A 144,179-nucleotide genomic window follows, 5' to 3' on the forward strand; every position below is an offset into this window, starting at 1 on the left:
CTCACATCCCTGGCTCAATACCTTCAGGCTCGGGATTGCTCGACGGCTCGTCGTTTCCTCATCCTGCTAGGACATATGGCATCCTTGGTGCATGTCACTCCCATGGCCCGCCTGGCCATGAGAGTGACACAGTGGACCTTGCGATCGCAGTGGGCTCAGGCTTATCATCCAATGTCCAGCATTGTCCACGTTACCAAGCAGCTCCTCCTGTCGCTGGCCTGGTGGATGCAGTACTCCAATAGTCAAGGCCCTCCTTTTCAGGCTCCAGAACCTCAGATTATCTTGATGACAGATACCTCCAACCTAGGCTGGGGCGCTCATGTCAACAACCTGCAGACTCAGGGAACCTGGTCTCCACAGGATGCCCAACATCAGATAAATGTCTTGGAGCTTCAGGCGATCAGATATGCCCTCCGGGTTTTTCAGGATTGCCTCTCAAACCATGCCATCCTGATTCAGACAGACAACCAGGTGGCGATGTGGTACATCAACAAACAAGGAGGAGCAGGCTCCTACCTTTGTGTCAGGAAGCTGCGTAGATATGGGCATGGGCTCTTTCCCCACGCGATGTACCTCAAGGAGACCTACTTGGGTGTGGACAATGTTCTGGCAGACGAGTTGAGTTGAACCTTTCATCCACACGAGTGGTCCCTCAACCCCACGGTAGCGGACACACTCTTTCAATGCTGGGGTTATCCAAGTCTGGACCTCTTTGCGTCCATCCACAATCGCAAAGTAGAGAACTTCTGCTCTCTCACTCGCAGCCGCCACTCACAGCCGAGGGACGCAGATGCCCTCTCGTGGTCCACAGGTCTCTACGTGTACCCTCCACTTCCACTCATCTCTAAGACTCTCGTGAAGTTACGAAGGGACAAGGGCTCAATGATTGATAGCCCCTCACTGGCCACACAAAGCCTGGTTCCCAATTCTCCAGGACCTCTCGCTACGCCAGCAAGTTCATCTGGGGACAGACCTGCTACTGATCACTCAGAACAATGGGCGCCTATGCCACCCCAACCTCCCAGCCCTTGTCATTGACGGCCGGATGTTGAAAGGCTGATATTCTGACCCCTTAACCTTTCGGAGTCCATATCTGAAGTCCTGGTAGCTTCACGAAAGCCTTCCACGAGACACTTATCGCTTTAAGTGGCAAAGGTTTACGGTCTGGTGCACATCTATGTCCATCGACCCCTTTGCTTGTTCCACTGCAAAGTTTCTGGACTATCTCTGGCATCTCAGTCAGGCCTGAAAACTTCCTCTATAAGAGTACATGTCAGTGCAGTAGCTGCTTTCCATAACGGCATAGGGGACGTGTCAATTTCCACACATCCCTTAGTCACACGCTTCATGAGAGGTTTGCTCCACCTAAAACCTCCCTTGGGACCTTAACTTGGTCTTAGGACAGCTCATGAAACCTCCATTTGAGCCTCTCCAATCCTGTGATCTCCATTATCTCACCTGGAAAGTAATTTTTCTACTCGCTATATCATCCACTTGCAGAGTTAGTGTTTTTACCTAAGGTAGTGTCTGAATTTCATCTTAATCCATCATTTTACCTACTTTCTTTCCAAGGCCCCATTCAAATCCAGGAGAAAGGGCTCTACATTCCCTGGACTGCAAGCATACCCTAGCATTTTATTTAGACCGCATGTCAGCCCACAGGAAATCCACCCAATTATTTGTTTCTTTTGATACCATCAAATTGGGAAATCCAGTGGGAAAACAGACCCTTTCCTCCTGGCTGGCTGGCAGACTGTATCTCCTTTTGCTACCAGCAAGCAAGCATTCTGCTACAAGACCGTGTAAAAGCACACTAAGGGCCGTTGCAACTTTAGTGGCGCACCTTCGTTCAGTACCACTTATCGATATTTGTCAAGCTGGAGTTCTCTCCATACTTTCACAGCCCATTATTGCTTGGATAAGGCTGGCAGACAAGATTCCATTTTTGGCCAGTCTGTTCTGCACAACCTATTCTCAGCTTAATACCCAAAGTCCTACTAGCGACCCATGCTGGGTTTTCAGGATGCCCTCCTACCCAAATCCATCCATTGTGCCTATTGCACATCTTTGGGTGCATTTAAGAACATAAGAAATTGCCATGCTGGATCAGACCAAGAGTCCATCAAGCCTAGAATCCTGTTTCCAACAGAGGCCAATTGATCAACCTCACTTGTCATTCCCTTTTCCTAATTATTTATGAATATGTTAAAAAGCACAGGGCCCAGTATAGATTCATGTGGTACTCCAACACCCTTTCTCCATTTGGAATGCAGCCTTTCTGCTAGTCTATAATCCTTGGTGTCATGATTAAAAAACCCCCAACAAACAGTCCAATGTGCAACCCCTAAAATACGAGTGTTTTGATATGACAATACATATGAATGACTGTCTACAACAAATGCAGACTGCTTTTGCTGGTTTTCACTGGGGGTGTTTTAGTAAGCTTTGTGTGGTACAAGTTACACAAGGTGCCATGAAAGGCACAGGCAAGATTAATCATGGTGAAAACTTCCATCCTGGTTTTACAAAGACCACCATGAAAAGAGCCCTGTACACTGTTTAACTTTCACCATGCATACTCAGACTGATCCAATAAATCTGTGTGGAAAACTAGCTCTCAGCGTTGAACGACCGCTTTCCTAACTTTAGGAACTTCTCAACACTTAATGCCTGCTCCAGGGCACGTGTTAATTTCTGAGCATAAAAATTAACATCTGGCACACTTTTTTGGCATCAGGAGGTAATAGCTAAGTGCTCATCACATGTAAATTCATGTTGATGAGGGTATTAGCTTTGCAGGGGGGGGGCGTAGACACATTTTGGACGCGCTAATCCCCTTACTGAGCAAGGGGTTGTGGATGCACATCCAACCATGAGTTAACTAGTGTGCTTGGCTGAGTGCACTGAATTGCAGTGGTGCGCTTGTGTGGCTCCTATGGGAAAGGCAGCGTACGAGCAGGGTATGCTGGTAGGCTCTGGCAATAAATCTAGAACTGGGTTTTAGTAAAATAGTACAATTTTAATTAAAGAATAAAAGCTCAATGGGAGCATCCTGATGGCAGCAATAACCCTCAAATTAGGTATCTATTGGTACAATGACAACTGCTACCTTCTACCCAAATCTCTAAAAACTGTTCCTTCCTATTGATAAAATCCATTTGAGAATGTTTCTCAATACATCAGGACTATAAGCGAGTGGTTTTGGTAACAGCTAAACATTACAAAACATTTTCTTGCATTGTCCTAGATAGCATCTAGTGCTGCTTAGGTAAGGTGCTATTTCTAGGATCTTCTAGATCATGTGTTTTATAACTTAATTTTTATTAAATTTTCAACCAAACATCCAAAATAAACAGAGTAATGTATATAAGTCTTATAACAGAAAATCAAATCCAAATCTTTGTATTAAATGTAACTCTAGGGAAATGGAAATGTGAGGAATACGATATGCAGTCAAATTTTTGGTTCGATTAATTTTGAGGTATGTTTGTTTTTTTTGGTTTGGTTCATTTGATAAAAACAAAACAAAAAAAAACAAAAAAAAACTAGAACCCTCATTCCCTCCCAAAAACAAACAAACCCCACCCGACACCAAACCACTAAAATACAGGCCTCCAGCAGCTAGGACTGAGCCGTCCCAGGCCAAAAGCCTGCCTGGCCTGGAAATTTGGTCCTGGCACCAAGGCCCAGCAGTCTGGTCAAGGTACCAAAACCCTGGCACAGAGCCCCAAGCCCCAGTGATGAAGCCCAGTTCCAAAACCTAGTCCCAGTGAACAATCCTGGCCCTGGTACCAGGTCCTAGTCATGAGGCCAGGTCCTGTCGCCAATGCCTAGGACCAGGCCACATGACTTGTCTGGGATCTTTAAAAAAAATAAATAAATAAATAAATAGTTTTGGGGCTCAGGACTGGGACCAGGCCTAGACCTTGCTACTGTAACCAGGCTTTAGTGCTGAGCCCTGCCGCAAGCCTAGGCCTAAAGGATGGGATCAATCCTTGTGCCAGGTATGGCACAGAGGCCTAGTTCTGCTGGAGGCCTTTTTTTTTTTTTTTTTTTTTAATACAATACAAAAATACCTAAACATTTTTGGGTAGTTTTGTAGCCTATTTTTGATTTGTATCAATTCAGAACAAATAAAAAATAGCCTAATTCTTTGCATTTGTTAAAAGCTAACACATCCCTAATGAATACTCTTCAAGGCTGAGTCAATGTAATGTGGGAGTGGGGGGCTACGATAGAGACAGAAATATTGCCAGATCATTCTAATTACTTCGTTATACACATTTGCTTATAATTGTATAATGATTCACTTGTTCCAGACAGGGTAGTTGCTACCTGTTTTGCTGCCTTGTGCAAACAATTACCATGCTATGCCCCTCAGATTCTAAAAGAGCCATTTATGGGTTTCTTTTTTCCTCTCCAACAACTGAATTTCTCAACACCATTTTTAGTTGTGTTGGGATTAGAATAAGGTTGCCAGATTTCTGATGGGCAAATCTGGGACACTTATTCACAGCAGTGTTAGTGGGGATCAAACAGTTTATTTGGGGGTGAGGGGATTTTCTGGATAGTCCTTAGAAAAACTGTAGCAGTGTACTGTTAAAATATACCGAATATAGCACATTTAAAATTGTCACCACAAAATATTTCAAACCCAGTACAAAGCCTCAAGGCTGGTGGGTATGTCCTACATATAAGAGGAACTAATTATGCACCAGAAAAACAAAATCAAAGTCAGGCAACAAAATCCAGCTATTATCAACATTTAAATTTTTTGTAAGAGTTATGTCCAGGTCAGAGACTTTGAACTGAGTTCCAAGATATTTTAAACAGTTAATATTCTCAGTCAGATAATAAATTTCCAGTCTTTGCTGGCTCTAGCTTAAATTTTCTGCTCAGCCTCTTTTAAATGCTCTGTTCTTGTTTGGTGTTCTTTTCTTTTCAAAGTTATCTTCCATCTTTTTCCTTCAAGATGAATTTAATACTTTATTCTCTTTTTGCTGTCTTCTCCTGCTTCTCTCCACTTCAGATTCTTCCTGCCTGCTTGTCTAGTCCTCATCCTCTTTTTCATATGCTCTCCTCCATTCTTTTCCTAGATCCCCACCCCCAGCCATTAAATCCAGAGTCCTATTTTTCAGCCCTTTTTCTAGTTCTCCCCCAATAATCAGTCTCCTTCCCTTCTCGCCCCCTCAGGACCCTAGAGTGGAATGTTTCTCCCTGGCCCCTGCCCTCCATCCCCAGGCTTCTCTCCTTTAGATCCTGATCCTCTCACTGTTTCCCTCTCCTTACTCCCCATGTCTTCTCTCTCTTCCCCCCTTTCCAAGTTCAAATTTTGCTCTCAATCCCTAGAATGTGGTCCCCACATTCCCTCCCCCTGACCCCCAGAAAACCTTTCCTCCAATCCCCTCCTAACCTTGGAAATATCTTCCTATGTCCTTATCCCACCCCTAGAAGGGTCTCCCTACATTCTCTTCCTTCCCCAAAAAGCTCTCGTATCCTCTAGTTCCCCCACTCTTCTCTGCCCTGCAATCCCAGTGCTCCCTGGCCTTCTCCTGATCCCTCCCACTCGGCAGAAAGAATAGTATATAACTTCCTGTGCTGTGTGGGTCCAGTCTCATGGTACAAGCTGCATGAATGCCATAAATCTTGTGTGTCAATTTAGGCTGGCCCCTCACAGAATAGGAAGATGTGTTAAGCACCACTCCTGATAGCTAGGAAGAAGTGCAATAGAGAGGATAAACCAGGTTTTGTACTGCTTAAACTCCAGCCAGGCAGATTTATGTGATATCAACCCCTTGGAGATGCTACCTTGGGCAAGTGCAAAATGGGTCACGGCTGCCTTGGTTCCAGAACTATAGGGCCTGCTGCTCCCCACTGTACATCACAAAAATCCCAAATATATATCCCAGACAACTTCCAAGTATTTTTCCATACATGTCTTGAAGGAAGGAAGTTAAAATTGATTAATTTTACACAGGTAGCAACCATTTTTAATTTAGAAAAGGCTACGTACACAAAAACAGTCTTTTGTACAATATTTTATAAAGCAGAGTTCAAGTTTGTGTGCTATGAGCCAGTATAAAGCAAATATCAGAATTTTTTGTGCACTGTTTTGCTCTGTGTACGCAGGGTTTACAACCTGTGCGTGTGCACACACACGCAAGACTTAGAGGGAACAATGATGGCAACAAGACAAAGAATATTGCATCTAACATCTCCAATGTTCACTTACTGTCCAGCTATGACTCACACCCCAGATTCCAATATTTTTACATATTTTCATGTACTGTTCACCCCAGCCTCATAAGCTCCTCTTCTAAATATTCCAACCCATCACACACATCTGGTTTCTATGGGGAGACAGGGCAGAGGAGAACAGAGTCCTTTGTTATGCAAGGATGCTGAAGCTCCTCAGCTCTGGATACAGGGAGGGTAAGGAGAGAAAGTAAGGAGAGGTGTATGCCTTCACCCCTAGGCTACTCCTGTCTTCGTTTGGAAGGTGGTATTAGATGAGGAGGCAGCTCTGCAGGTAGCTCGTGACCTTCTAGTTTGACCTTAATCAAGTGGTTAGCCAAGGCAAACTCCTCATCATCCAGCAGGCCGTCCCTGTCCACATCAGCCAGTTTCCAGATCTTGCCTAGCACAGTGTTGGGCAGTTTTGATTTCACCATCTCCTTTTTCGCATTGGCACCAGTGATCTTGCCATTAACAGGCGACAGGGTGTAGAAGATCTCATCATAAGTGGGCTTGTCCTTACCTACCACCCACTCCACATCATCAATGCCTTCACCTGCTCCTTCTCCATAGCCATGGCCAAAAGGCCCATTTATAGTCCCCTCAAAGGCTCCTCCCTTCACCACCTGGCTGGGCATCTGGGACTCCTCTTGTCGAACCAAGATCATGAGCCGGGCGATGTCATTAGCCAACATGTCATCCACCAAGTCCAACAGTTTGGGTTTCAGAGCCTGGAATTTGGCAAAGTCTTGCATCAGTAGGAGCTCCTATGGAGAAAAAACAGGGTCAGTGGTTATTCCATACTCCATGACAGGAAAAAGCACAACAGAAGGGACATGATAAGTATATACCCCATCCACCACACTCAACCTAGGCAATCACTGAACTTAACTTCTGTTTTTGATGTGCTGAGTTACTTTCTCCAAAGTGCACTCAAGTCTTATGTGCACGAATGATGCTCTTTAACCCAGATAAAGGAATCTGGATGGGCTGCCAACTCAGCTAGGCAAAGTGAGGTCTTGGCAGGATAATGTGCTTGGAGATTCATGTATATAGGAACCATCACCTGGAAACTCAAGTTACAGCACTGCTGCATTCTGAGCCACTATTCAGCCCTGGCTCTCAGATACAAAGGGAACAGTAAGTTTTCTTACCTGTAAACAGGGTTCTCTGCAGACAATAGGATGAATTAGGCACAACATGTTTGAGTGTTGTCATCCCACAGCATTGACACGGACTCAGCTCTCAGAGCTCCGTAAATAAAACTTTACTGAGCATACGTGAGAGAGTTGCTGTGTGCGCGCTCCTCATGAACCCCCCTCAGTCTCTTCCAGAGCTTAAGCTTTTGTGAGATAGTTGAATCTCCAAGGAGGCAAGTGTGAATTAAATATGGCTAAGTCGTCCTGCTATGTATGAAGAACTCTGTCAGAGAAAGCAAATTTGCTTACTTGTGAACAAGCAGGCATGTATTAGCCATAATGTATAGGGAATCCCAAGCTGAGGGTTGCACAGCAGACGCACTAACTTAAGAGACCACCTGGCCCCACCAAGTGGAGAACACAAATGGGAGAACAGGCTGCACAGAACTGCTCACCTCAAGGCATGCTGTCTAGACAGTATTGGGACAAAGGTACAAACAAATGATCAATGGCAAGCTTTGTAGATGTTTTCAATGGAAGTGTCTAACATGAGCCAGTGAAGTGGCCATGGCTCTCATTTACTGAGCTTTGACAGAGTAATGTGTAAGCCAGACAGCATGTAATAGTGTGCTATAGTCTATTAGCCTAGTATTTCCCAACCTGTTCAAGCTACATTAACAAAAATGTTGTGTGGCACACAGGTCTCTATGGGGCAGGCAATGTGAACATGGAGAGGAATCAAATAGTCAAATAAAGGGCTAAGGAAGCTCTAAAGTCCCACTAGTCTCTTCCAAATTTTAAAAAAGGGAAAGAGGAGGCAGAGAGACACAAGAACTCGTCACAATGGGCAAGTTCCCCTCTATATACAAGTGCAGAAGGGAGAAGCTTGTGTGATGCAGGCAGCTGACTTAAGTTTCCTTGGCTGCCGGAGCTCCTCCAGTGCTGCTGCTCCCCACATTCAGAATCACATCCAGTGCTCAGAACCTGCTCTCCCTGTCTCACTCAGCCTGGGGTTAAGACTGAGGCTGGAAGGGGGAGCGAGAGAGAGGTGATGAACACGAAAAGCCTTGCCTGCTGCCAATTCGGAGAAAGGAGAACACCTGCGACAGAGCGCGACAGATTGGCTGACGTCATCACTGCAGGACCGCGGGAACTTCAAAAACCCGCGGCTGAGCGGCGCGCAGCAGACGCCGGCGCGCAGCCGAAGGGGCGCGCGCGGCTTTGACCGCCTCAGACTGTTTTGAGTTTCCTTGATTGACTCTGCCATAACAGGTAACTTTTGTGATTTTCTATGGGTAAAAAGCGTAAGGCTAGAGTCTACACCTCCTCTCCAGCCCCAAACAATATTGGGCCTATGGATGCCCACGTCAATAGGAAAGTGCCACAAATGGACTGTGAGAGTGCCACTCTTGAAGTGTCCCTGAGTCCAGGCAATAGCCCAATTACACCTCCACAACCTCTAGGAACTTCAAAAGTGGAAGGTTCTATTGAGGACAGTCAAGCAAGTGCGAATAGGGAAGAAGGCAACTCCCTTCTTTCAGAAAGCCCTTCGGAGGGACCATCTCAAAGAACTGGAGATAGACCTACAGTAGGAGCTCCTTGTAAGATTCTGTTGAGCCCCAAAGAGCCAACAGATATTACGTTGAGAGACTTGTGGAAGATGTTAGTCAGACTAGACTAATGTCTCAAATGCGAATGAATCTCTTACTTCACTAGTAAATGTGAATAAGTCCTCAATTGAAGAACAGGGGAAAAAGTTGTTTGAATTGGAATCTGTTGTGAAGTCTGTCTAATAAGGTGCAAAATATTCAAAATGCTGAAAATATGCATATTGTAGATAGTTTATCACTACATTCAGAAATTGAAAATATAGAAAATGTTGCGTATTAAAAATCTACGTTTAGTTAACTTCCCAATAACGAGGTTATTGTCACCATATGAGATGTTTAGGAAGTTTCTGATAGAAAACCTAGCCTATGAGACAGATAAGATCCCAATTATATCCAAGATCTTTTATTTCCCCATTCAGATTAGAACTCCACCAGTTGGAGATTTAGAGAAAAGTCCAGGGATTTCTTCTTTTTTAGAGGAATCTCTGGATATTATTAATAAACGAGCGACTTTGTTTCCTTCTCTCTCGAGAGTGAGAAGGATCAGGTATTAGAAAAGTTTTTTAGGAACAAGGAATGCTCCTTTTGTGGGCAAAGAGTATACATATTTCCAGATGTCTCGAGGCCTACCCAGGCACGTCGAAGACAGTTCCTTACCCTGAAAAGTAAAGTCCTAGAGATTGGGGCTACATTTTATTTAAAATTTCCTTCAAAATGTTATATTACTTTTCAGGGAAATAAATTTATTCTCTCAGACCCCACACATTTGGAGACATTCCTTGCAGATAAATCTGAGACAGAGTAAGTAACATCATAATTAAGGCCTAAGTAAATCCATTGACATCCTCTCGCCTTTTTGAATTATTGCTAGGTTATATGATTTATAGTTTCACTCCCTCTTTTATAAGTTCTTGTTCAACATTTGTTTGATTTTCAGAAATTGATATAGGAAATATAGTATTGGATGTTGTATAACAAGATTTCCTTTTTATTTTGAGATTATGGAAAATGTATACAGAAATTTTCAATAAAGAGTAAATTGAAAAAAAAAAAAAGACAGAGGCTGGAAGGATGGGGGAAAGATGAGTAGGGGAGGAAATGCATTGTATGAGCCGCATAAAGCGGGTCCCAGCTATAGATACCCTGTGTGCTGCTTAATAATTACCACACTCGGGGGCTCATGTTGTAGCTAGGAAGAATATAGTAACATAGTAATGATGGCAGAAAAGGACCAAATGGTCTATCCAGTCTGCCCAGCAAGCTTCCTATGGTAGTATCAGCCATGCAGGTTACGCCCATGTTTCTGTTAAGGGTAGCAAACTGCTACTCTGTACAGTTATCCCCAAGCCTTATGATAACCTATAAAAAGTTTATGGCTAGAAACATTTTACTGGGTGATGAGCCTTCTTGAAAATTCAGAGTGTGCTACTTGAAATGCTTTGCTTACAGATTTGGCCATCGAGGCAGTCCTGTGCTTTTTACCTTATGTTTGCGTATCAGTAACCCAGACTGCAAAAAGTCAGGGGCCAGTGTTTGTCTCCCCCAACACCCCCCTACCGTCAAAGGAGAGAGTGATGTTGCAGTTGCGTCAAAAGCATCAAGGCTTGTTGATTAAGGATAGTAATACCATGCCTTCTGTTAAGGGTATTAACTATTGTTCCATGGAGGTTACCCCCATACTTATCAGTTCCCCTGACTGTAAAATCAGGGCCCTCTGTTGTCTAAACCCAATTCCCCTTTTCCCCCTACCCTTGAAGCGGAGAGCAATGTTGAAATTACATCAAAAGCATCAAGGATTATTGGTTAAGGGAAGTAACCGCCATATCAGCAAATTACCTCCATGCAATTTTTTATTTTATTTTTATTCTCTAGCCTTTATGGATCCAAACTGTTTATCCCATGCCCCTTTGCATTTGACTGTTTATCTTCACCACCTCCTCCGGAAGGGAATTCCAGGCATCCACCAACCTCTCCATGAAGAAATATTTCCTGACGCTGGTTCTCAGTCATCCCTCCTGGTATTTCATTTCATGACCCCTAGTCCTACTACATTCTTTCCACTGGAAAAAGTTTAATATTCATACATCAGGTATCTGAAGGTGTGTATAATATCTCCTCTGCACCTTGTCTTCCAGAGCATATATATATTTAGATCAGGGGTGGGCAAACTACAGCCTGTGGGCCAAGTCCAGCCCTTCTTTTCTTTTAATCCAGCCCATGGAAGAAATTTTAAAATGCATTAGAGGCCGCCTGCCCGAGTTCTCAACGTCATCATTAAAGGCCCAAAATGTTGCCTTTTTGCTGACACTGAAATGGGCGTTTGACAACATCAGCAGGTGAGCAGGCAGGCATCAGCGCACAGGCTTGTTATCTTGATGCCTTAATGTTTAAATGTATGAGTCTTATTGCTTGGATGTCTTGGGTCCCTTAAGGATCCATTCTTCCCCATCTTGCTAGTTTATTGGCTCTTTTACTTAGTTTTGTTTTTACATGCTTTATATTGGTCCAGCTGGCAAAGTTTCATCAGCTACTTTACTTTTAGTTTAGTTGTATTATATTTAATGATGAAGTGATAATTAAGTTGTGCATTACACATAAGTGTCATGCATATTGTGTCATTTTTCTCAACAAAATGTATTTAAAAGATTTATAGGGGCCACATGATGCCATGAGAGTCCAATCACATGTTGCCAGCTCTCCGGGAACTCCCTCCCCCTTTTGCTCAAAAACAACCCTATTTTCAAGCAGGGAGATGTGTGTTTCGCAGCAACCAACTTTATACCTCCTGCTTTTGAGAGACTGGGCCAACAGTCTATTTTATTTATTTTATTTAAACATTTTTATATACCGGCATTAGTTGTGGACATCATGCCGGTTTACATCAAAACTGGTAAAGTATGGAAGTTACATTTTAACAGGGAATTGGAAACTGGGAGGAGGGTAAATAATTAAATAGGATAGACGAGAAATAACAGTAACATTAGCATTAACATGGTTCCTCGGTGTGAACGAGGAGAGAGGATAACATATGGTTCCTCAGTATGAGGAAGATGGAACAGACGCAATGTGGTCTATTTTTTATTGGAGGAGGTGTGAGTTTTTATTCTGGGTAGGCATGTTTGAACAACCATGTTTTCAATTTCTTTTTGAAGTTGTTCATACATGGTTCAAGGCGTAGGTCAGGCGGCAGTGTGTTCCAGTGAGTGGGACCTGCTATGGAAAGAGCATGGTCACGTGTAGAGGTGAGATGGGCTGCTTTAAGGGAGGGCACAACTAGGGTGCCTTTATTGGTAGTTCTAGTCGGTCGATTGGACTGGGTGGTTGTGAAGGGTAGGTCGAGCCAGTTGGAGTTGTGGGTGTAAATTGCTTTATGCATTATGGTGAGTGTTTTGTAGATAATACGAGAGGCTATGGGGAGCCAGTGTAGGTCTGAGTATAGGGGTGATGTGGTCGTATTTACGAGAGTTTGCAATGAGTCTCGCTGTGGCATGTTGTAACATTTGTAGAGGTTTGATGGAAGAGTAAGGGAGTCCTAGAAGAAGAGCATTACAGTAGTCTAATTTGGATGATATGGTGGCCTGTATGAAAGTCTTGGGTGTGAAGAAGGGGTCTGAGTTTAAGTACGTTGAGTTTGAAAAAACAGGCTTTGAGAATGGAGTTTATGTAGTTCTTCATGCTTAGTTGGTGGTCAAGGAGAACTCCAAGGTCTCTCACAGCTGGTTGTGTTGAGAGGAGGTGGAGTTTGGAGGTACCAGATGGCGGAGGTGCAGGGGCAGCGTGAGGCGAGATGAGTAGAAGTTCCGTTTTGTTCGTGTTGAGGGCGAGGTGTAGGTTGGTGAGCAGGGAGTTGATGGCTGTAAGGCATTTCTCCCAATGTTCTAGTGCGTCAGAGATGGAGTTCTGGATGGGGATGATGATCTGATCATCATCAGCGTAGAGGTAAAACTTGAGATGGAGATCAGAGAGGAGTTGGCAGAGGGGGGTGATGTAAATATTGAAAAGGGTGGATGAGAGAGATGAGCCTTGGGGGACTCCCTGTTGGAGGGGTTGTGGTGTGGATGTGGAGTTCCAGATTTTGACTGAGAACTTTGTTTGAGAGGAAGGATTTAAACCAGGAAAGGGCTAGGTCTGAGATGCCAATGAGTTCCAGGTGAGTTATTAGATGGTGATGGCTGATAGTGTCAAAGGCTGATGAAATGTAGAGGAGGGCAAGGAGGTAGCTATGGCCTTGACCCATGCCTCTGAGGAGGTGGTCGGAAAGGGAGAGCAGAAGGGATTCAGTGTTGAAGTGTTTCCTAAAACCAAATTGTGCTGGGTGGAGGATCTGGTGGTCTTCTAGATAGTTCATGAGTTGGAAGTTAACCACTCTTTCCAAAAGCTTGGCAATGAAGGGGAGGTTGGATATTGGGCAGAAGTTAGCAGGGTCTTTGGGGTCGAGCGAAGGTTTCTTGAGGGGTTTGACCACTGCGTGTTTGCATCTGGAACAGATCCGTGTGCAATCGAGCAGTTGATAATATCTGCTACGGCTTTAGCTATTGTATTGGGTATGGTTAGAAGTGCTTTGGAGGGTATAAGGTCTTCAGGGTGGTAAGAGGGTTTGAGTTTTTTGAAAATGGTTTGGATTTCTATGGTGGAGGTGAAGTCAAGGGTGGGCATTGAGGGTTGAGTTTCTATGGTGGAGGTAAAGTTGAGAGTAGGCATTAAGGGTTGGGAGGGGGAAAGAGGGAATGGTCAGGGTAGGTGTGAGACTGTTCGAAGAAGGGGGGAATCTCTTTAGGAGCGTTGCAATTTTGTTGAAGAAGAACTTGGCTAGTTCCTCGCATTTGGCGGAGTCATCAAATTCAGGTGTAGTGGGAGGGATAGGAGTCGTGAGGCCAGAGACGTAGGAAAAGAGTGTTTTGGGGTTGAATCTGTAGTCATGGATTTTTTTAGCGTAATCTCGTTTGTGTTTTTGGGTGGAGAGTCTGTAGCTGTGGAGAACTGATTTGTATGCTGCGGAGTTCTGCGGGGTTTGGTCTTTACGCCATTGTCTTTCCTTTTGCCTAAGAGTAGATTTTAGGGTTCTCAGTTCTGTGGTGTACCATGGGTTGGTGGGTTTTGGGGAGTTTCTTATAACTTTTTTGGAGACTGGACAGAGTTTATTGGCAACGTCTCGTGTGATGTTATTCCAGGATGCTAGGGCTGAGTCTGGGTCAGAGCAGTTTAGATTGGATAGTGCGGTGGTTAGAGCATTCGCTAGGTCCGCACTGGGGCAGGGTTTATTGTATGTTATGGTCTTACTGTTATTATTGTTGTTAGGGGGAGTGGTGTTGATAGAGAAGAGACCTTCTATCAGAAAGTGGTCAGACCATGGTATAGGGGTGGAGGATGGTTGGTTGGTGGCACGTACGGCTGAATTGACAAATATTAGATCTAGAGTGTGTCCCGCTTTGTGGGGAGAGGTTATGATTTAATGGAAACCAAAGGCATGTAGAGAATGTAGTAAGGATTCGCATGCAGCCGATTGAGGGAGAGTCAACATGGAAATTGAAATCTCCAAGGATAAATGTGGGGATGTCGGGTTTTATCCAATCGATAATAAATTCGATTAGGGGGGAGGGGTTGGTTTCTAAGTATGTGGGAGGTGCATAAATCAAGCAGATTTGCAAGGTGTCTGACCTGAAGAGGCCTATTTCTAGCCTGGGTGGAGTGGCTATGGGAATAGGTTTGAGCTTTAGGTATTTCTTGGCTGCAAGCAAGAGGCCTCCTCTTCTTTTTTTGGGTCTGTGGATCGAGAAGAATTCGTAGGAGGAGGTGGGGAGTTGGTTAATAAGAACGGTGTCTGATTCTTTGAGCCAGGTCTCTGACTGCACAGATGTCGGGCTTGCAGTCGATGAGGAGGTCGTTAAGAATGGGTGTCTTTTTGGGCAGGGATTGAGCATTGAAGAGGATTATGGATAGAGTGGTAAGTCCGAGGAGTTGAGTCAGAGGAGAGAAGGATGGGGATAGAGCATGTTGAGGGGTCGGTGTCTAGAGAGTGGGAGGTTGATGCGTGGGATGGGGTATGATTCCATGATCATGCCTGGACGTGAAGTGGGGTGCGGTTGCTGAGTTTGGGTGTGCAGGGAAAAGCTGAGGTTAGTGGCTAAGATGCTGATGAGCAGAAAGGGGGGGGAGAATAGGGAGGGTTCAAATGGAGGTTGACAAATACAGTACAGTAGTTACAACTTATAACAGTGGTTACCAACTTATGAGAAGTAGTAGTCCTAAGGTGAGTCAAGCCGGTTTCAGAGGGAGCTGGGTTGGTTAGGCAGTGCGGGTCCTTGAGCCTGTTGGGTCTGCGTGGTGTTTGGAGGACTAAAGGTTGGGGTGTCACCAGTATGTTATGTAGGGGGACACCTTGGGCTCAGGTACACACAAAGGGGCAGGCCCCTTTGTAGCGCTCCTTCGGTGCGTGACGCTCGGCGCGTGACGCCTAGCCTAGTTTGACTTTTATAGTTGACTCTCGCCTTAGTCGCGCTTCAGTGATGTCATCAATATGAGTCTAAATCTCTGTGCTGGATATTAAAAGGTGGATTCGTTTAGTTTCTGGGACATCTTCCAGCTGGGGGAGGGGTTAACAGCCACAAATGGAGTCTAGCTAGACTAGGACAAAACAGATATTATCCCTTACACAAGGATTGCTAGAAAGAGAGACTATCGTAATTTCCTAACTAGATTTAAATATTATAAAGGAGAGAAAGAACAGTTACAGTATACAATAGAAAGTAAAGTAGTTTTTGATTTGGGGGTTTTTTTGTTTTTGTTTTTTTTTTTTTTTAAGGGAAAAGTGGTCACTTATCTGATAACTGCTCTTTTGGGGTAGAGAACCAGTTCTATTAAAAAAAAAAAGTGTTGATATCTATTGAAATTGAAGAAAATTGTTAAATGTTGATCCAGACTTACTGCTATTGTATATTTGTTCTTAAAACATGCTAAAGAGTAAAATAAAAGTTAATATTTCCAGTTATTTATATAAAACTGTATTCCATCTGAATTATTGCTATCTGAAGACCATCTTTCCTCTTTACCCCTGGGAGGGTGGGTTCTGTCCCAGATTTCTTTGGAAGATGACCCAGCAGGAAGAGCATATTTTTTCCTCTCTCAATTAGTACTTTGATAACATCCATTTCGCTCAAAGAGAACCCTTTTTTCGAGCAGGGAGATGTGTTTCGAAGCAACCTGCTTTATACCTCCTGCTTTTGAGAAACTGGACCTGTTCCGTGATTGACCCATGAATGTCGACGCAAGAGGATAGGGAGAAAGCAAGGCCAACCCAGAGGACAATGCCACAGGCAGAGTGCTAGAGGCAGCGGCACCAACAGCAGAGCCTGCTTCCTCTGAACTGGCTACCAAAATAGCAACTGCCCTGAAGGTCAATTAAATAAGCTCTGAATAAATTGAGGGTATTGGATCTCATATTGCTGGGGGTTAAACAAAGCTCGACAGAAGCAGAGCACAGAATATCTAGGTTAGAAGGCACTATTTCAGATCTCATGACTTCTAAGGAGCTTTTCCTGGCAAAAGTGGATGATCTGGAGAATCACTCCCAACAAAACAAGTTCAGATTGGTGGATTTCCCCAAATCTGTTCTTGATTCCCATCTGGTAGAAACCTTGGAAACAGGGCTGCTGCAAGCACTGGCTCTTCCTCTGCCTAGGGGACCCTTATATCTGGAAAGGGCACACAAGATAGACTCACCACAACAATCATATCCCTCATCTGATGGAAGGAACTTTTAAGTCACGAGTGGTCATTTTTCATGTTTTCAACTTTACCTATAAGGTTGACATACTTTGGGCAGATCAGAAACTGAAGGATCTACAGTATGGGGAGGAAAAAAAAATTCTACTTTTCCAGACTATTCTGTTAGTGTCACAGAGATTATCCTTTGCATCGGTTTGTACCCAATTGATCAAGAAACATTTGCGCATTATGCTTTTATTTCCAGCCAAACTTCATGTCATGCATCAGGGCAAAGCACATCTGTTTGCTACCACACAGGAAGCTGCATTTTTCCTTCAAAATATGGACAATACTGGATTATTTTTTTTATAGCAGGCTAGCTGCTACTATTGCTATCGTTTATACATATTTGGCAGACCAAGATTTGGCTGGGTTACAACTGTTTTCTTGGTTTTCTTTTTCCACAATGACATTTTCATGGCTAATTTTTCTGTGATTATTCATTTGGGGGGAGGGGGCCCCATGGCATGAAACGCGTCATCTGATGTGGATCCCAGATGGTTCTTCATATGTTCTATTTCTGTCTGCTTCTTTTCACAGCCATATGGTGTTCTTGTTAGATTATGAGAGATTGGGGAGTTGGGTGGGGGAGGTTTATGGGTTGACCACAGTTGTGCATTTTCCCTTATCTAAGTGTCTTTCACAGGACCAGTTTTATGTGGATTTTTTTGGGGGGGGGGGGGTCTCTCTCTACTCTGTGATAATGCATAGTCTTTTCTCTCACTATTTCTCTGGAGGGGGAGAATGGCCAAATCTCAAGTCTATCTCATGGAATGTGTGTGGTATTGGTACTATGGTAAACGCTACAAGCTTCTGCAGGCTATGCAGAGTTTCCAAAAACTGACATAAGTGTGTTTCTTGGAATAAAGAAAACAGCCACTAAACTATAGAAGCAATGGGTCAGACTGGTAATTTCATGCCTCCTCTACTGCCCATAAAGCAGGCGTGGCTACATTACTCCATAGCTCCTTATCTTTTCAAATGCTAAAAAGTAGTGCAGGATCCCAAGGATAGTTATATTTTTGTGGAAGGCCAATTATTTGGTCATCAGATACTGCTGGGGAGTATTTATGCACCTAATATAAAAACTCTCATGCCTTTGTTTTACTCACAATTGTTAACCTATTCGCCCCCTATTCTCATATACCTATCCTTGGTGGGGATTTCAATGTGGTTTCCGACCCCCAAATAGATTATTGTCCGACTAGGTCCCCCAATAAGAGTTCTCAGATATGGGACCTTCTCTATATGAACATTTATGTCTTATGGATGTTTGGCGATGTCTCCATCCTCTCAAGATGGATTTTACCCACTATTCTAGTGCACATGACACAAAGTCCCAACTCAGTTATATATTAATATCCGAGATTTCCTTCTCATATGTGCAGACTGCAGATATTGGTCCTTTGGCTATCAGACCATGCCCTGGTAGAGGGATTTACTGATGCAGAATGAGATCTTGGAAATTCCCTGCCTATCTATGTACTGAAGGTTTTTCACTCCTATCTCACTGACTGTTGGAAAGAGCATGTGGAGTTTCATAATGATGACTGATACTCATTTACTGTATTGGGATGCTGCTAAAGCTGTATTGAGGGGTGCTATTTCTTATGTAGCCCGGAAAAGAGCTTGGAGGGCCAGGGAGATTCTCTTCCTGGAATGACAGCTTCATTCAGATAAACAGAAACTACTTCTTGACTCTTCTCTATTACACAAAACGGAATTTCTGTCTACATAGGTTGCTCTTAATGACTAGCTTCACCAGCATGCAAAAAAGATTTTTTTTATAAATTTCAATTCTTTTTACACAGTAACAAAACAGGCCACATGTTGGCCAACCTGGGGCAGAATTGGAGGGGGGAAATTGCACATAGTAGAAATGAAGGGGCCTAGTGGGCAGTCAGTACATTCCTTTAAGGGCACAGGAGAACTTTTCCAGACCTACTAATCTCAGCTTAAATACAGGAGGAAGGTGTGGAAACCACTGATATATACTGTCATGTTCAATGCTGCTTTGCATTTTCAGATACCACAAAGGAGCTTACATTCAAGTACTGGACTTCCCAACCCCCTCCCCAAAATTAACACACCTGAACACAGTCAGGTAATGCGCGCTCTCTCTGGCGGGACCCAGCTTATGGAACAACCTACCAACCGAGCTAAGGATAGAACCCCTAATACAAACATTTAAGAAAACTAAAGACATGGCTATTCCAAAAAGCATTCGTGTGAATCTAACCAGGCCTGCAACAACTGCCACTTCCCATACAACCACCATCATATTCACAAAGCGCATACGTGTTAAGAAACGCTACATCTTTCTTTACCCGACGCCTAACTATACTGACGAAGTTATCATCATATAAGTTCTGTTTTGATTAACACTTGACCTTAGTGATTAAGTTAACATGTTATCTACCGTTCTGCCTAAGATTACTCACATATGAATGTATGTAACACCAATTGACTTCACCTTCACTCGAATTTTCAACTAATCTTTAGTCTTATATTAACAAACACTATGAAGATATCGCTGTAAGCAACTCTTATTTGTAAAGAGATGTGATATACTAGTTTGAATATCGGTATATAAAAATAAATACATTTCTGAATCAGATTGTGACAACTAAGCTTATTGCAGATAAGTTACAATCATTCAGTGCTCCTTTCACATTTTCACAAAATGTATTCCCATATCCAACAGGCACCTTTGGGCAAGGCACATGGGTTGCCAGGAAAGGTTTATAAGATTTTGACAATATCTGCCGACCCTTGGGGAGAAATGTATGAAGCCTTGTTACAAGGAGGTGTCCTACCCAAGGAGACTAATACTGCGACTATAGTTCTACCAAAACCAGGAAAGGATATACAGTTAGCTAGTTCTTACCGCCTGATTTCTCTATTGAACATGGAGATCAAGCTATTGGCCACAATACTAGCTGACAGAATGTCTAAATTTCTTACCCTTTTAATATCACCAAAACAGGTGGGTTTTGTCAAAGGCATATATGCCGTGGCAAATGTGTGTCAGGTGTTGTCCTCTATAGCCCACTCCAGGCAGTACCATCTGCAATCTTTGCTTATCAGCTTTGATGCTGAAAAAGCATCTGACCGCATGAACTGGAAATGAAAATTGGTTCTTACCTGCTAATTTTCATTCCTGTAATACCACAGATCAGTCCAGAAAAGTGGGTTGTGTATCCCTACCAGCAGGTGGAGTCAGAACAATTAGAACTTTGGGCACTGCTACATAATGAGAGTGCCACCTGCAGTCACTCAGTATTGACCTGTACCCAAGCCCATGCTAACAGAACTAAATAATGAAGAGTAGCACCTGACCAAATTTCCGGACTACCACTTCGCTGGCAAAAACCAGACCGAACTGCTAAAAACTGCTCCATGAATCATGTCTGCAAAAAAGGAGCTTCAACAATAAAAAACTTAAGCAGGTTCTGACCAAGACAGTCTGTCTGTATCTGAAGAAAGGGGTGGGCCTCTGGACTGATCTGTGGTATTACAGGAATGAAAATTAGCAGGTAAGAACCAATTTTCATTTCCTGAACATACCCAGATCAGTCCAGAAAAGTGGGATGTACCCAAGCCACTCTACACTGGGCGGGAACCCAAAAGACCCGCACGAAGCACACTCTCCCCGAAGGACGGTTCATCAGAAGTCTTAACATCCAATCGGTAATGTTTCGTAAAAGTGTGAATAGACTACCACACTGCCGCCCTATAGATCTCTTGAGGCGACAGTAACTGACACACTGCCCAGGAGGTAGCCTGAGAACTAGTGGAATGAGCTCTGAGACCCAAAAGCACCTGACACCCTCGGGCTATGTATGCCGTGCAAATGGCTTCCTTAATCCACCGAGATATGGTCGCCTTGTCCCCCTTCTTTGGGCCCCAAAGAGAACGAAAAAATGATCAGAAAGTCTGAAGTCATTGGTAACCTCCACATAACGCAATAAGGCACGCCGCACATCCAAAAGATGAAGGTCTGTTCTGAGAAGACTCCCGGGACCAGTTAGGGAACCCCGGAAATTCCACAGTTTGATTGATGTGAAAGGCTGAAACCACCTTGGGGACAAAGGACGGAACCGTACATAACGATACCTGGTCATAAATACGAAGAAAGGGATGCAGACAAGACAGCGCCTGCAACTCAGATCCGACAGGCCGAGCAAATGGCCACCAAAAACAGTTTTCAAAGTCAGATCTTTCAGGGAAACTCCACGAAGAGGCTCGAAAGGAGCACCACAAAGAACTCGCAGGACTAAATTCAAACTCCAATCCGGACACACTGAACGGATGGGAGGGCGCAAATGTTTGACCCCCTTAAGAGAGATATCCGGATGCGCTGCCAGCGAGCAGCCATCAAAGGTTCCCCGCAAGGCACCTAGAGCTGCAACTTGTACACGAAGGGAATTGAACGCCAAGCCCTTAGTGAGGCTCTGTTGCAGAAAGTCAAGAACCTGAGGAACATGCACCGCTAAAGGGTCGCAGGAACACTGATGACACGTCACAAAAAGCTTCCAAACTCATAGGCCATAGAGGTGGCTGGACATCTTGCCTGTAGGAGGGTGGAAATGACTTGTTCTGAATAACCCCTCAAAGCGTAAACGTCGCCTCTCAAAAGCCAAGCCGCGAGAGAGAAGCAATCCTCCCAATCCGAAAATATGGGCCCCTGACGGAGCAGATGCGTTAGATGAGCCAGCTGAATTGGACCCTCTAGAGCCAAGCGTACCAGATCCACGAACCACGGATGACGTGGCCACTCTGGTGCCACCAGAATCACCTTTCCCGGGTGCCGCTCTATGCGACAGAGAAGCCGACCTATGAGGGGCCAGGGCAGGAAGGCATACAGCAGAATCCCCGTGGGCCAAGGACACACGAGAGCATCTATGCCTACCGAGCCCTGTTCTCGGCGACGGCCGAAAAAACAAACTGTTTTTGTAATCGCCTGCGTTGCCATCAGATCCAGCTGAGGAGTTCCCCATCTGGCACAAATGAGATTCCACGCCTCAAGAGAGTTCCCATTCCCCTGGGTCTAGTTGCAGACTACTGAGATAAATCAGCTTGCACATTCTCTACTCCTGCGACATGGGATGCGGCAATGCTCTCAAGATGGCGCTCCACCCAGGTGAACAGAAGACATGCCTCCAGTGCTACGGCGGGACTTCGAGTCCCGCCTTGCTGGTTGATGTACGCCACAGTTGTCTCATTGTCGGAGAAGACTCGCACCATTCTGCCCTGGATCCAGGGAAGAAACACCTGCAGGGCTGGACGTACAGCCCTGGTCTTTAGCCAGTTTATGGACCAGGAACTTTCCATCGCCAACCAGAGCCCTTGGGCGGACTTGTCTGCACATGCTGCCTTCCCCCCCAACCTGAGAGGCTGGCATTGGTGGAGATTATCAGCTAATTCGGAGTGTCCAAATCCACCCCCTTTCCAGATTGTCCAGCGACAGCCACCATGACAGACTGGCTCTGGATTCCGGAAGTAAAGGCACTGGTAGATGGAATTGCTCAGACACCGGGCTCCAGCGAGAAAAGCGCACGCTGTAAAGGTCTTAAGTGAGCGAACACCCAAGGAACCAAGTCCAAGGTTGAAGCCATGGAGCCCAGGACCTGAAGATGCCACACTGTGGGATTGTTCCTTCGAAGAAGGGAATATATTTGTTCCTGCAACTTCCCTATTCGGTCTGCCGCTAGAAACACTTTGCTCAGCAAGGTATCGAATTGTGCTCAGAGATAAATCAACTTCTGAGTGGGTTCCAAGTGACTCTTCTGCACATTGATTACCCAACCGAAGGATCGCAATGTGATCACCACCATGTGCACTGATCTCTCGCAGTCCTGAGACTTCGCACGAATCAACCAGTCGTCCAGGTAAGATTCCCTCCCGACGAAGGAAGGCCCCCACCACCACCACCTTGGTGAACGTGCGAGGAGCTGTTGAGAGACCAAATAGGAGGGGCTCAAAATTGGAAGTGTCGTCCCAAGACCTTGAACCGCAAAAACCTCTGGTGATTCAGCTGGATTGAATGTGTAAATATGCCTCAGTGAGGTCCAGAGAAGCGAGAAACTCCCCTTTTCGAACTGCGGCCACCACTGTCCTCAGGGTTTCCATAGGAAAGCGAGGAACCCGAAGGCAATGGTTCACCTTCTGCAGATCTAGGATGGGCCGAAACGTGCCCTCCTTCTTGGTGACCACAAGTACACCGAGACCGACCTCGTCCCTGTTGAGCTCAAAGCTATTGTCCCAGTTCCAGAGGCTCGAGAAGTCATTGTAGAGTCACCCAGACCGCCTCTCGCTTGACACTTGAGGCCACTCTGGACTCCACAAAAACCTCCTGGTCCAGGCGCGAGAACTCCAGTGCATACCAGTCTTTGATCACTTCTAAGATCCAGCGGTCTGATGTAATTCTTGCCCATTCCATGTAAAAGTTGGATAATCTTCCTCAAAGCTTAGACGGCGGAATGGTGCTCGTGGCTTCATTGGGGGTTTTTATTACTTCCTGTACCAAGATGTCCTGAATCTCTTCCGGGCCGGCGACCCCCTTGAAAGGACTGCTGGCGCCCTGAAGCAGGTTTAGAAGCAGGAGGTGCGGAGTATCTACCCGCTCTGAAGCGGCGAGAGTCCTGAAACCTAGCTCAAGGAGGGAAGATTCTTAGAAGATCTTTTATGTTCTTATCTTCCGGCAACCGATTGCCCTTGGATTCAGCAAGCAGCTTTACTAGCTGATCCAGATCCTCCCCAAAGAGGGGCTTGCCCTTAAAGGGTAGATTACAAAGCTGGGACTTGGAGGACAAATCCTCCATCCAATTTCGCAGCCAGAGGAGATGCCGAGCTGACACCAAACCTCTCGCCAAGGTCCTCACCAGATCATACAAAGCATCTGCAACATAAGCGATGCCTGCATCTAGGCGGGCGGACTGCAGACCTCCAGTCACCCGTACCAGCCCCGGCAGCTGCTCCTGGACCCAAACACAGACAGGCCTTCTGCATGAGGCTAGCGTAAACCGCCGCCCCAAGGCTTAGTGCTGCAACTTCGAATGCTCGCTTCAACTGGATCTCCAAGCTTGCGGTCCTGCATATCCTTAAGGGCAGCCACCCCAGCAACCGGGATAGTGGTCTTTTTCGTGACTGCTGAGACCACTGCATCCACCTTTGGAATCTTCAGTAAATCCAAAACAGATGGTAACTGGTACAGTTTCACCATAGCTCTGCCCACCTTCAAGCCGGAATCTGAAGTCTCCCACTCCCGGGTCACTAGTTTGTGAACCTTCTTAGGCAGAGGAAAAGATGCGGGACCTCTAATGCCATAGAGGACTGGATTGACACCCTCGTTGTCAGACTCTTGAGAAACCTTAAGTCCCAGAACTTCAAGGACCTGGGGAATAAGGGGTCTTAACTCATCCCGCTTGAACAAACGTACCACGCTGGGGTCATTGGCTCATCCGGATCATCAGTATCCACATCAGCCGGATCCGGGTCTGCCACCCCTACTACCCCAGAAGCAGATGTCACCCCAGACCCCAGGATCGGATCTCGCGTACCCTGGGGAGAATCCCCTGTGGGATGAGCCTGATCAGAGAGGCGCTGATGAGGGTCAGTACCCAGAACTTCTCAGGCGGGTCTGAACCCGCCCCCAGAAGACCTTGCTTTACCAGTGAGTGTTTCCTTGCCAGGAAAGCTGGGTGCATAAGGAGGACAAATTCTGGGGAAAACCCCTCCAGGTCCCCCTCCTCCACTGGAGAGTTGGCTGGGGTGATATCAGTTCCCCCGGTGAGGTCTTCCCTCACCAGGGCTAGAACAGGCGGATAATCCTCTTCCCGCGAAGCCGAAGGAGAGACAGACGTTCCCTCCCCAAGGGAGGAGGCAAGAAACCCTGAAGAGCCCTCTAACCCCGGGGAACATGCTGCGCCATAAGGAGGCCGCATCTAATGCCTGGCCGCATGACCCGCACGCACGGCAGACCTGCAATTCTGTTTTTGGTCCCATCCGCAGCAGCGCGCAGATAGACTGAAGTGAAATAGAAAAGAGTGCGAATAAAAACCGCTCGGAGCCACGACGGAGAGAAAATTTCAGTCATGTAGGACCAGAATAAACAAACTTTTCGTGCTGTGGGCTAAGAAAAAAAAAACTGCGCACAGCCGTGCTGCGGGAAATGAGCCTATCTATAGTGAAATCGCAAGGCCCCCAAGCAGGGAAGCGGCGAGTAAACGAGGCACATTGAGAAAAACTCACCCTTGCCCTCAAAACGACCCGGAGCCCCGGGAGCTGAGGGGAACACTGCCAACAGCTTCCCCGGCTGGCCTTAAAAGACCCGGTCCCTCCTGCACCTCTCTACCTCAGCACTGAAGGTAGTCCCATCAGCTGCTGTGAAAACAGCTTTTTGCTTTTTTTTTTTTTAATTAAACTTTACCAAGACAAGGAGAAAAGCTGTTGCAGGTGACAAGGGAGCAGCTGTAGCAGAGACTGAGGTGAGTAGCCAGGAGCCCCTGGTCGTCAGATACTGAACTGTGGCGGGCGAAACCCCGACAGGAATATCCAATTCCCCGGAAGCCCGGCTTCTACGAGGGATGGCCCACGAAGACACCTAACACCTCAGGAAGCGACTGTAAACCAAAAAATTAAATTCAAACTAAATAAAAAATATAACTAAACACTGCAGGTGTGCATCTGTACCACCCGCTGGAGTCAGAGAAATACTGAGTGACTGCAGATGGCACTCGTTATGTAGCAGTGCCCAAAGTTCTAATTGTTCTGACTCCACCTGCTGGTAGGGATACACAACCCACTTTTCTGGACTGATCTGGGTATGTTCAGAAAATACATGTTAGCGATGTTTGAGAAGTTTGGACTTCAGAGTAGCTTTTTGGACTACATACATATTCTCTGTCTGAACCCTGCTGCAAAGTTTTGGTTAATGGCACCCTATCTGATGCCTTCCCAATAAAAAAAATGGAACACAGGGTAGGGCTGCCCCCTTCCCCACTTTTCACATTATCCTTCGACCCTGTGGTTCACACTATACTCCTTAATATTCTGGAGGTTACCGTGCAAAGCCAAACATTTAAATTGGGGCTTTTGCAGATGATTTGCCGATTCATCTTATAGATCCTCAACATCACCTCTGTACTTTATTTGTATACTATTTCACAATATGGTATTGTAGCTGGTTTTAAACTAAATTTAGACAAGTCTAAATCTATAGCCATTGGTCAATGGAATAGGGGTGATTGGATAGAGTATTTTAACTTATGTTCTGTCCATTATAAAGGAAAGGGCTCTATCCAAAGTTAAAATACCTAGGTATTTTGATTCTGGCAAATCTTTCCTATTTGCATGATATTAATATTGCTACCCTGGCAGCTGCTACTAGAACAGTCTTGAAGTAATGGACACCACTGACCCTTTCCTTGGGGGACATATTCAGTTATATAAGATGACTTCTCTAAATGGCTTTACACCCTCAGTATTCTCCCTTTACTTCTCTCTAACCAAGATATTCGTAGATTATGTGGGGAGCTTTGGCACTATTTATGGAGGGGGAAAACCTAAGATCCCCATCACAGTTGATGGCCACCAGCAAATAGGGGATGGAATGGGTCTATGGCATACATCTTCACCATTTAGGTGACTGACTTAACTGTCTTATTGCAATTACATTTATGAAGCAGGTATTACCTATCCCTTTCAGCTCAGTTACATTCTACATGCTAACGGGATCACATCTCTCTCCTTATAATCGCCCGCTCTGAAGATGTGGCGGTGGTTTACTTCTAAGATGGATCTCACCCCTGAGGTGTCTTTTTTACTTATTTTGGGCAATATGGCTTTTTCCCCAGGGTTGGACTGTAGGATTTCTACCTGGGTTCGGGGAGAGATTTCTCTATTACACCATATTAATGACCAAGGGCGAATGTTTGGTTTAGATTCTTCGAGACTAATTTTCCCTGATATAACTCTTCCCATGTTCAACTACTTACAGTTACAGTATTGTGTGAGATGTTTGGATGGTAAAGCCCTTGCAGCTATATATAGTGCAAGTACAAGTATGTGTCCTAAAAGGAATACTACCAAAAGAGACTTGATTTATGAAAAAATGACGACGAATGCCTAGGCGGGTCTTTAGTGTCAAACCAGTCTTGGAACACCTCCCATCCCTTAACTGCAAGGGCTTTACCATCCAAACATCACACATAATACTGTAAACTGTAAGTGGTTGAACATGGGAATAGTTATGTCAGGGAAACTTAGTCACAAAGAATCTAAAAAATATATATATTATATATAATACACACACTTTGTACTTGCACACAGTATTTCCTATACAATACACAAACCACTAAAGCAATTCATCTATGCAAAACATAGTGAGGGAAATTTACTTTTTTTTTTCCCCATTCACTAAAATAGCCCAGTCCAACAAGACTTCTGGATAACAGTTTGAGGGAACTCAAATTAGTACACTTGCGGAAGAGACTGTGCCAGTGTAATTAGGAATACACTTTCTGTTAAAGTTTAATTAGGCACAAAGTCAAGCCAGGAGACTACACTCCCCAATTGGATCTGGTGATAGTATCCCTCCAGTGGGCACAAGCTACAGACCTTAACAGTAGTTTAGCCAGCTACAATATCAAGCATCGGTGGAGACTACGAAGATTGACTGCAAAGCAAAGGAAACAGCTAAGTGTATCCATTCCAAAACCAACACAGTCTAGCTAGACTAGGACAAAACAGATATCATCCCTTACACAAGGATTGCTAGAAAGAGAGACTATCATAATTACCTAACTAGATTTAAATATTATAAAGGAGAGAAAGAACAGTTACAGTATACAATAGAGTGTAAAATAGTTTTTTTTGTTTGTTTGTTTTTTTTTTTTTTTAAGGGAAAAGTGGTCACTTATCTGATAACTACTCTTTTGGGGTAGAAAAACCAGTTCTATTAAAAAAAATAAGTGTGTTGATATCTATTGAAATAGAAGAAAATTGTTAAATGTTGATCCAGACTTATTGCTATTGTATATTTGTTCTTAAAACATGCTAAAGAGTAAAATAAGTTAATATTTCCAGTTATTTATATAAAACTGTATTCCATCTGAATTATTGCTATCTGAAGACTGTCTTTCCTCTTTACCCCTGGAAGGGTGGTTCTGTCCCAGATTTCTTTGGAAGATGACCCAGCAGGAAGAGCATATTTTTTCCTCTCTCAATTGGTACTTTGATAACATCCATTAGCAACCCTTTTATTAACATCCAGAACCACTATCATTTAAAATTTCTCACTCAGCCACCGAAGCGGGAGAGTCACTACCACGAAGTGTCCGACTGATGAGACCAGTAACAGAGTACAGTCACCACTTGAACCTTCAGAGAGTTGATAGATAAAACTCTCTCCAAGCAGTCCTGTAGGATGGCACATCTCAGATGTTGCTCATGATCCTCTCAAAGGAATATGAAGATAAGCCTCTGTCAGATCTAAAAATGTCAGAAATGCCCCCTGCCTCACAGCCAGCATGACCTATCTTAAGGTCTCCATTTGGAAGTGGGATACCTTGTTCTCTTTTCTTTAAATCCAAATTATGCTGAAAAGTGCCCTTTTTGGGAACCAACTAAATAGAATAGTCTTTTTCCCCACTGAGATACTGGAACAGGTATGACAGCTTCTACGACATAAAAACAGTCCAGTGTTACCCATGCAACTCCTTTATGGCAGAAAGGCAGGAGGATACTATAAAAGCATCTGAAATAGGACAAGAAAACTAGAAGACATAACCCTCTCTGATCACCTGTAGGACCCTTGGTCTGTTATTTGGCCCCATCTCCAGTAAAAGCCAGAAAGCTGAAGCTTCGGAGTTTGGCTCTCCATGCCCTCATTGGGAACTTCAGGTACAGACAATCCTCCTCTGTGTTCATCTCTAGCACCCCTTTTTCCTTCACAAAAGGGATGTAATCTTCCAAAAAGGTCTGTTTCACTAAGCCAAGGCTCCTCTCCATGGCCAATAGTGCTTGGCATCTCTAATCAGAGACCTAAATGGTACCTCCTGAGATACTCCCCTTGAGCTTGACTTCATGAAATCTGGGAGACAGACTTCTTCCAGCCGCTCTTCAAAGAGACGTTTCCATTATGTCTGTTTTTATTTTATAAACTTTTGATATCTGATGCATTGCATCAAATCAAACTTTAAATGGAAATTTTGCCAATCTTGCCTTATAGAATATATCCCACTGCCCAGTTCCTTAACCAAATGAAGCACCTAGCTACCACAAATGGCCACAGACTGAGCCAAGGCTCTAACAAGATCATAAGAGGCATCAGCAAGAAATACAGATACTAACTCTGAACTGCCTCTTCCAAGCTTGATCCTGAAGTCTCTGGAAAAAACCTCTCCTGTAGGCGCAGGACAATCTCAGACTAGCTCTGGCCACAAAGCCAGAACAAACTGCTGCCTGTAATGCCAAACCTGAAGCTTAAAAAGCTTGCTTGAGCCTCCTGTGCTGAGTGACTGAAGGCTGTGCCCCCTTCCACCAAAATCATGTTTTTCTGGCAACTGTACATACCACTGTATCTGGTAGAAGGTGATAAAACCTCCATATTCCCCCCCCCCCCCCATTTTACATTTGTCAGAAAAAAAAGTGAATATACAACCCCTTAATTCTCTTATGCAGGGAAAAGCTTGTGATGGGTTCCTTAAGTTAGCCATAATGGGATCTCTTTCAGAGTTTTCCTCCTTACAATTAGATTAAAAAATATTGTGCATTTGTAAGGACTCAGGGAAGAGAGCTCCTCTAAAAAGGGTGAATAATCATACAATCTTCTTCCTCCATAGGAGAATGTTCACCTTCCTCCAGTTTTTCTTCCCCATCAAGGATCTCCTTACCCCACTCTGAAGAGTGACTTGGAGAGGATCTAAGACAAATTTTGCCCCACAGCGAAGGCCTGGTGCATACATTAAAAAAATTCTGGAGCCTAAACTTTAAAAAGTGAAAGGGAAGAAAAACTGCCACAGCTTCCAGAAGCCCTGAAAACCAAGCCAATCACTAGCAGAGACACCCCCACCCAGGTTTTTTTTTTTTAGGCAAAAAGCAATGGAGGCTCATCAAAATGCATGGATCCATACTAAAATGGCTGCCATTCCTGCCACAGGTCTCAGCATTCCAGCAGGAACCTCCCCCCCCCCCCCCACACCAGACAAGTGGTCAGCTCTGTCTCCCCCACCCCACCAGAAAAGTGTGCCACTGGACAGTTGACAAGAGCAAAACTCCATACTAAAAACTCATTTCAAATAGCCTTTAAAGATATGATAAATCCCAGTTGAAATAACAATATTAGAAGAGCATTGTATATTTAGTGTTCCTTTTTTATTTATATAAATGTTTAAGTTAATTACTTTTATATGATCTTCTGTTTGAGTTTTTTTATAAAGTAGTTGCCAATTTTTCTTTTATTTTTACAAGTTATATCATTGATAATGACTCCCATTGTATTTTTATTCTCACTTATTGTATCCTCTTGTTTTAATGTTGGTTTTTTGATTTTACTATTTATATAATTACTCTATTTTATATTATTGTAAACCGCTTTGAACAGTAACATCACTGAAAAAACGGTATAGAAATGTTTTAAATAAATAAATGCTTTAAGCGCTCAGTTGGGCTCAGCATTGTGCCTCTTTCCCTTCACAGTGCTTCACCACAGAACACAAGAGGCAGCTCTCTCTCCAGTCCCTCATGCTGACAAATTATAACTCTTCATTGCCCAGGTCTCCAGATTAGTTTCCAGCTATAGCTACACTGCTCCTTTCCTTGCTTTCATTCTCATTTTTTTTTTAAACTTTATATAAACAAAAGAACAGCTAGCTACAACCGAGCACAGATCACCTGAGAGCCTAGCAACAGAAGGAAGAAATCAAAAGGAGAGAGATATGGATAGACAGGGGAGACAAGGGTCAGGGAGAACCAAGAGGTGAGAAAGTCACTGACCAGACAACGTCAGACCTTCTCCATGGAACCTCCTGCCTCTAGTCTCTGCTCAACTGGGGCAGGACAACCCTAACAGACTGACATCACAGGAGCAACTACTCCTTCAATTCAGAATCTGGCCTAAATTAAGCTTCAGCTAGCAGCACAAGATATGTTGTCCATCTGCTGGAGACAGAATACTGGCAGGCTGAGGTCAGCATGGGATTTTATAAGAGATATCAGCAAACCTGTTCTGCCTCCCATTTGCTGACAGGGGAGCATAACATATGCATCTGAACTGGTCTGGTTAGATGAGGAGGAATACTGTATTCAGATATTGCTGCTTTCCAGAGTGCTGGCAAACTAGAATCCCCAAATCATGCAAACGGAAGCAGCAAAACTGACTCATTCTGCTGGGTTCCTCTGGCTTCGATTTGCAGGTCATTGCCACATGACTGCAAAATGGCATTTTTTGGTCCTGATAACATCCATGTTTTCACCAAGTTAAAAATAAAAACAAGATATGACAGGAAGCAACAGTGTGCTAACTGGCCTGACCTTTCATAACTCTGTATATGTACATTCTCTCTCATGGCACACACCATACCTGCATCTTCTTCAGGCTGGGAAAGTCCCCAGGAGAAATCTGATGCTCCCGTTCAATCTTCAGGTAAATCTCACCGAGATTACTAATTAGCTCTTTCTTCTTATTCTCCTTTCCAAAAACGTTTGGCATCTCCTTCTTCAGGGAGCTGATGATATAAGCATGGACCTGTAGTGGGCATAAAGACAGTCAGTCATGATTTCTGTCCATTCTCTGCCTGCAATAGTCTTCAATTGATCACATCATGGTCAGAGGCCAAATTCTGGAATAGGGGTGTTAAAAATACTATTCTTACAGCATATAGTTTTCAAAATATCTACACCCATGTTCATTAAAATTGTAACCTTCAGCTGGGTTTGCAATTCTTTAACTATTATTTCAACAAATTCTCCATGTATGCCAGAACAGCTATTCCTGCAAGAGACCTAAACATCACAAAAACCTAGATCTAATACCAGCATCACAAACATTATCCAACCTGCAACCCAAAACATGTGTGCACACATTTATAATTTCACTTACAATGATTGTTATTCAAAAGCGTAGCGGGAGGGGAAGAACTGCTTTAAAATAGTTTTTTTAAAATCACTACTTTGAGAAGCATAATTGAGACTGAGCAAGAGTGCCACAGAACTGCAATAGGAAGGGAGACAAGCAAACAACTATCATGATTCTGCATTCCAACTCACACTGCATCTGAATGCAGAAGTTTCTGCATGTTTGCACACTATTTTTCTTTATTAAATGAAATTTTATATCACCCCATCACCATAATAGGAAGTCTGTTGCTCAAAATATTGGAGAGATCGCCACAATACCTTTAATATGTGTAGATGAAAAACAGATTTAATAAGAGGCTAATATGGACAGATTTACATGCTAGCACTCAGAATATGTCAGTGCACAGAAGCTACCTCGTGGTTACACATCATGAAGGAACCACGTTCGTACATTGAAAATGAGGCTTTTCTGAATAAGTGGAACATTTAGAACAAACGTTTGCTTGATTTAATGGTGTTTATCATTGAACAAATAAGACTGACAGCTGATCAGATTAAAAGTTCACATGGTATTGGAATCTGTTAAAATGCAGACTCCAGTTGAGTCTTATGACAATGCTCTAAAGGAGTTTAGACTAAATATGGCGATCTTTATGGAAGAGGTTAAAAAGATGAAACATGAAATTTTCCCAGGACGAATTGGACTATTAAAGAAGAGTATACTCGAACTCTGTAGATATAGCCATCCTGATAAGGTAGCATTTGCTCATCTTCGGATGGATCAGGGAGTGAACATGAGAGTTCGAGACAGGCAACAACCTTTTTCAGAGGAGACGCGCGATCGGAGGGTGAGAGATTTTCATCCAGAATTGGTAAGGACTGGGGTGCATCCAAGGCTACAAGGGCATCGAACACTCGAATACAAGACAGTCCATCAATGCATTCCCAATGCCTGAGTCATCCTTGATAAGATCTTCTTTGATAAGTTTGTCAGTGCCCTTGAAAAGAGTTTAACATTTGTCTTAACTAATGAGATAGATTTTTTTCTGACTGAGTTGGATTTATATAGATTCATCAGATCATTGCAGATTACATTGTTTTTTTGAAAATACTCCCGTGTCTGTCACGATTAAATCCAATGTCATGCCCTTCATGGTGGGTAGGCTGGGGCTCATACTTTTCATGAGCTGGTTTTAAGAGAGATTCGGCCATTGGCAGGACAGAAGTTACCCAAATTCCATAATGTGTCGTGCAATGAATTTTACGAGTTGAATGAGTTACAAAATGACAATTGTTGTGAAACTGGCAGATAAAGGTGGGGTGGTGGTGTTTATGGACTTTGATATCTATGAACGTGAAGTGTTGTGACAGTCAGACATTACTTTTTTATTGTCCTTTGGACATCGATCTAACAAGTAATTTAAAGACCACGATAGATACTATTCTTGATCATGTATTAGAAGCATCATGGATAACTACGAAGAAAACCAGATTCTTGAGAGTACCTGTATTATACATTTTGCCCAAAATTCATAAAATGTTAATTAATCCGCCAGGCAGGCAGATTGTTTCAGCAAGAGGGTCTTTAGTGAAGCCTGTGTCCATCTTTGTCAATAAGTTTATAGGACCATTGGTTCTGTTATTGCCATCATGTGTCAGATTCTGCAGATATCAATATTTTACAGCAATACACTGGCACTTTTAACAATTTGAGTTTAGCTACCATTGATGTGGTTTCTCTATACACCCAACATTCCACCAAGGGAGGCTTTGCAAATTAAGAACACATTGACAAGAATCACCCTATGTGATCAGGTACCTTGTGCTTTTGTTTGAGTTAGCTTTGGAAAAAATTATCTTGTTTAACAGCAAGTTCTATAAACAGATAGAGTGGCGATGGTGGCCACTATGGCTCCTGATGTAGTGAACTTAAATGTTGGCGAATTTGAGGCTCAATGGCTACCAGTGAACCCTTACCATTCACATGTGGCAATCTGGCATTGTTTTATTGATAAGAAAACAACTTTACTTACCCCACTCATATGTAAAAATTAATGGAGTAGGATGAGGAAGGTTTCATACGTTTTTGTGTCACATGCCTCCGTGGCCTTGTATACAGAATCATAAACCCACCTCCATCCTACCTTGAAAATCTTTTTGAAAAAAATCAAATCATGTATGTGTATTTAAAAATCAGCTAAAAAAGCTCAATCTTCAAGTTTTTGATCTTGTTCAAATATGTATGACTGCTAACATCTTCAATGCTTGCTGCATCTGAAAGAGTTATAGTTGTCTTATTTTTTCTTTTAACACACTCAGCTTTTACACACCACCTTAGTTATCCTCTTTTTATTCTTTCAAAACTCTCAGCCACAGCTTTTTTGTATGCCACCTTTATGTTCCCAAACCAAATTAGTGTTATACATAACACCTAATCAACTTTGCTTTGTGTCAAATGTCTCCCGACATGATCATGTTTCGATACAATCCATTTTTCTTGATCAGGGGAGTCTGTCCTTTTTCTTCACCATCTGGATTAGTTGAGCAGTTTGAAAAGGAGAGGAATAATGGAGATACCAGCACTAGACGCCAACCGCACAATGTGAGAAGTCCCGACGGTGAAGAAAAAGGACAGACTCCCCTGATGAAGAAAAATGGATTGTATCGAAACATGATCAAAAAAGCTGTGGCTGAGTGTTGAAAGAATAAAAAGAGGATAACTAAGGTGGTGTGTAAAAAAGCTGAGAGTGTTAAGACGACTATAACTCTTTCAGACGCAGCAAGCACTGAAGATGTTAGTAGTCATACAAATTTGAACAAGATCAAAAATTGAAGATTGAGCTTTTTTAGCTGATTTTTAAATACCCATACATGATTTGATTTTTTTCACATAATTTTCAAAAAGATTTTCAAGGTAGGATGGAGGTGGGTTTATGATTACAATATGGTAAGATTCTGTATACAAGGCCACAGAGGCATGTGATAGAAAACGTATGAAACCTTCCTCATCCTACTTCATTAATTTTTTACATATGAGTGGGGTAAATCAAGTTTTCTGACAGATTTTTTTACCTCACAAAAAGCAGGTATTTTTGTGTATATCGTTTTATTGATGACATTTTGGTAGTGTGGTGGGGTACTAAGTCAGAATTTTGCGTTTTTATGGCTTGGTTGAATTACTTGGATGTAAACTTGAAGTTCAACTATATCCGATTCCACTTGTGTGGCTTATTTACATATCAAAATTCAAACATCTGATGGGTTCCACTTTTCTATTTTTAAAAAAACTGACTGCAGCACCCTAATGCATTATAGCTGTCACTCACAACAGTTATGTGACAATTTACCAGTAGGGCAATTTTTTAGATTGAGGAGATTGTGTTCTGATCAATAAATTTAAGTTGCACGCTAAGGAGATGTGTCAATCTTTCGTTAGAAGAGGGTTTTCTCTTTCCATTATATGACAAATGCTAGAGAGCAATATGGGTGAATAGGGTGTTACCACAAGTTCGTGAGACCACCTCCCAACCGGTTTGCATTTTGCCATATTCCCCTTATATTTATAAAATTCAGCAGATTGTCAAACAGCATTGGGGGATTTTAGGTCTTCATTCTGTATTTAATGATAGACCTTTAAGGCAGAAATATCAGAGATATGGTCATTTGTATGTGTCAAACTCAGAACTAAGGGTTAATGTCTGATCTAGCGGGATAGCCTGGACACTATCCCTGTGGGAATTGCTCGGTATGTGATCAGTCATTTAGTGGTGAAGTTGCGCCACTTGACAAGCTGTCCAGCTATAATTTGAAGACAGCCACTTCTTGTGCTTCCTCTTGTGTCATGTACATCATGTGATAATCAGAAAGGCCATGCGTCCAGTTTGCATGCGGATAATCGAGCACCGGAGTGTGATTAAACATAAGAGATTAAAAGCCTCTTTAGTTACCCATTGTCAGGAGAGAAGGCACATTTTGCTGACTTCACCTTTTCAGTATTGGAGGTTATAAATATCAGTGTGCAGGGTGGGGATATCGATACATTATTAATCTGCAAGGAACAGCGACAGATTTACTGCTTGGTAACAGTTCAACCATTTGGCCTTAATGATAAAGAATGGGGTAAGTGCTAGATTTTTAATGAACATTTTACGTGGGATCATTTGACGTTTGGCTTACGTAGTTCCGTTTGGTCACGTCACCTCTTTAATAGGCAGGGCTTATTAAAACCAAACTTCCCCCGTTACTCTGAGCATTTTCACCAATATGACTACTATGTTTGAGAGGAGGTGCCTTTTTGAACAGGTGAGGTGTTTCGCAAATGTTGCTTACCTGTAACAGGTGTTCTCACAGGACAGCAGGATGTTAGTTCCTCACATATGGGTGACATCACAGGATGGAGCCCAATCACGAACACTTTTGTCAAAGTTTCTAGAACTTTGACTGGCCCCTACTGGGCATGCCCAGCATGGCACTAACCCTGCGGGGTCCCTCTTCAGTCTTGTTTAAAAGCTACAGGTAGTGCCGAAAAATAAAATAAAACAAACACTGCGGGGTGGCGGACGGGTATCGATATCCCCACCCTGCACACTGATATTTATAACCTCCAATACTGAAAAGGTGAAGTCAGCAAAATATGCCCTCTCTCCTGGCAACATTTGCTTTCTCACAGGACACGAAGGATGGTAGTCCTCACATATGGATGAGTACCGAGCTGAGGATGTCAAAACATGCACCAAATGTAGCCAAAGGCATGCAACAGGGGCAGAATTTGGTAGAGGGCATCCTGAACCCCACCGGGCAGGCGGAAGGGTGTTGGTACGTTACGTTGTAAATAGGTTACGCAAGACAGACTAGCCGAAGATGGAATCTTGTCTTCCAGCTTTGCCTAAGCTATAGTGGGCTGTAAAAGTATGGAGAGAACTCCAAGTGGCAGCCCTGCAAATGTCAGGAAGCGGCACCGATCGTAGGTGTGCTACTGAAGTTGCTATGGCCCTCACAGAGTGTGCTTTAACACAGTCTTGGAGTGGAATGCCCGCTTGCTGATAGCAAAAGGATATGCAATCCGCTAGCCAGGAGGAGACAGTCTGCTTACCCACAGGCTGCCCCAATTTGTTAGGATGGAAAGACAAAATATTGAGTGCTCTTCCTGTGGGCAGCTGTACGGTCTCTAGGTAGAACGCTAGAGCCAGTTTGCAGAGCCTGCTCTCCTAGATTGGAATGGGGCCTGGGAAAGAAGGTAGGTAGTATAATGGATTGATTGAGATAAAACTAATACTACCTTAGGTGAGAATTTAGGGTGAGTGCGAAGTACCGCCCAGTCTTGCAGAGGTTTAGTGTAAGGCGGATAGGTAACTAGGGCCTGTAACTCACTAACTCTGCGAGCCGAAGTGATTGCCAAAAGGAAAATCACTTTCCATGTGAGAAAATGAAGTTCACAGGATTGGAGAGGCTCAAATGGTAGTTTCATGAGCCGACCCAAAACCAGGTTGAGGTCCCAAGAAGGGGCCGGAGGACGCAGTGGAGGCTTGAGGTGAAGCAAGCCTTTCAGAAATCGTGTAACAAGGGGTTGACTGAGATAGGGACATCCCTGATACCTTTATGGAAGGCGGCTACCGCACTGACATGCATTCTAATGGAGGAAGTTTTAAGACCTGACTGACAAGTGCCAGAGGTAGTCTAGAAACTTTGGGATTGGACAGGTAAAGGGATCAAGGGCCTGAGAAGAGCACCACGACGTGAACCTGTTCATTTGTAGGAATACGATTTTCTCGTGGAAGGCTTCTGTGAAGCAATCAAGACACGGGAGACTGGATCAGAAAGGTTAAGCAGCTGAAGGACTAACCTTTCAACATCCATGCCGTCAGGGACAGGGCCTGAAGATTGGGGTGGCGAAGGCACCCGTCGTTTTGAGTGATTAGAAGCGGGTCTGTTCCCAGAGGAATGTGCCTGCGAATGGAAAGATCCTGAAGAACTGGAAACCACACTTGGCAGGACCAGTGGGGTGCTATCAGGATCATGGTTCCCTCGTCCTGACGTAACTTCACGAGAGTCTTCGAGAGAAGTGGAAGTGGAGGGAATGCATATAGGAGAGTGGTTGACCATGATAGGGAGAACGCGTCTCTTGGTGGATAATGTTGGCTGCGAGTGAGAGAGCAGAAATTGCCTACTTTGCAATTCTGGGGTGACGCAAAGAGGTCTATTTGAGGATAACCCCATTGTTGGAAGATAGAGTTCGCTACTGAGGGGTTTAGAGACCACTCGTGCGGTTGGAAGTTGCGACTCAACTTGTCTGCCAACATGTTGTCCACTCCCAGCAAGTAGGTGGCCCTGAGGTACATTGAGTGGGAGAGGGCCTCCACCCATATCTGTGCAGCTTCCTGACACAGAAGGTAGGATCCTGTCCCTCCCTGCTTGTTGATGTACCACATGGCCACCTGGCTGTCTGGATCAGGATGACATGATTTGACAGGCGATCCTGAAATACTCAGAGCGTATCGAATTGCTTGTAACTCCTGGAAATTTATTTGGTTTTTGGCTTCCTCTGGAGACCAGGAACCTTGTGTCTGGAGATCGGCCACATGGGCTCCCCACTCGAAGTTGGAAGCATCGGTGGTTAGAGTTATTTGAGGGTTTGGTGCCTGAAAGGGCAAGCCCTGTAGAAGATAGATTTGATTTGTCCACCAGGCGAGAGACAGACTGAGTGAGTCTGTGACGCAGACAATGGTTGACAGGGGCTGAAGGGACTGTGTCCATTGCGACCTTAGAGTCCACTGCATGATTCTCATGGCCAGGCGGGCCATCGGTGTGACCTGAACGGAGGACACCAAGTGTCCTAGAAGGATGAGAAAACTATGAGCAGTCGAGCGTTGAGACTGCAGCTGATGCGCCAGAGACACGAGAGTGAGGGCTCGTTGTCGAGGCAGGAAAGCCTTTGCCTGTAAGGTGTCCAAGTCTGCCCCAATGAACGATAAGGTTTGAGATGGGACTAAGGAGGATTTGTCGTAGTTGACGAGAAAGCCTAGTGACAGTAGAGTGTTTAAGGTGAGATGTAGGGAAGACAGAGCGGATTGCTGAGTCGGAGCCCTGATTAACCAGTCATCCAGAAAGGGCTAGACTTGAACACCTTGAGTCCTGAGGAAGGCAGCAACCACGACAAGGCATTTTGTAAAGACTCGTGGTGCAGATGCTAGGCCGAATGGAAGCACTTGGTATTGATAGTGCTTGGGGCCTACAAGAAACCTCAGGAATTTGCGATGAGACTTGAGTTATTGCAATATGAGTGTATGCGTCCTGGAGGTCGACAGAACAGAGCCAGTCTCCTCTTTGAAGAAGAGGAAGCCTGGAGCCTAAGGTTACCATCTTGAACTTCTCTCTGAAGATACTTGAGGGCTCGTAGGTTCAAAATTGGACGGACTCCTCCCGATCTTTTGGGGATTAGATAGTACTGGAAATAGAACCAGAGGCCTTGCTGAGGCAATGGTACTGGTTCTATTGCTCTGGACTGGAGTAGGAGGGAGGTCTCCTCCTCCAGGAGCAATGAATGGTCAGATGTTTTTCACGTCATTAGAGGTGGGGAATCCGGAGGAATGGAGAGAAAATTGAGATGATAGCCTTGAGCAATTATTGCTAGGACCCAGTGGTCTGAGGTGATTGATTGCCATATGTTGTTGAAATGGCACAAGTGGCCTCCCACTGGGACATTTGGTAATGGAATCTGGCTGCTGCTCTCTATGCAAGAGTCAAAAACCAGAAGCAAGGCCCAGTTGGGGGGCTGTCTGTGGCTTTTGCTTTCGGGTTTGACTAGACTGATCTGAGGAATGGTCTCACAGACCGGCATCTGGCTGCTGGCGGGTAGGACTTCTTTGGTCTATAAAAAGACTTTTTAGAGTCCTTCCGGAAAGGCTGTTTGGAAGGATAATCCGAAGGATCAGGGAGAGCTGTCAGAGTCTGATGGTCCTTTAGTTCAGCCACCGTCTTTTGAATCTGCTCGCCAAAGAGATTGTCTCCTATGCAGGGGAGGTTGGACAAACATTCTTGCACTTCCAGTTGAAGGTCTGAAGACTTGAGCCAAGCCCATTGTCTTGCTGAAATAGCGGCTGCAGACACTCTGGTTGTAGTGTCAAAGATATCGTAACATGATCTAATCTCATGTTTGCCTGCCTCCAAACCCTTAAGTAGGGTGTGGAAGTTTTCTGGAAGTGACTGAGGCATGGAGGTTGTCAAGTCTTGTAGTTGCTTAAAAATGACCCTATTATATTGGGTCATATATAGTTGGGTAAGCAGCAATTTGGAGGATCAGCATGGATCCTTATTTATGAACTTTTAATATACAGACATTCGTAGAACACATGCCGGTTTACAATTAACTCAAAGAAAGAAAAATTACATTTAACGGGGGTGGGGCGAGGGGAGCAGGCAAGAAAAGGGGAGAAGAGAAGGGCTGGGAAAGAGAGGGACTAAGAGCAGAGAACTGAAATGAAGTAAACTGGAGAGAGTGGAGAGGAACCAAAATAGCTATAGAAACTTACTATATTTACATCATTGGGAGAGTACATAAAGTAACTGGGCTAGCTATATACATAAATATATTGTAAGGTGAGTTCTGCGAGGCAAGGTGGGCCTTGTCTAGGTAGGCCTGTTTGAAAAGCCACGTCTTGATGCCTTTTTTAAAATTGCATAAGGATGGTTCTAGACAGATCAGTGGGAAGGGAGTTCCAGAGGGAGGGGCCAGCAATGGAGAAGGCTCTTTCTCTAGTGAGGGTAAGGTGTGGAGTTTTGAGGGATGGGGTGTGAAGGGTGCCTGCAAGGGAGGTTCTGGTGGGGCGGTTAGAGGATCGGAAACGTGGCAGTTCGAGCCAGGGAGGGTTGTCTTTGTAAAGCATGTTGTGTAGGATGGTGAGTTTTGTATTGAAAGCGGAAAGGGATGGGAAGCCAGTGCAGATCCTTTAGAATGGGGGTGATGGGGTTCCTTTTGCGGGTGTTGGTTATGATTCTTGCCATTGAGTTCTGCAGTATTTGCAAGGGTTTAATAGTTGATGATGGGAGGCCTAAAAAGGGAATTGCAGTAGTCCAGTTTAGATAGAATGGTCGTTTGCAGAACTAGGCGGAAGTCCTGGGTGTGGAGGAGGGGCTTAAGTTTAAGGACGTGGAGTTTGTAGAAGCCTCCCTTTATTATTTATTTTTAATTTTTATATACCGATGTTCCTGTATACAATACATATCGCACCGGTTTACATGGAACTGAACTGTCGCCTCAGGGGCGGAATACATTGTAACAAGTTGACAAAGAACTTTTAGGGAGACATTCATAACAATAACTGAAAAACAAGGTACAAAATCAGGAAGAGTATGTACAGTGGTATGGATACAGTCTATCGCTTCATCAGGTTTTAGCTTTCAGGGAAGGCTTGAGTGAATAACCAAGACTTTAGCTTCTTTTTGAAAGTTGCTAGGCAAGGTTCTTGGCGGAGGTCCGGTGGAAGCCGGTTAGAGACTTAATGTGGGGTTTGAAGTTTAGGCACTGATCTAGTGAGATGCCTAGGTCTCTTACGGAGTGCAGTGGGGTAAGGGCGGATATAGATGTGTGTTCCAGTTGCTTAGAGATGAGGATTTCGGTTTTAGATGTGTTTAGAGCAAGGTGGAGGTTAGATAGTAGGGAACTGATAGAAACAAGGCAAGATTCCCAGAATTGCAGGGATTCCATGAGGGTTTTTTGAATAGGGATATCAGCATACAGGAAAAACTTCAGGCCTAGGTCAGAGAGTAGGTGGCAGAGTGGTAAAAGGTAAATATTGAATAGGGTGGAGGATAGTGAGGAACCTTGGGGGAACACCTTGTGTAAGTGGAATGTATGATGATTCAGACTTATCAGTTTTTACTAAGTATTCTCTGTGGGAGTGAGAGGATGAAAACCATGATAGTGCTGAGTCGGCGATGCCTATTTCTGCCAGACGGGAAATGAAGATTTGGTGGTTGACAGTATCAAAGGCTGCTGAGATATCTAGGAGGACAAGTAAATACGATTTGCCTTGGTCCATGCGTATGAGGATAGTGTCTTATTGCTAGTAAGATTTTCAGTATTGCAACCTTTGCGGAAACCAAACTGTGATGGGGTGTAGGATATTGTAGTCTTCAAGGAAGTCAGTGAGTTGCTTGTTAATCTTTTCAAGGATTTTGGAGATGAAAGGAAGGTTGGATATAGGCTGGTAGTTTGCTGGGTCAGTGGGGGGGGGGGGGTGTCGAGGGAGGGTTTTTTTTGAGGAGGGGCTTGACAACAGCAAGTTTAAGAGAGTCTGGGACTTTACCAAAAGCAAGGGAGCAATTAACTATGACAGCTAAGGGTTTTGCAATGGCAGTGGGGATGGAGAGGAGAGTTTGAGGGGATTGTGTCTGAAATGTGTGTAGCAGGTTTCAATCTCCAAGGATGATGTAAGGTCGAGAGACCCAAAATTGCCTCCGTTATTTGGGTGCAGAGAAGTGGGGGAAGGATTGGTGGGGAAGCAAAGTACTTAGCTAGTACTTCGCATTTATCTTTGGCGTTTTCTTTGTGGGAGGTGGGAGGGGTGGTCTTTGTGAGATCCACAACATGAGAAAAGGGCATTTGAGCTGAATTGATAATCATGAATTTTAGCTGAGTAGAAATCTTGTTTAGCTTGGAGAGTGGCTTGACAGTAGGTGTGCAGTGTATGTTTGTAAGCTGTTGTGGGAGGGGTAGGGTTGTCTATGCCAGATGTGTTCTTTAGCTCTGAGGTCCTGTTTTATCTTTTTTAATTCACTGGTGTACCAGAGTTTTCTATCTGTTCACCACAGGGGTATTTCTTTATAGACTATAGGGCAGATTTCATCGGCTATAGGGGTGGTGATTGTATTCCATGAGTGTAGGGCAACATCTGGATTGGTAAGGTCAAGGTTCTTGGCTACTTTATTAAACGCTAGAGCAAGGTCCTCTGAAGGACAAGATTTGCGGAAGGAGATTGTCTTGCTACGTGTTAGTGAATCTGGCAAGGGGGTATTTGTGGTAAGGTGGGCGTTAATGAGGAAGTGGTCGGACCAGGGGATGGGGGTAACTACAGGGGTGTTGGGTGCTGTAAGAGTGAGTTAACAAAGAGGAGGTAGAGGGTATGACCTGCTTTATGAGTAGGTACAGAGATAAGCTGTCTGAAGCCCAAGGCCTTGAGGGTGTCAAGGAGTATTTCGCATGCAGGTGTGACAGGATGGACCATCAACATGGAGATTGAAATCACCGAGTATAACTGCAGGGGTGTCTGGTTTAAGATTGTCTGCAAGATATTCGATCCTTGAAAGACTCTGCGACCAACGGTATCCAAAAACTTCTGTTCCTTGCCAGGGGGAAAGGAGGTATGAGTTTGACCTTTTTGCTTTCTTTTGTGCAGATTCAACCACCACAGACTGGTGATCCAGCTGAGGCTTTTGAAAGCTTGGAGCTGACTGTACCAAATAGGTAGTCAGTTTTCCTGTGGACTGGTGCAATGGAGCCAGATGTTCCCAGTTCTTTTTGAGAAGGTCAAGAAGAACTTGATGGATGGGGATGGAGGTGATTTCCTTGGGCGCGTCCAGGAATTGAAGCAACTCCCATCATGTGATGTCGTCCCGTTCCATCAGTAACTGGAAAGGGACCAATTCAGACATGTCCTTCACAAAATTTATGAAAGAAAGGTCCTCTTGAGGAGAATGCTTTCTACTTTCAGTGGGTGAAGGCAAATCGTGTCTGGTGAAGAATCATCAGTCCAGGTATAAGGATCATCACCTGTCACGCTAAGAACTGTAGAGGGACGGGGTAGTTGGATACCTGAAGGTACTGGTTTAGGCTCTGAAGGCATCGGAGGAATAACCGGAGGCACAGATGAAAGTAATGAAAGCCCTGGCGCAGGTATCGATGGAGGTATCGGTATCGATCTTGATGGCTGAGGCAGAACTCCCGAAAGAGGGATGCGGAACGGTGTTTCTCCTCCCGATGATGAAGTCAGTGGGGAGGGCACCAGAGCCATTGGTGACCCGGGGTCCACAGGTGGAAAAGCAGCAATAAGCGCTTCCATCCTCGATAGCAGCGGTGCTAATGCTGCTGGAATCGGATCAGTGCTCGGTTTCACTATCTGTACTGATATCTGTGCTGGGGGAAACTGGAGTCGATGCATCGCCTTGTCTATGGCCTCCTGATCCATCCGGTCCAATTCTTCTGAGACCTGGAGCAAGCAGCCCTGGCTCCGGAACAGAAGGAAGCAGACGCATAGCCGGAGGGACCACTGTTAGAGGCAAAGTTGCGGCTCCTGACGACCTGTCGGGTGAGAATTGCCTCGGTGACCTGGTCGCCGAAAAGGTCGGTGCCTTTTCTGGACGGGGTTTCTTCAGCGGCAGCTCGGACGATGGAGAGGTTAATGGTTTCGATGCCTCGATGGTCCGAGACCTTCGGTGCCGATGGTAATGTTTCTCCTTATGATCCCCTCAGTCCTGAGGGGGAGAAGAGGAGTGTCGAAGGCCGGGAAGTGATCAATGCCGAGCAGGCACCGGTCGATGCTGACACGACATTGATGGTGCCGGTGCAGGTTCAGATGACGTCGATGCAATGGATGGAGTCGGGGGTTTGAGCACGGAAGAGAAGTCCCATCTTCTCCATTCTGGCCTTGCGACCTTTTGGTGTCATTAGGGCATATTTGGTGCAGGTCAAGACATCGTGCTCTCGTCCAAGATATTAAGGACTTTATGCAGGTCTGTAATGGGCATGGTACGAGTACAGTCCGGACACAGACGGAACCCCGACGCCATGGCCATAGCAAAGTCGAGCCGCGGTACGGTCGACGGCCAAACTCAACTGTAATAGACGGAGAATGGGTAAAAACTTACCGGAGTACTGCGGACTGAAAAAAAGTTAACTGAGGGACCCCTGTGGGGCAATTTAACTTTAAATAATTCCGTGAGGAAAATTCCTGTCAGGAATCCTTGTACAGCTCCTTAACCCTGTGGCTACTGCTGCGCGGAAAAAAGACTGAAGAGGGACCCCTGCTGGCTGCAGGGTTAGTGCCATGCTGGGCATGCCCAGTAGGGGCCAGTCAAAGTTCTAGAAACTTTGACAAGTGTTCCGTGATTGGGCTCCATCCTGTGATGTCACCCATGTGAGGACTACCATCCTGCTTGTCCTGTGAGAAATGTAATACATACAGCAATGTGTGTATGTTTTATCATTATAGAATGGATATATTTTAACACTTGTTTTGAATAATGTTTTATTTATAGATTAATGACCTTTACTATGGGCATAGTGGACTGTTGTTCCAACCTAGATTGTTACCCCAGAAGCAGACAGTGTTTGTCCACTGAAACGTTGACTCATGTCATGTGTTCTGAATCTTTAACCACCAGTGAAAATGTAAATGTTTGTTCTGAATTTTCTACATGTTTACACAAAAACTATTTGTCTTTTTAAGATAAATAACTTTTCTAGAGTGGCATTGTGAGTTAAGAGCGACGTGGAAAGTTACTTCTGTATAGGTTTTGGTTTCACATTTAAAATAACTGACAAAGAATGGACATTCAATTTAAAATAAATTAAAAATTGTGCTTTGAACTGGCAAATGATTGCAATCTGAGGTGTCCATTGCCGATACTGCTTGTTGGCCATTTCGTGGCAAGAGGCAATGGATGTAAATCAGGTTACACTATTGTTGCTGATGCCATGTTCTTAATAGCTTGACAAAATGTTTTTCAGAATATTTGATATTGCATTTAATAATCATTGTGCCCCTTGCTTTTGTGTTTGTAGTAGTAAACATTACAATAAAATGTAAGGGATGCTAAACAGCAGGAGGATTGTGACTGAAAGAACAGCAACATAATTAGATTTAATATAATGCTAACCAGTTAAACCAGAAGTTCAGTCCATGTGCACGGCATGAACACTGTACATAAAGATATTTCATGGTAGAAGTATAAGAACTACTATCTTTCAAGACAGATACCATCAGCAGACTTTGTACTTTGGCTAGAAAGTATTTCTTGCTTGACAGTTTCCAGAACACACATTCACTTGGTTCAGAGCCTGTTCAGGTTCCAGTAAAACTTGTGCATTGCCATCTCATTGCTGCCACGTGATAGGCTTCTATCAGAGATCAGGTTCCACCTCCCCCCCCCCCCCCCCTTTGATAGATTTACTGAAACTGTCGCACTAGCAGAAGCCTATCAGCCTGGCAAAGTCTGTGCATACCTTGGCCAGCCGTGCTCTCTTGATCAGATCATTGAGTTTGCGGAGGGCAGCATTCCTGGGGAGAGACTGGATGTCACGGAACAGGTCTTGCTCCTCTGCCTCAAAGAGCTTCCGATTGTCAGGAATGAGTAGGGGATGAGACCAGAAGGAGCCAATGTAGACGCGCACCACTTCAGGAGTGTTGATGATCTTGCCAAGGGACCACATAAGGGCCCCATAGACTCGCATGAGCTGCTGTGTCTCAATCTGATCTGCCTTATTCAATACCACTCTGATCTTGTCCTCATGGTTCTTCAATGCCTTGATCACCTCCGAGAACTCATCTGAAATGTCCAGTTTGTGAGCATCAAAGAGCAGGATAATGCGGTCCACACGCTCTGCAAACCACTCCAGCACTGCTGCAAAATCATAGCCTGGTGGGAGAGCAAGACAGAGGAGAAAGTCAGTGCCAGAAAAAATAAGATTTTGGCAGTTACCCATCCAGTCTGCCCATTTGTACCTCCCTACTGTGCTTTCACAGGTCATTTTGTTTTTCTGAAACGTTTATTGTATTTTTCAATAAGAGTCCACATACAGAATACAATCAGAATGTTCATGCTCATAACGGTTGGAAATAATTTCAATACACATATATAACCACAGAAACTCAGCGACTCCTTGTTCCTTATCCCTCCCCCCCCCCCCCCCCCAAAACCCCATTGTCTGTGTATTCTTTAAGACCATATCACATCTTAATCATTGTTATAAGTCAATACTATTATCAAAAATCTGAGTTACCTAACATTTCTATTAGCTCCTTACCCCAAAACTAAACCTTTCTTACCCCAAAAGTTTGACCATCCTTTTTCCATTGATCTAAATTAGGTGCTAGATCTGACCCATACAGCCAAAATATAGTTCTTTGCCACTATTATCTAAAAATAACTTTCTCCTTGAGGGGAGGGCCTGACAAATTGTCAGAGACCAAATAGCCAAATCCTAGAGGTGAGAGGCAGACTCATCTAAATTATAGTCTCTACATAATCTTCCATCTGTTTCCAGAAGGTGTGGATCTTAATGCATCAGGACTTAAAGTGTTGAATGGAAAAAATGCACACAAACCCAATCCAAATTAAAATCTGCACTCAGCATAGGCTGAATGAACATTTTAAATTTGGGGGAGCCTCTTAAACATGAAGTGTGCATATACAACATGATTTATGTGCAAAAAATGCTTTTGGAGCAGGATTTGTGCACAATCATTCTTACTTGATAATTTGCTTTCCTTTTATACCTTCTATACCAGTCTTCACTATAGGAATTTCCCTTCTCTGCAGGAGGTGGAGCGAGAACATGTCTCCACATTCTTTGATGTGACATCACATCTCCTATCAGAGGCGTGGCTGGAGGCAATCCCCAGTAGAATTCTGCCAAAGCTGATCTTAGACTGCCTTGCCCTGGTTGACTACTTTAAGTTTTAGAGAAAAAAAGTTGACTTAATTTGCTCCTTAATTTGCATTCAATTCTGTGGGGCTGAGGTGTCCAACCCATATATCAGTTTATATAAGTGATAACTGGCTTCCTCCATGCAGAGAGCAAGCTAGAAGATACTTCACAGTAATGTAAACAAAAAATGCCCCATCTCCCAATTTTTTTCTCTTAATTTAATTTTCTTCCATATGTTTCACCCCTTCCAATAGAGGCTGAGAACTGAAAGTTAGCCAAAACAAGCAAGTAGAGGATAAGACTTGCCCCTAGCTAAAAGGTAGGCACTAATGCTCTGTTTACCCCTCAGGGTAGGCCAGAGGATCAGGATGAGGATATGCAGCAGGGGAGAGAGGAAGGCCTCTCCTTTCCTTTTTTTTTTTTTTGTTTGCAATGGGTGGTAACAGGACTGGTCTTCACTGAAGGGACATACAAAAAGCTACTACTCCCTTGCAGGTCAATACAGTAAAGTGCGGCCGTGGTTACCCTGCTCCTAACCCGCTTTCTACTCACTTTTCGGCCGTGTTAGTCCAAACCGCGATACAGTATCCCCTCTAACCCATTCTTACCACCTCTTTAAATCACAGAGTAACCCCTTCCACCCACAGCATGTATATTATTTATTTAATGAGTTTTATATACTGTCATTCGGTAAAGTCATCACAACGGTTTACAAAAGCTCAAAATGCAGGATTTTTAACAATTGAGCAAAAAGGGATAACAGGAAGTATATTAAACAAAGGAGAGATATTCAATTGCAAAGATATTAACTGGCATTTGCACTACAGGTTGCACTAAGGGGTGCACAAAGGGGAGAGCCCCTTTGTTGCGCCTGGTGGCAGGGCGCCTTTCAACAGTCGGAGCTGCTCCTGGTGATGTCGGGGGGGGGGGGGCTTCCGATCTGGTCTCTCATATTAGATGTAAACAATCGAATTAGCTATTCCCTCCCATACAGTAACGCACGCCCCGACTATCGCTTTTCTACCCTGCCGTTTTGCCACACGTTTAACCTGCTAACTTACCACCTACCCTTACCCCTGCGTTAGAGGCAAACTTTCTCCCAGCCCCCGCTCACCTGCCCTGGCCGCGTCCATGGGTGCTGGTCTCCGGGGCCCCAGTCCTCTCTCCCCTCCTCCCGAAGCAACGAAAGCGGAAAAAAATCTAAAAAGCAAAAAAAAAGTAGCAACGAAGCGACTTACTTTTCTTGCAGCCCTCCTCCGGAGACAGACTGCAGCTCCCCTGCCTCCCAGAGGCAGCTGCCGGCGAAGATGGATGCCTGCACGGGCGAAAGCGGCCCCTGTGCGTGCAATTGGGCCGCTCAAGGCGTGATGTCACAACGTTTGGCATCACGGCATGTGATGTCACGTCTTGAGTGGCCAATTGCACACACAGGGGCCGCTTTCGTCCGTGCAGGCATCCATCTTCGCTGGCGGGGCCGCTTTCGCCGCCGGCTGCCCCCAGGGAGGCAGGGGAGCCACGGTCCATCTCCGCCAATGCCAGTCTCCGGAGAAGGGCTGCAAGAAAAGTAAGTTGCTTCGTTGCTTTACACGTCGTTTCACCAGTCCTCTCCCCCCCTCCCTGCGCCTTGCTTCAGGAGGAGGGGAGAGAGGACTGGCAATCCCGAGCATAGGAGAACCGTCCACTTCCTGGTATCTGTCATTTCAAATGACATTTGAAATGACAGATACCAGCGTGTCCGTGAAGCGTTAGGCCAGCGCACCCAGGATACTGTATAGTGCTCTATATAGTAAAATGGGTTGCCCAGGCCTAACGCTTCACGGACGCGGCTTGCATTTGCAAGCTATTTAAATACAGTATCGAGCGGTAGGTGAGCCGGACTCTGCGTGCGGCAACTGCAGGTGCGCCCGGCACTAACGCAGCTCTTCCTACCGCTCCTTACTGTATCGGCCTGTTGGATGGGAAGACACGAGGGCAGTCTGTAGGACCTTTGCCAGGACAACTCTATAGTGCTTGGTAAAAAATTGCAAAGAGGCCTAGGTGGCCACCCTACAAATCTCAGACAACTCCACACATGACGCTGCTTGGGCTCTAGTAAAATGTGCCTGTAGGCCTGGTGGTACTCTTTACCCCTTCAGGATATAGGCTGCACCTATTGCCTCCATAATCCAACTAGCTAGTGTTGATTTGGAGGCTGCTTTCCCCTCCATGTGGGCCACGATGTAGTACAGACAGCTTCAGATTTCCTGAACGGATTTGTGACTTTAAAAGGTATCTCATTAGTATCACCTAATGTCCAGGTGGTGCAGATCTGCACTCCCCTTGCCTGTTTAGCTATCATCTGGTTGAGGTAAAATGGAGATAGAACGTTGGGCAAAAAGGAGGGGGGAAATCTAGCAAGAGGTAACCTTATTCTTGGAAAAGACCAGGTATGAGTCCCTACAAGAGAAAGCCTATACTTCCAAGATTCTTCTCACCAAGCAAATGGCCACCAAGAAAATAGTTTTCCTTGAGAGAAGTTGGTCTATGGCTTGAAAGGGGGCCTAAAGCATTTTACCCATCCGGGTGCATATTACTGGGTCCCAAAGGGATGAAATGGCTGCCATCTACACACTCAGCAACCTGAGTGCTAGCCTTTTGTCTAGCCCCTGTTAAATAAAATCTAAGATGTAGATTACATCTGTTCTTCATGGAGACATCTTCCCTGTTCGAAAAAAGTGATTTCAAGTAAAAGACTGGGTGTGTCTACAAAAGATTATTTATGGAATGGCAAGAAAGCTAGACTCTTACGTTACCCTATGTACAGCAAAAATATACGGGGGGTTATGGGTTGCCGGACTTGTATCTATTCCTGGGCAGCACTGGTGTAATGCTACATCCGATTTTTATTTAAGTTCTTTTAATATACCGATGCTCAAGACTAGGTCTTATCGTACCAGTTTACAATAAACAAGGGGGGAACCAGTTGACACAGGAAGCGAAAGTTACATTAAAACAGGGAAGTCGAACATGGTTGTTTGAAGAAAAGGGATAGATTAACAATTTCTATTCTAAATGTATAGAAGAGCCGCTAAGCAAGGAGCGGTTGCTTCGCTGGTAAACTTAAATACAAATTTACATAGTGGAGATTCAATTGAAAAGTTAATATACGCGAGCGGTTCTAGAATAGCAGATCCTTAGTGAAGTTGGAAGAGGACGCAACCGAGGTGTGGCGGTCCTTGCGGATACCATGGGTTTCTTCAGCGATAAGCTTGGGCAAAGAGACAAGTTTTCAATTTTCTTCTGAATGTGAGATGGCAATGTTCCTGGCGTAGGTCTGGTGGGAGAGAGTTCCAGTGATGTGGTCCTGCAGTGGATAGCGCTCGTTTTTTGATGGAGTTATGTTTCATGGATCTGCTAGGAGGAACCTGGAGGGAGCCTCTGTATGCAGATCTGGTTGGCCTTGATAAGGAGTGTAATTTGAGGGGTATGGTGAGTTGCAGAGAGGATTGATATATGGATTTGTGAATGATGGTCAGAGTCTTGAAGAGTATTCTGAAGTGTATGGGAAGCCAATGTAGTATTTTTAGTATCGTGTGATGTGGTCCATCCTGCATGTGTTAGTAAGGATCCTGGGCTGCTGCGTTTTGCAGCATCTGAAGAGGTTTAGTGGAGGAGGCCAGGAGACCAAGCAGGAGAGCATTGCAATAGTCAATTTTTGAGAATAGTATGGCTTGAAGGACAGATCTGTAGTCATGGAAGTGGAGGAGAGGTCTTAATTGTTTTAGGACCTGAAGTTTATAAAAGCCCTCTTTTGTGGTGTTAATGAATTTTTTTAAGGTTCATTCTGGAGTCCAGGGTGGCTCCAAGGTCTCTCACTTGACTTACTGATGGTATGTTTGTGGTGCTGGCAGGTGGGTTATCATTGGGGGAGATGACCAGAAGTTCTGTTTTGGATGTATTGAGAACCAGGCTGAGGCTCGTGAGAAGGATGTTAATAGCATGGAGGCAGTTGTTCCAATAGTTTAAAGTGTCGGAGATGGGATCCTTGATGGGGATAATGATCTGCACGTCGTCCGCATAAATAAAGTAGGTGAGATTGAGGTTTTTGAGTAGTTGGCATAAAGGGAGAAGATAGATGTTGAATAGGGTCAGGGAGAGCGAGGAACCCTGGGGTACTCCTTGCTTGGACGCTATGGGGGAAGATTCTTTGTTGATTATTTTTACTTTGAAATACCTGTCACTTAGAAAAGATTTTAACCAGCGGAGTGCAGATTCTGAGATGCCTATTTCCATCAAGCGGTTGATGAGGATTGTATGGTTAACTGTGTCAAACGCAGCGGAGATGTCTAGAAGGGCTAGCAGGTATGATTGACCTTTGTCAAGGCCCATCAGGATGTTGTCCGTTAATGAGAGAAGGAGAGATTCTGTGTTTGTGTTTCCTGAATCCGAAATGTGATGGGTGTAGAATGTTGTGTGAGTCCAGGAAGTCTGAGACTAGAGTTGACCAGTTTTTTCATTATCTTGGCTATAAAAAGGTAAGTTGGCGATTGGGCGGAAGTTTATAGGGTTGGATGGGTCCAAGTTGGGTTTTTTTTAGTAGTGGTTTCAGGGAGGCTGTTTTTAAAGCGTTCGGGACTGTTCCGTGGGTGAGCGAGCAGTTTATGATGTCGGCCAGTGGTTTGGCGATTGTGTGAAGGAGTTTGGTCGGGATTTGGTCTATTGGGTGCGTCGAGGGCTTCATTTTCTTGATAATAGATTCAATTTCCAAGGGTGATGTAGTATCAAAAGATTCTAGGGGCTGTTTGTGCATCATTGAGGAGTGGTTTTGGTAAGGTGGCGGCTGGTTGTTTAAAGTGGAATAAGTAAATTTTTGATTTTATCAAAGAAAATTGCCAGCTCAGTAGATTTGTTTTGGACCTCTTCTTCTGGGATGGTAGTGAGTGTTGCCACATATGAGAATAATATTTTAGGGTCGTATAGGAATCAGTGTATTTTTTTGGCATAGAAGTCCCTTTTTGTGCGAAGAATAGTGGTTCTATAATATGTCATTGCCGTTCTGTAGGAGGCCTGTGTGGTGGGCGAGGGGGTCCTTCCTCCAGCGTTGTTCTTTGTGTTGAAGGTCTTGCTTGAGTTTTCTTAATTCTGTGGAAAACCAGGGGTTTTTGTTGGTGCGGACAGGATTGATCTCTTTGGATGTTAAGGGGCATATTTTATCCGCTGCTGCACAGGTGATAGTTAGCCAAGAGTTCAGAGCATTGTCCGGATTTGTGAGGTCCAGGCTAGATAGGTCCTTGGTAAGGGTGTTGAGGACTTCCATGGAACATGGTTTTCTGAATTGGATCGAGGATATAGGGATGTTGGTGGTCGGTTTTTTCTTTAAAGATAGTTCAGCTTCTATCATTGAGTGATCTGACCACGGGATGGGTGTACAGGAAGGAGCAGAAGGGGGGGGGCGAGATTGGCTCATTTGTAAATATTAAGTCCAACGTGTGTCCTGCATTGTGCGTGGGTTTATTAATAATTTGTTTGAAGCCCATAGCTAGTAGGGAGGAGGGAAGGGCTTCACAATTGGCGGATGGGGAAGGGGAGTCAACATGAATGTTGAAGTCTCCTAGCAGGATGGCTGGTGAGTTGGTATTGATGTATTTGGCTACTAATTCTATGAGAGGCGAAGGGTCAGATTCTAGGAGCCCAAGCGGGGCGAAGATAAGAGATTTGGAGCTGGGAGGATTTGAATAATCCGATTTCAAGTTTGGTCGAAGATTTAATTGGATGCTGGGCTAGTCTAAGATCTTTTTTTGTGGCTAGCAGTAGTCCACCCCCTCTTTTTTTTGCTCTGGGAATAGAGAAAAGAGTCATATAGTTGTGTCTAATTGGTTGATTAGGGGTGTATCTGTTTTTCAACCAGGTTTCAGTGATTGCACACAAGTCTGGTTGGGTGTCAGAGGTAGTCGTTGAGCAGGTGGGATTTTTTGACAAGGATTGGGCGTTGAGGAGGGTTAGGGTGATTAAAGATAGGCCCAGGAATTGGGTTAGGTGGGAGATCATGATGGGAATCAATGATCTCTTAGGTCGTTGGAGATTGAGTATGTGTGTGTTAACTCTATTGAAGGGAGAATGAGGGATGATGGGGAAAGTTTGCATCATGTTGATTTTTTTTTTTTACACACACACACAGTAGAGGTACTCGTTTGAGCCTGTGTGGAGAAGGCGTTGTTCCCGGAGGTGATGGGATGCTGGAAGGTTGCTGTGCGGGTATAGGTAGGAGGGGGTAGTTAGGAGGTGGTTTCAGTGAAGGACTGACTGCCTATGAGATGAATTGTGTGGGCTTCCGGCCCACTGTTTGTTCGTGGTGAGGAGATTTTTTTCTCAAAAGGAGAAGGAACTTACTTCTCAGGTGTAGTTTGAGGTAGAGAATGCTGATATTGAAGAGAGATGGCTCAGCTGGGTTGGCTTTGCTGGCGGAGTGGAATGATTAAGATTTCTCTCTTCTTCCTCATCTCCGTGGCTGCATGAAGGGGCACACAAAGGGGCCTGCCTCTTTGACGCGCTCCTTCGGCATGCGGCGCCTGAGAAGCTGGAGAAATTTAAAGGTCCCCCTCTGCTCAATGCGATTGGCTGGTTGGGCTGCCTGGGGGGGGCGGGGCCTTCCGGAAGGACGGCACAGTGAACCAGCCGTGTGGTCGGCGTCTGGGCTCGCCGAGGGTAAGGGGGATTTAAAGGCCTTACCCTTACACACAGATGGGAACCTGGTGGCCCACATTTGTGCACCTCTAGATCCATGCTTAGTCCTCCACCTTCCCTCCAAGGCCTGCCATAGAAAATATTCTTTGATTAGAGTGGTGCGCCATATATGGAAAGTAACCCGTAAATATATTGAAATTGCCTATTCATATGTCACCTCATTTTCCTGTGAGGGGGACCTCACCGGAATCTTTAGCAATTCTCCAAATAAAAACAACTCATGGGTTCAAGGTGACCCCTACCTGGAAGCTGAATGATTTGCTTGATCCCCACACTGGGAGACTGTACACTTTTACACAAAGTGGTGGGATTGAAAACCTAAAATATCCCGGCATTATCTTATATGGGCATCTGTGGGCAATCTGCCAAAGATTATTGCCAGAGGGAGAGAGTATTATGGATAACTACCTGTCGAGGATTGTTTACCTGCTTTGCTGCACATCTGGGTACCTTATCCACTCTATATAAGTTTTAAATGTCTATCACTTCACATGTACTATATTCCAATTTAATAGCTAAATGGTCGAAAGATTGCAATGACAATTACTATTCCAATGCTTCAGGCTTGCTATACTGCCATATCCAGCAACGGATATTCCATCGGATTATAATATCTCCTGTTAGAGCTTATCGCATGCATATTACTACCTTTGACTCTTGCCTAAAATGTGGCGCCATTTCAGCTACTTTAATTCACTGCCTGTGAGTGTGTACGGTGATACAATCCTTTTGGGAAGACATTAGTCGGCAATTGTCAATTATTTTTGGTGTGGAAATTGCCTGGTCCTGTTCCTACTGTATCTTAAATGTGGACTCTGGGGACAGCAGTTTGAATTATGAGAATGTGAGGTTTTTTCCTAAAGCTTGTCTGATAGCTAAGAAATGTATACTGACCTGCTGGATAGAAGCCTTCCCGCCGACTGGGGCCATGTGGAAAGTTAAGCTCATGGAACTTTACCATTTAGAGTATGGATCTTTGTGTCGACGCTTTACTCCCAGGAAGAAACTACTATTCAAGGAGATATGGCTGACCTTCTACAATAATATGCTGGAATATGCTTGCAAGACTGCCCCTTTGGAGACTGACTGAACTAATTCCTGGATTCTACTCACCAGCCTTCTCCCTTTTGGGTGTGGAACTCCCTTGTGTACTCAAGGGTTCTGTCAGATTTTCATTTGGAGATGTGTGGAAAGCAAGTGTGATCATACTGGATATGACATTAGGACTTTAGGAATCGATTTTATATTTCTGATATACGGTAGGGTGGGGTGGGAAGGGGTTGGGTATGGGAGAAAAGGTTTTTAAAAATGAGGTTGCTGTACATTGTCTTAGTTGTGATGCTTTTCTTTTTTATTGTATCATGTCGGCAACCCCACAATAAAAATTTGAAAAAAAAAAAATATGAGAAGGGAAGTGTGTTGGGGTGTGAATTAAGAGGGGGATCTTCCATGTTTATCTATCCAAGGTGGTGGAGAACAAAAGGAAAAAAAAGTCAGAGATAAGCTGAGATGCTATAGGCAGTCAAGTGCTATGACTGGCATCTGGGCAGGAATAACTGGGCAGACCGGATGGGTCAATTGGTCTCTCTGCCTTCATCTAATGTGTTACTATTTCATTCAGAATTTTACATTTGGAAAGCTGAGCAATGGCATTTTCAAAAGACACTCTTAAAGTAGCAAAGTCTGCTAGAGAAACAGTCAAAACTAATCTTGAAAAACTGACACCAGACAGAAGAGAAGTCAGGCAATGGGCACAGTATGGCGAGCTTGAGGCTCACAAAACAGGGGGGAAAGTCTAGCATAATATGCAGTTACAACATGCTAATTACTGTTATTGAAGAGAGCTGCAAACGTAGGAGAAGTTAGTCAACCTTTACTGAAAACACAGCAGGAAGTTAAAGAAAAAAAAAAAGTCTGCATGCAGCAGCTGAATCACAGAACTGAAAGGGGAATTCAGGACTGTCCACTGCCCTTTCCAGGAAGAAGGCTGGCAGGGGATACACATACATGAGCAACCTTACTGAGGTGCTCAGTGTCTTCACCTCTCTTCTGCCCTCAAAATTTCTAACTACAAACTCTTGAGGACAAGCACTTCAGGTAACCTTTTTACTTGGGATTTATCCCTTTGCTGTAGACAGAAATGCAGGGTTCTTTAAGATTAGATTTGGTTGTAATTTCTGCACTAATAAGAGTCCCCCATTCACTCCTGTACAAATGCTGCTTTTATAGAATAAACCAACTCAGGGATGCTCAAACCAGTCCTACAGGCCCCCCAACCAGTTGAGTTTTCAGGATATCCAACAAATATGCATGGGATTTATTTGTATGCACTTCCTCCTGTGTATACTAACAATAATACTCTGATCTGAGTTGCAAAAGAATTTCACTAAAGCAGAACAAACTCAGCATAATTATTAGACATTAATCACAGATGACATGAAGAGAACATACATGGCTCTCAAAAGCTAGGAACAGATGTATTGAGTTAGGTCAATTAAAAAAAATGATATCACTCCACTGTTTTGTTGACCCTTAAAAGTGAAGAGAGTTGAGGCGAAATTGAACTGAGCTCTGAATTTCTCATGTGTTATACTGCAGAAGTAGCAAAACAGACATTTTTCAGCATGCACTATTAGGTACTCCAATTAACCACACTGTGAATGTTATGCAAGCAGAAGACTAGTCACAAATAGTCCTGCTTTCAAGGCCTTTCACACTATTTAAACCCCAGAATTGTAGTAACAGACACCAATGCAGTCAGAGCAAGTTTCTCTTAGCATGTAGTAATAAAAAAAAAAAAAAAAAAAAAAAAAAAAGGATTTAATATAACTGGGTCCCCGTATGTTTAATCATTCATGCTCTGTCCTTACTGAACTCAAACCTAAAAATACACCCAGTTCTCATGACCATAGTCTTGTTTTAAACCATTTTCCATAATAAATTAAACTCCCAAAATCTAATTTGCTCTGTCTTGAATAGATCATAAGCTCTATGGAGAAGGAACTGTACAGAGCTTCATATGTAGCAATGCTATAAAATTTATAAACAGTAGTAAATAAAAACCAACTCCAGAGAAATCCCACTGCCAAAATCTGCTGCCTGGCAATCTGCAAAGAATCTCCAGAGTTTAAATGACATGGGCTGCACCCAGCTGCATGCCATGTCTGGAATCTAGGTTAATGACTCAGAGTTAGAAAGTTTAACAGGATGCCTCCAAATTATTTTTCATTGTATTTACAGGTTTGGATCTAGTGCTTCCAGTTACTGCTCTCCATGCTGATCATTACTTAAATACTACTGATCTGCTGAGTGACTAAACTTGTCTCATGCTGGGAAGTATGCAGAAGCACCCCTAGCTCCCCCTGCCCTCCCTGCTGTTTGACTGTAGGCATAGGCTGTTAAGACATGAAATACAGGGCTGATCCCCTGCTGACTTCAGCTTCCTGTGATTCAAGAATCTGAAAGGCCATAGTGTAAGGAAACCTCTTTGTATCCCAGTTCTGAAGTTGCACCACCCCCTCCCTTTACCACAGTAAGAGACAGGACTCCCATGCCTCAGCAAGCCCACTGAATGAGTAAGCCTTCTGGTATCCTGGTCATGGTAGCCCTCTTGCCTTCCCTCAGCAAGCCTTCAGCATGAGGGAGACTGATAATCCCCTGACGTTCTGAACCCCTTCTCACATTGCTGGACTCCATGTATTATGACTAATTAGAAAATTAAACTTTTGTTGTCTAGGAAAGATCTATCAACTATTCTTCTTACGTTAATCATGAGAAGGATTGACTATTGCAGACTCATCTAACTTTATTGGCATGACTATTTTATAGGAGTTGCCCAGAGATCATGTTACTTCTGTTGGAGGAGTTGCACTGGTTGCCTATTCATTAGCCAGTTCAATTAAAAATCTTTTCAATCGCATGAATGAGAAGGGCCCTGCATATGTAAGAGATTAGCTGTGACTTGATGACTGGCCTCCACTGTCTTTGGCCCTACTCTCGGGAATAAGGTGCCTTTACATATTCATTTCAAGGGCAGTTATTTGAATTTTAGGAAGCATTTGAACAATTGTTCAGGATGAACTTATGATTTCCTGCTTATTTTAAGTTTTGGTTGGGTCTTGGGTGTTCTTATATGTTAAAGGTCGGAGTATTTAGCAGGAAGAATGTTGATCTGTTTTTTTTCTTGGATTTTCATTTTCTTTGATGTATTAGTTGATTTTGTGTTTTTAATCTTTGTGACCGTTATACTGTTAATGTAGATTTTACACTTATTTGATCTCTATTTTTACCCTTGCTATATTACATGTATTATGAGAAAATAAGTGCTTCCAAAAAGCAAAGTATTGCTGCACTTCCTTTCAGCACAAAACCTCAGCAGCACAAACAGCAGACTTCAGAGAGAAGATGCGTGGTACACATTCTACGGTGCACACTGCGTTCTACAAATATCTAAGCAGATATAATTAGCTGAGCATTAGAACTGTGCACTAAAATTCAGCACACAGTTTAACACAAGCTAATTCTTTTTTCTAAAACTTTTCAAAACTCCCAATACAGGATTAAAAAAAAAAAAATCACAAACCATAAAATATGTGCAGAGAAAAGGCTTAGCACACAAAAAACCATGATTTGTGCACAAACTGTTTTCAGCATATGAAATATGACTACTGGTCCCATATCAGAATTCTTGCTTTCGTCCAGAGACTAACACTGGTTCTTGAAATTTTACTCCACCTCAGACCAGGAGTAAAATGTCCAGCACTACGATGACATGAGTTAAGCCAGAATATCTCTGCATTGAGTGGGGGTGGGATAATAGCTAATATACCTTTATTTGCATGGGATTTCCATGCAAGGGTGCCAAGCAATACATACAGTTCCTGCATCAGGAGTAAAGTTTGTGCACATTTATTTATTTAAACACTTTTTATATACCAGCATTCGTAGGACACATCATGTCGGTTCACAATCACCACATAAAATGTGCACACAACTGTGGGTAAAACTGTGCACTCTGCCAAGTGCAGCTTATTACATTGGGCCCCTTATAGGGACACAATTTGGGGGGGCATTTACCAGAAAAACTGAATAAATCAAAAATACCCTAAAGCTTCCTTATATTTATTTATTTTATTTATTTAAATTCTTTTAATATACCGATGCTCAAGACCAGGTCTTATCGTAGTTCTCTTATTATGAAAGACCCTTTCTTGTTGCTTCAGCTCGTGCTCGTCTCATAGTTATGCCATTTTAAATGCCCACTGTCACCTGTTTACCTTTACCAGCTCATTTCATCCACCAATAATTTGCAGTTAATACCTCTTACTCATGATATTTGACAAATGTATAAGCATTTTTATTTTATATATATTTATGTATATATATCTATATATAAGATTTATATTTATTGATTTACGTTTTATTGTTCTATTCGCAGTTTGTTTATGTTATGCTGTACGCCTTAGTTCAATACTCTGTTTTATTGTTTAATGTAACGCCTTACTTGCGAAAGTTTTGTTTTATGGAAACCGACCTGATTCGATTATGTATATCGAGAAGGTCGGTATATAAAAACTCTAAATAAATAAATAAATAAAACAACAATATTGACAGCAGGATGCTACAGAAGAAAACTGAGAAAAAAAAACCCACTAAAGGGGGAACTCCCTTTCTCCAAACTGAAGGCGGATTGCTGTCCAGCAAGAAGGGTATACATCTCTGGATGTCAGTCTTCAAATGCAAGAAGTACTCAGCTTACTTACCTTGAAGAGGTGGTCTCTAACACGGCCAAGTGCAGCCATTTTGTGGCAGTGATGATGTCCTTACTTTGCCATCGGAAGAAATGGCCACAACTCTGCCCCCCCACCCAACAGCAAGCTTATCTTTTTGCTATTCAGTGCAATTCTATAGGGAACTCATCTGGCTTTTTGCTCTTAGTTCCCTCCCTTGAAAGTTATATTGTTTGGACTTAAGCTATGCAGACCTTGGGAGAGGCAGTGAAAAATGGGAAATCAAGTCAATTAGAGTGAGACTTCAAACATTATCACAGCTCTGAATTCCTGTTAGGATGACCTAACTGTACCCTGAATGAACATGGCCAAGAAATGTGCAAGCTCTGGCCAAGAAATGTGCAAGCTCTTCCAATACTAACTCATACGGGTGGCTCAGCAGGAGAATATTACACAACCAGTTCTCCTGCCAAGGAGAAGCTGGCCTTATCTCTCCAAGCAGTGCTTCCTGCAGGGATCACCACACAATTGCAGAAAGTTTTGGAGAGATCATTCTTAAAAATTCCACAGTGAGAAAGCTCATAAACATGTGTGGAATAAACCAGCAGTGGGCCAAGGTCACACCCGGAATCCCAGCAGATATGACGACTGAGCACAACAGGGAGACCCAAAGTTATTATTCTGAGGAGGAACCCCAGCCCATTACAAATTAAACATTTGCCTTTGCTTCCCCATCTCATCATACTCCTCTGCAAACCTCAGAAAATTTCTACACCTTCTGCTCCTTGTTGTAGTCCGACCGCTACACTATAGATTATTAACTGGATGACACTGCCTGAATGTGCAGATCAGCCTATTCAATCAGCTTTCAATTACCATCACATTGCCCAAGATAAACAAATTAAATAATCAGTTTCAGTATGACTTGTTTGCTTGCAGAAGCAAATTTATAGAAACTCAGCTAATTATTACAGAGGAATTTGTGAAGAGTCAGAACTTTTATTAGTGAAAACCCCACTCACAAGAGACAGAAGTTTGAGCATGCAACCATTTAAGTGAACTGCAACAGAGAGAAAAACAAACCTAACAATGCAGCTATGTAACTTGAGCCACCAGCTCAGGAAACCCAAAATACCCCTTACTGTGAAGATGCTTAACTGACCACTGAATAGATGAGTCACAGATTCAGGTACGGGGATTTACATCTCACAGCCCCCTGAACTTCTGCTGGTAATTTTGTATGAAATATCACTTAAAAAAAAAAGAAGATTCAAACTCCTAAATTACAGAACTATGATTGGGAAAGGGATTTGGGAAAAGATGTACTAGAAAACAGTTGAAGGAAGCAAACAGATTTTCATGTTGTCTAACAAAGGTATTTAGACACCAGGGTACAGAGATCCCAGACAAAGGAAAATTAGTTCTTACCTGTTAATTTTCGTTCCTGTAGTACCAAGGATCAATCCAGACTGCTGGGTTATGCCTCCCTTCCAATAGATGGAGTCAGAGAAAAGCTAAAAAGCACCCCCCATATAACCTGGTGTGCCACCCGCGATCCCTCAGTATAATCAATATCAAAGCAGAATGAATGGCTGTTATAATTATTTTAATTTTGTTTTACCAACCAATGACTAGATCAAGTCAAACCTAAATCTCTTGAAAAAATAGAACTTGTATTAACTTCTTAAAACAAATATAACTAGTGACAAAAGGAACTTTGTCACAGAGATGTGTAGTCTTTGAAAAAAATTAATCCACCTTCGGATCCCGTACATCCAACCGGTAATGTTTAGCAAACGTGTGCAATGATTTCCAAGTGGCTGCCCAACAAATCTCTTGGGGCAAGACACATTGGCTTTCTGCCCATGACTCTGCTTGTGACCTAAGAGAATGCGCCTTAAGACCCTCTGGTACTGGGCGCCCGTGACAGATGTAAGCTGAAGCAATGGAGTCTTTCAACCAGTGGGCAATAGTAGCTTTAGAAGCCTTAGTCCCTTTCTTAGGACTGCTCCACAAAACAAAAATATGATCAGACAATCTAAACAGATTAGTAATCTCCAAGTACCGCAAAAGGACTGACATCCAACCTCCTCAGATCCTTATCCTCAGAGAATGCTGGCAACTCGACTGACTGGTTGACATGAAATACCGAGACTACCTTCGGAAGGAATGAGAGCACTGTCCGAAGAGAAATCCCCGAATCAGAAATACGCAGAAAGGGCTCTAGACATGACAAGGCTTAGAGCTCCAAAACCCATCTAGCCGAACAGATAGCCACGAGAAACACCGTTTTAAGCATTAAATCCTTCAACGTAGCCCTCTTCAAAGGCTCAAAGGGGGACCAACAAAGGCTACGGAGAACCAAATTCAAACTCCAGCATGGACAGATCGCGTGCACTGGAGGCTTCAAGTGCCTGGCCACCTTCAAGAATCGTGCCACATCCGGGTGAGCAGCGATGGAAGCACCATCAACCTTACCACGAAAACAGCCCAAGGCTGCTACCTGCACTCTGAGTGAACTGTTTGCCAAGCCCTTCCATAAGCCGTCCTGCAAGAAGGCAAGAATGTGAATAGTGGCCTGCCGTGGGGACAAACGCAACCCACGGCACCAAGAATCAAACACTTTCCATACCCGAATGTAGGTGATAGATGTAGAAGTTTTCCTTGCACGGAGAAGAGTGGTAATAACCACCTCCGAGTAACCCTTCTTCCTTAATTGTCTCCTCTCATAAGCCAAGCCGCTAGACAGAAGTGGGCGGCCTGATCGAAAAATACTGGACCCTGCTGGAACAGGTTCAGCAGGTGACGGAGGCGGAAGGGACCGTCCACCGCTAGGTTGATCAGATTGGCGAACCACGGTCTTCATGGCCACTCCGGAGCCACCAGAATCACCAGCCCCTGGTGAGATTCTATGTGTCGCTTCCCACCAATGGCCAAGGAGGAAACACAAAGGAGAACGTGCGACGGCCAAGGAAGAGCCAGGGCACCCACCCCTTCCGATCCGTGATCCCTTCTGTGACTGAAGAAAATGGCGACTCGTCTGAACGCGAAGGAGTCACCTAAGTCTAGACGGGGGGGGTCCCCCCCCGGCTCGAGATCAGCCGCATAGCTTCCCCGGACAGCTCCCATTTTCCGGGAACTAGCCGCTGTCGGCTGAGGAAATCCACCTGAATGTCGTCTACCCCGGCTATGTGAGATGCAATGCAAGCCAGACTGCGTTCTGCCCAGGTCATTAACATGTCCGCTTCGTTGGCCACGGGGGCGACTTCTTGTACCCCCTTGATGGTTTATGTAAGCCACGGTGGTCACATTGTCTGAGAGAATCTGTACCGCCTGGTGGTGGACTATGGGTAGAAATTGTACCGCCAGACAAACCGCCCTGGTCTCTAAGCGATTGATGGACCACTTGGTCTGCGACTGCATCCAAAGACCCTGTGCTGACCTTGATTGACAGACCGCCCCCCAACCGGAAAGGCTGGCATCGGTCATCACAATTATCCATTGAGGATTCTCCAGGTCTACCCCTTGAAGTAAGTGATCTGGAGTTAGCCACTAATCCAGACTGGATCTGGCCGGTTCTAGTAGAGGCAATGGTGGGTGAAACTCTTCCGACTTGGGATCCCAACGAGAAAGTAGCAACCTCTGCAAAGGCCTCATATGCACAAAAGCCCAAGGAACCAATTCCAGGTGAGATGCCATAAAACCAAGAACCTGCAAATAGTCCCACACCACGGGTGATGGAAGAGACAACAGGCGCCGTTCCAGAGACATCAACCGTTCCATCCGCACCAGAGGCAGTGAAACCTTGCCCACAGCGGTGTCTAAGCGGGCTCCTAAAAACTCCAATACCTGGGATGGAACCAGCTGGCTCTTTACACAATTGACGACCCATCCTAGAGACCGTGGGCAACGCAAAACCGAACGAACCGCTTCCTTGCAGAGGGCTTCCAACTTCACTCGTATGAGCCAGTTGTCCAGGTAGGGATGTACCAAGATCCCTTCCCGCCGAAGGCTCACTGCCACTACCACCATTACCTTTGTGAACACACGGGGAGCCATCGCTAGCCCGAAGGGCAGGGCGCAAAACTGGTAATGCTGTCCCATAATAATGAACAGCAGAAATCTCTGATGGTGTTCTTGGATCCCTATGTGGAGGAAGCTTCCGTCAAATCCAAAGAAGCCAAAAATTCACCTTTGTGGACTGCCGCAATGACCGATTTCAACGTCTCCATTCGAAATTGAGGGTCATGCAACACCCTGTTGACTTGTTTGAGGACCATGATCGGCCGGAAGGAGCCCTCCTTTTTGGGCACCACGAAATAAATGGAGTAGCGACTGGTCCAGCGTTCGTTCCCGGGAACCGAAACAATGGCTCCTAGAGCCTTCAACCGGGATAGTGTTTGGAGAACCACTTGTTGCTTCTGCTGAGGCCCGCAGAGAGATTCTAGGAAGAGATCCCGAAGGGGATAGAGCAAAATCCAAAGCGTAACCGTGACTTATATCTAGAACCCACTGGTCAGAGGTAATTTTGACCCATTCCTCCACGAAACTGGAGAGTCCGCCCCCGATCTTTGGAACTGAGGAATGGGCCAGCGCCCCTTCATTGGGGAGTTTTGTTATTGTGGGCGAAGGCATGGGAGGCTCCAGCATACTGAGGCCGTCTGCCACGAAAGGAATATGCCCATGATTGTGCCCGTGTAGCCGGTTGCCTAGGGGCATAAGAAGAGCCCCTACCAGACCGAAAACGGCCCCTATAGGTACCGGGTGAGCAGGCCGACCTGGGTTTGTCTTCTGATAACTTGTAAACCTTGTTGTCTCCCAAGGCTTTTATGAGCTGCTCGAGCTAGTCTCCAAATAACAGTTTGCCCCAGAAGGGAAAGGAACCCAACTGAGATTTAGTAGAGGCATCTGGTGACCAGTTATGGAGCCATAGCAGGCGCTTTGTGGACACCGCCAAAGACATAGTGCATGCCGAAGTACAAAGGAAATCATACAAAGCATCTGCCGAATAGGCTACCGCTGATTCCATTCGGTTCACCTGCTCAACCTCTCCCGGGGGAAGGTCCTGGGCCGTGAGCATCTGTTGAACCCAACGGAGAGTGGCTCTCTGCATGAGGCTGCTACATACTGCAGCCCGCACCCCCAAGGCGGACACTTCAAAAATCCACTTTAACACTTCCAGTTTTCTATCCTGGAAGTCCTTGAGCGCTGTTCCTCCAGTCACCGGGATAGTTGTATGCTTGGCTATGGCCGTGACCGCCGAATCTACCTTAGGAATCTTAAGCAGGTTGAGAGATTCATTAGGAAGCAGATAAAGTTTTTCCATGGCCTTGCTAACTCTCAAGGAGGCTTCAGGAGCCTTCCATTCACGGGTCACAAGCTGGAAAAGCTACGGATGGAAAGGAAAAGTTTGGGGTGGGGCCCGAAGCCCCGCCAAAACAATCTCCTGGAGAAGAATCCAGCACAGCTTGCAGAACTGGGATCTCCAGTTCCTGAAGCACATGGTAAATTAAAGGATCCAGTTCCTCTCAGCGGAACAAATAAAGCACCTGCAGATCATCTCCCTCTAGAGTGGCACTGTCTACCCCATCGCCCACATCCTGGGTGGAGGGGTCCCGAGTCCCTGGATCCGCAGGAGTAAGATGTCCAGGCAGCCCATTCCCCGGGGCAGAGCAAGCAGTGCGAGGTTCAAACCTCCCCTGGTCTGTAGAAGCCCTAAGAGTTTAGCCTGGCTAGGAGACTGGGATTCCCAGTCAGTCTCTGCTTCCATATACACCTTATGCAAAAGTAACACTAATTGTGAGTAAAACAGGTGTTGCCGCTTTAAGGGGCGCCCCCCCCCAGAAGTAAGGGCAGAGGAGGAGTCAAGTGATGTTAAACCACACGGTCGTTGTGGGCTTAGGGCCCGTGGGGAGAGAGGAGGGAGATCCTCACTCCTCAGACAAATCAGCATCTCCGTCCGATGGAGGCAAGATGGCCGCTGCTCCCGCACCGATCGGAAGCAAGCCAGGCCTCTGCCTCGCGTGCCTGCCGTGCGATTTGCGCGGACGCTGTATGGCTGCCCCCCATGCCAAAATTGATCACCGCGAAGGCCCCTCGCCCCCGGGAATACACCAGGAGCAGAGGCCTTCGCAGGAGAGCCGGGAACCAGGCTTCCCACAAGCAGTACACACTGTCCCACGCGGCATTGGAAAAACACGAAGCAGCCAGGTGAAAACTGCACCCCCTCCAGAGGCCCGGGAGAACGTGGCAGGCTAGGGCCGAGGAAGGAACCAGGTGCATTTAAAAATAAATTCCATTTTTTTTTCTTCTCTCAGCCCTCACTGAACAGCCAGGCTAAAGAAACAGAGAAATTGTGCGTCTCTGAACTGTCAGAGGGGGAGAGTGACCGGCCCACCTAAGTTTTCCCCCTCAGCTCACCGGGCTAGTGTACAACTCTCCGGGAAAACGGCTGTAGGGCAATGCCCTGCCTCGCCTGCCTGCAGCTAGCTGCTTCTCTTACCGCTAAACGTTTTTCAGAGATCAAAATCAACTAAATACTTTTTTTTTTATAAAATTGATCTAATCAAAGACTTTCATCAGAAATCAAACCTGTCGGGAGCAAGTCCCAGGAAATTTAGATAGAGTCAGACTGCAGGTTATGCCTCTCAATCTGCTGGAGTCAGAAATACTGAGAGATCGCAGGTGGCACATCAGGTTATATGGGGGGTGCTTTTCAGCTTTTCTCTGACTCCCATCTGCTGGAAGGGAGGCATAACCCAGCAGTCTGGACTGATCCTGGTACGAACAGGGGCATAGCCAGGTAGGATAGAGGAGTGTGCACATGATCGCTCTGTGGTCCTGCCTGGATCTTGGCCTTTTGGCTGAGAGGTGATCCATACAGAGTCATAATAAATAAAGCAAAAGCCAGGATGGATAACATCACACAACCCCAGCCCAGTTTCATTTTTTTCACATGAGTGAGACTTGGAATAAAGAGGGGAGGATAATAATACTTCAGTAAGCAGATACACAAAAGGTCCCTATTCTACAGGGTGGGGGCCAACAACCCCAAATATTAAATGTTCTTGCTAACTTGTAGAAATGTATATATAGTTTTGTAGAGAGGTCTAGAATGGGTAGATTTGAATCAGTTATTTACTCTGTTGTATAATAGGACTAGGGGGCACTCCATGAAGTTAGCAAGTAGCACATTTAAAACTAAAATCGGAGAAGTTCACTAGATGCACAATTAAGCTCTGGAATTTGCCAGAGGATGTGGTTAGTGCAGTTAGTATAACTGGGATTTTAAAAAGTTTGGATAAGTTCTGGGATGAGAAGTTCATTAACTATTAATCAAGTTGACATAGGGATCAGCCACTGCCATTACTGGCATTAGTAGCATGGGATCTAGTGTTTGGGTACTTGCCAGGTATTTGTTGCCTGGATTGGCTACTGTTGGGAAACAGGATATTGGGCTTGATGGACCCTTGGTCTGACCCAGTATGGCAATTTCTTATGTTCTTAACCATGAGTAGATAAGTGTGCTGCTTGACATCCTAGTAGCAATGTACAAAGCCATGCAGAAATGTATATACTTGTATAGTCTAATAAACCTAAATATATTTGTACAGACTGCCAGCCTTGTTCACAGTCCCATTTGTTTTCCTGGGGTGAAGGGAGGGAAATCCCACCCACTAACACCTTCTTCCCCAAGTGGAGGCACTAGACCTCGAGGACAGACGGAGGCTGCCCTAGGGGGCTCCGGCCAGGTCAGCCCTGGACCCAGGAACGTCCCATGAGGTAAGCAGTCAAGGGAGTGTTACATTGGTGCCTTGGTATAAAACGGAAAAGAGTGGGGGCAATATCTTGGGAACTGTGTTTTCCAGCTAAGTTCACATCTGGCATAAAGAAATACAGAACACTGGCAAGTGACTGTGGTGCACCACTATTAAAAGGAGACATGTCACTGGAAAAGTTGTGCTGTCTCCATCTACTGCATGTCTGGGCTGGTCTAGCAGGATAGGGAAAGAAAGATTTCCTGACATTCTTTGGCAAGTCCTTTTTGTGTGTGACCTCAACAATTAATTTGAATTTCAGATGACAGCTCTGCTCCTCCTAACTGGAAAATGGCACAGAATTCAAGCACCAGAAGTGTTCCTCACACTTCAGTTTTGTGCAAAGTAATTTATTTATTTATTTAACAATTTTTATATACCGGCATTCGTAGGACACATCATGTCGGTTCACAATTAACTGAGAAAGGAAATTACAATGAACGAGGATAGAGAGAGTTAACGATATTACAATGAACTAGGAACAAGGATAGAGAGAGTCAACGAGCAGGGATACAACTTTGTAAAAGAACTGGATGAAGATTATCCATGTTAAGAGTAGATATGCATCAGAATGTTAAGGATGCATGTACACTTAAGAACTTAACATATGAACTTATTTACAATATTAATGTTAAATGCAGGGGCAGGGAGAGGGGAGAGGGGGAGCGAGGAGGGGAAAGGAGAGGAGGGGGTAGGGGTAGGGGTATAGGAGATCGTTAAGGCAATGGCACTTTCAAGGAAAGGCTGTTCGTAGGAAGGGAGGGGGGGGTAGGGGAGAGGCAGAAGGGTGCTGGGGAAGGGAGCAGAAGGGTGCTGGGGAAGGGAGCAGCTACCAGTTGGCCAAAGAATTTCCAATCTGAGGTCACACTGAGTAAGAAAGACCTGGCATACCTCTGCTGATCCGCTGCTTCTCTCCAGACAGGATCCCTGGGGTGTCAATGATACTGATGCTCTCCAGGACTGGGTTAGGTAGCTGTGCGCACATAAATCTGGAGAGGAGAGAATTATAAGCAGTCAGCAGTAGGAGCTACAAGATTAAATTTAATTAAATATAGTATGGAAGCATCTGACCGACACCCCAGTAATGAAAATCAAGAGTAAACTTGTTACAGACAATATAGAGAGCCTGATATCTTAAAGAATAAGACACTGGGAAGGAAGTTTTCTTTGTGTAGTAGGAGGGATCACTCCTCCATGCCAATCCTCTTCCTAGATATCCTGGACTGGGTATGGAGGAGGAGGATTGAGTGCACAGAGCTCCTCTTTGGAAACCAGTGCATATACTACATAAGAAAAAAAAAAAAAAAAAAAAAAGACTACAGTACAAGGTAACAGGTATTTATCGCTTTTATATACTGACATTTGTTTTCACATCACATCGGTTTACAGTGTAACAAGCAGAAACTGAAAGGAAATTACATCTGAAAAACTTTAGAAACTTACCCATATTACAGGGCAGATGAGTTACAGTAAGGTCATTGAGGAAGGGTGGAGATTAAGGGTAGGCAGTGAACAGGAACAGTAATTATAACAGGTATAGTCTAGCACAATAGGAACATGTAAAAGTAATTCTGATAGTTTTATATTAATCATGGTGAGGGAAGAGAACACGTATTTTATGCGCTTGTGCGCGCGTCTGTTGGGGTGTGCAGAGGTCATGTGAAGGCTTGTTTGAACAGCAGATAGTGTGCAGTTTGAGAGTTGCAACACTTCACTTGGCTTGCTTTGTATCAAATACTGATTTTTATTTTTTTTTATATGAGAAAACAGACCTAGAAATATGCATGGTGAACATTTCAGAGATTTAATATATTGGTCTACTACTTTGCCACTGCTCAGGAGAGGACAAGATTTAAGATGACAGCACCCATAGGGAGAGGAAAAAAGGCTCTAAGATTCCCTTCTTCCCTTCCCCTTGGAAAGCAGATAGCACCCAAAGCACATGCTTATGTTACCTATGCCTAAATCCGACCCTAGTTCAAGATCAACTGTGACACCTTGGACAAGATTCCATCCTTTTCTATTTTCCCATACCACTATGTTCACAATGGCAGTCCATGACTGCTTAAAATTTCAAACCAGGTAATAGGGATGTGAATCGTGCTTCTGACGATTGGAAATATCGTACGATATTTTCAAAGTAGTCAGAAATCAGGGGCTCCCCGAAACAGATAGGAAAACCCCACGAAATTGTTCGTGGGGTTCTCTTATCATTTTGGAGGAGGGTGGGAAAAACAGTAAACAAAAACAACCCCTAAACCCACCCCGACCCTTTAAAACAGATCCCTTAGCTTTCCCCACCCTCCCGACCCCCCCCAAAAAACTTTTTACAAGTACCTGGTGGTCCAGTGGGAGTCCCGGGAGCGATCTCCCACTCTCGGGCCGTCAGCTGCCACTAATAAAAATGGCCCTTTGCCCTTACCATGTGACAGGGTATCTGTGCCATTGGCCAACCCCTCTCACATGGTAGGAGTAATGGACGGCCGGCGCCATCTTTAAAAATGGCACGGGCCATCCAGTGCTCCTACCATGTGACAGGGGCCGGCCAATGGCACGGATACCCTGTCACATGGTAAGGGCAAAGGGCCATGGCGCCATTTTTATTAGTGGCAGCCGACGGCCCGAGAGCGGGAGATTGCTCCCAGGACTCTCACTGGACCACCAGGTACTTGTAAAACGTTTGGGGGGGGGGGGTCAGGAGGATGGGGGTTTTTTGTTTATCAGTTCGGGCGCAGCCGATAAAAAAAAAACCCGATCAGGCTGCACGAAAAAAAAATCACGATGTGAATCGGAACCGGTTCAGATTCACATCTCTACCAGGTAATCCTGCACGGAGATGGAGCAAGCTGATATCACAGTATATATAGTCCTGCAGTGACCCCAGCCTGCTAGTATTCTCTTCAAAAGCAACTGTGGACAGACTAGCCAAAAAACTGGTTTAAAAAACATGATAAACAGGCAACCATAACTATACTCAACAACAAGAAACACTGAACTCGCGTAAGGTTCTAGTTACCTCAAAGCTAGGGACTGGATGAACACGTACCAGTAAGCCCTTGGGATCCTTATCTCTACAGGACTATTGACACACTCATGCACAGCAGAGAGTGGGAAGCTGAGTTCATCTGTCTGCCCTAAGGAAAACAAAATTATCAGGAAAGCAATTTCTCCATTTCCCTAGCATGTACACAGATGAACTTAGGACCAGTGGGATGTACCAAAACTACTCCCAAACAGGGTGGGGTCCAGTCAACACTGCACGTGCAAAGGCTGCATCCTCCCAGGCCTGCACATCCAGACGATAAAACCTGGAAAGCGTGCAAGAGGAGGACCACGTTGCAGCTCGGCAGATAGTGACAGGAGACAAACTAACCTCCACCCATGACACTGCCTAAGCCCTAGTGGAATGAGCCCTAACCTGAGTAGGCAATGGCTTTTCAGCATCCACATACATGGCCATGACTACTTCCTTAATACAGCAAACTACATTAGACTGCGAAGCCAGGGCACCCTGCTTACTCCCACCATGGAGAACAAACAGGCAATCCAGGGAGATGATACTCCGCATCCCTGACCTTATCCAGGGGCAGCAAAGAGATGGACTGATTCAAATGAAAGTCCGAGACTACCTTATTTATTTTGCATTTTTATACCCCGACATTCTTGTATCAGATACAAATCATACCGGTTTACGTTAAAAACAGAGTATGCAGGAAAATAGGTTTCTTAAGTCAAATACATTGAACATATTTAATAAACAAAGGATTTCTAAACACTATGAAAAAGGTTAATTAACAAAGGAAAACTTAAGGGAATTAAAATAAGCGTAGCACAAAGGATTGCACGAAGGGGTGCACAAAGGGGAGTGCCCCTTTGGCACACGATGCACGGCGCGCAACGCCTGGTGGAATGTGGCCGTTTACCGGCTCGCCGCCGAGCATGATGACGTCAGGGGGGGCGGGTCTCTTCATCCCTGAGTTCACAGCATTCTCAGTTTCAGCGCGAAGTGTTTTTTCAATTTTTTTGGTCTTTTTCTCTCAGCGATTGCCCCTTGGGCAAGAAGGATGAACAGTATGCAGCTGTATTGCCCCAGGAGACACCCGAAGGAATGGCTCCCGCAAGACAAGGCCTGCAGCTCAGAAATTCAACACGCTGAATATATAGTCAGCGGGAACAGTCTTCAAGGTCAACAACCACAAGGAAAAGCTAGGCAGCGATTGGAATTGTAGGGCCCACCAAAAATGCCAGCACCAAATTATGTATCCATAAGGGAACCGGTAACCTTAAGGGAGGCCGAAAGTGCTTCACTCCCTGTGGCTGAACTACAAGCATGCCAGCCGTACTGCCCGGGCTTCCAGGTAATTGATGTTCCAGCAGGACTCTTTGCCACTCCAATGCCCTTGGGCTGTCAACTCCAGACAGTGAGGCCCCCCCAACCGTGGAGACCCACACCTGTCGCAAATACCAACCAGGTTGGAAAAGACAAGGGAACTCCTTTTCTCCGATGATCCTCCTGCAACCACTGCTAGAGGTGGAAACAGATTTCCATCAGCAAATGGAGCTGAACTACATAGTCCTGAGATTGCGGGTTCCAACGAAACAGCAGAGCGCGCTGAAGAAAACACACATGCACCCTCACCCATGGCACCAATTCCAGGGTTGCCGCCATCAAGCTGAGTACCTGTAGGAAGGACCACACCGTTGGGCGCATAGTGTTCACCAACTGATGCACTTTAGACATCAATGTCTGAATCCGAACTTACAGTAGGAAAACTTTGTCCTGCCCCATGTCGAATCAGACCCCCCCCCCCCAGACAGTCCGACTGGGATGGCTGAAGATTGCTCTTGGTCAGGTTCACCACCCAACTGAGCTCCTGTAATAAGGAGATCACCTTGAGTACCATCAGACAGCTCTCTTGAGACTTGGCTGGAATCAGTCTAACAAATACAGGTACCCCAGGATCCCTTCTCTTCACGATGTCACTGCTATGACCACCATAACCTTGGAAAATGTTCTGGAAGTGGTGGCTAGACCAAAGGGCAGCGCCCGAAACAGATAATGGCGCCCCAACAACGCAGAGCATAGAAAGCATTGGTGCTCCAATAGGATGGAAATATGAAGGTAAGTCTCTGACAGATCCAGGGAGGTCAGAAATTCCCCCGACTGCACTGCCGTTATCACAAAGCATAAGGTTTCCATGTGAAAATGAGTCACCTTCAAATGACGGTTGATCCTCGAGATCGAGGATGGGACGAAAGCATCCCCTCCTTCTTGGACACAAAGTAAATGGAATAGTGCCCCATACTTTAAAATGTGGGCAGTGGAACCACAGCCCTCGGTTTGAGAAGCCTTTAAGCATGAACTCCACTACCTGCTTCTTCTGCGGGGAGTGGCAAAAGAACACCATGAACATATCCCAAGGAATTCTGCGGAATTCCAGCTCATATCCTATCACCTCCAGGACCCATCGGGCTGATGTGATCTCACTCCCCCTCAGATATTAAAAAAAAAAAAATAAGATGTCCCTGAAGGTGGGTTGGCAAGCCTGCATTGGGAGGAATGGGAAGATCCACAACCCGAACCTGCACATAGTCTGTCGCAAACACCTGGATACTGCAGTATTGACCTCTCATAAAGAGGCATTGTGCCTGTCCCTAATCTCCAGTTCCTTGTTTGCTGGAGGATATGCTCCACTTACCAAGTTCTCCAACTCATTGTCAAACAAGAGCAAGCCATTAAAATGCAATTTGGCAAGATTAGCCTTGTAGGTTGCATCAGCCAACCAATTTCTCAACCATAACTGGCACCTGGCCACCACAACCAAAGTCACCCCTCTAGACAAGGTGCACACAAAGGCATAGCCTGCATCAGCCAAAAAGGCAGCAGCTGGCAGCATAACAGTTCTAGGATTTACACCAGAGTCAGCAACCTCCTGGGAGAGAAGCAAACAAGAGTGAACCACCAAGGAACATGAAGTGATGCAAGGTTACTGCCACAGCTTCAAACACCTGCTCAAGGATAGTCTCAATCTTGCTAACATGGGCATCCTTCAAGGCCTTTCCCCCTTTCACGAGAATAGTGGTCCACTTGGAGACTGCAAATACAATGTTACGCCTGGTTGCAGATGGCTGCAACCACTAATGCTCACCTCTTTCTTCGCTGCATCGACACCATTGGGGAAAAGTGGCGGCCTCCGCTAGCTACCGCCAACCTGCCTGGCGTCCCCAGGACAGTGAGGGCGCTGCAGACCATCATCTTGCCTTTGGGATCACTTAGGCACATGGGCCAGTCGTAAGCACATCATGGCGGGAACCTCGGGGGCTTGCCCTCTGGATGACGTCTTCACTCCACGATACTTAAGCCGGCTGGCCCTGCCTATTGACGACTTAGCAACAAGTTCCCTCATTGCTGAATCCGCTTCGCTCACTACGGACTTCCCGTTCCAGTTCCTGCACATTTGGTGTGAGATGCTTTGGGTACCCGCTCCGCGGGGGCCCTTCCTCATCTCTAGCTATCCGCTCCTCTGAGGGCCTTCTTGCCTTGGACTGCTGCCTATCCCCATTCCCTGGGGCTTCTGCTGGAACATTAGTCACTATCTTGACTCTACGGACCACTACTGTACCATCTCTAAGTGAGGAACCCCTCCGATGTACCCTGCGCTGCAGGCCACTACCGAATCATCGCTACAGAGGAACCTCATCGGCGTACCCCGCTCTGCAGACCATTGCCAGATCTCCACTACCGAGGTATTCCCTCTGGATATACCCCACTGCACAGACTAACTTTCGCCTGCACTCCCCGCTTCTTGGGCAGTACCTCTCCTCTCTCTCATAAAGACTATTCCACAGCTGTGTCTGATGTCTGCTGAAACCTTGCCTCCCGATGGTGAGGCTCACAGGGCTTAACTGGCTGAACACAAACAATCTCCAGTTGCAGGGGGAGAGGGCAATTGCCATCACCACTGTGTTTGGCTTCCTGCACCCACTGCCTTTCAGCCGCTCAAGCAGCTAAGTCCATGCCGGCAAAACCAGCTACCAGACCAAGGAACACCTCTGAGGGATCATGGAAATCACCTCAGGAATTCTCAGGTGGAGGGAGGGATCTTTAGGTATTACCACACCAGAGTGGGGCTTTTATTTCCTTAATTTAGATTTCAAATTTCTCCTTCCAAAAAGGAAAAAAAAAATCAAAACAATCCCCATAAGGAGATGAACGTCCATCTGCTGGAGATGGAGAATACTGGCAGGCTGGGGTCACTGCAAGACTATATATACTGTGACGTCAGCTTTCTTAGTCTCCATCTGCTGGCAGGGGAGCATAAACCACTGGTCCTGAGTCCATCTATCTACTTGCTAGGAAATTACTGTTTATACACAGGGTATAAATATAGTTGCTCATCAGGCACCGGAAATGGGTTTATAAGCAGCTGAAAGATCTGCATTCCCACTGCCTGGAAGACCCTGTATGCTTTCAGAAGTTATATTCTGAAGAGGTGGCTGGCTTTGGTTGCTCAAATACCATAACCTGAATACAATATCCCTGTTGGAATGGTGTCACCACCAGTGCCATGCTGCACAAATCTATCATGCATTCTCCTGAATGCAATGGTAGCTGTGCTGACACAAAGAATTAAGTGTGTTATCAGCTAGCCAAGCAACATAAGCCAGACTCATCCCCAATGAAAGCAAATACCACCTGGGTAACATTTCACAAGCTGAAAACTGCAAACAAACTAATTTACAGAAGAGCACCTTTAAAATCCCCTGGTGCAAGCTTTATAGGGCACCAAAAATGTCAAACTTTGAATTTCTTGTAAAATCAACTGTTTATTGCCCCTCACTCTGAGCCAGTTAGGGTTGCTAATTTTTCCATGGAGCAGGACCAGACACTGGGGGGGGGGGGGGGGGGGGAAGGGGGGCTACAGCTACCTCCCCCCCCCTTTCAAATAGTGTTGATTTTTATTAGGCAGATCTGCCTGCCTGTCTTTGGGGCTCAGGTTCAACTCCTCTGCGACTTCCAGGACCACTGCGCAAAGCAGCAGCACAACTGTGGGAGAGGCACAGGAGGAGGAGAAAAACTGAGCCCCAAAAACAGGCAGGTGATTGAAGCGCTACCAGGCTGCCACCCACTGGTTGGCCCCTGTCCTTGCCCGAATGAGGTTTACAATATACTGTTATCATTATAAACAAACACTGTACAACAGGCTGGAAAATCAGGCCGTCTGGTCCAAAACAGGGCAGTTTGTTACCCTAGAGCCAGTGCATATACAGGTTTGTTACTTCTACATTTTCCTGTCTACCCCCATGCTCCCTGCTTTCCCTCTTCATACTATAGGGCAGCAATTTTCAACCGGTGTGTCGTGACACACCGATGTGTCGCCAAGCACCGGCAAGTGTGTCGCAGCTGCCGTTGTCCCACTGCCCCACTTGTGCTTCCCTTCTCCCCAGGGGTGGGGCCTAAGAGTGGAGAGACCCTGCGTGCCGGCGGCAGCTAAGCAGAGGCTAGGCTTATTGAGCCAAACAATGAGAAGAGGCTCCATGTGAGCTTGTGTGTATGACTGGCAGCTTTGTGTGTGTGTGTGGTAGAACAGGTGCCTGGGTGTGCGAGTGGCAGCTTTGTGGGTAGTGGTAGAATGGGAGCAAGAGCATTAGTGTGTAATTGAGAGCTTGTATGTACGTGAGAGCATGTTTGTGATTGAGAGACAGAGAATGGTCAGGGAGGAGACTGGTGTGTGTGAGAAGAGAGACTAGTTAGGAAGGTTACAGGTCTGTGTGACAGTGTGTGTGAGTGACTGGTTGAGGGCCCTAAGGAAGAGGACTGTGAGGACATACCTTCTGCAGCCACTGCTGCTTCTGGTGAGTGCTATTGGCCTGCAAGCTAAAAGATAAGGAGGGTTGCTGGAGAAGGTAAGTAAAGGTGGCTTTTTAAGTTTATTTTTCTTGATTGACTGACATTTTAATTATTGGGTAGTATGTGATATGTCTGCTGTTTTGAAATATTTTATTGATATTCGGACAATTTTTTAGTTATTTTTATGAGTTTTTAATTGTTGGATGTTCTGTTCATCAGCTGTTTTGCAACATTTATTAATATAGTTTTACAATTATTTCGGAGTGGGGATCTATAGCAGCTTGGCTTGCTCTGTTTTCCTAATAGGAGGTGTATTAATGTTTAGGGCCTGGTTAAATATTTGTAGTGGTGCCTTTTCATAGATAGGGTTGTTACTGTTTGAGTGTGTTCCATAATACAGGTTTAACTTTGTGCGGGTTAATTTGTGTGCACTATTTGTTAGGTGCTATATTTCTTTTTCCAGGTTTGCACTGCATGCAGTGTGGCTGTTTTGGTTTTCCATTCCAGTTTGTCTCCATATTTATAAATCTGTGGTCTTTCTGTACTTGAAGGTCAGTTCTGGGTATGATATCGAGGTGAGGTATTTTATTGGCATTTTTTTTCTTTAAGAGTAGATTAATTACTTTGATTGTTATACCTGTTTTTTGTAAATTTTTCATAATTTTCTGTTTATTATCTCTGAACAGTTTTGATAAAATTTTACTTGTAAAAACAGTACAGAAATACTTTTAAACAAATGTAGGCATTTGTATCAATCTTATTTGTTGTGTTTTCTCTATAGGACATAAGAACATAAGAAAATGCCATACTGGGTCAGACCAAGGGTCCATCAAGCCATGCATCCTGTTTCCAACAGTGGCCAATCCAGGCCATAAGAACCTGGCAAGTACCCAAAAACTAAGTCTATTCCATGTTACCATTGCTAATGGCAGTGGCTATTCTCTAAATGAACTTAATAGCAGGTAATGGACTTCTCCAAGAACTTATCCAATCCTTTTTTAAACAAAGCTATACTAACTGCACTAGCCACATCCTCTGGCAACAAATTCCAGAGTTTAATATTGCGTTGAGTAAAAAAGAACTTTCTCCGATTAGTTTTAAATGTGCCCCATGCTAACTTCATGGAGTGCCCCCTAGTCTATTATCTGAAAGAATAAATAACCGATTCACATCTACCCATTCTAGACCTCATAATTTTAAACATCTCTATCATATCCCCCCCCAGTCGTCTCTTCTCCAAGCTGAAAAGTCCTAACCTCTTTAGTCTTTCCTCATAGGGGAGCTGTTCCATTCCCCTTATTTTGGTAGCCCTTCTCTGTACCTTCTCCATCGCAATTATATCTTTTTTGAGATGCGGCGACCAGAATTGTACACAGTATTCAAGGTGCGGTCTCACCATGGAGCGATAGAGGCATTATGACATTTTCCGTTTTATTCACCATTCCCTTTCTAATAATTCCCAACATTAATTTGCTTTTTTGACTGCCGCAGCACACTGAACCGACGATTTCAATGTGTTATCCACTATGACGCCTAGATCTCTTTCTTGGGTTGTAGCACCTAATATGGAACCCAACATTGTGTAATTATAGCATGGGTTATTTTTCCCTATATGCATCACCTTGCACTTATCCACATTAAATTTCATCTGCCATTTGGATGCCCAATTTTCCAGTCTCATAAGGTCTTCCTGCAATTTATCACAATCTGCTTATGATTTAACTACTCTGAACAATTTTGTGTCATCTGCAAATTTGATTCTCTCACTCGTCGTATTTCTTTCCAGATCATTTATAAATATATCGAAAAGTAAGGGTCCCAATACAGATCCCTGAGGCACTCCACTGTCCACTCCCTTCCACTGAGAAAATTGTCCATTTAATCCTACTCTCTTTTTCCTGTCTTTTAGCCAGTTTGCAATCCACGAAAGGACATCGCCACCTATCACATGACTTTTTACTTTTCCTAGAAGCCTCTCATGGGGAACTGTGTCAAACGCCTTCTGAAAATCCAAGTATACTACATCTACCAGTTCACCTTTATCCACATGTTTATTAACTCCTTCAAAAAAGTGAAGCAGATTTGTGAGGCAAGACTTGCCTTGGATAAAGCCATGCTGACTTTGTTCCATTAAACCATGTCTTTCTATATGTTCTGTGATTTTGATGTTTAGAACACTTTCTACTATTTTTCCTGGCACTGAAGTCAGGCTAACCGGTCTGTAGTTTCCCGGATCGCCCCTGGAGCCCTTTTTAAATATTGGGGTTACATTTGCTATCCTCCAGTCTTCAGGTACAATGGATGATTTTAATGATAGGTTACAAATTTTTACTAATAGGCCTGAAATTTCATTTTTTAGTTCCTTCAGAACTCTGGGGTGTATACCATCCGGTCCAGGTGATTTACTACTCTTCAGTTTGTCAATCAGGCCTACCACATCTTCTAGGTTCACCGTGATTTGATTCAGTCCATCTGAATCATTACCCATGAAAACCTTCTCCATTACAGGTACCTCCCCAACATCCTCTTCAGTAAACACCGAAGCAAAGAAATCATTTAATCTTTCCGCAATGGCCTTATCTTCTCTAAGTGTCCCTTTAACCCCTTGATCATCTAACGGTCCAACTGACTCCCTCACAGGCTTTCTGCTACGGATATATTTTAAAAAGTTTTTACTGTGAGTTTTTGCCTCTACAGCCAACTTCTTTTCCAATTCTCTCTTAGCTTGTCTTATCAATATCTTACATTTAACGTTTATGCTTTATCCTATTTTCTTCTATTGGTTCCTTCTTCCAATTTTTGAATGAAGATCTTTTGGCTAAAATAGCTTCTTTCACCTCCCCTTTTAACCATGCCAGTAATCGTTTTGCCTTCTTTCCACCTTTCTTAATGTGTGGAATACATCTAGACTGTGCTTCTAGAATGGTATTTTTTAACAATGACCACGCCTCTTGGACATTTTTTTTTTACTTTTATAGCTGCTCCTTTCAATTTTTTTCTAACAATTTTTCTCATTTTATCAAAGTTTCCCTTTTGAAAGTTTAGCACGAGAGCCTTGGATTTGCACACTGTTCCTCTTCCTGTCATTAAATCAAATTTGATCATATTTTGATCACTATTGCCAAGCGGCCCCACCACCGTTACCTCTCTCACCAAGTCCTGTGCTCCACTGAGAAAATTGCTCTCTCTCGTCTGTTCCTGAACCAATTGCTCCATAAAGCTATCATTTATTCCATCCAGGAACGTTATCTCTCTAGCGTGTCCCGATGATACATTTACCCAGTCAATATTGGGGTAATTGAAGTCTCCCATGCATTAGTAGTAAATTAGTCTTTTCATAAGGAGGGGTATTGTGCCTGCCAGGAAAGAGTTTGTTTTGCTTTTACTGAGATGTCATCAGAACATCTTTTTTGCATGGCAAGTTGTACAGGTAATGCCCTAGGTCTGCTGTGCACCCATTGTTGGGGGTCGAAGGGGTTCCTGAGGATGCAGAATGTATATTTACATTTTGCCCCGTGACTGTCACATGATCGGTGTCATGCATGTGAGAACCATCTATCAGGTGTGTCCCGGCCGGGTATAATCCACATCTAAATGCTATTTTCAATCGAATGTTGAAGATACCCAAAGCTAAATCCAACCAACCGATGTGGGGGCCTTTTCAGAGAGTGAAATAGTTAATATATGAAAGCTCAGGAAGTCTGCAAGGAAAGGAACAATTTATTAATCAAAAGGCAGTCATTTGGGGTGTGGCACCATCACATCCAACTATGTTTTGCTAAATTAGAAGCCTAGCACTAGGTAATCTCCTCTGTATTCCATGACAAAGTCAAGAGACACTTAAGAAGTTATCCAGTAGGCCACTCCAGCAATACCTTCAATCATGGCAACGTTTGCCAAGGACACTCCTTTAGTGCTTCCCAATAACACTTTTCATTCAGGCCGATTCAAAAGACTCTGCGGAAGAGCCGGCGCTCCAAGGCGAGTGCCTGCTCTCCTGAAGCGCTCAGGCACCTCTCCTAGGCACGTGATTCATTATTCTTCCGCTTCTAGCGCCTTCTTATTAGTGGAAGCGGCGGCTGTCAGTGGGTTTGACAACCAACGCTTAATTTTACTTGTGTCAGTTGTCGAACCCACTGACAGCCACGCGTTCGGTAAACAGATGCTGGCAAAATTGAGCATCCATTTTCCAACCCGCGGGCTGGCAGACAGTTTTTAGGTTTTTTGTTTTGTTTTATTTTTTTTTTTATGTTTTTGGGACCTCCGACTTAGTATTGCTATATTAAGTCTGAGCGTGTACAGAAAAGCAGTTTTTTCTGCTTTTCTATACACTTTGTCCCTGATTAACGCCTGCCTTTGGGCAAGCATTAATTTCAGAGTGTAAAATGTGCAGCACATTTCGCTTTCAGTATCCTGCAGGTATAACTAAAAGGCTCATCAATATGCATTTGCATGTGATGAGCGCTATTAGCTTGGGGAGGGGGGGGGTGGCCATGCGTTTCCCCACACGCTATTATCCCTTACAGTATAAGGGGTAATAGCACATGTAAAACATGCGGTCAAACGGAGCTGAGCGCACCGTTCTGTATAGGCCTGATTGAAAAGTGCATAAGTCTCCTCCCCGCCCCCAGATCTGAATTCTGGCTATAGTCCCAAAATCAATCGTTGAATGAGGAATGCAATGGGGTTGGGAGGAACATTCCAATCTGTTACTCTATACTGGGATTCACCAACATGGCCATGCCCTCTATACAAGCTGACATTCTACAAGTTCCCCAAATTCTGGGTCTACCCCAGATGTAAGAGTGTAGCCAGGAAAAAGGAAGAATGGGGGAAGGGAAGGAAGAGATGAAAAAGCAGGAAAGGATAAGAATACTTAGGTGTTTACTGCCCCTGCCCCCAGCACAAATTTGTAGAAAATCCACTAACAGGACAACACAGGCAGATAAGGGAATAGTAAAAAAGCAGACTAGTCAAAGTCTGAGGTGGGGTGGGGACCGTGCAGAGACCTAGCTTCTAGGTGCATTTTACCACTAAAAACTAGTTGAGCTAGAGGGTGCAGAGCTGTGAGCAGGCTCAGATGTGAGGTATGGCCAGGGTTTCAAAACTTCACACTCCTAATGCAAATGGATTTTGCTGGCTGACAAGCAGAATTGGACTACTGTTGAGCTCAATTCAAGTTGAAACATGTGATTAGGTGGCATTTTTTTGCCCAATTAGTGCCAGAAGGCCCCCACAGCCTCTTTAGCTCTTAAGGCAAAGCAACCATTTCATTCCTGATGAGGATACTTCTTAAACAGAAGAAGTTTCCCCAAGCATCTGAGATCTCATGAGGCATTCAGACAAGGTGGGTATGAGAACTGACTAGTGTTGGAACCCAGTTCTGGACCAAACATAAAAAGAAGATGGGGGCTGGAGAAGGGTGGGAGGGGATGGCAATGAGGTTCTTGGTCCAGGAGATAAATGGAGGTTAGGATGGAGACAAAATGCAAGATAGAGATCAAAGTAAAGGATGGGCGATACTTGATAATTAGCCAAGTAATAGGAGGGATTATGTGATGTGCACGCAAGAGACAGATGGCAATGGGGATACACAGTGGATATAGATAGGGGATGTACACCCCCAAGTACCTGTTTAGGAAGGTGTTTGTCTTTTACAGTCTGTGGAACGGATGTGCATGGGGGTAACCCAGCACAGAGTATCAGTTATGATCTTTAACAGAAGGCATAGGATTACTCCTCTTAACCAATAAGCCTTGATGCAACTGCAACATCACTGTTTCAAAGCAAGGGGGGGGAGGGGAGTAAAGAGAAATTTGGATTCAGAGACAACCAATAAAAGCCATGAATTTTTTTTTACAGTCTGGGGTTCTAATGTTCAGCCATTAAGGAAAAACAAACACAGGACTGCTTCTACAGCCAAGTCCATAAGCAAAGGACATCAAGCAAAAATGACAAGATACATGGGGGTAACCTGCACAGTACAGCAGATATTATCATGGGAAACTTGCTAAGCAGACTGGATGGACCTTTGAGCCATCATTTCTATGTACAAGGGCTTTCTATATGGGGAAATAGATGGCACATAAAAAAAGGAGAGGATTGGGATGGAGTGCTCTACAAGAGCCAGACAAGTCTGAAATGGAGAAGCTAGTATATACTGCCAGAGGCGTCAGAAAGGTTTCTTAGGGTGATGGGCCAGGTGAGAGGTGAAAGGTAAAGTTAAGATCTGGGAGTAGGAATAGGAAACATAGATTAGGGATAGAAACAAAGCTGAAGCCTCTCTAGAAGTCAGAGATAAAGGTTTGGTGAAGGGGGTGGGGTCATATATAGCAAGGCATCCAGAGAGCAAGACACTGAGCTTACAGAAAGATAACATGAGATAGTGGACCAGTGATGAATACAGAAAATACTAATACATAAGGGTTAGGGATGCGAGCTTGGGAGTGAAAGAAGGGAAGGCATATACGCTAACACCAGGAGTACCTGTTGAGGAAGGCATTGCCGAAGGCATTGAGCTTGCGGAAAGGCTTCTTGGGATCCACCACGAGTGCATTGCCTGGCACCACACCCTCCACGTCCCCATGCATAACAGCAATGAAGGAGTCGGTGGTGGGCTCGGGTCCGATGCGCATGCCGGGGAAGTCCTGCTCCATCAGGTGGCGGATGAAGGTGGTTTTGCCGGTGGAATACTGCCCCACTAATAGCACCATGGGTTTATTGTCAAAGTCGGCGTCCTCCAGGGCAGGGGAGTGGAAGTCATGGAAGCGGTAGTACTCCTCTAGAGGAAACAGTTTGTGGGTATACAGCTTCCGCAGCCCATCGGCCACCGTCTGGAAGAGCTCCGGTTCCTTCTTGCGCCGCGCATCGCTGCTCACCCAGCTGAACATGGTGCCAGTACCTACAAAGTAAACCCTAGGGTCACCTGCTTCACGCCCCTCAATAATCTTATTCAAACACCTCTTAATTACCTTACTTGATAATATTCAACGTCAGCTACCGTAAACAATACCATACTATTAAGCACTCCTCAAGTACCCTCTCAAGTTATCTTAAATCAACTCTCTAATGGCCCCCAGAAGTCCACGGAACACCCCTCAGAAAAATAAATTCTTCTTTCACCGTAATTATTCCTTCAGCTACCAGCTGCTCTTTACAAATTATCCCTACACACACACACACACAAAAAGTTCTCCTTTAGCCCTCAGTGACCCACCTGCAATTACTTCCCAATCCGAGCTCGAGCCTTCCGTTAATTAGCGCCCCGTCCCCGCCCCAGGATACCCCTCTAATCCAGCCCTATCACGTCTCCCGCTGTGGGAGTCTAACTCCCGCCCAGGCCGGGGAGGGCAGTCTCAGCCGTGTCGCGGAGCGGCAGAGTCCTCACGCGCTCGCTTAGAGCCGCACTTCTTTCTCAGCCGACTCCAGGCAGACTCGCACGTAGTGGCTGGGGCTTCCTGCTGAGGATCTCGGGCTGCACGAGATCAGCGGCAGGAAGTGGTCGTCCTCCCCTCTCTCCCCCCCCCCGAGGTTTGCGCCAGCTCGGGAACGAGTCGCTGTTCCGGGGGGGGGGGTGTTTCCGTTCTCATGCTGAGTTGGCGGCAATGCAGGATGCCGTCACTTGGCCAGAAGGAGGTACTGTTGAGAGGCGCCGGAGGCAAAGAGTTTGACAATTTGGTGCGTGGCAACCCCCTCCCCTCTCAACCCGGTTGTGTGGCGGAGGGGGCACAAAGAGGCGAGTTTTCCTCGCTGCCGCTGAGCGGTGCAGCGGTAAGGAAGAAGATGCATGGAACTGGATCTGAGTTAAAATGCTTAAATCAAATATAGCTGATTGTCTCCAAACAGGATTTCAGTGTGCCTTTCTGTTTCAAACTGCAGTGTATGGTCATGTACCGTAGCTGAAGGACATGAGGGAGGGCGGTATGAGCATTCTGACAGGAATGGGTTAGGTTATCCATACATCCTGGGTGGAGTACGAGCATGTCCTGGAAGGTAAGCTCCTGTGGCGGCAGTGGGGAACCGGCAAATACAACTAGTTTTCACTGGGTAAACTGAGGTAATGTTGATTGCCCGAAAGTGTTAAGATGGTATGCTTTTTAAAAGCTTACGGGTTTGCACTTCGGGAGCTGGAATGTGCAGCTTCACCCAGCCCTCTTGTGAACATACCCCGTGAACCTTAAAACCATTGATCATAAGGGGGGGGGGGGGGTGTCTGCAAATCAGCCACCCACTCCCATGATTTGCAACATGCATTTAGGAGGTAATGAGCCGAAAGTTGTAGCTTGTGCAGTGCACACTATGGGGTAGATTTTCAAAGATGTGTGTGTGTGTAGCTGGTGTGCACACATGGACACCTGATTTTATAATATGCCTGCAGTTGTGCACATGTTATAAAATCAGTGGTCTGTATTTGCAAGGGGGTGCATCCTGTGTGCTTGTGGCCTTTCTCAGTTCCCTCCCAGTCCGCTCCAATTTTGAAGCGGACTGGGAGGGAACTTCCCAACCCACTACCCTAACCCCCTGCCCCCCAGTCTTTTTTACCTTTTGTGCCTGCTGTCAGCAGGTGCAGTTTGCACGTGCTGGCATGTGATCCCCGGCACAGTGGCAAATAGCTGCTGTGCTGGGGGCCTTTAGCTCTGCCCCTTTCCTGAGGCCCCGGGACTTACATGTGTGGCCTGGTGCATGTAAGGTCAGTCACATGCATAAATCTCTGGGATTTATGCATGTAACACTTTGAAAACCTACCCCTATGTGTGTGGATTATTTATTTGCATGCACTCTTATCCTCTCCAAAATGAACTGCAAGAGATGAAATGCAAAGAAAAAATTCCATGTTTCCCCAGAAGGTACACTATTGCCTGACAGTAGCAGATTGTAGGAAAATAGTCGGAGGGACTTTTCAAAACCAGTCCCTGAGAAATGTCTGCTTTCCCAGTAACACCTGCTTCGAGAACTCCCAAAAGCACCCCAAGCTGATCCTTGAAATGTACATAATGTGACTTGGAGATTTTTTGGCTCAATTTGACCATCTTCTACACAAATTTCACACTTTCCTAAATAACTAAATACTAGAGCATGACAAGGGGAAAGCAAACTGAGGTGCAGTTTCCCTTCCATCCATGCAATTGTTTAGGTCACCCACAAGCTTGGTTATGTTACTGAGAGATTTATTTAAAATTTATATTACTTTTTTGTAATCTAACCTTTTTTTAATATGTCCCTGATTAATACCAGACCAAAAATCTGTGTATGTATAGTGAAACTATAGTGCCAAAACCCAAATGAAGAGTAGCATACTATGTAAAGTAATAAGGATACTCCAATTGCTGCTAAATTTTTTAAAAAGATTTTTAACTTATACTTTTTCATAAGCTATTGTATTAAAGTGGGGAAAGCCAGTTTGCAACTTACCACCAAAGTAGCAAGCCAACTTGTCAAACTATTGCATAATGTGCTGACTGGCTTCAAGCTTTTGTAATCACTACTGGCATGAAAATCCCTTTGCTTAGAAACTTTTTTTTTTTAATTACTCTATCTAGTCTTGCCTTCTAAAATATATAATGATTAGATCAAAAAGCACCATTTGTCGATTGCTCTTTATATTGTAGCTTCTAATCTGATATTTCAGCTCAGTGTAGATAAATCCTTAAATGTACCCAACTGAAGGCCCTTGTTTTGCTATCCAAAGATGGCTTCCTGGTGGAATCTCTGAAAACACACTCCGGCTATTCAAGATGGTGGTGCTTGAAACAGGCAAGCCTTCGATTCGTCTTATATAGAACACTTTGATTGTAGAACAATAAGACACAATTTTTGAGTTTTTCAGTATAAATGAGCAGGAGAATATGAACAACTCATTTTCAGCTCCAGATGGATGGCGCAAGCAGAAGAACATCTCACTTATGAGCTACGTATCAAGCCAGTGCTCAGAGCTAAAGCCAAATTTTTGTGCCACCATACATCACTTTTTGTTATTTTTTTACACCAGGGAAGGCTACAATTGATAGCGAATGTTTGAAGACCTTTTTTTTTTTTTGTGTACAGAATCTAAAAATATTAACTCACCCTGGTACATGGTTATTCCAAACCCTGTCTTGTCACTCGTTTAAGGCTATTTTCCAGTTTGTCATTAAACAGGTATAAATGCTTTTTTTCTTCTTTGTTTTCTTTTCTCCCTTGATTTGACCCCCCCTCCTTATTGTCCCTTTTAATTATTGGACAAAATTTGTAATATTTGGTCTTTCTTTCTGTACTTTTTAATTGTGCTTTTCTTTTTTCCTTTTCCTTGAATTGTTATCCATGTATTTCAATGGAAAGGTAATTATTTGTATATTGGTAAAAATTTGCATAAGTAAAAGTATAAATGATACCAGTATAAGTCAATCAATTTGTTCTCTGTTTTGGTTGCTTTAGGTGGTGCCTTTAGGCCTTTATGGTGGAAGGCAGTGCTATGGTGTACATGGTCCAGTACACTATAGCTCTGGTCAGTGTACCAATTTTGTTAGGATTAGAAGCCATTTTAATGCTGCTTTGAGCCAACAATATAGATAATTATATAAACAAGCTCTTTCCCTCTCTTCCCTCCCCTAGTTGACTGGAGAAGTACCATGTAGACTACAGATTTACCCTTGGGCATAGAGTCTGCAGGCTTCAGATTCCTATGGAATTATTGACCTCTAGGCATGCTCAGGTTCTGTTTCCCTTAGTCTTTGCTTTTGGAGCCTGTAGAACCTGCTTTAGGGGCGTTTAAGTTTATTAAATATTGAATATCTTAGTATACAAATTCAAAGTATACAATTGTTCCTTTCACATGCCTTGATACAACCAATGTAACAAACTAGAAAATGCCAAGAGACTACCCTACCCCCCCCTTCCCTCCATGAAGAATACATAAAGGCAAGTCACAGGTAGGAAAGGAGAAAACTGGTCTTTTCAACACACATTATGAATAGTTTTCTAAAACTAAACTGATGCAGCATGAGTGCACCAGGAACCAGCACAACTAGTTAAGTTCAATGGTCATCAAACTATGAATTTTGTTCCTCCAGAACATAAGACGCCTTTTCTTGCTGCACGTAATACATGATAGCAAGTTTTGTTAACAAGTATATTTGGTCATTTAAAATAAACTACCTTCAGTGTATCATCCATCAACTGACCTAGGGTAATAAGCCCTTTCCCAGCCCAGTTAGAGAATCCACTTGGAAAAAGGCTAGGAATAAAAAGTATTACCCTTTATAGGCAAAAAGGCTAAACTATATTTGTTGTAGTTTCTGAGACACCTATCTCCATTTTTTTTTTTTTTTTTAAGGCAAACTAAGGCAATGTGATGCTAGAGATAAACCAGTAACAGACTGCACCGCATGTAAAATAAAGGGCAACTCAAAGGGGTAAGCCAATGGAATCTCATCCCACAAAAATAACAGGTGTTCACTAGCCTATCCCCCCACATGATGTAGATTATCTGTCACATTATGCAGTCATAGATTAGGGAGACCCATGACCCCAAGGTTTCATTAGCTGTACCAAAGAAATACATGAGATGTTTCCTGTGGTGGAAAAAATAAACTTTATAAACTAAATTAAGGTCTTTCCTTAGCAGATAGATTAGGAGGAGCTCAAAACCATAAATGCATTTAGACAATATGGTCATTTTATCCCTGACCATCAGGGAAAGATTCAAATTTGTCCAGTTCCTTAGTACCCATTTTGTAGTGTTCACTAGGTAATCTACATTTACGTTATGGAACTTAGATAAATCATTCATCAATAAGATGCCTAAATACTTTAGTACATCCAGAGCCCACCTTAATGGAAAAGACCCTGTCCATATACCTGCATGCCAATTACCTACGGGTAGGGCCTCAGATTTTTCCAAATTGAGTTCAAGTCCTGAAAATATACCATAATCAGCAAGTTCTTTCAAGACAGCCGCCAACAATTTAGGTGGATCATCAATATGAATAAGAGGATTATCTGCAAAAGCCATCAATTTAAAAACTTGGTCCCTTATAACTATGCCCTGAATGTATTTCTGTGCAGAGCTCTAAGGAAAGGATCCAGAGAAATAATAAACAGGGAGGTAAAGGGGCAGCCTTGACGAGTGCCCCTTTGAGGTGTAAATAGCTCTGATATTTCCCCCATTAACAAGGATCCCGGGTCTGTACAAAAGAAAGATATCTGCCCCGAAAACCAAAAAGCCCACAAGACCTCAAAAAGGAAAACCCAGTTTACCCTATCAAAAGCCTTTTGGCATCACAACTCACCAGTAAAGACTGCATAGGGGATAGACATGAATGTTCAATAGAAGCTAAGGGCCTGATTTTCAAAAGCATTTACACATTTAAAAATGGGTTTTACACATGTACATGCACCTTACCTATCTAAGTGGGCTTTTGAAAAATTATACAACATATGCCATTGAATTGTCAATAGGATTTACCTATGTAAGTGCACTTTACATATGTTCATGGCTTTTGAAAATTGCTAAAATAGTAGTTACATTTATACATGTAAATCCTTTTGAAAATTATCCCCTTTGATTCTCTGCAAACTTAACAGCACTTGCCTTCCTTTGACAAAACCCACTTGTCCCTTCACTAGCAGACTTGGTAATAAAAGAGCCAATCTGTCTACCATAATCTTTGCTAACTGTTTCACATCAAAATTTGTCAATGAAATAGGCTTATAGGAAACTAGAAGATTAGGGTCTCTACCCAGTTTATGGAAGACACTAATTGTTACTGTGTTAGATCAATATGGAAATTCTTTATTATCCAAAAGGGCCTCAAATACTCTCCCCAATGGTAAACATACCTGGGTGACTAATATCTTATAAAACTCACATGAGAGTCCATCGGGACTAGGTGCCTTAAACAGTTGGGATTTGTTAATAGTATTTCAGACTTTTGTAAAGTTAAAGGAGTGTTAAGAGATTCCAACAACACAGGAAGCATGGAACACAGCCAGCATGGATTTACCCAAGGGAAGTCTTGCCTCACAAATATTCTACATTTTTTTGAAGAATGAATAAATGTGGATAAAGATGAATCAGTGGTTGTGGTGTAGTTGGCTTTTCAGAAGGTGTTTGACAAAGTCCCTCATGGCTTTTAAGAAAACTAAAAAGTCATGGGATTGGCGGTGATGTCCTTTTGTTGATTGCAAACTGGTTAAAATACAGGAAACAGAGTATGATTAAATTGTCTGTTTTCATAGTGGAAAAAGGTAAACAGTGGACTAATGTTTTTTAATATATTTATAAATGGTCTGGAAAGGGGTACGATGAGTGAGTTGATCAAATTTGCAGATGACACAAAATTATTCAGAGTAGCTAAACCACACATGCATTGTGATAAAATGCTGTAGGACCTTGCGAGACTGGAAGAGTGGGCGTCCATATGGCAGATTAAATTTAATGTGGACAAGTGCAAGGTGATGCATATAGGGAATAATAACTGATGCTGTACTTACACAATGTTAGGTTTTAGGAGTCACCACCCAGGAAAAAGATCTAGGCATCATGGTTGATATTACATTGAAATCGTCAGCTCAGTCAAAGAGGCGGTCAAAAAAGCAAACTGTTAATTATTAGAAAGGGAATGGCAAATAAAAGGAGGATGTCATAATGCCTCTGTATTGCTCCATTGTGAGACCGTATCTTGAAAACTGTTGGCAGCTCTGGTCGCTGCATCTCAAAAAATATATAGTTGCACTGGAGAAAGTACAGAGAGGAGTGACCAAAATGATAAAGGGCATGGAATGGCTTCCCTATGAGGTAAGGCTAAAGAGGTTAGGGCTATTCAGCTGGGAGAAGAGACAGCTGAGGGGGTTATGAATGAAATCTACAAAATCATGAAAGGACTTGAAATAGGGAAATGGTTATTTACTCTTTTGGATAATACAAGGACTAGGGGGCACTCCATGAAGTTAGCAAACAAATCATTATTTAAAACGAATCAGATAAAATTCTTTTCCACTCAATGCACATTTAAGCTCTGGAATTTGTTGCTAGAGGATGTGGTTAAGGCAGCTAGTGTAGCTGGGTTTACAAAAGGTTTGAATAAGTTCCTGGAGTAGAAATACATAAACTGCTGTTAATCAGTAGGGAATAGCAACTGCTTGTTGCCAGCATTAGTAGCATTGGATCTTTTTGATGTTTGGGTACTTGCGACTTGCATTGGCCACTGTTGAAGACAAAATACTAGGCTTGATGGATCCTTGGTCTGACCCAGTATGACATATCTTATTTTCTCATGTCTAATAGGTTCAGAAATCAGTGAGTACATTGTTGCCCACTCTGAAGACAGCTAGTTTAATTGTGAGCTTAGTGTAGGGATTCTTATTCCTGGGTTAATAACCATGGAGTGGATGTTTTGACTCGGTTTTTGTTGTGATGGTGATTTTGAAATAAAAACAAATAATTGTCTTTAGTTGTCTTAACTTTGACATAGGATTCTGAAGAACTGAAGCCAGCACCAGATCTTTATAGAGGAAGTGGTCCTCTTTCAGCTTCTTTTCCTCTGTCTCCATCTACTGGCAGGAGGAAGACATACAGTAACCCACTTGTCTGGACTAATCTGACAAGACTAAAGGAAATTAACAAGAAAGCTTAAATTTCACCTTACCAGCTCTTGAACCAATTACCAAGTAATGAGACAACCATATAGCCAGCTACTGTCAGGACACATACATTCTTTCAGACACAAAGGCACATATACACACACTATGGGCTAGATTTTAAAAGCCCGGCGCGCCTATTTTGCATAGGCCGCCGGCGCGCGCAAAGCCCCGGGACACGCGTGAGTCTCGGGGCTTCGTAAAAGGGGTGGGAGGGGGGGTGTCTGGGGGCAGTCCGGGGCAGGTCTGGGGGCATGGCGTGGGTGGGGCGGTCCCGAGTCCCCCGGTACTGCGGCCTGTGCCGGGGGATGCCGAGGCGGCGCGGGCAAGTTACGCCTGCTTCAAGCAGGCGTAACTTGCACAACAAAAGGTAGGTGGGGGGACGCGGAAGGAAAGTTCTCTCAGAGGCCGCTCCGATTTCGGAGCGGCCTCGGAGGGAAAGGAGGCAGGCTGCGCGGCTCGGGGCATGCAGGCTGTCGATTTTGCGCAGCCTTGCGTGCGCCAACCCCGGATTTTATAAGATACACGTGGCTACGCACGTATCTTATAAAATCCGGCGTACTTTTGTTGGCGCCAGTTGCGCCAACAAAAGTACGCGCGTGCGTACTGTTTTAAGATCTACCTGAAAGTGTCAGAGAGAGATTGTGTATGTGTCTTTTCTCTCAGTTTGTATCTCAGAGTGAGAGAGTGTGTGTCCGTCAGAGAAAAAAAATCCACCAGCACACACATTCTGACACAAAGTGTGTGTGGGAGTATTTATTTCTCAGACACAAAGACACATACATTCTGCTGTTATGCAGTCGCTCATGTGTTCACAGTGAGTGCCCCAACTCCGGTACTGCTGCATTATTATGTAAAGTTCTTGATTGTTGCCAGCCATTCTCCAATCTGAGTGATCTCGTCCCTTTTCAATTCCCATCCCTTCTTGGTACCCCTACTCTCTAGGAATTTCACTGCTTACTAAGCCAGCTCCCCTCTGAGAGCTTAACACAGACACCTCACATAGAAAACTCACAAAATCTGCACAGGCACTTTCTCCTGGCCTACCTCCTCCCTTTCGGTGACTGTAGCTTGCCTCATCTTTTCTGTGCCATTCACTGCCACCACTCCAGAGCATTCCCATTGAATGTGCACTCCACAAAGTCTGCTGCTTTTATGGTTCCTCGGACTCTGATCTGCCTACCAATTTCATAGGAAGGGGGCCCAGAAATGATCCATGCTGTTCCTCCGGTGCTTAAAAAAAATTAAACTGAAGCTGAGACTGGGGAAAGCTACTGACCCAAAGCAATTGGAATCCTGCTTTCCCATGCAGATCCAGCGCAGACAGGGTTGGTGCAAGGGTAGTAGGTGTAGGTGAATCATATAGCCTTACACCTTCACTGGCCCTGCCCTCCCCACACGCAATAAAAAAAATTACGCATTTATAACAGATTTTACATGAAAAAGAGCATTCTTCTAAAGTAAAAGTACAATCTTCTGAGGTAAAAATATCACAACATGAATATTATGGGGGTCATATTTCAGTAGGGTGGTTAGTGGACAAGTTATTTGGCTAAAATTATCTGGATAACTTATCCTATATATTCACCAGGATAAATGTCCCTCTGAATATGCTTGTTTAAAATTATCCAGCTATTTATAGCCAGATAAATTTAATCCTAACTGGCCATCCTTTGAATATGGCCAGTTAGGCCTAATGTTATCCAGCCTTGTATGGCCGGATAGCTAGGTTCTTGCCTGGATATCTTCAAAGATATCGGGATAAGTAACACTCCTGTTTAAAAAGAAAAAAAAGTCTCAGCCCAGCCCAATTTCCCCCCTCCCCCAACTATGCTAACTGCCTTTACCAAGTCATCCGGCAATGAATTCCAGAGCTTAATTGTACATTGAATGAAAAAATATTTTCTCTGATTTGTTTCAGATGTGCTGCTTAGTAACTTCTTGGTGTGTCCCCTAGGTTTTTTTAATTTTTGTGAAAGAGTAAACACCAATTTGCATTTACCCATTCCACTCCACTCATGATTTTATAGACCTCCATCATATTTCCCCTCACCCGTCTCTTCTCCATGCTGAAGAGCCCTAACCTATTTAGCCATTCCATCCCCTTTATTATTTTGGTCACCCTTCTCTGTAGCTATTATAGTTCTATCTTTCTGAAATGCGGCAACCAGAATCACATACATGGAGTGATAGAGAGATATTATGACATCCTCCGTCTTACTTTCCATTCCTTTCCTAATAATTCTTAACATTGTTTTTTGGTTTGGTTTTTTTTTTTACTGCTGCTGCACATCGAGCTAAGGATTTCAATGTATTGTCCATGATGATGCCCAGAATCCTTTCTATGTTGACAAGCAGGGCTGAATTAACCATGACACGTAGGGTGATGTCACCCTTCAGCTCCTCAGTCTTTTTTCCATCCGAGCCATTGCCAATCCTAAATATTTCCAATATTTATTCATCTTTTCAGACTTGTTTGTTGTCTCGCTGTTGTCTCAGCAGCCCTCCAAAACAACTGTTTTTGGTGCTATCTAAAAAAAAGAAAAATCTTAAAAGTAAAGAACTGTTCGCCTCCAAAAAGGCCACCCTCAGCAGCTTCAAGGATTGCATGTATGATAAGATGTCTGTGACAGAAGGCCATGACATTTGTTACTAGTATCTCGGACCTTAACCACGAGGCACCTCACTGTTACCACTGCGGCCAGATATCATCGTGGCCCCAAAAATGAGGAACCTGGACTATAGAAGAGCTGCGCAAGATGGTAAAGAGCCACAGCTGTTCCTCTTCCCGGAGCAAAGCCTCTTCTAGCTCCCAAGGTGTTAAGTCAAGCATAAGTTCCTCGAGCAGACCTCCTCCTTCATTGGAGCAGGCATTATGCCCTCCATGCAAACCTTGGAAACACCATTCTCAAGTGTCCATAAGCCCGTTGCAGGCACTGCAGGGCTAGGGGAAGGCCAAGAAGAAAAAGAATCATTCCTCAGAGCAAGCAGTGCAATTTGTGCCAAGGAAGCAGCACCAACCCTCGATGCTGGTGTCCGTAAATATGGAGCCTTGATACCATCAACACTTCATTTGCTGATTCATGGAGCCCCAGCACCGTCAACACATCGAGCCCTGGACACACATCGAGCCTCATGGCCTTTGATGCATTGAACCTTGGCACTGTTGATGCATGAGACTGGAGAGCCTGAACACCTCAGAATGTAGGTCAGTGCTCTTAATGCAATGGGCATTGGTGCTACCACACAACTATGTCTTAAAGTGCCAATTCCTTCAACACACTCTGGGAAGCTAGGAGCTGTAGAGGATGATATGCACCATTTACCTCCTCCTATCTCAAGAGTTATTTCTCCACCGAGGCTTCTAGAATAATGTCTTCATCTAGAGACACCAGATCCTCTCTGTTCACTGATGCCCTTGATCTCTATGCACCCCCCCAAGTCAGGTATGACAAAGTTCCAGAAGGCCATCAAGAGGAGTCTGTTCTAGTTTAAGAAGTAGATTTCTACCCACAGCATCTGGCCAGAGAACATGACAGCCATTAGACCAAATGGCAAATTTGATGAAAACTTCTTTGCCTTCCTGGTGGCTAAGGACAAGGAGGGCATGCTTCAACTTCTCCAGGATTTTGGATTTGCTTCCTCAGGAGGGAGTCTCGTTCACCCCCAAAGCCAGAGACATTCTATTAGAACCTCCACAGGGGTATTCTAGTCTTCGCTACTCTCTCACAGAGGAGTCAAGCAAATGGGAAGACATTCCCCCGAGACAACCAAGGTTCCCACTTCAGTTGTCTATATTATCATTGGGGTTCTGGGCCAATATCCCTTCTCCCTTCAGGTCAGAGGAAAGATTGATGGGAATTCCTTCAGACCCTCTACCTGAGTCTTGGAAGCACTAATCACCATCTGAGGACCTCTCCTATTCCAGGTTTCTGGATAAGTTGGGGAAGGTGCTCAAAATCAACGTTCTTAAGGACAAGAATCCTTACACAGAGGACTTCCATCTTTTCCAGATCCTAAACACTTCGGCGGAGGCTGTAGTGATCCTAATTCATTTGATCCTGCAAGAATTACAGATGAAAATGTGAGAATATCCAATTTTCCTGTGTCCCAATAGCCTGAAAACTAGACCTAAAGTATAGAGTCCAAAAAACACCAGGGTTTGGGATTGTACAGCTACTCCATCAATCAATCTTTGTAGAGTCAGCATTAAAGCAGGCAAAGAACACAAGGGTGTTCTCTAATATCCCACCAAGGAAAGATCATCAGCTGCTGGACAACTTTGGGAAAAGGTTTTCCAGAGTTCAATGCTTAATGCCCGCATTGCCATGCACCAGTTCTATATGGCGCCATGCTTATATGATTGCATTCAGATATTGAAGCCGCTGCTAGGCCTAGGTGACAGGCCACACTATAAATCTGCAGCCATTCCTGGACTCAGAGGAATGCCTCCATCTTACCTGATGAGTATATGAAGCGTTTGACACTACTATCCACTTGTTGTTGGCATCCATTGGAGAATGCTAAATGACCCAGTAATTTGCATGATAATGATCACAACAAGTTGGCAGATGTTTCCTGCACTGGGAATCACCTCTTTGGAGGCAAATTCAGGGAAACTGTGACTTAGTTCAAGGAGCAGCATGTGGAGTTCAAGTCACTCTCAATGGGCTCTGAGCAACATTTCCCATCAAAATACTGTACCCCTACTTCGCTTTTAAGCATTCTTATTTCCAGAAATGCTCATCCCAGCAGTATCATACTCCACCTGTGCTACCACAACAGCAACTTCTGATTCAAAGCCATCAACATGAGAGGTGTCAACCAAAAGTGACTCCACAGGCCCAGCTGAAACCTGGGCTCATTTTATGATCAATCCTGAAATCCAACACTCAGCCCCTCCAGTAGGGGGGAGAGCTCATCTCTACCTGAAGGAATGGCACAAAATCACCATGGATCACTGTGTTCTCAAGACTGAGGAGTCTGCTTACTGCTGGCATTTCACCTATTGTTCAGTCTTCAATCCAGATCTGTCTCACTCCTCTCAGGTCCACCCAGAGGTGGCATCGCTTCTCAAATCAGCAGGCAATAGAACCTTTCCACCTACCAAAAGGGCAGGGATTCTACTCCTGCTATTTTCTCATTGCCAAGAAATCCAAGAGATTGAGAACAATCCTGGATTTATGAAGTCTGAACAAGAACCTATTGTGGGAGAAATTCAAAATGAATTCCTTCCACACTATCCTACCATTCATCAAGGCGGGAGAATGGATGTGCGCCATGGATCTGAAGGATGCCTATGCCCATATACCCATCCATTCCTCTCATTGGTGGTTTCTGGGGGATTCCTCACCCTACGAGAACAAAGTGCTCCTCTTTGAACTCTCAGCAACACCAAGGGTCTTCACCAAATGTTTAACAGTAGTGGCAGGGTACCTGCATCTTTCCCTAACTAGGTGATTGGCTAGTTATAGAAGCTTTCTGTGTTGATCTCCCTGCAGAAAACAGTCGACCTTCTTCAGTTGCTGGTTTTCATCATACATTTTGAGAAATCAAACCTGATCCCATCCAGAAAATCAAGTTCATCAGGGCATGGAGACTCTCTACAGGAAAGAGCATTTCTCCCGACAGATCGAGCAGACGGCCTCACATCCCTAGCTTGTCGGTAGGAGCAAATGGATGAGGCAACAGCCAGGGAAGTGTTAATTGTCCTGGGCCACATGGTGGCAACTGTTCATGTAGTGTCTCTCTAATCCACCTCCATGTACATGTCCTAAAATGGTGCCTTTGTGCCCAATGGGACCAGTTAACTCAACCACTTGACAACCCTAGTGAATATCTCACAAGAAATGAAGAGAACTCACTGGTAGCTGCACCCATACATTTTACAAGAAAGAGCCCCCCTCCATCTGCTTCCACATCAGATCACATTAGCAAAGGACAAGTTCACCAAGGGATGGGGAGCGCACACGGGTCCCTTCCAAACTCAGGAAACTTGGTCATCATCAGAAAGGCTGTCTCAAATCAACTTGTTTGATATGCCTTGACAGCTTTCTCACATCTCCTTGAAGGAAAGAGAATTCTCTTCTAAACCAACATCCATGTAGTCATATTTTATGTCAAAAAGCAAGGCAGCATAGGTTCATAGACCTCTGCTAGGAGGCCATAAGGATTTGGAATGGGCAGGCAACCATCAAGCTGTCCTGCAGGCAACCTTCTTTCCGAGGATTTCCAGTATGTTGGCAGATTGTTCAGCAGGGTGTTTCATCCTTACGAGTGATCCCTGTATTAGTCAGTGACCAACAGGCTGTTCGAACCTGGGGGTATCCATTGAATGACCTCTTTGCGTCAGAGGAAAATGGAAAAGTGGAAAGATTTTTCTCCCTTGTTCCAAGCAAACTCAAATCCTCTCCAGATGCTTTTCTGCTCCCCTGGAATGCAGTCTTCTGTGTACTTTTCTATCGATTCCATTAATAGCCAAAAAGTGCTGAAAGACCAGGCCCACTTGATACATATTGCGCAAGCATGGCCCAGACAACTGTGGTTTTCGTACCTTGTACAATTGTCCATCAGTCCCCTTATTTCTCTAGGGGCCGATCCAGCCTTATTGGCTCCAAAAAGAGGGGTGTATCATCCGAACTTCCTTTATCTGGAATTCAGTATCGGAGTATATGGTTAAGGTAGTTAGTGTAGCTGGGTTTAAAAGCGTTTTGGACAAGTTCCTGGAGGAGAAGTCGATAAACTGTTATTAATCAAGTAGACTTAAGAAATGGCCACATTTTAACTCTGCTTGATAGCAGTATAGAATCTATTTACTGTTTGGGATCTTGTCAGATACTTGTGACCTGCATAGGCCACTGTTGGAAATAGGATGAATCCTCAGTCTGACCCAGTATGACATTCTTATGTTCTAACTTGACAGTATGGATGTTGAGCACTCGCTCATTATGACCCTATCCCTGCCTAAAGAAGTTGAAGACGTATTGGTATCTGCTCCGAAGCCCTCATCCAGAAGGGTTTACAACTTTAAATGGAAATAGTTTTCATTTTGGTATCTTCAGAGCTCCCTGGACCCGTTCACTTGTGAGCCACAGGAGCTACATCATTATTTATTCTCCCTTTCCTCCTCATGACTCAATATGTCTTCAATCAAGGTGCATTTCAGCGCCATAATGATCTACCATGATCATGTGGAGGGTAAACCGATATCTACTCATCCTTTAATGTCAAAGTTTATGAAAGGCTTATGGAATACCAAACGTCTGGTGACCAAATCACCTGTTCCATGGGTCTTAATATGGTTCTGGCACAGTTCATGAAGCCATTGTTTGAACCACTGGAGTCAGCTTTGTTGAAGTTTCTCATGTGGAAAAATGTATTCCATGTTGCGATCACTTGAGTCAGGAGAATCAGTGTGCTTCAGGCATTGGTACATTAATCTTTGTATATGCAGTTCTTCCACAATAAGGTGGTACACTACTTCATACCCACCCAAGTTTCTACTAAAAGTGGTGTCAGCTTTTCATCTAAATCAAGCCATCATCTCAACCCATGTTTTTTTCCAAGGCAGCACATACATGAAGGGGGAAAGGCCCTTCTTTGAACTTAAGAGAGCTCTGGCTTACTGCTGAAAGATAACTCAGCTACATCATCAGGCCTCGCAACGATTCATCTCTTATGATCCTAACTATCTGGCTTGACAAGCGCACTTTGTCCAAATGGCTAGCAGACTGAATCACATTTTTATGCACTAGCTGGCCTCTAGATTACAGACTTCATTAAGACTTATCAAGTAGGGAACCTTGGCTGCATCAGTGGCTCATCTACATGCCATACTGATCGAGGATATCTGCAGAGCTGCAACTTGGTTGTCAGTGCACATCTTCATGTCCCATTACTATCTGGACAATCTATCAAGAAGTGACAGTAAATCTGGACAAACAGTTTTGCATAGCCTTTTCACCCAGTAGTCCACTTTCCATGATGGGGGACTGGTTTTTCTAATAAATGCTCTGCTGCAATCCTGAGCTTGGGTCTCCCCATGTATCATTGATAATTCAGTCCTGCTTGTCAACAGACAAACAAGTTTGCTTACCGTTAACCATGCTAAATTCTGCCCACCTTCCTGGAAAGTCAACTATCTAGCTATAGTTAGTTCTAAAAGCAATTGAGGGGCTCACAAGGCAACACCCACGTGGGTCACTTATGTTTTAGTTATATCCCAGTTTAACTATTGTAATGCACTATATATGGGGCTGCCAGGCAAAGTTTTACATAGATTGCAGATTATACACAATGCAGCAGCACAGCTGTTAACTGGCAGCCCTCAATGAATTCCTGCAATGCCTTTGCTATTTCAATTACAGTAGCTTCCAGTTTCTTTGTTGTCAGTTTAAATGCTTGGTTTTGGTGTTCAAAATTCTGAGAGTTAATTTACGCCCCCCCCCCCCACCACCACCATTTGAGAGGTTGGTTAGGCTGGTATGAGAGTAGGCAGTCCATTAGGTCTAATCAGAAATCTATATTACAGTTTCTAGCAGCAAAAGCTGTTTGTCATGTGCAGCTCCAAAATAGAGCCTTCTCCGTTGCCTCACCTTGGTTATGGAATTCCCTTCCATCTTCACTATCCCATCAATTTTTAATTTCTGAGAAGTCTCTCATGAGGGATTTTATTAAATATCTTCTGAAAATCCAGATACACTATTTCCAATGACTAACCATATGTTTTCCATCAATAAGCAAATTAAATTAGCTATTACATGTGGGTGACATCATTCGATTGTGATGGTGCCGAACAGACTCGTCTCTCCTAGCTAGCAGAGCTTGGAGCTAAACTGAGCATGTGTGGGAGTTACCACGTGGATATTGCCTCGAGAGACTCTTCAGTCATTTTTTGTCTGAGCACAAGCACGGACATGTACTTAGTCTCCCCCTCTTAATTTTTCTCTAAAACTATTGAATTTGATAGTCTTCCTCAGTAAATTATTTTTCTAGTTGCTTCACTGCCACTGCAGCACCCTCAATAGCACTTTTCAGTGCTACTTCAAAAAAAAAAATTTTTTTTTTCAAGAGGCCTGTTTCCTCAACTTGTTAGGGGCCAAAAGAAAAAGTCAACAGTGAGCTAATTAAAAATTTGCATTTGTGGCAAGATAATGTCCCCACAGATGACCATGAGCTGTGCTATTGTGCTTCAGGCTGGAATATGATCAAAAGACTGGACGGATGTCCCTGCACTCCCAATGTTCCAGGGTGATTAGGACTGAGGAGCTGTGTAAATCTCTCTGGAGTCACAGCAGATCCTTTTTCTGCAGTGTAGCATCATCTGCCTTGCCGGAGATTCATAGAGTGCCAGTTAGGTGCTCTTCTGAAAATGTCATCTAAAGCGACTCGTACAGTCAAGGCAGAACCAGGTATTAAATTAAATATAACCAGATTAAATATAACCAGAGAGAGAGCGTTTTCTGTGGCGAGCCCCTTACTTTGGAATTCGCTCCCCAATGCTCTAAGACAAATTACGAACCATAAAGAATTAAAAAAATCGGTAAAAACATACCTATTCAAAGTAGCTTTTGCAGAACATGAAGAAATGAAATCAGTTTGAGATCTCATATATTGTTTCTGTAACTATCCAGCGATTCATATTGCTATAAACTAGTACGCAGTGATTCATATTGCTATAAACCATATGATAAAATTTTGGGAAACCTAGCTTTATTTTATTTTAAAATTCCGACTTTATCTGTTTTTGTAAAACGTAATATAGTTAATTATTTAATTTAAGAACATATTAGTTAGAATTAGGGCTTAAAGTATACATTGTATTTTTTTTCCTTAACTTTACTTTCTTTCATTTACTTTTTGTGTTTTTATTTTATTTTATTTAATTAGATGTTTTTATTTTTATTTTATCTGACGTTATTCTAATATTTGTAAACCGTTTTGGTCAAATTATTATTTGTGAAAGACTGTATAGAAATCTTTTAAAATAAATAAATAAATAAATAAATGAGCCTGATGCCATATCCCCCAACCTCAGGCAGAAAAGGTCAAGTTGCTTGATTGGCCAAGGCTTCCAATAGTGAAAACAAAATTACTAATAAGAACAAAATACGCCACAAATTAGAATTTCTCTCCTTCCCACTGCTATGCAAGAGTTTCGTAAATTACTAGAAAAGATTCCAAAACGCAAAGGGTGCAGGGGCTGGAAATACCAGGGAAGAGTCAGAAATATGCAGAGACCACAGGGACTGGGAATACAGGGGAGACAGAAAAATGCAGAAGGTACAGGGACTGGCAATACCGGGGGAGACTCAGAAAAGGGCAGAGAGCACAGGGACTGAGAGAACTGATGAGTTTGCCTCTCGCTCCTGCAGGTCTGTGGACTGAGCCTTGAGAGCCAGCCAAAGCCACACCTCTCCCATACTTTCTCCATCATGGTTTTGGTTTCTCAGCAGAATTCCTCCCTCCCCCCCCCCCCCCCAGATAATTCTGGTATCTTGGAAGGGGGGGATGGAAAGATTGTTGGGCCAGGGGTGTGAGAGCATTCCTGGCCCCTTGACAGACCTTCTGAAAGAAATAACACGTAGCCAACTGTCGAACCCAGAGAAGAATTTATTTATTTTTTTGTTGTTAAGAAGTGGCTATAACAACAGGTGCAGTGGTGGATGCCTTTTATTAATCCCCACCCCACCCACTCCTGTTCTTCCCACCTCCAAATAAACCAACAAAAAAAACTGTGCAACTCTGCAAAATAAGTTATCAGGGTAAAACAATAAAGAAAGGAAACGAGCAAAAGAGGGTGCAGTGAAACCATGTCAGTAACTAACTACTGTCCTAATGCACAGATTTATCAAGATACAAAATGAAAGAATTCATCTGATAAAGCAGAGCTTGGCAGGGAAGGTGAGGATACCCCCTCTTAGCCTCCTACGGTGACAGTATTTTGGCAAAGGGCCTTATTCCTTAAAGACAGCCTTCCTGGGCATGGACTGGGGGGAAAAAAACCCTTTACTGAATCAGGCAGATTCCTGGAGTAGAGGAAAAAGGAGCTCTCCCTACCCGAGATGCAGGAAGAAAAGGAAAATCTCCAGACATTGCACCATCACACGCTCTGACTCAGGCTTCCAGCCAGCTGTTCAGGAAAACACATGGGAGGTCAGGACTCAGCAAAGGATTTTGCCTAATATGGGAAGGCTGGGAATAGCAGATTCTTCTCAGTGTCCTAGTGCCAGAGGGAGAGCCTTGTTCTAAAAGAATATCCTATTCCTCCCTCCTCATCCCCAGATCTGGCTTTCATCAGGGAATCTCCACACACAGTACGGCCTTTCTCTTTAATCCTTACCAAGCAACTTTACCTTATCTCGTCTACTGGTTCTTTCCATCTAGCTCTTATCGGAGAACCTTGTTCCCCTGGCAAGGCCACTCCTTCCCATCAAACTTTCATCAGGACTGTTACCCCTGCGATAGGCCTCAGTCCTGTGTTTTATCACTTGTACATTTATGTAATTTATTCTATGCTCTCTATTCAGCATATGGAGATTATCAATAAAAAAAAAAATAAAAAAAAAATATGGGCTACTCTATAGGGATTACATGTAAAACTGATATATTTATTTAATTGTTTATTTATTTTTGTTATCTTTTTACCTTTACAGTGTTTCCTCCCTCCCGAGCACTGCTGCTCCCGCGTCCTCCTCCTGCTCTGCGTCTCTTCCAGATTTTCTCAAAATTCAGCCCTTAGCTGCTGACTCACAGCAAGCCAAGAGGTATAGGGAGAATCTAGCAGGGCCATTGCTGTAAGTCAGAACAAACCTGGAAAAGAACACACAGCCCCTGCTGTCTCATGGCAGGATGTGATACACAGTCCCTGCTGTTCTGTGACAGGGTGTGTTACAGAGACACTCAGCCTTTCTGCGCAGTTTCTGCTGTCTCTTGTCAGGATGTGTGTGTGTGTGTGTGTGTGTGTGTGTGTGTGTGTGCAGTGAAATAGCATCCTTTCCCTGGACAAAGTGATAACAGAAGTTTAATTTTTGGTTTGAGGTTTCATAAGTTAAATGACTCCTGCTGTGATCTAACCACTGGTTGACTTAAGCCTGGGACTCACAGATTTCACTCGGAAGAGGAAGTGGTGGGTGCCCTCAGCAGGATCTTCACTTGTTGAGTGGGAAACGTTAAAGGCAGGATCTTTTCACATTTTTTGACAAATGCAGCTGCTCATGTCACATTTATGGAATTAACAGGGTCAGGTAGTATGTGCAGAAGTGGGAACAGCAGTAGGATTTCTAGATGAGATGGTTCCAGGTTCTCAGCAACAGGTTGCAGCTGGTCATGGTATTACTCCCAGAATATTTCTGGGACTTACAGTGCTTTTCTTACAAAAAGTAGCTCTATTAGATTAGCAGTCAAGATGAGCCCCTAAACTTTGCATTTTGCTGAAATGCCAAGGCAGCAAATGTCTTCAGCTGGCAAAAGGAGAGAGGCTCAGAAGGCATTAACATTTTGACCCAGCTTGGGCCATCAGACGAGCTTCTAGATGTTTCCCTCCCTTTCCCATGATAGGGTAGGTTCTTCAGGGATCACGACCCACCCCAGGCAGGTAAGCCCTTAATGCATTTTGAGAAATGAGGGGGTTAGATTGTAAACCCTCTGGGAATAGGGAAATACCTACAGTACCTGAATGTAATCCACTTTGAAGCGCTGAAAAAAAGTGCAGAAAGCGGAATATAAATCTAAATAAAAGTCCATTTGATGAAATCAGCTTTATTTTTGGTTCACTATAGTAGTGGCATATAAAGTAGACAGATCCACTGTTATCCAAATACCTAAATACTTAAATCCCTCCTTTGCAAGTTGAAATCTGTTTTAAGTCAGAAAGAAGAGGTGAGTGGGGTCCCACTGGCATTAGTTCAGACTTGGAATAATTTATCAAGTACCCTGATACACGACTATACTGCTGCAGAATCTGCATGAGAGCTGGGATTGATTTGTGCGGATGTGTGACAAACAGGAGTCATCATCTGCATATCGAGAAATTTTATGAAAGGGATTATGAAAACCAAACATCTCTACAGACGAAGAGCGCCAAATAGCCTGAGCAAGAGACTCTATAGTTAGATCAAATACTATAGGCAATAATAGGCATCCCTGCCATGTGCCCCTACAGATTTGAAATGGGGCAGATAATACTGTTGCGTCCGTCGCTGCTCGACACCCTCACTCCACCCTCTTTACCTCTGTGGCGACTCCCTATGGGTCTGATGGACGGTTAGCAGCCGCGGCGTCTTCTTGCCATCTCCCTCCAGCGTCCCCGGACCAGCATGACGTTGCAGATCCGCCATGTTGCTGATGACGTAGGGCGTGCGCTCCAACTGATGTACCAGCAAGGGCACGAACCTCGGGGGTGTCCCCTGAGATGACATCATCCACTTCCAATATAAAAGGTCTCTGTATTCGCTAACGAATCGAGTTAGCACGGGGGATTGCTTCGGCTTTACTCCCAAGCTACTCTGCCTCCTCAGACTTACCAGGGTACCTGCTCCTCGGGGGTCTCGCTCTCTTTTCTTTATTTCAGATTGCAGATAGGAACCGGTACTCGCTCCTCGAGGGCCCATGTTCCTGAACACTCTGAAGATTCTCTACTGCCTGGAAGCTATCGCAGATACAGACATTTGTGAGTCACCATCGCTCTCTCAGAGCTTTCCCTGGAACCAAGTACTTGCTCCTTGAGGGCCTAACCCTTTCCAGCTACTGAGCTTCCTTAAGACCTTATGTGAGTTTTGTCATCTAGTTCTGGCTATGAACCCAGCATACCCTATCTATCACTATCTATAGTTTCTCTACAGCTCAGCAACCCTGGGATTGCTGTTCCAGTACCTGAGGGACTTCAGCCCTGCCGGGCATGTCAGCTCACTACTGCCACCTCTGTTGGTTCTACTAACCTGACTAATAAAAGAATTATCTGTGTCTGTCTCCATACCCAAGCCTAGCCGGTGGTCCCTCTCAGGATATCCTCCTGGGGGCGCAGTCATCTGCCATCGGCCCAAGGATCCACCTATCTACATTCCTCTACAGCTGAGTGCCCTCTCCAGGCACTCCACTGGTAACAGATTGCTACTCTTTGTCCATCAGGAGTCTTCAGCAACAGATTCATAACAGATTACTACTCCGCAGTCTAAACCCTAACAGATTGTTTACTACTCCCTCTACAGGAGCTGAGCATATCAGATTGCTAACTCCTCCTTACACATGAGCAGATTCATTACAGATTGCTAACTCCTCCCTTCTTGAGGAGTAGATCATAACAGTTTGCTAACTCCTCCCTTCCACAGGAGCCAAAGCATAACAGATTGCTAACTCCTCCCTTCCTCAGGAGCCGATTCATAACAAATACATCATTAGATAACACCTGTTGCGCTGGAGGTGGACCCTTGGCCTGGTACAGGATTGGTACGGCCCTCTGGTCGGACCCAGAGTGCACCTGCCACCAGGAGGCAGAGCACACAAGGAGTCAGAGGCTAGCTGGAGTTTTGCCAATAACAGTCCGGGGTTTCCACAGGTTAAGACCTCGGGTACCCGGACAGCCTGGACTTAGGTGGGCCTCAGAGGGTCTCTCGGAGAGGTAGCGGAGGGGTGGGCCCACCACAAGCAAGGGTACGGGCTGATGCAAAGAGGATGGACCAGACCTGAACTGGAAGCTCCGGAAACCTCAGGGAGCTTCCCTGAGGTCTCCGGAGTTCAGGAAGGTTCTCCGAGCGAGACAGGCAGCATCTGTGGGTCTAGTCAGGTGAAGGCCGCGGGTGGTTTCCAGGTAGTCACAGTAGGCCCGAAGAGAGTGTCTGAGTGAAGCGCAAGGGTCAGAGCCAGAGTATCAGTCCAGAATGGTCAGCTAAAGCAGGGGTCAGTATCAAGGTCAGACTGAACGTAGTCAAGGCAAGCAAGGGTCGATTCCAGGCAGCAGATGAGAGAATGGTCAGGCAGGCAGTGGTTAGTTCCAGGCAACAGACAAGAGAATGGTCAGGCAGGCAGTGGTCAGTTTCAGCAGACAAGAGAATGGTCAGGCAGGCAGTGGTCAGTTCCAGGCAGCAGACAAGAGAATGGTCAGGCAGCAGAGGTCAGTACCAAAGATCAGTCTGAGGAGGTACTACCTGAGTAAGGATACAGGAACACACGAAGACTCAAGAACAAGGAGAAGCTGGAACAAGGAGACGCTGGGAACAGGATTAGGTAAGCTTACTACACCACAGTGTCAACCTGATTGCCAAGGCGAGGTCCTGGGGGACTGGGCCTTGTTTTTATACTAAAGTCAGGTGACATCTTCGGGATGTGCTGCAGAGCTGGTTCCCACCCGTGGCCCTTTAAAGGGCTGGGCGGTCTGCGCGTGTGCGCCTAGGGGCGGGGCCGGCGCTGGAGAGGACGCCACGCCCTGGCGTGGAGCTAGGCCCGATGTGGAGGGCCTAGGAGATGCCGCCGCGGAACGCCAAGGACAGGCGGTGCTGGCAGCAGCCCTGGACCCACTAGTGCAGGAGCAAGGTGAGCAGGCCCGGGCACAGGCCTAGTGTGGACGGGACAAACAACAATACCCTCACAGTTAGATTACTATAGAAGGCCCAGACCCATGCAATAAAACTAATTGGAAAGAAATTGCCATGAAATGTGATCAAAAGCTTTCCCTGCATTTATTTAGATGATAGCACAGGGGACCTTATGTTTTTGAGCTAAATAAATAAGATTGAATACACATCTGGTATTGTTATTTATTTATTTATTTAACTTCTTTTACTATACCGATACTCAAGACCAGGTCTTATCGTACCGGTTTACAATGGAACAGGGGGAAACCAATTAACATCTAGGTAGAAATGAAAAGTTACATTAAAACAGGGAGTGTAAAACTTGGAAGATGGAAGATAGGGCAGAATTAAAGGATCTACCTTTAATAAATCCAGTTTAATCTTGTGTAAACAAGTTAGGAACCAGGCTTTCCAACTGTAACTGTAAAATATTTGCCAATATCTTAACATCAGTGTTAATCAGCAACATAAGCCTGCAGAAAGTGCAATTAAATGGATCTTTAATTTTTTTGTGTATAAGTACTAATAGGGCCTCAGTTAAGCGACCGATTCTGGCATTAGACTCCCTAAGAGCAGCATCAGGGCAAAAATCTCTAAGAAAGGTTTATAAAAATCAATTGGGTACCCATCGGGCCCAGGCATTTTACCTATCGCCAAAAGTTTTATGGCTCTACCAATATCCTCTTCTATGATAGGTGTTGATAATCCCAGTGAGTCGATATCAGATAATTTAGGTAAGTCAAGAGGATCTACAAAAGTATTGATATCCTAGAGCTCTGTTTAGGGTTTCAAAATGGTTAGCAAACAGAAAATTAATATCTGTGGGAAGATATTTGATCATGCCCTCCAGACTGCGAATACCCTATACTATAGTAATCTCCATGCACTTTTTAACTGCTTCAACTAATAATGTGCTTGCCTTATTACCCTGCTCTTAGTGAATCTGAGAGAGCATTTGATGTTTAGAATCTGGAGAGCTTTAAGTTCATCCTTGGCTAATGTCAATTTTTTTATAAATTGAGGGGGATCCACTGGTCTTATGCTGATGCTCTAAATCTGTAATTAGATGTTCTAAATCCACCTTTCTGTTAAGATGACTACTATAAGAAATTATCTTCCCTCGGAGCACACACTTAAAAGTCTCCCATCACAGTTTTGGGTTTGTATCTGGTACCAGGCTAGTTTCATTAAATTCTGCTATGGCCACTGATACCAGGTTTCTAAATTACTCTTTACCCAAAAGAGAGATATTAAACATCGAAAGCCTAGAACATTGCATCTCATTGCCCCAAATGTAATACAAATGGTATGATAATCAGACAGTGTGCAGGAGAGAATGTTACAGTCTCGGACCATATTTATCAGAGCGGGGCCATACATTAAATAATCCTACTATAGGATTTATGGCTAGCAGAGTAGCAAGTGTAATCTCTGCTCACAGGAAATCTCGCTGTCCAAACATCCTGGAGAACAAAAGAAGCGAGGAGTTAGCAAGTAGCATTTTTAAAATAAATTGGAGAACATTTTTCACTCAATGCACAATTAAGCTCTGGAATTCATTGCCAGAGGATGTGGTTAAGGCAGTAAGTGTAGCTGGGTTTAAAAAATGTTTGGATAAGTTCCTGGAGAAGTCAATAAACGGTTATTAATCAATAGGGAACAGCCATTGCTTGTTGCCCACATTAGTAGCAAGGTATCTATTTAATGTTTGGGTACTTGCCAGGTACTTGTGACTTGGATTGGCCACAGTTTGAAACAGGATACTGGGCTTAATGGACCCTTGGTCTGACCCAATATGGCATATCTTATGTTCTCATGCTCATATGAGGTTTTTAAAACCATCACTAAAATCTAGCCAATAGTGTCCTGTGCCAGACCTAAAAAGCACAAAGGAAGGTGATCTATAATAGCCGTCAGGATGAAAAGAAGAAAATAGATGCCTGTAGTCTAAAATTAATCCTTTATTGAAGTGGAGACACAAGGGTAGCCCGACTCTGGCCGAGTTTCGCAAGTGGAGATCGATGTTTGCGAACGCTTCAAGACAGAGCAGCATAAGAGATCATACAGTTATCTACATGATCATCTTTCATTTTAGTTTGTATATGACTAATGAACTCAAGAAGATTGATGTAAGCCCCTGAGGCAGCCGTTTTGTAACGGCGAAACTCAGCCAGAGTCGGGCTACCCTTGTGTCTCCACTTCAATAAAGGATTAATTTTAGACTACAGGCATCTATTTTCTTCTTTTCATCCTGTGCCAGACCTATCCACTATTGCGTCCAGACCCTGATTCCAGTTGCCCCCTATACTTAAGCCCCTTGTGTCAAAACAGCCCAATAGTTGAGTCAGTTTTCTGAATATCTCAATTTGTGTACTATTAGGGCCATATAAATTAACCAAGGTGAAAGGTTGATCAAACAGACACCCCTCCCAAGATAATGACCTTGTGGATCACAATAAGATTTGCTTATCTGGAAGAGAAGCTTCTTATGTATAAGAATATAGTCCCCTCTGCTATTTGAAGTATGAAATACCGCATATACCCGACCAACCTAGCCTCTGTATCATTTTTCATGTTCTTTTTTTAGACATGAGTTTCCTGCAGAAATGCTATGGTTGACTTTTGGTTTTTCAGTGTAGCATATGTACATCCTTGACATTTAAAGAGACAACGTGTAAATCGACTGCCATCATACTACACAGAAATACCTGCCCTGCTTGGTGTCCTGGTTCAAAACCCTACCTTGTCCTGTGACTTTCACTGCATGATATTTATTAAAGAATCTCTTTGTAATTGAAATAACATATCCCAAAACTCTGGGACTCTCCTGGCGACTCCCCTCCCCATTTAAACCTACAACACCTTGCCACCCCACTCCTAACCATACAGAACTTAGTGCCCGCAGCAACAACACATTCACAGGAAGATTTGGCTGCATGCAAGCAATGCAAATTTTAAGAAGCCAGGAAATGAACATTGAGGGGGGAGGGGGAGACTCTTTTAAAGAGACAATCTGACACTCTATATATCTCCACTGTAAGAGGGGCACTATCAACTCAGGGTGGGGTTGTTTTTTTTGGGGAGGGGGGCAGTGTTACATTGGTCTGCCTATGGTGCTAGGGTCCACAACCCACCCTGAGTTGAAAGTGCCTCTCTTACAGTGGGAGACATATAGAGTGTCAGATTGTCTCTCTAACAGAGTCTCTCTTTCTCTCTCTCTCCCTTCCCCTCCCTTTCCAGTGTTCTACCTGTGAGTGTGTTGTTGCTGCAGCATTAAGTTCTGTATGGTTAGAAAAAAACTAAAAGGTGCCGCTGCAAAGGTTAAAAGTGTTCAACAGGCTTGGACACTGTTTACAAATACAATCCTAGAGGCACAGTCCATATGTATTCCACACATTAAGAAAGGTGGAAGGAAGGCAAAACAATTACCATCATGGTTAAAAGGTGAGGTGAAAGAGGCAATTTTAGCCAAAAAATCATCCTTCAAAAATTGGAAAAAGGATCCATCTGAAGAAAATAGGATAAAACATAAGCATTGTCAAGTTAAGTGTAAAACATTGATAAGACAGGCGAAGAGAGAATTTGAAATGAAGTTGGCCATAGAGGCAAAAACTCATAATAAAAACTTTTTAAAATATATCCAAAGCAAGAAACCTGTGAGGGAGTCGGTTGGACCATTAGATGACCGAGGGGTTAAAGGGGCTCTTAGGGAAGATAAGGCCATTGCAGAAAGACTAAATGAATTCTTTGCTTCTGTGTTTACTAATGAGGATGTTGGGGAGATACCAGTTCCGGAGATCGTTTTCAGGGGTGATGAGTCAGACGAACTGAATGAAATCACTGTGAACCTGGAAGATGTATTAGGCTAGATTGACAAACTAAAGAGTAGCGAATCACCTGGACCGGATGGTATGCATCCTAGGGTACTAAAGGAACTCAAAAATGAAATTTCTGATCTATTAGTTAAAATTTGTAACCTATCATTAAAATCATCCATTGTACCTGAAGACTGGAGGGTGGCCAATGTAACCCCAATATTTAAAAAAGGCTCCAGGGGCGATCCGGGTAACTATAGACCAGTGAGCCTAACTTCAGTGCCGGGAAAAATAGTGGAAACTATTCTCAAGATCAAAATCGTAGAGAATATCGAAAGACATGATTTAATGGAACACAGTCAACACGGATTTACCCAAGGGAAGTCTTGCCTAACAAATCTGCTTCACTTTTTTGAAGGGGTTAATAAACATGTGGATATAGGTGAACCGGTAGATGAAGTGTATTTGGATTTTCAGAAGGCGTTTGACAAAGTCCCTCATGAGAGGCTTCTACGAAAACTAAAAAGTCATGGGATAGGAGGTGATGTCCTTTCGTGGATTACAAACTGGTTAAAAGACAGGAAGCAGAGAGCAGGACTAAATGGTCAATTTTCTCAGTGGAAAAGGGTAAACAGTGGAGTGCCTCAGGGATCTGTACTTGGACCGGTGCTTTTCAATATATTTATAAATGATCTGGAAAGGAATACGACGAGTGATGTTATCAAATTTGCAGATGATACAAAATTATTCAGAGTAGTTAAATCACAAGCAGACTGTGATACATTACAGGAGGACCTTGCAAGACTGGAAGATTGGGCATCCAAATGGCAGATGAAATTTAATGTGGACAAGTGCAAGGTGTTGCATATAGGGAAAAATAACCCTTGCTGTAATTACAAGATGTTAGGTTCCATATTAGGAGCTACCACCCAGGAAAAGGATCTAGGCATCATAGTGGATAATACTTTAAAATCGTCGGCTCAGTGTGCTGCAGCAGTCAAAAAAGCAAACAGAATGTTAGGAATTATTAGGAAGGGAATGGTTAATAAAACGGAAAATGTCATAATGCCTCTATATCGCTCCATGGTGAGACCACACCTTGAATACTGTGTACAATTCTGGTCGCCGCATCTCAAAAAAGATATAGTTGCGATGGAAAAGGTACAGAGAAGGGCAACCAAAACGATAAAGGGGATGGAACAGCTCCCCTATGAGGAAAGGCTGAAGAGATTAGGGCTGTTCAGCTTGGAGAAGAGACGGCTGAGGTGGGATATGATAGAGGTCTTTAAGATCATGAGAGGTCTTGAACGAGTAGATGTGACTCGGTTATTTACACTTTCGAATAATAGAAGGACTAGGGGGCATCTATGAAGTTAGCAAGTAGCACATTTAAGACTAATTGGAGAAAATTCTTTTTCACTCAATGCACAATAAAGCTCTGGAATTTGTTGCCAGAGGATGTGGTTAGTGCAGTTAGTATAGCTGGGTTCAAAAAAGGTTTGGATAAGTTCTTGGAGGAGAAGTCCATTAACGGCTATTAATCAAGTTTACTTAGGGAATAGCCACTGCTATTAATTGCATCAGTAGCATGGGATCTTCTTAGTGTTTGGGTAATTGCCAGGTTCTTGTGGCCTGGTTTGGCCTCTGTTGGAAACAGGATGCTGGACTTGATGGACCCTTGGTCTGACCCAGCATGGCAATTTCTTATGTTCTTATGTTCTTAATGGGATGGCAAGGTGTTATGGGTTTAAATGGGGAGGGGACTCCCAGAGTTTTGAAATGTGTTCCTTAAATTATAAACAGTTTCTTTATTAAATATCATGCAGTGAAAGTCACAGGACAAGGTAGGGTTTTGAATCAGGACACCTAGCAGATTCTTACATGCACGTACATGCATATCATTTAAAAGTATATATAAAATTGAGCGTATTTTTGCTCATGCGCCCAGTACGTACGTTTATGGGAACAGGCGTGCTCCTTTTAAAATGTACTTGTCTGGTAGGTAATACCAACAGTGAGAGCAGAAACTAATGTTCTTAAAGTTAAAAAAAAAAAAATGGAGGTCCAAGCCCAGGGGAGATCTGTAATAGCCCAGATGGAAACTCCAGCTCGCTGCACACACCCCTTTCCTTATATCAAAACCAAAATAAAAAGTGCTGAATGGAGGAAAAAAACAGTCTAAAAAGGTAACGTAATATGTCCCTGGTTAAGGAAATCCATCCTGGGCCAAAAAGAAAATGGTGATTGCATGCCATATAAGATCTCACCGAACGCCATGTCTACTCATACTGTATGTGCTGCAAAAACATATCAGTTTGGCGCCCATGAGAACTAGGCATCTGCAGTACCACATCCAAACCTCTGTCATGCTGAATAGCTGGCAAAAAAAGGAATGCTATTAAGGAAGGGATCACCACCTTTGCCCAAATAAATGCAAGTGTCTTTAATAAATGTAAAAATGAGCAACCTCCAAAGGAGATAAAACTGAAACCATATTTCAGCATTATTTTGAAACATAAACAAGGTCACAAATTTTACTGCCTCTGAAAAAAAAAAGTCATAGTGAAAAATGCAGATTATCAGTTGGAAAGTTTATCTCCCCCTCACTTTCCTGTAAATTTGGGTGCCAGCAACAAAAACCACCATCCAGAATCAGGAGGGGTCTTCGTGTAGACCAGCCAGAAACCACTGCCCATTGCCTACTGACTCGAAGATGTGGCTTTGATTGTTAGCTCTAACTTTAAACCTGGCTGGCTACAGTATAGCTAAGACAGGCCCTGTTGCTGCAGCCACTTCTTAACTTCCTTGAAGCTCGTTCAATTTCTTTGGACTGCCTACGAGAAGTCATGAAAAAAAATATACACAGTGCTGCTGAAAATAAATAGCAGAGGCAAACCGGGCCTTGTCCATCACCCAAGCTATATCCGTGTAGTTGTGAAATTGCAGGATCACAGCCCTTGGTCTGCCTCCCTGAGCAGGTGGGGGAGCCAAGGCCTGATGTGCATGTTCTATTTTCAAGTGGCCTGCCTTCGTGGCAAGGTCTAGCACCTCCGGGATTCATGTGGCAAAGAAAGAAGCTGGATTGGAGCCCTCCAACCTCTCAGGCAGTCCCACGATTTAGTTGTTTTAATGACAGCCTCTGTTCTTTATATCGTCAATTTTATCTCCCATAAAGGTAATTTTATGTTCAAGAGTCTCTATTTTTTTTCCAGGCTCCTGTCAGGGATATTTCTAGTTCCTCCACATGGTCAGCCGTCTCAGTAATACTAGCCAAGTTTTCTTGCATGGTGGAGGCAAGCTGAGCCACCTCCTCCACAGTGACGGATAATTTACTGTTGATATCCAAAGTTAACTTTGTGGAGAATCTTGCAACCACATCTTACAATACTTTAGTAGTATATCCATGTGAGTTGCAGGGACAAACCACTTATCCTCTAAGATGGACTCTTCCCCCGACAGTGCCTCTCCAATGATTTAGACCTGATCTGCCAGGGAGGTTTAGCAACTTTATCTGCGCAATAGGCCAGCAAGGATTTCTTCTACCTATCTTTAGATGTTGTAGCAATAATCGTGGGGAAGAAACAATTTTGTACAGGATTTGTAAAACTGGTCAGAGGAGCACACTTCATAGGCAGCCTTCTGCTAGCAGCATATCATGTGACCCATTTCCTCTGGTATTTTCAGCCCCTGCAAGTTCTTGGAGCCCTCAGTGTTTTTACCTTGAGAATCTACCTGATCTATAGGAATCCCCCTGTACAAAATTCCTGAAAATCCCCAGCTAGGCACTTGAAACACTAGAGAGGTTACTAAAAGTACAATTGCTGATAAGTCAAAAGTGCCACCTAGTGACTATACTCAGAATTGAAATATCATTTCACCCACTTAATCTAATTACTCCTCTTTCCAAGTCAATGCAAGATACATTCAGGTATTGTAGATATTTCCTTGTCCCCAGAAGGGTTATAGTTGTTTGCATTTGAGCCAATGGAGGCTGAAATGATTTGCCCAAGATCATGAGGAGCATCAGCAGAATTTGAACCCCGGCTTCCTTTGGTTCTCAGACTGCTGCTCTAACCAACAGGCCACTCCACACATTCCACTACAGATTGTCTCCCTAATTATATTTAATGAATTTGTGTAGGCTAAATCTGGATTCTTAAAGGATTTAAGTGGTTAGAGCAGCAGGCTATGAACTAGGGAAACCAGGATTCAAATCCTGCTGCTGCTTTTTGCGACCTTGGGCAAGTCTCTTTACCCTCCATTACCTCAAATACAAACTTACAGGCTGATGCAGAACATAAGAAACTGCCATACTGGGTCCATCAAGCCCAGCATCCTGTTTCTAATCTGTGGCCAATCCAGGCTACAAGTACCTGGCACATACTAAACAACTAAGTAGATCCCATGCTACCGCTGCCAGTAATAGCAGTGGCTATTCCCCAAGTCAACCCAATCAATAGCAGTCAATGGACCTCTCCTCCAATAACCTATCCAAACCGTTTTTAAACCCAGCTACACTAACTTCACTAACCACATCCTCTGGCAACAAATTCCAGAGCTTAATTGTGCGTTGAGTGAAAATAATGTTCTCCAATTAGTTTTAAATGTGCTACTGCTAACTTCATGGAGTGCCCCCTAGTACTTTGAATTATCTGAAAGAGTAAATATCCGATTTACATTTACCCATTCTAGCCCTCTCATGATTTTAAACACCTCTATCATATCCCCCCTCAGCCGTCTCTTCTCCAAGCTGAACAGTCCGAACCTCTTTAGTCTTTCCTCATAGGGGAGCTGTTCCATCCCCTTTATCGTTTTGGTCACCCTTCTCTGTACCTTCTCTATCGCAACTATATCTTTTTTGAGATGCGGTGACCAGAATTGTACACAGTACTCAAGATGCAGTCTCACCATGGAGAAGAGGCAGCTGAGGGGGGATATGATAGAGGTCTAGAGCAGGAGAGAGACCTTTGGGTGATAGTGTCTAATGATCTGAAGTCGGCGAAACAATGTGACAAGGCGATAGCTAAAGCCAGAAGAATGCTGGGCTGCATAGAGAGAGGGATATCAAGTAAGAAAAGGGAAGTGATTATCCCCTTGTACAGGTCCTTGGTGAGGCCTCACCTGGAGTACTGTGTTTAGTTCTGGAGACCGTATCTCCGAAGAGACAGAGACAAGATGGAGGCGGTCCAGAGAAGGGCGACCAAAAGGGTGAATGGTCTTCATCGAATGACTTATGAGGAGAGATTGAAGAATCTAAATATGTACACCCTGGAGGAAAGGAGGAGCAGAGGTGACATGATACAGTCTTTCAGATACTTGAAAGGTTTTAATGATCCAAAGACAACGACAAACCTTTTCCGTTGGAAAAAAATCAGCAGAACCAGAGGTCATGATTTGAAGCTCCAGGGAGCAAGACTCAGAACCAATGTCAGGAAGTATTTCTTCACGGAGAGGGTGGTGGATGCCTGGAATGCTCTTCCGGAAGAAGTGGTGAAGACCAGATCTGTGAAGGACTTCAAAGGGGCGTGGGATAAACACTGTGGATCCATAAAGTCTAGAGGAAATGAATGAAGAGTGGGTGGCTCACGGGAATGACGGCTACTGCCTGGAGATAATACCCTTATTCAATAAACATACACACGGTTAATGCAACTCCAACATTGCTCTAAGCTTCAACGGCAAGAGGAAACGTGGAAAAAGATTTGCATTCACAAAAAAAGCGGGGAGTAGCTTGCTTGTTACGGCGGTTACTACCCCAAACCAAATAAGCCTGGTACTTCACTTTCAATGCATATCCAGCATAGCTCTCTGCTTCTACGGCAGGGGAGAAAGACTGATACTTCACACATATCTAGCATAGCTCTCTGCTTCAACGGCAGGGGAGAAAGTCAGATACTTCACTTTCAATGCATATTCAGCATAACTCTCTGCTTCAACAGCAGGGGAGAAAGTCAGATACTTCACTTTCAATGCATATCCAGCATAACTCTCTGCTTCAACGGCAGGGGGAATGAAGAAAAGTAGATGTATATACAGGAAACAACCAACAAGGTCTGAATTATTTAGTCTGGGTAAACAAATAAACATGGGTATAGCTTGCTTATTGCGGCGGTTACTACCCCTAACTAATTAAGCTAGATATTTCATGTAGAGGCAGTTACAACACTACTCACTACATTAATGGTGGGGGTGGAAGGGAAATAGAATCAAAAGGTTACTAAGAGCCAAGAGTAACAGATAAGAATGAGAAAAAAAAAAAGTGCAAAACTTGCTGGACAGACTGGATGGGCCGTTTAGTCTTCTTCTGCCGTCATTTCTATGTTTCTATGTCTTTAAGATCATGAGAGGTCTTGAATGAGTAGATGTGACTCGGTTATTTACACTTTCGAATAATAGAAGGACTAGGGGGCATTCCATGAAGTTAGCAAGTAGCACATTTAAGACTAATCGGAGAAAATTCTTTTTCACTCAACGCACAATAAAGCTCTGGAATTTGTTGCCAGAGGATGTGGTTAGTGCAGTTAGTGTAGCTGGGTTCAAAAAAGGTTTGGATAAGTTCTTGGAGGAGAAGTCCATTAACGGTTATTAATCAAGTTTACTTAGGGAATAGCCACTGCTATTAATTGCATCAGTACACCAACTTAAACATACAAGGAAATCCTTGTTTGGTGGTAATCTTGTACGGAGGTTTTTCGATAAGGGTAACCGATTTGCAGTTATCCTTTCCTTAACCTCCATCTATTATTCTTTTATTAAGTTCAAAAATGTTTCTGAAGATGCTCTTTTTTGTGTAATTTTTCAATTTTTTCTTAAAATCCCTTCTCCCCTGCTGCTTTTCCGACCCACTACAATTTTTATTTCATACTTATCAAGATCGTCGCCTTTATTGCTGTCTCATGGGTACGGAGCTGCATGTCCGACACGGGCCATGTTTCGGCACTGTGTGCCTGCTTCAGGGACTATGGGAGAGTCTACTGTGTCCTGTACAGGGTTCACAGCATACAGTTGACCTTCAATATATAAAGTTATTATTTTAACATAAAACTCAGAGAGCCTTGTTTCACATCCAGTAATAACTCTTAAATTCTTACCCACCTTATCGTTAAAAACTTACTTTTCAACACTTCTTCTGTCTGACGTGCGACGCCTTCTGTGTTTGCATGGTTGGTTAGTGACTAATTAATTGCATCAGTAGCATGGGATCTTCTTAGTGTTTGGATAATTGCCAGGTTCTTGTGGCCTGGTTTGGCCTCTGTTGGAAACAGGATGCTGGGCTTGATGGACCCTTGGTCTGACCCAGCAGGGCAATTTCTTATGTTCTTATTCACCATTTCCTTCCTAATAATTCCTAAAATTCTATTTGCTTTTTTGACTGCCGCAGCACACCGAGCTGTCGCTTTCAATGTATTATCTACTATGATGCCTAGATCTTTTTCCTGGGTAGTAATTCATAATATGGAACCTAACATCATATAACTACAGCATGGGTTATTTTTCCCTATATGCATCATGTTGCACTTGTCCACATTAAATTTCATCTGCCATTTGGATGTCCAATCTTTCAGTCTCACAAGGTCCTCCTGCAATTTATCACAATCCACTTGTGATTTAACCTCTCTGAATAATTTTGTATCATCTGCAAATTTGATTACCTCACTTGTCATATACCTTTCCAGATCATTTATAAATATATTGAAAAGAACCGGTCCAAGTACAGATCCCTGAGGCACACCACTGTTTACCCTTTTCCACTGAGAAAATTGACCATTTAATCCTACTCTCTGTTTCCTGTCTTTTAACTAGTTTGTAATCTACAAAACGACATCTTCTCCTATCCCATGACTTTTTAGTTTTTTTAGAAGCCTCTCATGAAGGTCTTTGTCAAACGCCTTCTGAAAATCCAAATACACCACAACTACTGATTCACCTTTAACCCCATGTTTACGAAGTGTCTGGCTTGTCCTGAAAAAAATGAATTTTAATGTCAGCCCCTAACCATACTTATCAGAAAATGGACCCAGTCCACTTTATCAAAGTCATCACAGGACATGGAAAACAAGGAAAGTGCCAGATAACTTCAAAACACACGCAAAAAGAGAATGACTCCCTGATCTACCCCAAGTTAAATAACAACTCCCCTGCAACTTCTCTCTGCCTTATGTTCACACTACTACTACTACTACTACTACTAAATGCTCAATCATTATAAAAAAAAAATCCCACTAATAAATGATCTACTTGAGGAACTAAATCCCTAAATCCTCTGCATTACCGAAACATGGCTGAAAGACAATGATAATGTCCTTCTAAACCAAATTGATCGCCCCAATTATGATATCTTTCACTTCCCAAGAAAAACCCAAAAAGGTGGGCATTTATTAATAGTCTAAAAAAAAGAACTCAAACTTAAACCCTATAAAGTTAAGATACCCCCCCCCCACCCCCCATGAAGTTGCAATACTAAAATCATCACTGCTAAACATTGGCTTGATTTATTGCCCACCTGGAACACTTTAAAAAGACTGCTCACCCCTAATTGAAATCTTCACTAAAGCATTTCCACTCCTGAATCAATTCTAATTGTAGGAGACCTTGACTTACATGTAAACAGCAAAGCATACCTAAATCAACAGCATCCAAAACCTTCCTAGATACTATGGAAGCTGTGGGTTGCTCTCAATATATAACCAAACCAACTCATAAAGCAGGACACATTCTTGACCTAATTTTCGCCAGTCACAATAACTGTGTCATCAATTCCTCTCACAAGATATTGCCTTGGTCTGATTACCAGCTAATAAAAGCAGAAGTAACTCTCCTCACCACCCAACAAACAAACACAAATAACAATCTATCCTTCACATACAGAAAACAGATTGAACTGGAAATACTCGAAGAAACTATTAAAAATAAAATAAAAGAATTCAATCAAGATAATGCCTCCACATCCTTTGATTCATGGGATAAAATCATCAATGAAATAGCGGATACCCTATGTCCAATTCAGAAATAAACATTCCATAGTAAAGGAAACACAACTAAAGAAACCTTGGTATAGCGAAGACCTAAGATATACTAAACAGATCCTGCGAAAATCCGAAAAGCAATGGCGGAAATACCAATCTACAGTTTCACTAGAAAGATTCAAATCCCTACTAACAAAATACCATGAACAGATCAAGAAAGCAAAAAAAGAATACTATGAAAAACGGATTCATGTGTTGCGTAGGAGGTGGATCCTTGGGCTGAGGTGGGGTTGATGCAACCCGTAAGCAAGAGCCCATGGGTCCCCAACGTCAGCAGGCAGAGTGGGCTGAAGCTGGAGGCCACTGGAGCTTCACCTATACCAGCCCATGTTCCCCTCGGGTTGAGCCTTCGGGTGCTGGGCCGGCAGGACTTAGGCGGGCCTCAAGGTTAAGTACAGGTAGGAGATGGTTCAGCCGAGAGACAGCAGCCAGCAGGAGGCGTGGTCCTATCCTGGACGGGATGTGGAACAGGAACTCAAGCACCAAGGGACAAGAAGGAACTGAAGGTGCCTGAGCAAAGGAAAGACGAAGCCTTAATAGTCTGTGTCCAGAGGATAGGGACAGAGGCGTCACTGTCAAGCTTGAATGGAAGCTGGCGGCACTTGGAAGGTGTAGCAAGCAACGTGGAACTCTGGACTCAAGAAAGTCATAGACGAAGTCGTACGTAGCAATGGTCAAAGCTCAGAGAAGGCAAGCATGGTCAGACATAGCAATGGTCAAGGCACGAAGAAGGCAGGCATGGTCAGACATGGCAATGGTCAAGGCTTGGAGGAGGCAGGCGAGGTCAAGCGTAGCAGAGGTCAGAGCCAGGTAGTCGATCCAGTAGACAGACGAGACGAACATTTGGAACAGGAACCAGGAATCACAGGAACAAGACAAGCGCAAGACAACTAGAACTCGGAAACCAGAACAGGAGACAAAGAACCTGTTGCAAAGGCACGCTGAGGAGAGCTGCCTGAGCTTTTATATGTTGAGGGAACTGACATCAACATCCGGGTCCGCGGCCAGGTTCCTGCCGCGGGCCCTTCAAAGGTTTCACTGGCGCACGCGCACGCACCTAGAGAGGGGTATGACGACGCCAGCAGCATCTCTCCACAAACCCTGCGGAGAGGCCCAATGGATGAAGGCATCCTGGGAAGCGGAGCAGGGCTGGAGGTGCTGGTGGAACTCCGAGGTCAAGACTGGCGGCCCACCGCCACCAGCAACTAGGAGCTGGAGCCTGAAGCTTGTGTAGAGAGGTGAGAGGGCTGCACCGCGGGGCTGCCACAGGCAGCGAGCGTAACATCATGGAGTAATTTTCAAATCAAAATTACTCTTAGAAACAGTTAAAAACCTAATCAAGGACCCATCCTTCTCTATCTCTAATAACCAACAGTTCTCAAAGAACTCATGCAATGAATATGCCAAATCACTACTATACAACATTAATAACCTCAAGACACAATGCTGCACCAGCCCATCAACAATAGAGCCTGAAGGAAAATCCAGTCAAGTTTTATGGAATGCTCATTCGAGCTAGTATCAAATTTCGAAGCAAACCAAATCATCACTAAAATGAAACCTTCCACCCACCCACCCACTAGACCCGATCCCAGCAAGTATACTGAAAATAGTAAACAGCACAATAATTCTGATAGTCACAACCATAATAATCCACTCGCTTACAGAAGGACTTGTCCCTGATAAGGCAAAACAAGCAGTAACTAAACCAATACTAAAAAATAAAACTGGCAGAATAGACGATTGGAACAATTACCGACCGATATCCAACCTGCCTTTCATAGCTAAAGTCCTAGAAAAAGCAGTATTAACTCAACTAGAGAACCACCTAGAAGACAGTAATATACTTTACCCAAATCAATTCGAATTCAGAAAAAAATTGCTCAACAGAAACTCTTCTGTCTCCTTTAACCGATCCAGCAGCATTCAACACAATTGACCACACCCTGTTATTCCATCAACTGAGAGAAATTGGAATACATGGAAATGTTAACAGCTGGTTCTCTTCTTTCGTAAAAGACAGAACATTTCAAGTCAAATTGGATAATCAGATTTCTGACACCTTCCCTGTCAATACAGGTGATCCCCAAGGACCAGCATTATTCAACATATATCTGCTTCCCATATGCGAATTACTCACAAATCTAGGACTCAACCTTCTTCCTATATACAGATGACATACAATTCTATATACCATTCAACAGAACATTTGAAAAAACTAAGTCATCTCTGTCAACATACATGAAGGAAATTCAACAAAAACTTTCTCAACTGAAACTAACTCTAAACCCCCAAAAAACTGAACTGTTGTGGTTAAGGAGAGGTACAATGATAACCAAACCACCAACTCTAGACCTAGGAATCACTAATATTACTGTTGCGACCGTCGCTGCCCGATGTCTCCACTCCGCCCACTTTACCTCTTTTGTGACTCCCTCTTTGGTTGATGGAAGTTTGGCTGCCGCGGCGTCATCTTGCTGACCTCCTCCGGCGGCCCCGGACCGGCTAGACGCTGCTTTCTGCCATGTTCTCCTGAAGCCTAAGGGCGCACACGCGGCACGGCCCCAACTCAAGCACCAGCTGTGGCACGAACCTCAGGGGCGTCTCCTGAGATGACGTCATCCTCACCGGATACTTAAGGTCTTTCGTTTTGCTAGCTATTCAAGTTAGCAAGGGCTTCCTCCAGGTATCTCTGCGGATGGGATTCGTTCTCTGCATACCTTGCTACTCTGCCTCCTCAGACTTTACCAGGGGTACCTGCTCCTTGAGGGCCTCACTCTCTCTCTTGCTTTTCAGGTCGCAGTCTGGAACCGGTACTCGCTCCTCGAGGGCCCACGTTCCCGGACCTGCTACCGAATACTACTTCTGCCAGGAAGTCACCGCTGCCTACAACACCAGTGAGTTACCATCTCTCTCTCAGAGCTTTCTCTGGAACCAGGTACTCGCTTCTCAAGGGTCTGCTTCATTCCAGCCTCTGGGCTGCTTCAAGAGACTATTGTGTGAGTGTTACCATCAAGGTTCTGTTCTTGAACTCTGCATACTCTGCCTACTCACTATATTCAGTTTCTCTACAGCTCAGCCATCCTGGGATCGCTGCTCCAGTGCCTGAGGGACTACAGCCCAGCCGGGCTCTTCCGGCTCACTACTGCCACCTCTGGTGGTTCACTATACAGTTTAATAAAAGATCTCTAGTGTGTGTCTGTCTCCCAACTCTGAGCCTGACCTGTGGCCCCTCTCGGGATCTTCACCCGGGGGCGTGGTCTTCTGCCACCGGCCCAAGGATCCACCCACAATTATCACAAATAATAACAATGACTCCATCCGTTCAAGTACCTAAATTGGGAATTCAATTCGACGAGAACTTCACTATGAAAAAACATATAAGCAAATTAATCAAAACAGAGTACTCCAAACTAAGAATATTACATCGACTGAAACCCTTGTTAACATTTCCAGACTTCCGTACTGTTCTACAAACACTTATATTTTCAAACTTAGACTATTGCAAATCTCGTCTACTAGGCCTGCCATCGAATCTAAGAAAACCATTACAGCTACTTCGAAACATCTCTGCAAGACTCTTACTAAGAATAAGGAAATGTGAACACATCACTCCCTCGCTGATTGCACTCACTGGCTTCCCATACAATCCAGAATTCACTGTAAAGTTTTAACACTAATATTCAATATTATCAACAACATTAACCCAAGTCTATTAGGAATGACAATTCAAAACTACACACCATAGACTGAGAGACCTAAGATCACAAAACAAAGGACTGCTTATGGTACCTTCAACTCAGAAAACACACCTATTGCAAATAAGAGACAGAAGGTTTTCAATAGCAGGCCCCAAGTTGTAGAGCTACCTGCCAGAGACAATATGACAAATAACAGATAGAAAGAACTTCAAGCGTGAACTGAAAACATGGCTCTTCAGAAAAGCATATGATTTAATGTAAAAGATCAATAATCTGATAATAACTACATCAATACCAGAAATAATGTTAATGGAGCGAAGAACAAGAAATGAATTATGAGACGTAAATTGATGTTAATAGAGTGAGCAATAAGTAATGAATAATGTGTTGCACATTGATGTTATTAGAGCAAGCAATAATTATGAATGAGATGATGTACACTGTTAGTAGGATGAGATTTTGTATTCCTATTAAGTTGACCATGAATATGCACAAATATGAACTAGAATTGAAAATGCACAAACATTTATTTATTTATTTATTTAACATTTTTCTATACCGACCTTCATGGTTAAATACCATATCAGGACGGTTTACATTGAACAGGGGTAAAAATAACTAGGTAAAGGAAGAAACAAAGTTACATTAAACGAGGACCGTGAACTTGGAAGCTTAAACATGTTCATGTATACTCTAGTTCAAACATGAACTAGAGTATACAATAACTAGTATAACTAGTATTATACAATAACTTGTATAATTGCATTTAGTCACTACAGGTATAATATGTATATAGTTTCTGCTGTTCTCAGTTTATGTTTCCTAACCTCTTAAATTGGTTCGCCGCTGCTATTCCTACCTGCTTTCCTATTTTTTCTCCCTCAGTTTTTTTTCTCTCCCTTTCCCCCTTCTTCCCTTTCTCGCCTGCCCCCCCCCCCCCTTCCCTGTACATTGTAATTTTCCTTTCTTTAGTTCATTGTAAACCGGCATGATGTGTTCCACGAATGTCGGTAAATAAAAGTTCATAAATAAATAAATAGTGTAATTACCTAAAATACCTAAGATATTGAATGAGAACATTTACTTTGTGGTGTTGAACTAAAAGGTGATTGCTAACCCACAATATGTGATCTTGTAAACCATTGTGATCTACTTTTGAAACGACGGTATATAAAATGCCTAAATAAATAAATAAATGTTTATTAACACCTTCAAAAAAATGAAGGAGATTTGTGAGGCAAAACTTCCCTTGGGTAAATCCATGCTGCGTACCATTAAACCAAGTCTTTCTATATGCTCTGTGATTTTGATCTTTAGAATAGTTTCCACTATTTTTTCTGGCACTGAAGTCAGGCTCACTGGTCTATAGTTTCCTAGATCACCCCCTGGAGCCCTTTTTAAATATTGGGGTTACATTGGCCACCCTCCAGTCTTCAGGTACAATGGATGATTTTAATGATAGGTTACAAATTTTAACTATTAGATCTGAAATTTCATTTTTTAGTTACTTCAGAACCCTGGGATGCATACCATCCGGTCAAGGTGATTTGCTACTCTTTAGTTTGTCAATCTGGCCTACTACATCTTCCAGTTCACAGTGATTTGGTTCAGTTCATCTGACTCATCACCCTTGAAAACCATCTCCAGAACTGGCTTCTCCCCAACATCCTCATTAGTAAACATAGAAGCAAAGAATTCATTAAGTCTTTCTGCAATGGCCTTATCTTCCCTAAGAGTCCCTTTAACCCCTCGGTCATCTAATGGTCCAACTGACTCCCTCACAGGTTTCTTGCTTCAGATATATTAAAAAAACATTTTATTATGAGTTTTTGCCTCTATGGCCAACTTCATTTCAAATTCTCTCTTAGCCTGCCTTATAAATGATTTACACTTAACTTGATGATGCTTATGCTTTTTTCTACTTTCTTCAGATGGATCCTTCAGATTTTTGAAGGATTTTTTTTGACTAAAATAGTCTCTTTCACCTCACCTTTTAACCATGCCAGTAATTGTTTTGCCTTCCTTCCACCTTTCTTAATGCATGGAATACATCTGGACTGCGCTTCTAAGATTGTATTTTTAAACAATGTCCACGCCTATTGTACACTTTTAACCTTTGCAGCTGCACCTTTCAGTTTTTTTTCTATTTTCCTCATTTTATCAGTTTCCAAATTTACAAATTATCCCCCTTCCAGTCATTAGTTCAAATTTGATCATGTTATGATCACTATTGCCAAGTGGCCCCATCACCGTTACATCTCTCACCAAATCCTGTGTTCCACTAAGAATTAAATCTAAAATAGCTCCATCTTTTCTTCCATCCAGGAACTTTATGTCTCTAGCATGTCCTGAATTACCCAGTCAATATTGGGGTAATTGAAATCTCCCATTATTACCGCACTGCCAAATTGGTTAGCTTCCCTGATTTCTCTTAGCATTTCATCATCTGTCTGACCATTTCATCATCTGTCTGACCAGGTGGACAATAGTATACTCTTATCACTATATTCTTACCCAACACACATGGGATTTCCACCCATATAGATTCTACTATTTAGTCTCTTGTATGATCTTTATCCGGTTGGTCTCTGTACCCTTTCGAACAAAAAGTGCCTCACCCCAACCAAATTGATTCTCCCTATTATTGTAATATAATTTGTACCCTGATATAGCACTGTCCCATTGGTTATCTTCCTTCCACCAGGTCTCTGAGAGGCCAATTATGTCTATCTCATCATTTACTGCTATACTCTCTAACTCTCCCAACTTACTACTTAGATTTCTGGCATTGGGATACAGACATTTCAAAGTGCATTTTTTGTTTGTATTAACAACCTGCTTTTTAGTTGATAGGGATAATTTGGAATTCTTTAGCTCAGGAGATTCTTTGCTTATAGGCACATGGACTAAGTTTGCTTTCATTGGAACCTCTCTTTTGGGATGCATTAACTCTCCTGTTTCATAAGTATCCTTCAAAGATACATTCCTCTGAACCATGCACTGCTGAGTTACTGTCGGCTTTCCCCTTTGTTCTACTTGAAAAGCTGAAGGTGCATTCAGTCAGGCACATCTTTCTCCCTGCATTTGCGTGCACATTTTCTGGGTGTTATGGGAGTCTCTGTTTCGTGGACCCTTGGGCCGACCTGCTGGAGAATGGGAAAGGTGGTCAATGTCTCCAATAAATAGCAGGCCGGGAGGCAGATGTTCAGGCAGGACGTAGATGCTCTTCACCCTGGAAGCTGGTACTCCCCCGGGAGGAGTGCGTAGGAGCCCAACCACTGGGACTTAGGTGGCTTCACCCTTGGAAGCCGAAGCCCCCCCGGGAGGAGCCCGTAGGGGCCCGGTTGCTGGGACTTAGGCGGGTTGTGGATCAGGACAGGTAACTGGAACCAGACTAGGACAGTAGCAATACTGTAACTGGGCTCGGGTTCTGGAACCAGGCAGGAACTGTAGCAAGACTCAGGTACTGGAACCAGGCAAGAACTGTAGCAAGCTCGGGTACTGGAACCAGGCAGGAACAGTAGCTGGCAAGCAGGAACCAAGCAGGCACTGCCGCTGACAAGCAGGAACCAAGCAGGCACTGTAGCTGACAAGCAGGAACCAAGCAGGTACTGTAGCAGCCAGGCAGGAACCAGGCAAGTACTGTAGCAGGAACGGAGCGACGAAGCAAGGTGAGTCACTCCGGGGCACAGCGCAACAGGAAACTGGGAGGCTAACCCGTTGCAAGGCAAAGACTGGATGGCCGCGGTCGGCTTATCAAGGCTGCGGCGTCTGACGTCAGGAGTTGGGCGGAGTCACCACTGGCGGGAAACGGCCTAGAAAAGTGCCCAAGTGGCGCGCACGTGCACCTAGGAGCTGGGCGTCCATGGGAGACCTCGCAGTGGCGCAGCCCCAGCGGGGACGCTGCCAAACAGGCCGCCAACCAGGCCTCTGGAAGCTGGAGCAGGTCCAGGATAGGGCCTGGCCGTGAGCACCGCGGCCAGAGCCGCAACACTGGGTACAAAATTTACTGCTGATGCAGAAAATATGCATTCCTAAACGAGAGTACTGCTTAGCCCCCTCGCATGGAAATCCCATGTAAATGAGGGCATTAAACAGTACTCCCCAAAGGAGAGAGACTGCATCTGGCCAGCATGCCCTTTTTAGTGCTGGAAATTTAACTCCTGGGTCAGGGCTGGAGTTAAGTGCTATGAAAAAAATAGTTAAAAAGTAAAAAAAAAAAAATAGTCAGGAACTCTCTGGGTAAGTGCCAGCAGCCACTGCCACTTAACCAGATAATTATTTACTTATCTGAGCAAGTGGAGGTGGCAGCCGGCACTTACCCAGATAAGTATGGATTTATCTGTCTATCTGCCAGTGGGAAGATTCCGCCAGATAGAAGCATAAATTACTACATATCCGACTATATAGCGCAGTTTGCCACTACTTACCCATATAAAGTACTTATCTGGCTAAATAGCAGTGACCTGTGCCAGATAGCCGGATAAGTAATAAGCTATGCAGCTATCTGGAAGCTGCTTCCTGCTGCCAGATAAAATGGATAAATCAGTATTTATGCGGCTAAGTGGCGGCAGCAGGTAGCCTGTCAGGAATGCCTCCTCCCTTCCTGTACCAAACACACATTTTAAAGTTTAGGTGGTTTTCTTTGGGTTTTTTTTTTTTTTAATTATCTTTTAGAATTTAATCATTTAGGGGTGGTTTGTTTTTTTTTACTCCCAATGCATTAGCATAGCATTAGCTTACTGCCTCAGGAGTTAAAAACAATAATAATCTGGGCACTAAAAATGCATGCTGAAAACCAGTGCACTTTTATTTAGTGCCCAGATTATTGTAGTGGCCACTTAGATTGTGAACCTCCTGGGGACAGGGAAATACCTACTGTACCTGAATGCAGTCTGCGTTACAATGTCAGAAAAGCAGAATATAAATAATAAATAATTTACTTTGCTTGTTATATATCTGTACTTTCATTCACATTTTGCACAAAAGCTGTGGGACTTCATTTTATGAGGCAAATACTGATATACATATTTTTTTGGCCTAGCAGTTTCTCCCTCCTCCTTTTGGGCTTCCAGCTGAATCAGAATCAGCCTTTCTTGTGCTCCAGTACCATGAGTCTTCGTTCACAGTTACTTGGGAACTTTCCCCCATATTTCTTTCTCTCTCTCCACTCAGCTCAGCCTTTGCACTGACGATCTTTGGCTAGAGGCCTACAAACAACTGCTTCTGGCCTCTAGCCTACAGCTGGTCACTAGATGTCACTGTTTTGCACCTATACCCACAAGGGCTTTTACTGCTGTGTTCACAGCCCCGGCTGCCCAAGGGAACAGAAGCTGGATTGGTATTTGAACCATATCGTTATACATGGCCAGAGAGTCATCGGGGGCAGCCCCTGGGAATATAATTTCAAAAATTCATCTGACAAGAGAAATGTAGAATTAAGTAAATTCTTCCTTTAATGAGACATGGAAGGCATATCTTGGCATTCATGATATGATTCTTCCTTTAATCTTTCTTTTCTTGTTTTTTCTTTTTAAGAAGTGGTCCTTTATAGGGGACTTTGGGGGAATTGGTTTTACAAAAGGTTATTATGGATATAGAACTATTTGAATTCAGAGACTTTTATTTGCTGGCAATTATATAGTTGAGCTATCTGGGTATGTTCTAAATATTCTAACGGCTTTAATATGCAGTGTTAAATGTGATAATAGAATTATTCAGCTAAAAAAAAAAAGAAACTCAGCTGCTGTTGTGCCTTCCTTCAATACCTATGACATCTCCCACTATTGATCTGTTTCTCTTATTTCAGCCCTGCTCACAGCTGATGAGAATCTAAGGGGCAGGCTTACATTGCATAGTCTTGAAATAGCCTATCTTGTGTACAATAAATTAATTTTCTGCAAAAGATTCCACAGGAAAAGAACCAAAAAGCCTCTGTGTAAGGCAAAACTACTGCAAAATGCACTGAGGGTCCCTGGCCTGATCCTTAAATTTAGCTTTTGGCTTCTCCAGTTCTATTTCAGTTCAGAAGGGCAGACACAGTCCCGAAATGTCCTAGAACCCGCTCACTCAACAGAGAAAACACAAAGAGAAGTTTATAAAAGCAGGGATCCTATGGAAAGTTCTTAGAACAGCAGAAATATCTGAGAATTGTAGACTTGGCTTTGGGCTGATTTTGACCGGAAATTCTGAGGCAGTATATAGAGGGCAGAAAATAAGAGTATAAGACCATAAAACCACAGATCCACTGAGCCCAACATCCTGTTTCCAACAGTGGTCAATCCAGATCTCTAGGACATACCCTGTAGATCCCAAAGAGTAGATCCAATTCCTTATTGGATCTACTCTTTGGGATAAATGGTGGCTTTTCCCAAGTCTACCTCGCTAGTAATGCTTTATGGTCTTTTACTCCAGGAACTTGACCGAACCTCTTTTAAACCCTTTTATGATAGTTGCTGTGACCACATCCTCCAGCAACAGATTCCACAACTTCAGGGTCCGATGCAATAAAGTGCTCCCAGATAGTGCACAGGTTTACACATGGTTGGACGCATGTTTTGGCCATGCTAGACTAGCACCTGATGCAATAAGATTAGTGTGTCCAAAACATGTGCCCAAATGCGTAGCCAACAGCGCCCATCACATGTAAATTCCATATGGATGAAGCTATTAGCTTTTACCCCCGATGCAGAAAATCACTCGGCACCCAACGCACACTTTTTAATGCGGAAAATTTAACTCCAGCCCCGGAGGTGGCGTAAAGTCAATCCGCAAGTCGAGGATTCATGAGAAATTTTAAAATACCTCCCTCTGTGGCTCCTCCTACATAGTATCATTGTGACACTTAATTTACTGCTTTCAGTGTTGAAAAAGAAATGTTTATTGGCTTGATTTAAAAATAAAATTCTTCTGGATGCACAATTTAGACACCCATAGCAAGGGGCTCGTCGCTATTGGCGTCTTCATCAATCTCAGCAAAATCATCCAGAAGAAGTGGGATAAAAACAGACCTTGTATTGAGCGCCCATGGCAATTGAAAGCACCCGATGCATTTGAGCAATAGGAGCGCACAATTCTTCCCTAGCACTTCCTTTTTCACGCAGCCCCTCATTTAAATACTGCATCGGGTGCCCAGGGGATTTGGTTGCTTGCTTGTTAGGAAAACAGGCGCTCAATATGAGTACCCATTTTTATATTTTTTTATAAAGTAATTTTTATTGATTTTTATAAAGTAATTTTTATTGCAGTACCCATTATTGCATCGGTCCCTAATTGTGTATCGAGTGAAAAAATACTTTTTCTGATTGGTTGTAAATATGTTACCTTTTAGTTTCATGTAGTGTCCCCTAGTTCTAGTATTATTTGAAAGGGTAAATAGCCATTCCCTATTTACCTGTTCCATCCCACTTATGATTTTATAAACCTCTATCATATCTCCTTTCATTTGTCTCTTCTTCAAACAGAAGTATCGTTATCATTTTTGTTGCCACCTTCTGCACTTTTCTAGTTCCACTGTGTCTTTCTTTAGATGGGGCAACCAGAACTGCATACTGTGCTCAATACTCATGGCTTGATATAGTGCCAGTATGATATTTCCTGTTTTATTTTCCATTCCTTTTCAGATCATTCCTAACATTCTATTTGCCTTTTTGACCACCGCCGCACATTGAGCTGAGGATTTCAACGTGTTATCCACAAGGACTCCTAGGTGCTTTTCCAGGGTGGTGACTCCTAATACAGAACCCGGCACTGTACACCTATATGTCGGATTATTTTTCCCAAATGGGGGAGTTTAGACTGTGTGGCACTTTAGAAATGAAACTGCTTCAGTCTCATAAATCAATATTTTCTGTCAAATCATATTAAAAAAACACTGGGATCCCTGCTGAGGAGTAGGGTCATGCCCTATAGAGGAATGTTCCATCTCTGCCACAGCACCCTCCCTTGGAGGTTGCTGTAATGGTTTATTCCCATTTCTATATCATACAGTGATCCCTAGTAGCGTGTGTGGACTTTTTAGTTACAAGTTAAGAAGAGCTTTTTACCTCCTGTTCCACTGCATAAAATCTGCAGGCCAAGGGCCTTGGAGGAGATAATTGCTACCAGTTTCACTCACTGTAACTGGGGATTTATTTTTCCTTTTATTGTGATTTTGGGTTTGTGGCAGGAAGTTTTATTCCACTTTTCCCATCCAGAGTGAGAGCAGAGACCATCTAATACCTGAGTTCCTCTAGGGCTTTGTTGCTTGTGTTTTATTTCTGTGACTGGAGGTTTCTCTGAGGTTTTTTGCAACCTTTACAGTCACCTCTGTGTCCCTCAGCCCGAGAGACTCAGTTGCCCACTTGATATGTCTTGGAAGAAGAAGCAGATATTAACCCGATACCATACTGGGGTGGAGCATTGAAGGAGAAGAGCTAGCAATGCAGTGCTTGCCAGCAAAGTCAATGAGTAGGTGCCACCCTACTATGAAGAAGCGGGGAGAGAGGAAAACCAAGTAAGGTCAAGCAGTGGATCCCAAATATGATAGGAAAGTTCTTAGAAAAGTAGGAGGAATTTGTTCACAGGGACAGCTGTAAAGGTCCAGAAGGGAGCAAAGTGAACTCCAGAGAAGAATGCAAGGGACTACAGACACAAATTTGAAAGAATGGATTTCCGTAAAAGGAATGGGCCAAGAAGAAAATGAAGAGACGGCTGAGGGGGGACATGATAGAGGTCTTTAAGATCATGAGAGGTCTTGAACAAATACATGTAAATCGGTTATTTACACTTTCAAATAATAGAAGGACTAGGGGGTATTCCATGAAGTTAGCAAGTAGCACATTTAAGACTAATCGGTGAAAATTCATTTTCACTCAATGCACAATAAAGCTCTGGAATTTGTTGCCAGAGGATGTGGTTAGTGCAGTTAGTGTAGCTGGGTTCAAAAAAGGTTTGGATAAGTTCTTGGAGGAGAAGTCCATTAACTGCTATTAATCAAGTTTACTTAGGGAATAGCCACTGCTATTAATTGCATCAGTAGCATGGGATCTTCTCAGTGTTTGGGTAATTGTCAGGTTCTTGTAGCCTGGTTTGGCCTCTGTTGGAAACAGGATGCTGGGCTTGATGAACGCTTGGTCTGACCCAGCATGGCAATTTCTTATGTTCTTACCACTGAACAAATGATTCAGTAATGATTTATACTGGAACACCATTCTGGGGCTCTGGCTATTATTGGCACTTGGGACCTTGAACCCTGAAGGATTATCCGACCCCTCAACAGAGGATCTGCTTTAGGGTTGTGTGAGAGTGAGTCCCCAGTCCCCTAAAGGATAGCTAGTTTGCGTTATCCCGAGAAGAGTCTTTTGGAATCCTTCAAGTCACTTTCACTGCATGGGGAGGAAACAGATTACTCACTGGATTCTGCCTTGCCAGGGACTGTGAAAAGGTGGCAGGAAACCTTAGCCTTGTTGGACTGAGGGCAATTTATTCCATCTCACAGTCATATTTTTTTTGAAGGGGCATGTGGAGGTGACTGACTTAGCACACAATGCATTGTTGCAGAAAAATTTGGGAATTCTGGGGAAAAATAGAGGACTAGATTACGGCGATCAGATTCAGGAGAATTCTCAAACTTGTTATGTTCAGTTTGATAACAGAAAACAGGAACTGTTTTAAAAAATGAGATTGGCAGGTAGAAGCTGGGAAAAAAATGGCCTCCCTCCTTTAGTGCATTGGAGGAAAGAAACTGGGGACACCATGGAAAGGGATTTGCAACTCAAAAGCTGGGTTTGGGGAGGGGGGGAAAACACATTTATTTCTTTGCTTGTTTCTGTTTTGATTACATGACTTTCCTTCTAGCCTCAAGACAGGTTACAAACAATGATATCATATACAGTAAAAATACAATATATTAATAAATAAGCAAAACAAAATAGAACATAAAAAAATAAAATTATCATATAACAATCAAATATAAACTCAAGCCAGCAGAACCGCCCACCTCCAAGCAGTTCCTAAGAACACTGGACAACCTTCTTATGTGCACCCACTTTTGGCAGCCTGTTAAGAGGTTGCGTATTTAGGTGAATTGATTTAACATATGGAGAGGATTGGAAGAGCCATAATTAGTTCCACAAGGAGATTGGGGAGTAGGGGTGGGAGCAAGTTTTAGGGTTGTGAAGAGATGGGGTGGGAAGGATTGGTTCGATTCTTCATACTATCAGATTCTTTTGGATGCAGGGTTGATATACTACTGTGACATTTCTCTATTTTGTGGTTTCTTTAGAAGATTAGTTTACAGAATCATAACTAGGGCTGTAACAGTGTTATGTGGGTTTATTGTTGTAATTAACACAATTTAATTATGCAAAGGATAGGTGGCAGGAGACCAGGACAGGATGATAACAGGTAAGAGTAAAATTCCGAGGTGATGCCATCTCTGACATAGATGTGACCCTCTCACCACAGACCCTCTTGGGACACATTCGGAAGCGTGTCATATTCAGTTTCAGAGTCACACTGACGATGGATTGGATATCCCCCCCCCCCACAATTAATATATTTATAAAAGTGCTGCTTCTATGTTCAAAGCAATGAACAAAGTCATCAAATAACAAACATAAACACACAAACAAAAGTTACAATATATAAAATCCACAGAGACTAAAGTAAGACAATAAGAAAACTGAAAATGACATTCTTTTAAAACAAAATCTCAAATGACTTCTAAAACTGAAATCCCTTAGAGGGATAATCAAAGAGGGCATATAAAATGCTGCCCCTTCCCCCCCCCCCCCCCCCCCCCCCTCCCCATTATGATGTGCAGCAGTGCCCGGAGTTGTGGCCTACAGGACTGACAGGCAGAGAAAAATTCAGGACTGGCTGTCAATCCATAGGTCATTGCCCCAAGCACCCTGGGAAGGAGGGTATCAGTAAGCATGAGACACTACTGCCATTCCCCTCCATTGAGGCCAAGAGACAAAACTGAAATGCTCTCATAAGTGACAAACAGGCGATTGGGAGAAGGATCGGCCAAGCTCTAGTGAAGCCTGGGTGATACAATTCCTGGATACAGTCCTTACAAAGATGGCAATGGGTACAATTCTAAGCTTCCATCAGTTTCCATCTGTGAAACTAATGGGGGTCAGATCAGAACTAGGAACCTCAAGCTAATCCAGGTCTCTGGCTTGACTCCTTCCTATCCAGATCTCACCAGGGTTCCTCCCCCTCCCTATGAGCACCTATTGCCTTCTATCTGCTCTTATCAGGGATCCTCCTCCTACAAAGTCTCTCTCCAAACACTGTTTCATCTGTCTCTCAACAGACATTCTCCTCCCACTGCAAGCCCTCTCTCCTTACTCTTTTATCTGGCTTTCATCTCCTACAAGGCTTCTCTCCTTCCTCTCCAGGGCTGTGTTTAGGCAGGTGTGAAAGCTGCAACCACACTAGGCCCCAAAGCTGGGGGGGCTCTAGGGTGGTCACACATTCCACTGGCCTAAAGACCGCCCTGTAGCATTGGATGGACAGGCGAGCCCCAGTTCCTCCCTACGCCAGAGCTCTCCATAAGTGGTTGAAACTGCTGGGGCCATTCATAGGCCTACATGCTAGGAAAGCACAGTTCCAGCAGCCGTTTGTGAGTAAGGGGGCCTATGAAAAGACAAGTATTTAATTTCCACAGCAAGCCCAGTCCTAGCTTAAAGATGGCCCTGGTCATCACGATTCCTCTCTTCCTTTTAAGACATCTCTCCTTACTCTTTCCCATCTGGTTCTCATCAAGGACCCTCTCTTGGAAGTCCCTGCACCTTTCCCTTCTGCCAGCAGATGCTGCTGTTAGAAGAGTACTTGGCTTTCCCTCCCTCAGAGGATGAATGTGCTCTTTCCAAGGCACACCCCACCCAAGCCTCCCCAGGGCAGCGCAGAGCATCAACCTCTGGCGTACATTGTGATTCAGAAACTCTTCTTGGGAGGGGTTTGAAATGTCTCTCACAGTGCATTCTGGACTATGGGCCTCCTGATCCTCGCACCCATCCATAGGTCCCCTGGGACTGCTGCTGAAGATTTTCCCCCCAGGTGTGCTGGGGCTCCAGCCATCCTCCACTCTTTGGGACGTCTGTACGTGCCCATTGATAATAACAGCAGCTCCACTGGAAACTCAGGACTCTTCCACATGGAGTTGCTGTTACACTCAATAGACAGCGAGGTGAGGAGATGGCATGTGGGTTGGGGGAAGGACGGTCCGATACTGTAGCCTTGGGATTGAGAACAACAAAAGGCTGCTGCAGACCAGCCAGAGCCAGAATTCTGAGAAGAGAAAAAAAAAAAAAGAAGTTAGTGCACTCATTCCAGTTCTTGTTTATCTCAGCATTATTCCACCATTCCTTTTGTCCCAGCAGTTTTCTCCAGCTCCCTTGAGCTTCCAGCTATGTGGTAATGAGTCTTTATTTGCAAGTATCTGGAGGTTCTCCCTTATTTTTATAACCTTCAAACATGACACTGGTAAAGAATGTGAAAAAGTTGTAAATAAATAAATTCTCACTCAGCCATCTGTGACAGCCTTTGGCTGGGGGGGAGGGACGACAGGGGAGGAAGAAGGGGGCCACAGACTACAGCTCTCTCTGAAATCCAGAAGGTGTACACCCTGACTCTAGCCACTAGGTGTCACATTTGGGCAAGGAAGTAGACTCACTCCCCACCAGGGGTTGTGAGCCCTGCCTCTGCAGCATCACCAGCCCCAGCCCGCCTGGGGGGGTGGAGGGGGGGGGCAAAGCTTGGCCTGGGAATCAAATCCAGGTCCTCCACCTGGAACTACTGCTCAGGCACCTGCCCAGTTTCAAAATGTCTGATCCCCTTCTGTCTAAACCAGCCACTGCATAACAACAGGCTTTGGCCAGGACCACAGTCTGCAGATTCCCCGTTCCTTCACCCCACACAAAACCTGAAACTCTTCACCCCACCACCACCTCCACCCCTCCTAGACAGGGCTGTAACTCAGGAGACCAACTGTCTTGGATTTCCATTCCCCATAGACTTACAATAGAAACCAAAAGGCAGAATTCAAGGACCTGGCAAGCTTTCACCTCCCTGCCTGACCCTCCAAGTGAAATAATATATGAAGAGCTGGGCTCGGGGAAAGTAGGCAGGGATGCATATATGGTAAACAAAAAACCTTAAAAAAAAAACAGTGGGAGCATATGCTAAGAGTCAGACAACACTGCAGGAATTCTCTTGAATTCACCCTTGAACGGTTTAGGAAGTCAAGGCTTAGAAGGTTGGTTGGCCGTGTTTGGATTTTGGGTGCTGATATGGGGAAAAACCTTTTAGGAGTCGAGGATTGGATGGGCAAATCTTCCTCTGTGAAACAAAATCATCTGCAGCTACTTCCTGTCTTTCTGCTGTATTTAAAGCTGAAAGATACATGATAGCCCAATAAATCCACTGTGGCCCCTTCATCCACTTTCAACTGAAGTTGGACAAAGCCAACAGACAAAATAGTTCCTGACAGGCTGGACCTACAAGAAATAAACACTCTAACCAAGTAAAAACCAAAGCGGGGGGGGGGGGGCATAATCCTGACACGAGGGGGGGGATTTAGGGGCTGCTCTCACCCAAAGTGTGACCCCCCCCCCCCCAACTCCCCAGGACTCATGGAGGGCGGGAACATCGCACTGCACCCGTACAGGCTTGTCAGGCCTAGCCCGTCCTGCAGTGTCACAGGCCCGCACTTTGGAAGGGCGCGGCCAGCACACGGGAAGCAAAGCTCCCGGTCGAAGAATCTTTGCTGGACAAAGTTCACTTCAGCTCGGGAGGAGAGGAAAGGTGTGTCATATCGTACGTGAGAGCGGAGGGACGGCAGGCGGGGAAATGCAGGAATCGGGGCAGAGGTGCGTGGAAAGGAAGAGAAAGTTTGGGGGATGGGTTTTGTGAAGGGATTTTACATAGTTCATTTCATTCGGACTTTTAGTTCATCTGAAAAGCAGTTATGCAGTGCATATCTGCCTGCCTGATCCCTAAGCACTAACTCTCATTACAGTGAAATGCACCAGAACACAAACAGTGGCCGTTGCAAAACTTACCAAACATGACAGTTACCTTTCCTTGTGTGGTGTTAAAGGCAAAAGATAAAAGTCTGATCTTAGTTACCTTGTCATGTCGTTCCTGAGGTGACATCAGCATTTATAAAGTATCTGAAAGCGTCTCCTGCTTAATCACTTAATCAAGGATGCTGCTGTTCTGATTGTCATCAGAGCCTCGTGCAGGCGTCCCCTAGATACACGTAAAGCACGACTATTTCACTGACAGCTAAAAAGGAGATCATCAGAGCCTCATGCAGGTGTTGCATTGATACAAGTAAAGCTCAAGCATGGACAGCTGAAGAGTGGATCTCCATTAGACCCCCATTTTAGTGCTTCTGTCTAACAATTCATTAACACGCAGCTTGCAGTACATCTGTTGTGAGGCCTTGCTCTCACTCCTTGCTATCCGTCTCTCAGCCCTTCCCTTTCTGACTCTTTCTCAACTGGCTTTCATCAAGGATTGCATTGTGAATGGAACAGGATCTGGTGGCTTAAAGGGTGTTTTTGAATAAGAAGAAAGAAACCTGGCAAGTAGTGAATTACTGTGATAACACCTGTAACACCTTCAGATCCAGATTTCAATCTCATTTCTGCCACCAATTCACAGTGTGACTTTGTGCTAAGAGCACAGAACGTGCAAACCCAAGTTCCAGTTCTATCACTGCCACCAACTTTCATTGCATGACCCAGTGCTCCAGGCACAGATCTGTGCCAGCAGTTCTTATGATGTGATCTTAATGAATCCTTTAATTTCTGTGACCATCTCTCTCGCTCTCCTTCTGTGCTGCTCTCTATTGTTTTCTTCATCAGCTTTTGCTGCCTTGATTCCAGCCTGAAGGTGGCTGCACCTGTGCATTGTGTGATTCTTGTCTGTACACAGGGATGCACAGTCATCCTTGTTACAGTTTTACTCATCTCCCTAACAAGATCTGTACATTCATGGTGCCTGGCTGGGCTCCACTTCTATGCTCCTCTCCTTTTTCCTTTCTCACAATCTCTCACCTCTTGAGACTCCCACACTATCCTGCAGTTTCTCTTATGGGGCAAAAAAAATTTGTTACACACTATTCTAACCGTAAAACTCTAGACACATACTTCCTAAAAGTCTCTTTTGCACCATGAAGGGTGAAAGTCCCCTTGCTATGTTTGGCTCCAGAAAAGTACAGAATTCCAAAATCTAAAAGACATTTTATTCCCAAAGCACAGTCTTAGCCCCCAGTGGGCACGGCTATTGAGACCTCACCCTCAGCTTGTAGGAAAAGAAGGGTGAGAGGGAAGAGAAAAGGAGTTTGAATTGACAAGGCTGCAACAAAACGATCTGATTAATAATTTAAATAAAATGATATCCTCCTCTTCATGCAATCCACACATTCTAGAATAATCAGACTACAAGAGTTAATATTTACTCTAGCGAAATGCAGAGAGAGAGAGAGCAGTGACTGTAAATCCTGGACTATGTCACAGCTCCAGGTTCTACCACAGCCCTTCTCATCCTGCGGCTGTTCCTGGTGGCGCTTCTCCTCCCTTCTACCCTTCCCCACACTGCCAGGGCACGCATGGCACCTGCAGAGATTTCCAAGGGGGGGGGGAGGGAACTCTAAACAGTGAAAGACCCCCACCCAAGCATTTCCAAACTCTAATAAGATGTAATTCTTTTGCTTTTCTGAAGGCCATGGGGAGTTTCTCACCTGTGCCGAGGACGGGTGCTGCTGTTTGTCTCATGGTGTGTGGGCAGACTCCCCTGCCCGCTTCAGGCCACCATCCCTGAGGCTGAGTTCGGCAGGAGCACAGAGCAGGACCTGGGAGCACCAGAGACGGGCTGGGCTGACTATCTTTTGACGAGGCACACACACAGGGACCAAGCCCATAAGCCAAGGAGTTAATCATTAGCTCCGCTGTAAATATTTGATCCATGGCCCAGGATGCAAAGTACAGGCCACAGTTGCTGTGCCCCCTCCCTCACTTCCACTGTAGATGTCCCGGTGGGTGTTGCAGGAACCACCCCCACTGTCCTGATCACACCTGCCTTCATCTCTTCCTATTTCTGCACTTCTTTACCTAATCTGTCTTGGTCTCTTCTTAATTACTTGCCTATCACCTTTCATTGCTTCTACTCCAGCTAGTCCTTTCATTTTTCTTTTCTCTGCATTTCTTTCACATTTCTGTCTCTCTTTTTACCCTGTTTTTCCTCACCCCCCCCCCCCCCCCCCCCCCCATCACTCCTGTTCCTTGGGCTGTGTCTTCTCTGGGCCCCTCACAGCCCACTCACTTTCTAAAGGGCCATTCCGTCAGAATTACACAACCCCCAGAATGCACTAGGAACCATAGCTCCCCTTTGCCTGCTGACTCCTCCCCTGATATCTCTCTTCAGCTGTCAGTGCTGTACTCATACTTTGGCTGTAGTTTTACTATGAGGAAGAGTACAGCCACACCCTGATGCCCTGGAAAGTGACTGACTCTATACCTCATGACCCTTCAGTAATTGTCAAATGATTATTCTTCCTCAGGTTTGAAATAAAAATAATAAATTAAGCAGTGGAGATTGTTAAAGATGTTCTGCTACAGATAAGATACTTTCCTTGCCGGTGCTACAGCTGTACATCAGAAGAGTCCTGGGTGGATGGAGGGGCCACTTGTGAGTGTGGAGTTGTGCCCTCTTTCACTAGCTTACAGGTGAGGCGACCTTGATGAGGGAGTCACAGAGTGAATCAGTTGTTTCTCAGAGCTATAAAGATTTTTTAAAATTAGATATCAGAGAGGGAGTGGCTGCAGCAAGCTCAGAGTAAAAGAGAGGCAGAAAGGTAAGCAGCTGATAAGCACCTCCTCATGGTCCAATGTACAGAGATAACCAAGTGTGACAGGCAATAAGGAAGAGAGAAGCCAAGGAAAGGCAACTACCAAACAGTAAAACTGATGGCCTGAAACAATACAATCTCATGCCCTCTGGGCTCAGCTGAGGTAAAAGCCCCACCCAGTATTCTAATATATAGCCATAGGGCTCTTAGATGAGCTGGAGACAATACAAAGACTATGTGCTGGTTATTTTAATTCTTAGCATGACTATCTCCTCTTTCAGTCTTATTCTTAGGTCTCCTCCCTATTTTTTTTGTTACTGATGTATATTTTTTTTAAAAAGACAACTAAATAAAAGATGTATGCTTTTTTTAATTCCTTGAGTTCTGCTCCCAGCTGTTTGTGCTCTGTCCATGGTTTATATTTATAATGTAGTAACATAGTAGATTACATCCAGCCTACCCAGTTATTCCTGTCCACACTGCTAAGGATACACCCCAGCTTTCAGCTGTAGAGCAGGACCACTTGTAGGATATGATTCCTTATCCAAGTCCGCTTTTGTTGTCTTCCTCTTTGGTTTTCCACCATCCTGAGCAGATGAGCATAAAAATTCCCCCATCACCCAATGCAATTCCCCCATCACCCAATGCAATTCCCCATGTCACCTCTCAGCCCTGCAACAATCCAGTCAGTTACCAAAACCAACAAGGCTGCTGTCAGAACATCTCGCCTTCTAGGCCCCTGTGTCTTTGCTGGACAGTACCTGACCATCACCAACCTACCAGCACTCACCTGGTTGGTTTCTGGGAAGTTCTGGTTTTACTGGTACAACTCGGTTACCCTATGGCCTGCTGTGCCACCAAGTTTTTCAACTTCTCAACCTCTTCCTTATCACTACCTTCCACATCCGACACAAATATGTCCAGATTCCATTATGAGTGCTGGCTTCCCCTACCTCTGCTGACAGGGCTATTCCAGGCTTTGTCATCTTCTTTCATTCTTACAGGCCCATGCTTAATTCAAAATCTAAGCCCTCTTCCATTTCTTGCCACCAAGTTTTGTAACATCTATATCCAGGGGCAGATTGCAGGAAAATATCAGCTTGAGGGAGATTTTCTCAAAACCACTCTATGGGGCATCTGACTCACTCGTCTGCTTTCTGTGCAGCCTATGCTTCAACAGCTCCCAAAAGCACCCAAGCCAATTGTTGAAGGTACCATCATATGACCTGAAGCCTGGAAGAATTCAGACAAAAAAGTTCCAACATAAATTTCATGTTTTTCCTAAACAACTATTTAGACCACATCCAAGACCAGGGTGAGCAAACTGAGCTGCAGTCCTACTTCCATCCTTGCAATTGGTCAGCTCTTGACAAGTTTGTTTACATCTCTCATATATCGTAGATTCCTCCTTGTCTGGTGTTAGCCTTTTGCCAACCAATCAGTTCTTGAACCACTTACCAAGTAATGAGATAACCATACTGTCAAGCCAGTGGCTCAGACACACACAATCAGATTCAAAGACACACATACACACACAGACAAAGACATTTACTGTTGTGCTGCTGTTTATGTGCCCATTCAGAATATCCCACTGCCTCATCATTAGGTAAAAGTTGATGCTTGTTGGCAGCCCTTCCTCACATTGTCATGTGGCCAAAAGAGCTAGGGAACCACTGAAAGCCCCAAAACAGAAGAGAGGAGGCAAAGGCACACATGTATCAGCTCTCAAGAGAGAAGGGAGAAATTGGTGTGGTGTGAGCAACCAGGCTCGGTTAGTTACTGTGGCTGCCACATGTGGCTGATAGAGCTCCTTTGCTGCTGCTCCCAGAATGAGTCACCTCCAGTGTTCAGTGCCCGCTCTCCCCATCTTACTCGGCCTGGGGATAAGACAGGCTCCAAGGACTCAAAGATGAGGAAAATCAGGAGGGGTTGTAGATAGTGTATGTGCTGCACGAAGCAGCTCCCATCCCTCTCTGCCCTGCATGCTGCTCATAAATTACCACACTCCAGGGCTCATGCTGTAGCTAGGAAGAGGCGTGTATGATTACATATGTTCTCAGAAAGGAGTTCCTACCTGCTTAAGAGCCACCAGTACCACTGATGTCTCTTATTGGTGCAAGGAGCTGAGGTGGTGACCTGGATCAGAGCATCAGTTAGTGGTGACTTTTCCATGGTACACCCGGTCAGGTTTGAAGGCACACACTCGTTGGGATACACTGCCCTAGGCTCTGCTCTACTTACCTACTCTTGGGGTGGTGCTTTGGAGGTTGCAGAAATGATCCATACTACTGGCATCCTCCAGGGCTTAAGAAAAAGAAAAATTAAACCCTGTCATAGCCTGGCAGACTGGAATCAGGGAGTACCTCACAGAAGCAACACAGAACTGCAAGGCAGGACTAGAGGATCTTTTGCCTAACCAACCCCCTCCCCTGCAGGTTGAGTACTTGGGTTCTGGGAGCTGGTAGGACTTTCCTTCTAGAAAATCTTATGACTAGTGCTGGATTCAGGTACTGCCTGGGAGCTAGATTCCAGCATGGGAGCTGAATCCAAGCAGAGATGAGGATAAGGCTTGTACTGAGGACAGGCAGGGGCAGGATACAGGCAGGGCTTAACCATGGACAAGGGCAAAGTCTGGGAAACAGACAAGGGACTGAACTGGTCTGCGCAGGACAAGGACATGCAACAGTAAAAGGAAAGCCCAACAGGGCATGAGACAGGGCAAGGTAACCCTTGTAGGCTCAAAGGCCTCAAGGCAGGACAAGTAGGCCCAGAAGGCCACTGAGCAATATAGGAGAGCCTAGAAGGCCCCAGAGCAAGGCAGGAAGCCAAGATAGGCTATGGAGCAAGGCGAGAGGCCAGGATAGGCCCCAGATCAAGGCAAGAAGCCAAGATAGACTACAGAGCAAGGCAGGAGGCCAGAATAGGCCACAGAGCAATGCAGGAAGCCAAGTTAGGCCACAAGGCAAGGTAGAAGGCCCAGGCAGGCCACAAGGTGAGGCAGAAAGCTTGGGTAGGCCGCAAGGAAAAGTATAGTGAGACAAAGCTGGCCAAGTCAAGAAACTGACGAGCATGAAGACTAAGACTCCATGAAGAGGCAAGGAAGGACTGGACAGGCTAGGTTAAGTAGGCCTGGAACTGCTATGTATTGTGATCAATGAAGAGGTCGTTAGGGTAGCTATGAGTGGGGCTCGCTGAAGGCCTTTGCTGGTGGGGAAGCTGCATAGCAGGCAGAACCGTGACAATATGCATCACTCTGCAGCTGAGATAGGGGAGAGTAGAGCCAGTGCAGTCTGGGCATCAGGTATCAACCTTGCACTACCCCTAATCTTAGCCCCAGCCCCACTTCCACATAGGCAATTAAAAATTATATATTTGTAATAAGATTTTACATGAAAAAATATACATTCATAGTACAGTCTTTTGAAGGAAAAATATTACAATATGTTTACTATATTTTCAAGTACTGCGGTGGTGCCAACCATAAAATCCTGTAAAAAAGTAAAAAGATACTTGGAACTCATATGGTATTAGGCCTATTGTAAGGTGCATTGGGTATGAGATTGGCACTCAAAAAGCTATGACTAAAGTGGGGAAAGCCGACAGTCACTCAGCACTGCATGGTTTGGAGAAATGTATCCTTGAAGGATAGTAATGAAACAGGAGAGTTAGGGCATCCCAACAGAGAGGTTCAATTAAAAGCAAAAATAGTCCATGTGCCAATATGCAAAAAATCACCAAAGCCAATGATTTCTGAATTATCCCTAACAACTGAAAAGCAGGTTGTTAATACAAACAAAAAACACACTTTGAAATTTCTGTATGCCAATGCCAGAAGTCTAAGAAGTAAGATGGGAGAGTTAGAGTGTATAGCAGCAAATGATGAGATTGACATAATTGGCATCACAGAGACTTGGTGGAAGGAGGATAATGGGACAGTGCTATATCAGAGTACAAATTATATTACAATGATAGGGAGGATCAACTTGGTGGGGGTGTGGCACTTTATGTCCGGGAG

At 44.1% G+C, this 144,179-nt stretch overlaps 1 protein-coding gene across 1 annotated transcript; it reads right to left on the bottom strand.

Annotated features, from left to right (window-relative positions):
* Nucleotides 1-5,963: 5,963 nt before the first annotated feature.
* LOC115096473 (EH domain-containing protein 1) lies at nt 5,964-83,796 on the bottom strand. The gene is made up of 5 exons (XM_029611116.1): nt 83,078-83,796; nt 68,632-68,729; nt 46,047-46,459; nt 31,332-31,496; nt 5,964-7,001 (listed from the first exon to the last, which is right to left on the bottom strand). The coding sequence occupies exons 1-5, from the start codon at nt 83,479-83,481 to the stop codon at nt 6,477-6,479; spliced, it is 1,605 nt and encodes a 534-aa protein (XP_029466976.1). The 5' UTR covers nt 83,482-83,796; the 3' UTR covers nt 5,964-6,476.
* Between the last annotated feature and the right edge of the window lie 60,383 nt (nt 83,797-144,179).

This window comes from Rhinatrema bivittatum, chromosome 8 (genome assembly GCF_901001135.1).
Source record: "Rhinatrema bivittatum chromosome 8, aRhiBiv1.1, whole genome shotgun sequence".
NCBI classification, from domain to species: Eukaryota; Metazoa; Chordata; class Amphibia; order Gymnophiona; family Rhinatrematidae; genus Rhinatrema; species Rhinatrema bivittatum.

Bases quoted from the DNA above. Each gene is read 5' to 3' on its own strand.
- LOC115096473 (XM_029611116.1), bottom strand. From the start codon at position 83,481: ATGTTCAGCTGGGTGAGCAGCGATGCGCGGCGCAAGAAGGAACCGGAG. The intron at 46,460-68,631 runs GTATGCCAGGTC...CTCTCCCACCAG, and splicing joins GAAGCAGCGGATCAGCAGAG to GCTATGATTTTGCAGCAGTG. The intron at 31,497-46,046 runs GTATGCACAGAC...TGCCCACTACAG, and splicing joins AGAGAGCACGGCTGGCCAAG to GTCCATGCTTATATCATCAG.